A 144,179-nucleotide genomic window follows, 5' to 3' on the forward strand; every position below is an offset into this window, starting at 1 on the left:
CAGCTCACACGTTGGGAGGAGGGTCCCAGGAGATGACGAGCATTTAAGCACAACCCAGTCACTTCCTCCCACCAACTCATTACCCCATGAGGAAGACTGAGATAAGATCTATGGGTTCTGAATGTCCGCGGCACGGTTGCACAGTGTTTAGCACTTGCTTCACAGAGACAGAGTCCTGGATTCGATTCCCAGCTTGGGTCACTGTCTGTGCGGAGTCTGCACATTCTCCCCGTGTCTGCGTGAGTTTACTCCGGGTGCTCCCGTTTCCTCCCACAAGTCCCAAAAGATGTGCTCTTAGGTGAATTGGACATTCTGAATTCTCCCTCTGTGTACCCGAACAGGCGCCGGAATGTCGTGACTCGGGGATTTTCACAGTAACGTCTTTGCAGTGTAAATGTAAGCCCACCTGTGACAATATTAAATATTATTATTATGAACAATCTCAGTGAACTGAGGTTACAAAGTTATGGGGCTGGATTCTCTGCAGCCCGCGCATAAATCGCGTTCGTCGCAGGGGCGGAGAATCCAATTTCACGCCAAAATCGGGTTGGCAATTCTCCAGGTTGCTGCGTGGCTGGGAGCCCATTGACAGAGGCCCGTCCATCATTCCTCCGCTCCCGACCATCTGAGTTCCCGATGGCGTGGAACTAACCTGCTATTGCCGGTCAGGATGCTCGCGTGACGGCTGTGGACCCAGTCCACGGCCGCCCTGGTGGGAGGCGGGGTGATCGGACACTGAGGCAGGGGGCATTATAGATGACGGGATTAATATCCACATGGTCAGATCCCTGGGAGCGCGACCGATCAGGGGATCTAAGTTTTCAGTCTGCCTCCGCAGTCCGAGTCTGCCATGGCGCTCGGTGCAGCCACTGAAGGTCACCACCGTGGGCAATCACGGATTCAAAACCGGACGTGCGGGGCCCATATCTGCAGCTAAAGCTGCATGAATTACTCTGCAGGGCAGAGTAGGGTATTGGATTAGCTGATCTTTTTTTCAGGAAACTCCAGAATAAAACAGTCCCATTTTGGGAGAATCCAGCCCATGAAGTTCGAGACGAAAGAGAAAATGCTGGAAAATCTCAGCAGGTCTGCTTTGACAAAGAGTCATTGAATTCGAAATGTTAGCTCTTTTCTCTCCCTACGGATGCTGCCAGACCTGCTGAGATTTTCCAGCTTTTTCTCTTTCGTTTCAAATTCCAGCATCCGCAGTAATTTGCTTTTATCCATGAAGTTGGAGACTGAGTGAGACATAATAAAGGAATGTTTCCTGGGGAAAGACTCGCTGCCCTCTGAATAATTGTGTGTAGTTTGGGATTTTAACAGCGTGTATTTAACAAATATCTTTTCAGCATCCTTGAGCACGGGTGAGGTCCCGGAGGACTGGAGAATTGCTAATGTTGTCCCTTTGTTTAAGAAGGGTAGCAGGGATAATCCAGGGAATTATAGACCTGTGAGCTTGACGTCAGTGGTAGGCAAACTGTTGGAGAAGTTACTGAGGGATAAGATCTATTCACATTTGGAAGAAAATAGACTTATCAGTGATAGGCAGCATGGTTTTGTGCAAGGAAGGTCTTACAAAAGATGTCATATACATGGACTTTAGTAAGGTGTTTGATAAGGTTTCCCATGGCAGGTTGATGGCAAAAGTGAAGTCGTATGGGGTTCAGGGTGTACTAGCTAGATGGATAAAGAACTGGCTGGGCAACAGGAGACAGAGAGTAGTGGTGGAAGGGAGTGTCTCAAAATGGAGAAGGGTGACTAGTGGTGCTCCACAGGGATCCGTGCTCGGACCACTGTTGTTTGTGATCTACATAAATGACCTGGAGGAAGGTATAGGTGGTCTGATTAGCAAGTTTTCAGATGATACTAAGATTGGTGGAGTTGCAGATAGCGAGGAGGACTGTCAGAGAATACAACAAAATATAGATAGATTGGAGAGTTGGGCAGAGAAATGGCAGATGGAGTTCAATCCAGGCAAATGCGAGGTGATGCATTTTGGAAGATCAAATTCAAGAGCGGACTATATGGTCAATGGAAGGGTCCTGGGGAAAATTGATGTACAGAGAGATCTGGGAGTTCAGGTCCATTCTACCCTGAAGGTGGCAACGCAGGTCGATAGAGTGGTCAAGAAGGCATACAGCATGCTTGCCTTCATCGGACGGGGTATTGAGTACAAGAGTTGGCAGGTCATGTTACAGTTGTATAGGACTTTGGTTAGGCCACATTTGGAATACTGCGTGCAGTTCTGGTCGCCACATTACCAGAAAGATGTGGATGCTTTGGAGAGGGTGCAGAGGAGTTTCACCAGGATGTTGCCTGGTATGGAGGGTGCTAGCTATGGAGAAATGTTGAGTAGATTAGGATTGTTTTCGTTGGAAAGACGGAGGTTGAGGGGAGACCTGATTGAGGTCTACAAAATTATGAGAGGTATGGACAGTGTGGATAGCAACAAGCTTTTTCCAAATGTGGGAGTGTCAATTACAAGGGGTCACAATTTCAATGTGAGAGGGGGAAAGTTTAGGTGAGATGTACGTGAAAAGTTTTTTACACAGAGGGTGGTGGGTGCCTGGAACGCTTTATCAGCGGAGGTGGTAGACGCGGGCACGATAGCATCATTTAAGAGGCATCTAGACAGGTATATGAACGGGCGGCAACAGAGGGAAGTAGACCTTGGAAAATAGGAGACAGGTTTAGACAGGATCTGGATCGGTGCAGGCTGGGAGGGCCGAAGGGCCTGTTCCTGTGCTGGAATTGTCTTTGTTCTTTGTTCTTTGTTGTTCTCTTTGTGGCCCACCAGTGCCAATCTGCAATGTGTTCACCTCATTAACTCCACTGTACTCGTCAGGTTCAAACTAGCTTTTCATTGAAATGCCACAGAAATGGGTCTGTTACAGATTTACACACTGGGACCAGGTATCATTTTACTTCTGTCGCCACCTGAGATCAGTCCAAACAATTTCCAAATACAGGAAAACTGTCTCTGGACAAAGACAATTAACCAGGACTCACGTCAGTAGCAGTCTGATAATTAACGAAAATTTTAGTTCTCATCCCGACAACACGTTGGAGGAAAACATTAATATTTAATTTGAATCAACAACAGATTCTTTCAAAATTAACATCAAGGGAACAAAGAATTCAGACTTGGTCACTAAAATAGAATCACCTGTCCCTCTGTCTGCGTGTCTCTGTCTATCTGCCTCTCTGTCTCCATCTGACTCTCGCTCCATGTCACTCTGTTTCTCTGCCAGTTTAGTATAGCGCGACTGGCTCCAGGAGATCAAATTAAATTGATTAGAGATTTTTAGCTGGGAGAAAGGAGCTAACATTTTGAGCCTGGAAGACTCCAGCATTGCTGGAGAGAACTGGAAATAGGATGAGATTAATACGGTTGTGTGGGCGGCTGGTGCATGAAGCTGGCTAGAGGGCCATGATAGGGGGAGATAGACAGATCTCTGACAGAAAAACAAAGGAAATGTAAAAGTGGTGATAATCGCTAAGAAGAGAGCTGAAAGTGACACATTAACAGATCACGATGTGTTAATGTCAGAACAGAGGTAAGCAGTGTGTCAAAGAACTACTAGGAACAGGGAAGAGATGACCCATTGGGGTGGAGTGGGGAAGGGGAGACGATAGTGAGGGTAAAGCGGATTGAAGGACGAAATGAAGATAAATTATCAGAGAGAAAAATGGGGTGAAGCTGGAGGAGAGAGTTCACAGTCTGAAGTTGTTGAACTCAATGTTAAGTCTGGAAGGCTGTAACGTGCCCAATCAGTAGATGAAGTGCTGATCACTGTTCCTCCAGTTTGCGCTGGGCTTCACTGGAACATTGCAGCAGGACAAGGACGGACATATGGATGTGAGGGCAGGACGGTGAGTTGAAATGGCAGCAACAGGGTCCTGCTTGCGGATGGATTTAAGGTATTCTGCAAAGCAAGTGGGCAGCACGGTAGCATAGTGGTTAGCACTGAGGCTTCACAGGGCCAGGGTCCCAGGTTCAATCCCCTGCTGGGTCACTGTCTGTGCGGAGTCCGCACGTTTTCCCCGTGTCTGCGTGGGTTTTCTCCGGGTGCTTCGGTTTCCTCCCATAGTCCAGGTTAGGTGAATTGGGCATGCTAATTTGCCCTTAGCGTCCAAAAAAGGTTAGGAGGGGTTATTGGGTTAGGGGGATTTGATGGAAGTGAGGGCTTAAGTGGGTCAGTGCAGACTCGATGGGCCGAATGGCCTCCTTCTGCACTGTATGTTCTATGTTCAATCACCAGTCTGTGTTTAGGCTCTGTAATGTAGAATAGACCGCATTAGGAGCAGCAAATGTAATAAGACCATAGACCATAAGACCAGTCTTACAAGCAGAATTAGGCCACTCGGCCCATCGAGTCTGCTCCGCCATTGAATCATGGCTGATATTTTTCTCATCCCCATTTGGGTTAGGGGGATTTGATGGAAGTGAGGGCTTAAGTGGGTCAGTGCAGACTCGATGGGCCGAATGGCCTCCTTCTGCACTGTATGTTCTATGTTCAATCACCAGTCTGTGTTTAGGCTCTGTAATGTAGAATAGACCGCACTAGGAGCAGCAAATGTAATAAGACCATAGACCATAAGACCAGTCTTACAAGCAGAATTAAGCCACTCGGCCCATCGAGTCTGCTCCGCCATTGAATCATGGCTGATATTTTTCTCATCCCCATTCTCCTGCCTTCTATCCATAACCCCTGATCCCCTTATTAATCAAGAACCTATCTATCTCTGTTTTAAAGACCCTCAGTGATTTGGCCTCCACAGCCTTCTGCAGTGAAAAGTTCCACAGATTTACCACCGTCTGGCTGAAGAAATTCCTCCTCATCTCTGTTTTAAAGGATCGTCCCTTTTGTCTGAGATTGTGTCCTCTGGTTCTAGTTTTTCCGACAAGTGGAAACATCCTCTCCACATCTACTCTATCCAGACCCCCAACAGTATCCAAAACGGTATACCTGTTAGAGAGAGGGACAGCCACAGAGGATTCCTGCACTAACTGCCTGCCCTTTCTAGCAGTCACTCATCTGGCTGCCTGCACTTTGGGTGTGACCACGTCTCTATTATTCCTATCCATGATGCTTTCCACCACCTGCATGCTCCTAAGTGCATCCAACTGCTGCTCCAACTGAACCAGTGAGGAGTCTGTGAGGAGCTGCCATTCGTTACACTTGCTGCAGCCACAGTCGACCAGAACGCTGGAAGCGTCACTGATCTGCCATGTCTCACATTTGGTGTTGAAAGTTGTTAAAATTATAAATGCCTCAATAAAATATTTTCAAAAAAAAGAATTGTAACCCAAACCTTTCCATCTGCCCTTCCAAAGATCTAGGACAAGAGCCCCCAAATTATGTTACGATACTCTGATCTTAGGGGCAGTCAAATCCAGCACCACTTGACCCAGACTCACAACACAATTGAAATAATCAATCATTCTTAGAAAAATGCCCTTGGCTGCCCAATAATTACAGCCAACAGGTCTGTAAATGTAAACACAGTTACTACTTATTTAGAACAAGAACTATAATGACATTTTCAGCAAATACAACTGGTTAGTCATCACCTAACTCCTAATGCCCCACTTTAACTTGCCCCCTCCTTCTGTACACACACACGCAGACACACACACACACATGCACACACACACACACACATGTGTGCGCAAACGCAGATACACAGGCACACAGGCACACACACACACACATGCACACGCACACATGCCCACACATACACACACGCATACACACACATGCATACACGCACACACAAATGCACACACACACATGCACATGCACACACATGCACACATGCACACATGCACACACACATGCACACACACTCACACACATGCACACACGCGTGCGCACACGCACACATGCACACACATGCACACACACACGCACACATACACACACACACGCACACATACGCACACACACGCACACATACACATACACACACACGCACACACACACGCACACATACACACACACACACATACGCACACATACGCACACACACATACACATACACACACACGCACACACGCGCGCGCGCACACACACACACACACACAGACAAAGAAACCCAGAGGGGAGGAGAGGGGTGAAAATAATAAGTAAAAGGATAAAGAGACTTTGTTTCAGACGGTTGTTTTTAAGCCAACCTTCCTTCAAAGTCCGTTTTCTGATCCAGGTCATAGATCATTAAATTCACAGTGCAGAAGGAGGCCATTCAGCCCATCGTGTCTGTACAGGCCCATAGAAAGATCATCCTGTCTGAGTCCACACTTCCACCTTATTTCTATAACCCCGTAACCCAGTAACCTCACCCAACCTTTTTTGGACACAAAGGGCAATTTAGCATGGCCAATGCACATCTTTGGACTTTGGGAGGAAACGGGAGCACCCGGAGGAAACCCACACAGACACGGGGAGAGCATGCAGACTCCACACAGTCAGTGACCCAAGCCAGGAATCAAATCTGTGACCCTGGAGCTGTAAAGCAACAGTGCTAACCACTGTGTTACCATGTTGCCCACTCTGTTAGCAGTATGGAATGGATTTCACTGTAGGTTGTCAAGGGCATTCCTGATGATTCCCTTATTTCCCCAATCTTTATTTTTGCCATTGTTATTTTTGATCCGTGGATGTTTAATGGACCTGTGTCTTTATGTCCAACAGCAAAGAGAATGAGGAGTTGAAGAAGTTGCAACATAGTACACGGTGCTGCGAGTTTTGGACAAGGCCCAGACTTTACAACACCTGAGAGGTGGGGTGAGACTCGGTTCAAATGATTGGCTGGTGGCCAGTGAATTGCCCAAAAGGCTAAATTAACAGGCCCTGTTTGAGTGGGATGATTGTCAGAGACCCAGGAACTGAGCTTGAACCTGGACACTCGGGGTTGGCCCTGGCCTTCTTCTCTCTCCCTCTCCCCAGAAAGGCAATGAGTTGCTGTATTTCTGAAACTGCAGAGACCTGAATGATTCACAATTCTCCGGCGCCTCAACAGTGGCGTCGGGGCAGCACGGAGATGCAGTGGTTAGCACTGCTGCATCATGGCACCGAGGTCCCAGGTTCGATCCTGGCCCTGGGTCACTGTCCGTGTGGAGTTTGCACATTCTCCCCGTGTCTGCGTGGGTTTCACCCCCACAACCCAAAGATGTGCAGGGTAGGTGGATTGGCCACGCTAAATTGCCACTTAATTGGAATAAATGAACTGGGTGCTCGAAATTTATATAAAAACAACAGTGGTGTCAATGAGTTCTACTCCGCAAGTACTGTAAGCTCCGTTGGCTTATCATTAGCGGACCTGACCCAGTATTCTCCGGGGCCTCCACCGGATGGCATTCCCGACAGCGAGTTTCACTTGTGCTTTTAAAAATCAGGAAACAGGCGCCTGGCTGATGAGGGAGAGAGAGGAGGTAGAAGACTGAGAGGCGCGAAAGTGGGCTGCTGGTCCTGACACAGGGCAGGCTGGCTGGGTGGGGGGCCCTCCCGGGCTGGGGGATAGTGGGTGGGGGGCCCTCCCGGGCTGGGGGATAGTGTGACGGGAGGAACGGGCCATGGGGCCACGCATGGACCACCATTCCTGCGGCCTGCAAGGCAGCTATCTTGCTGCGCACCCCACTGACCACAGACCTTGGCCCCTGGCCTGCAGAGTGACACCGGCCGAATGGTGCCCCAACCCACCACTCCCACACTCCAACCCCCACCCTCCACCCCACGACACCCACACCTCAGACCTCATCTTCCACATCTCAGCCCTCATCTTCCAACCCATGACTGCCGCACCCTAGCCTCCACACTCCACCACATCATCCCTGCACTCCTGCCCCCACTCCATGTACCAGAGGAACAGGGGGCAGCCAGTGAGAATGGAGTGCCGGCCACCCAACAGGCCGGGGAGGAGGAGGAAGTACTAAGGAGGCGCCGCATGAGGCCTTGTGTTTATCAGCACCGCCTGTCATTCGACGACCTGCCGGGACGGGCATGCCATCGAAGGCTCTGGCTGAGCAGAGACAAGGTGCGATGTATCTACCAGATCATGGCACACCTGCCACCATGGGGTATGGGGGAAGACACCCGCTCCCGGTAGCCGTTAAGGTGACACATGTGCATCCACGTTGTCACAGAGGCCCTATATGCCCAGTCAGCTCAATATATCCATTTCAATATGGACCGAGCCCAGCAGGATGCCCGGGCAGCGGGATTCGCTGCATCGCCGACATGACCTGGGTCCAGGGGGTGATCGACGGGATGCCCCGGGTCCAGGGGGTGATGGACGGGATGCCCCGGGTCCAGGGGGTGATGGACGGGATGCCCCGGGTCCAGGGGGTGATGGACGGGATGCCCCGGGTCCAGGGGGTGATCGACGGGATAATGCCCCGGGTCCAGGGGGTGATGGACGGGATGCCCCGGGTCCAGGGGGTGATGGACGGGATGCCCCGGGTCCAGGGGGTGATGGACGGGATGCCCCGGGTCCAGGAGGTGATGGACGGGATGATGCCCCGGGTCCAGGGGGTGATGGACGGGATGCCCCGGGTCCAGGGGGTGATGGACGGGATGCCCCGGGTCCAGGGGATGATGGCCGGGATGATGCCCCGGGTCCGCTGGGTGATCGACGGGATGCCCCGGGTCCAGGGGGTGATGGCCGGGATGCCCTGGGTCCGGGGGGGTGATGGACAGGATGCCCCATGTCCAGGGGGTGATGGACAGGATGATGCCCCGGATCCAGGGGGTGATGGACGGGATGCCCCGGGTCCAGGGGGTGATGGACGGGATGCCCCGGATCCAGGGGGTGATGGACGGGATGCCCCGGGTCCAGGGGGTGATGGACAGGATGCCCCGGGTCCAGGGGGTGATGGATGGGATGCCCCGGGTCCAGGGGGTGATCGATGGGATGATGCCCCGGGTCCAGGGGGTAATCGACGGGATGCCCCGGGTCCAGGGGGTGATCGACAGGATGATGCCCCGGGTCCAGGGGGTGATGGACGGGATGCCCCGGGTCCAGGGGGTGATGGACGGGATGCCCCGGGTCCAGGGGGTGATGGACGGGATGCCCCAGGTCCAGGGGGTGATGGACGGGATGCCCCGGGTCCAGGGGGTGATGGACGGGATGCCCCGGGTCCAGGGGGTGATGGACGGGATGCCCCGGGTCCGGGGGGTGATGGACGGGATGCCCCGGGTCCAGGGGGTGATGGACAGGATGATGCCCCGGGTCCGGGGGGTGATGGACGGGATGCCCCGGGTCCAGGGGGTGATCGACGGGATGCCCCGGGTCCAGGGGGTGATGGACGGGATGCCCCGGGTCCAGGGGGTGATGGACGGGATGCCCCGGGTCCGGGGGGTGATGGACGGGATGCCCCGGGTCCAGGGGGGGATTGACGGGATGCCCCGGGTCCAGGGGGTGATGGACGGGATGCCCCGGGTCCAGGGGGTGATGGACGGGATGCCCCGGGTCCAGGGGGTGATGGACGGGATGCCCCGGGTCCGGGGGGTGATGGACGGGATGCCCCGGGTCCGGGGGGTGATGGACGGGATGCCCCGGGTCCGGGGGGTGATGGACGGGATGATGCCCCGGGTCCAGGGGGTGATGGACGGGATGATGCCCCGGGTCCAGGGGGTGATGGACAGGATGATGCCCCGGGTCCAGGGGGTGATGGATTGGATGATGCCCCGGGTCCGGGGGGGAATCGACGGGATGCCCCGGGTCCAGGGGGTGATGGATTGGATGATGCCCCGGGTCCAGGGGGTGATGGACAGGATGATGCCCCGGGTCCGGGGGGTGATGGACGGGATGCCCCGGGTCCGGGTGTTGATGGACGGGATGCCCCGGGTCCGGGGGGTGATGGATGGGATGATGCCCCGGGTCCGGGGGGTGATGGACGGGATGCCCCGGGTCCAGGGGGTGATGGACGGGATGCCCCGGGTCCAGGGGGTGATGGACGGGATGCCCCGGGTCCGGGGGGTGATGGACGGGATGATGCCCCGGGTCCAGGGGGTGATGGACGGGATGCCCCCCCGCGGGCACCTGCGGATAACAGGCCGCTCGACACAAACCGAAAGCGGTCCCACTGATGAACATGCAGCTGGTGGCGACCATCAGTTACACATCATTCACGACTGTGCCCAATATTCGGGCAGTGTGTATAATGCCTACATCCTGGCACACTCAATGGTTCCTTACCTCTTTGAGGCACAGCCCCGGTGACGCCTGCTGCGGTCGTGGCTGATGATGACTATCCGGAGGCCACAGACTGACACTCAGACCCTACAACGATGCCCATGCAGTGACCTGATGCGTGATTGAGCAGTGCTTTGGCCTCCTGAAGATGCAGTTCAGGTTCCTGGACCACTCTGGAGGGACCCTCCGGAATAGTGCTGGGAAGGCCGCCCACATCGTGGTGGCCTGCCCTGTCCTCCACAACATCGCGTTGCAGTGGGGGATGATGTGCTGGAGGAGGAAGAGGAACGCCAGGCCTCATTTGACGAGGTGGATGTGGGGGTTGGCTGGGTATGGGCAGGTCATGGGGCCCAGGCAGTCACAGGAGGCTGCACGAAGCGTGTGCCAGTGCTCTGTTCGACTCCAGACACACTGATGAAGTGGGGGGGGATGGTTTGACCAGGGGCACGAACACGGTATCCCACCTACATACTCCCCCCATCCCCAGCCACTCCCCGCCTGCAACTCCCTCCATGATACCTACCTGCCTCAGTACGCGGTGGGCCCTGGGTTGGCAGTCACAGTGGGTCTGATCCACGGGATGGTGGACGATGACAATCCGCTCTGCGATGAGCTCTGGTGCTCCGCATTGTTTGACAACGTCTGACCCCTGCCCACGGTAGCACCACCCACTGTTCACCTGGGTGATCCCTGTGTGTGAGGTGGCCGTGCCATCACAGAGTCCCATCCAATCCCTGGGGTGGCAGAGGTGGGGGCGGTGGATGGGTGGTGGAGGGTGGGGTACCAGCGCAGTGAATGTGGCTGAACCTGGGTCAAGCCCACCCTCAATGTCCACACATTCTTCCCCCCCCCACCCACCCCGCCACCTGTGCCCGCTCCGTGCCAGCCCATCCCTCACATCCGTCTGCCAGAGCACCGAGACAGATTCGTGCCCTTGCCCTGATCATTAAACTCTGCCCTGCACCCGGCCCAACTTAACTGGTTTCTAATTTCCTCGCCATACGGCCGTAACCCTACATCTAGATGGATTCCCAGACGGTACATCAGGAGTGGAGGCAGCCTGCTGTGATCACCGTCCTGTGATCTGGGTCCCCTGTGCCGGCTGTTTTCTGGGGCAACCTGGCCTGGATGGGCCTGGCTGCTGCTTGAGTGTCCAGGTGGGATAGTGCCACCCTGTTCTGCTCACTGCCCACCAGATGTGTCAGGGACAGGAGTGGGGGGGAGTCCGAGGTGCTGCGCTGTTCCTGCACCTCCCCTGCTCAAGTCACCAGCATGGGCCCATCACCTCCTCCTCTCTCGGGGTGTCCGATGTCCCCGGGGTACTCCATGGGACAGGGGTGTGAGCAAAGCTAACCCCTGAGGCTCCCTCAACCTGGCACTGCCAGTCCTCGAAGCCTGCTGCCATCTCGACCTGCATCTACAAGCTCACAGCCATGGAGCACTCCATCTGGAATTGTGACTGCGACTGTGCCACCACCGTCTGGGTCTGTGCCACATCAGCCAGAGACTGTGCCATCTGCCTCTGGGACTGGACCACCTCCCCCTGTGTCTGTGCCACGTTGGTCAGTACCTGGGTAAGGCCGTCAATGCTCTCAGCCATGGTCCGCTGTGACTGGGCCTGTGAGAGGGCAGCCCTGTCCTGGGCCTCGGCCACCGCCTGCACAGGGTGCCCCAGGCCTTGGACATATTGATCCACAGCCAAAATCTTCACTCACAAGGCCTCCACTGCGGGTGCCACCTGTGCAGTCTGAGTTGGGGGGTACACATGGTCATCACCACTTCCTATTTCTGATTGCGCGTGGACTCCAGTTGCACCTGCAAATGCTGGATATTCACTAACAAGCCCTCATGTAGTCCCTGGCTCTGTGACTGCATCTCCCCAATTGATGGGACTGCCCATTCCAGAAGCTCGAGACCAGTCTGGACGACAGCTGGTCCGTGGGGTCGGGCTGCCCTCCGACCGTCCGGCCCCTCGGGAGTTCCAACCTCCACCTGCTGTACCGGAGCACGTATGTGGTGCTCGCCACAGTGTCCCAGGAGCCTCTTCACTAACATGTCCAAATGAGGTGTGTGTCTCTGGGATAGTGGAGGGTGTTGGAGAAGCTGTGACGGCAAATCCTCAGTGTTGTGCTCCGGGGTGTCCTGGGATTCAGGCCGATGGCTCCCGTCTGTGTCGGTGTTGCCCCCATCGCTGGTCAGCATGCGGGGTACTGGCTGTGGCTGGAGTCGGGGGTTGGGGATTGGGTGCCGGGGCACAGTGCTGCCTACTCACCCTGACAGCCCTGAGGTGGTTGTGCAGTTTTTTCCAGCACTGCTGGCCAGTCTGGATGGTGTTGCCATCTTCACTTACTGCCTCTGCCACCCGTGTCCAGGCCTGGCGAACAGCGCCGCCTGGCAGACCCCTTTGCAGCCTGGGTTAGAGGATCACCCACCTCTGCTCCACGGTGTCTAGCAGGGTCTCCAATTCCACTACGGTGAACCCCCTAGATGCGAATCTTGCTGCCATCTTATTGGCTGGGATGGTGTATGTGGGGAGTGTGATGGCTGGGATGAGTGTGTGTGGGGAGGGGAGTTGGCAGGGATGAGTGTGTGTGGGGAGGGGAGTTGGCTGGGATGAGTGTGTGTGGGGAGGGGAGTTGGCTGGGATGAGTGTGTGTGGGGAGGGGAGTTGGCTGGGATGAGTGTGTGTGGGGAGGGGAGTTGGCTGGGATGAGTGTGTGTGGGGAGGGGAGTTGGCTGGGATGAGTGTGTGTGGGGAGGGGAGTTGGCTGGGATGAGTGTGTGTGGGGAGGGGAGTTGGCTGGGATGAGTGTGTGTGGGGAGGGGAGATGGCTGGGATGAGTGTGTGTGGGGAGGGGAGTTGGCTGGGATGAGTGTGTGTGGGGAGGGGAGTTGGCTGGGATGAGTGTGTGTGGGGAGTGTGTTGGCTGGGATGAGTGAGTGTGGGGAGGGGAGTTGGTTGGGATGAGTGTGTGTGGGGAGTGTGTTGGCTGGGATGAGTGTGTGTGGGGAGTGTGTTGGCTGGGATGAGTGTTTGTGGGGGGGGGAGATGGCTGGGATGAGTGTGTGTGGGGAGGGGTGTTGGCTGGGATGAGTGTGTGTGGGGAGGGGAGTTGGCTGGGATGAGTGTGTGTGGGGAGGGGAGATGGCTGGGATGAGTGTGTGTGGGGAGGGGTGTTGGCTGGGATGAGTGTGTGTGGGGAGGGGAGTTGGCTGGGATGAGTGTGTGTGGGTAGGGGTGTTGGCTGGGATGAGAATGTGTGGAGAGGGGAGTTGGCTGCGGTGAGTGTGTGTGGGGAGGGGAGATGGCTGGGATGAGTGTGTGTGGGGAGGGGTGTTGGCTGGGATGAGTGTGTGTGGGGAGGGGAGTTGGCTGGGATGAGTGTGTGTGGGGAGGGGAGATGGCTGGGATGAGTGTGCAGGGGCAGGGGAGTTGGCTGGGGTGAGTGTGTGTGGGGAGGGGAAATGGCTGGGATGAGTGTGTGTGGGGAGGGGAGTTGGCTGGGATGAGTGTGTGTGGGGAGGGGAGTTGGCTGGGATGAGTGTGTGTGGGGAGTGTGTTTGCTGGGATGCGTGTGTGTGGGGAGTGGAGTTGGCTGGGATGAGTGTGTGTGGGGAGTGTGTTTGCTGGGATGCGTGTGTGTGGGGAGGGGAGATGGCTGGGATGAGTGTGCGGGGGCAGGGGAGTTGGCTGGGATGAGTGTGTGTGGGGAGGGGAGATGGTTGGGATGAGTGTGTGCGGGGTGGGGAGTTGGCTGGGATGAGTGTGTGTGGGGAGGGGAGTTGGCTGGGATGAGTGTGTGTGGGGAGGGGAGTTGGCTGGGATGAGTGTGTGGGGAGTGTGTTGGCTGGGATGAGTGTGTGTGGGGCGTGTGTGTGGGGGGTGTGTTGGCTGTGGTGAGTGTGTGTGGGGAGTGTGTTGGCTGGGGTGAGTGTGTGTGGGGAGTGTGTTGGCTGGGATGAGTGTGTGTGGGGAGTGGAGTTGGCTGGGATGAGTGTGTGTGGGGAGGGGTGTTGGCTGGGATGAGTGTGTGTGGGGAGGGGAGTTGGCTGGGATGAGTGTGTGTGGGGAGTGTGTTGGCTGGGATGAGTGTGTGTGGGGAGGGGAGTTGGCTGGGATGAGTGTGTGTGGGGAGTGTGTTGGCTGGGATGAGTATGTGTGGGGGTGGAGAGTTGGCTGGGATGAGTGTGTGTGGGGAGTGTGTGTGGGGAGGGGAGTTGGCTGGGATCAGAGTGTGTGGGGAGTGTGTTGGCTGGGATGAGTGTGTGTGGGGAGTGTGTTGGCTGGGATGAGTGTGTGTGGGAGGGGGGTTGGCTGGGATGAGTTTGTGTGGGGAGGGGAGTTGGCTGGGATGAATGTGTGTGGGGAGGGGAGTTGGCTGCGATGAGTGTGTGTGGGGAGGGGAGTTGGCTGGGATGAGTGTGTGTGGGGAGGGGAGTTGGCTGAGATGAGTGTGTGTGGGGAATGTGTTGGCTCGGATGAGTGTGTGTGGTGGGGAGATGGCTGGGATGAGTGTGTGTGGGGAGTGTGTTGGCTGGGATGAGTGTGTGTGGGGAGTGTGTTGGGTGGGATGAGTGTGTGTGGGGTGGGGAGTGTGCGTGGGGAGTGCAGTGTGTGTGGGGAGTGCAGTGTGTGAGGGGAGTGTAATGTGTGTCTGCGGCTGGGATGAGTGTGTGTTTGGAGTGTAATGTTTGTGTGCGGCTGGGATGAGTGTGTGTGGGGAGTGTAATGTATGTGTGCGGCTGGGATGAGTGTGTGTGGGGAGTGTAATGTGTGTGTGCGGCTGGGATGAGTGTGTGTGGGGAGTGTAATGTGTGTGTGGGGCTGGGATGAGTGTGTGTGGGGCTGGGATGAGTGTGTGTGGGGAGTGTAATGTTTGTGTGCGGCTGGGATGAGTGTGTGTGGGGAGTGTAATGTATGTGTGCGGCTGGGATGAGTGTGTGTAGGGAGTGTAATGTGTGTGTGCGGCTGGGATGAGTGTGTGTGGGGAGTGTAATGTGTGTGTGCGGCTGGGATGAGTGTGTGTGGGGAGTGTAATGTGTGTGTGCGGCTGGGATGAGTGTGTGTGGGGAGTGTAATGTGTGTGTGTGGCTGGATGAGTGTGTGTGGGGAGTGTAATGTGTGTGTGGGGCTGGGATGAGTGTTTGTGGGGAGTGTAATGTGTGTGTGGGGCTGGGATGAGTGTGTGTGGGGATTGTAATGTGTGTGTGGGGCTGGGATGAGTGTGTGTAGGGAGTGTAATGGGTGTGTGTGACTGGGATGAGTGTGTGTGGGGAGTGTAATGTGTGTGTGGGGCTGGGATGAGTGTGTGTGGGGAGTGTAATGTGTGTGTGGGGCTGGGATGAGTGTGTGTGGGGAGTGTAATGTGTGTGTAGGGCTGGAATGAGTGTGTGTGGGGAGTGTAATGTGTGTGTGGGGCTGGGATGAGTGTGTGTGGGGAGTGTAATGTGTGTGTGGGGAGTGTAATGTGTGTGTGGGGAGTGTAATGTGTATGTGCGGCTGGGATGAGTGTGTGTGGGGCTGGGATGAGTGTGTGTGGGGAGTGTAATGTGTGTGTGGGGAGTGTAATGTGTGTGTGGGGAGTGTAATGTGTATGTGCGGCTGGGATGAGTGTGTGTGTGGCTGGGATGAGTGTGTGTGGGGAGTGTAATGTGTGTGTGGGGAGTGTAATGTGTGTGTGGGGCTGGGATGAGTGTGTGTGGGGAGTGTAATGTGTGTGTGCGGCTGGGATGAGTGTGTGTGGGGAGTGTAATGTGTATGTGCGGCTGCAGCTTGTCAGCCTCCCGAGTGTCAATCACGGATGTGTCGAATCCGGCCCCATTTCTCATTGGAATCGATTGTTTCACGTGGTGCCGGTGTTTGCCCCTTTAACAGTGGCTGAATTGGTCCACGTGCAGAGCCAGTTTTGTTATCGTAGAACTCCACGAATCGTGCCCCAGCGTCAGCACTTAAGGGTGGATTCCCCCATTTTGTGGCTATGTCCAGGGAATGTGTCTCCTTTTACCATGAAAATGTCGGCGTTGCCTCCGCACCGATGCACCGCCCGGTGGGGGCTAGCAGCCGGCTCTAGCTGTCGTTATGTCCGGAAAATTTCCACATCCATGGCCGCATATGCGCATGGTGATGCCCTGCAGCGATCACGCCGTACAACATGGTGCCAGCCGCAACCGGAGTCGGCCTGCCAGATAGTGCCCCCCTGTAACCCCCCCCCCCCCCTCGCCACCCCTGGACCACCCTCCCCCTGTCCCCAGCCCCCGGCGATGCCCCCAGCTCAATGGAATAGCTCCTTCCTCCCCCCGATTGTTGCGGAGCTGGACAGTCTGCAGCCGCCACATGAGATCCCTAAAACCTGTGAGCCCACACGTCCCACGCCGTTGGGTAGCCGGCCAATCAGGGATGGAGCAGCGGGGGAGGGCCTTCAGGTGACGCCTGAGGCCGCCCCAAAGGCGTGCGTTGTACTCAGCGATTACACCGTTTTGGAAGGGGCTGAGCCACCGATAAACGGCCATCCCTGATATCAGCGTCAAAATGGATTCTCCGGCCAATCGCCGAATGTGATTTTGGGGTCGGCAATCGGAGAATCCAGCCCTTAGCCTCAGGAATGGAGGGTCTGGCATCATGAGTACGTTTATGTGCCCGTGTTCTGACCACACGGTCCCATGCTGCCCAATAACTAATTTCATTGGATTGAACAAACCGATGTATGTAATCTATAATCATTGTGATTGGATTGTGTCCAGCTGACGTGGGCGACTAACTATTTGAAAGGGTGTAAATGACGTTGATTCGCTTTGTTCAGTGGAGAGGTATCTGGGTTACCAGCGCGATGCCGGTGTAATACAATAAACTGTTTGATGGTTCGAGCAGACCTGAGTGTCGAGTGATTCTTTTGGATTCATTCCCACTGACAAAAACATCTTGGTACTTGCTGGTGACCTTGAGTGGGCCTCCTTCTTTGATGCCAAAAATCTCCAACCGATTTAATTTGGTTTCCTGGAGTCAGTCACGCCCCATTAAGCTCAGTCTCTGGCTAGATACTATGGTTAAAGAAAGTTGACTCAGTGGGGTCATTGACATGCGTGTTATCTTTATGGCCGCTCCTGTAAATATCCTCAGGAGAACTGAAAACATTCCGAAAATAAACAGCAGGGCAGAGAGTAAAGAAATAGTTAGAAAGCCAACTTCAGGAATTGCAGCTATTGGTAAAACTACAAGGACACCGGTTAAAGCAAAAGAGAAAAATAATAAACAAGTAAATGAACCATCAGTGTTGAGGGGCAGGATAGGGCAGGCATTTTCAAAGTCGGGAGCGCGGGGGAGGTCACGGGCGGGTGTCGGGAGGGTCGCCAACCCATCCGTCGCGGCGCTCCCGCTTATGCAAATCCGCACGCAACAGCCGCAGCAGCCTGCTTTTAACAATGCCGGCTGCGAGTGACCTTCGGAAAGGCTGCGGCCATACAAAACAAAATGCGGCTGCACTGCGCATGCATGCCCGCTCACCGATGCGCATGCGCAAAACTCTGGAGTGGGCACGCATGCCCAGTGCAACCGCATTTTTAAAATATGGTCACAGCCTTTTTGAAGGCCGTTCGCAGCCGGCATTGTTAAAACCCGGCTGCAGAAAGTTCGGGGAGAGTGACGTGATTGGTTGCTTTCTGAACTTTGATGCTGATGAAGTGGAAAGCTCTGACTCCAAGAACGGTCAGGATCTGGGTGTCGCATTTAAGATTGGGAAAGGCAGTCTCGCTGACAGAGCCTTATTTCCGCATGTCGTAATATACAGACACACACATAATGAAGACAAGCAGCTAATGGACACATACAACAGGATATAACCAATAAGCAGGCAGGACACTCAGGGGTGGGATCTGACTGTAAAAGACACAAGGCACTTACACTCCGCCTCTTTCCACTGATGAACATCTACAGAGTGAGTCAGGGTGTATGTACAGTATCACACCTCCAGCACGTGGCTAAGAGCTAGTCTGGTTCAGTCAGACAGAGTAACCACACTGAGGTTAGCAGAGAGCCGAACTCATAGAGAACTGTGCTAACTGTGCTCTTAGTTCAATCAACCTGATTGAACTAACTTCAAGGTCTAACTTTCTGATCTAAGCTGCATCCAGTTGCAGCCAGTGTTAGACCAGTGTACCTAACACGACATGATACCAGGAGACTACTAATTTAAGGTGGCTTACCTCAGCCCGTTCCGTGATGACCAGCAACAGTATACCGGCACCATGGAGAAGATTCAGGCTCCTCACCAGCTCAGGACCTCCGGCATTCTCAGTGCCGACTGACGGACATTCAAGCAAAAGTTTCTGCTGTACATCGAAGCCACAGACCTCGAGGGTGCGTCTGATGCAAGAAAGATTGCGCATCTCCACTCAACAGCCGGTAATCAAGCCATCCAACTCTTCAACTCATTTAACTTCACCGAAGGCCAGGAGAAGACAAAATTTCAGACCATCCTGGATAAGTTTGATACTGTAGTCACTTTGAAGTGGACACCAATGAAATCTTTGAGCGCTACATATTCAAACAACGTCTTCAAGGTAAAGATGAATCTTTCAATGCCTTCTTAACTAGCCTCCGCCTGCTAGAGCTGACCTGCAACTTTGGTGATATTCCTGACTCCATGATCAGAGACCAAATCGTGTTTGGAGGTCACTCTGATCCTCTGAGAGCAGCTCTTAAAAATCAAGCATATGACCCTGCCAGTCCCGACTGAAACATGAGCATGAAAAAATCGGTATTCCCAATACAAATCAGCTGAAAATGAGAAACTTGCCTCCCACGGGGCAGTGAGTGTGCAGGCCATCTCCCGGATGCAGCGCCTCAGCATTGAAGACAGCGGCCATCTCGCCCGCTTTTCCCTGAGCCCCACGTATGTGTGATGTGAACGGGATAATGAAGCGGCCGACACCCACACTGCGCCGGTGCAGACGTCTGCTGACCACACTGCGCATGCGCGACGACTTACACTGCGTCATGATGCCGACGCCATGACATGCCCGAACTGTGGAAACGCCCACTTAAAGGGACACTGCCCTGCAAGAGGCAGGCGATGTTTAAACTGCAGGAAGCCTGGACACTATACAGCCTTGTGCAGGTCGCACCACCAATCAGGGGCCAGCGCTCCCAATTCCGATGACGGCGCGTCCAGAATGTGCAACGACGATAACAGGATTCTGATCCTGGCAGTACAACGGATCCAGAGGGCGAGTGCCTGGAGTCCGCCTACTGAGTGGACATCATTACCACACGTCAACATGCCAGAATTAATCATCTCGCATTCAGTCTATCCTCGCTGTGGCTTCGGAGGATGAATAGCTCCATCCAGTTCAAGCTGGACACAGGGGCTTCTGCCAACCTCCTCTGACAGGCAGACTTCAAACGCATCAAGAAACTCCCCCAAGGTCCTTCCAGCAGCCTGCCAGCCCCAGGACTATAACGGCAATGCCATCACGGCACTGGGGTCCTGCCATCTACTCGTCTCCAACCGGAGTACCCATGCACGGCTATGGTTTGACTGTTTAGCTGTTTAGCACAGGGCTAAATCGCTGGCTTTGAAAGCAGACCAAGCAGGCCAGCAGCACGGTTCGATTCCTGTAACAGCCTCCCCGAACAGGTGCCGGAATGTGGCGACTAGGGGCTTTTCACAGTAACTTCATTTGAAGCCTACTCGTGACAATAAGCGATTTTCATTTTCATTTCATTTCAAATTGTCAATCCGGACAGGGCATCCCTACTGGGCGCGCATGCCTGCAAAAAGCTAGACCTGGGGCAGCGGGTTTATTCAACAACATCCTCCAACGTGGATCTTCAAGCTGGCATTGTCGACATCCTCGCTCAGTGTCATAGAACATAGAACAGTACAGCACAGAACAGGCCCTTCGGCCCTCGATGTTGTGCCGAGCAATGATCACCCTACTCAAACCCACGTATCTACCCTATACCCGTAACCCAACAACCCCCCCTTAACCTTACTTTTTAGGACACTACGGGCAATTTAGCATGGCCAATCCACCTAACCCGCACATCTTTGGACTGTGGGAGGAAACCGGAGCACCCGGAGGAAACCCACGCACGCACGGGGAGGACGTGCAGACTCCGCACAGACAGTGACCCAGCCGGGAACCGAACCTGGGACCCTGGAGCTGTGAAGCATTTACGCTAACCACCGTGCTGTCCAAATGTGTTTGATGGGATGGACACTTTGCCATATCGGTACAAGATCCTACTGCGACCTGATGCCAAGCCAGTGGTCCATGCACCACGCTGGGTCCCGACTCCGCTGAAGGAGCGCCTGAAGGAACAGCTCAAGGAGCTGCAGCAGCAGGGGATCATTTCCAGGGTAACGGAACCGACTGACTGGGTCAGCTCGATGGTGATGGTTCAAAAACCCTCTGGAGACCTGCGCATCTGCATTGATCCCAAGGATCTCAACCAGAATATAATGTATGAACACTACCCAATCCCGAAGCGGGAGGAACTCACCAGTGAGATGGCACCTGCACTGTTTTTCACCAAGTTAGATGCGTCACATGGATTCTGGCAAATCCAGATGGATGAATCCAGCAGAAGGCTCTGCACCTTCAACACACATTTACTACAACCGTGTGCCGTTCGGCATCGTTTCGGCATCGGAGATATTTCATCGCATCATGGAGCAGATGATGGAGGGCATCGAAGGGGTTCATGTGTACGTGGACAACGTCATCATATGGTCCATGACCCTCTGAGGAGCATGTTTCCATCTCCAGCAGGTATTCCGCCGTGTCCATGCCAATGGCCTGAAGCTGAACAGGGCTAAATGTTGCTTTGACATGTCGACACTCAAGTTCCTAGGAGACCAGGGGTGGGATTCTCTGACCCCCCAGCTGGGTCGGAGAATCGCCGGGGGCTGGCATCAATCCTGCCCCCTCCGTCTTCCAAAGTCTCCAGCACCAGAGATTCGGCGGGGGCGGGAATCGCACCGCGCCAGTCGGCGGGCCCCCCGGCGATTCTCCGGCCCGCCAAGTCCCGCCGCTGTCATGCCGGTCCCGCCGGTGTGGATCAAACCACCTACCTTACGGGTGGGACCAGGCGGTGCAGGCAGCCTCCGGGGTCCTGGGGGGGGGGGCACGGTGCGATCTGGCCCCGGGGCCCACCGATTGGCGGGCGGGACTGTGCCGTGGGGGCACTCTTTTCCTTCTGCCTTCGGCATAATCTTCACCACGGCGATGGCGGAAGTGACCCCCTCCCCTGAGCATGCGTGGGGATAACGTCAGCAGCCGCTGACGCTCCGGCGCATGCGCGAACTTCCGCCGTCCACCGTAGTCCCTTTGGCCCCGGCTGGCGTGGTGCCAAAGGCCGTTCCCGCCGGCTGGCGGGACGCCAACCACTCCGGCGCGGGCCTAGCCCCTCAATGCTAGGAGACGTCCGCACCTTTGGGGCGGCCCGACGCCGTAGTGGTTCATGCCACTCCATCCCGCCGGGACCCCCCGCCCCGCCAGGTAGGGGGGAATCCCGCCCCAGATCTCTCAGCAGGGCATGTGCCACGACACAGACAAGGTCAAGGCCATCGCAGCCATGAAGGTCCTGGAAGACAAGAAGGCGGTATTGCGCTTCCTGGGCATGGTCAATTTTCTGGGCAAGTTCATTCCAAACATGGCTTCACACACCAAGGCCCTACGAAACCTAGTGAAGAAGTCCACTGCCTTCGAGTGGAAGGCAGCACATCAGGCAGAGTGGTTGGAGCTGAAAGCCAAGCTCACCACTGCACCCGTATTGGCATTTTTCGACCCAGACAGGGAAACGAAAATCTCGACAGATGCAAGACAGGATGGCACCGGTACGGTGCTGCTGCAAGGCGATGCCACTTCAACCTGGGCAACAGCTGCCTACGCATCAAGGGCAATGACGCCCACCGAACAAAGGTATGCACAAATCAAGAAGGAGTGCCTGGGCCTTCTCACTGGCATTCTCAAGTTTCACGACTATGTCTACGGCCTGGCGACATTCACAGTCGAGACGGATCACAGGCCCCTGGTCCACATTATCCACAAGGACCTTAATGACATGATGCCTCGGTTGCAGCGCATCCTCCTCAAACTCAGAAAGTACGACTTTGACCTGGTCTACACGCCTGTCAAGGAGCTCATCATTGCCGATACACTGTCCCGCTCCATCACCATCATTGCCGATACACTGTCCCGCTCCATCACCATCATTGCCGATACACTGTCCCGCTCCATCACCATCATTGCCGATACACTGTCCCGCTCCATCACCATCATTGCCGATACACTGTCCCACTCCATCGCCATCATTGCCGATACACTGTCCCGCTCCATCACCATCATTGCCGATACACTGTCCCGCTCCATCGCCATCATTGCCGATACACTGTCCCGCTCCATCACCATCATTGCCGATACACTGTCCCGCTCCATCACCATCATTGCCGATACACTGTCCCGCTCCATCACCATCATTGCCGATACACTGTCCCGCTCCATCACCATCATTGCCGATACACTGTCCCGCTCCATCACCATCATTGCTGATACACTGTCCCGCTCCATCACCATCATTGCCGATACACTGTCCCGCTCCATCACCATCATTGCCGATACACTGTCCCGCTCCATCACCATCATTGCCGATACACTGTCCCGCTCCATCACCATCATTGCCGATACACTCTCCCGCTCCATCACCATCATTGCCGATACACTGTCCCACTCCATCACCATCATTGCCGATACACTGTCCCACTCCATCGCCATCATTGCCGATACACTGTCCCGCTCCATCACCATCATTGCCGATACACTGTCCCGCTCCATCACCATCATTGCCGATACACTGTCCCACTCCATCACCATCATTGCCGATACACTGTCCCGCTCCATCACCGTCATTGCCGATACACTGTCCCGCTCCACCACCATCATTGCCGATACACTCTCCCGCTCCATCTCCATCATTGCCGATACACTGACCCGCTCCATCGCCATCATTGCTGATACACTGTCCCGCTCCATCACCATCATTGCCGATACACTGTCCCGCTCCATCACCATCATTGCCGATACACTGTCCCGCTCCACCACCATCATTGCTGATACACTGTCCCACTCCATCACCATCATTGCCGATACACTGTCCCACTCCATCACCATCATTGCTGATACACTGTCCCGCTCCACCACCATCATTGCCGATACACTGTCCCACTCCATCACCATCATTGCCGATACACTGTCCCTCTCCATCACCATCATTGCCGATACACTGTCCCTCTCCATCACCATCATTGCCGATACACTGTCCCGCTCCATCACCATCATTGCCGATACACTGTCCCACTCCATCGCTATCATTGCTGATACACTGTCCCGCTCCATCACCATCATTGCCGATACACTGTCCCGCTCCGTCACCATCATTGCCGATACACTGTCCCGCTCCACCACCATCATTGCTGATATACTGTCCCGCTCCATCACCATCATTGCTGATACACTGTCCCGCTCCATCACCATCATTGCCGATACACTGTCCCGCTCCACCACCATCATTGCCGATACACTGTCCCGCTCCATCACCATCATTGCCGATACACTGTCCCCTCCATCGCCATCATTGCCGATACACTGTCCCGCTCCATCACCATCATTGCCGATACACTGTCCCGCTCCATCACCATCATTGCCGATACATTGTCCCCTCCATCACCATCATTGCCGATACACTGTCCCGCTCCATCACCATCATTGCCGATACACTGTCCCGCTCCATCACCATCATTGCTGATACACTGTCCCGCTCCATCACCATCATTGCCGATACACTGTCCCGCTCCACCACCATCATTGCCGATACACTGTCCCGCTCCATCACCATCATTGCCGATACACTGTCCCCTCCATCGCCATCATTGCCGATACACTGTCCCGCTCCATCACCATCATTGCCGATACACTGTCCCCTCCATCACCATCATTGCCGATACACTGACCCGCTCCATCGCCATCATTGCCGATACACTGTCCCACTCCATCACCATCATTGCCGATACACTGTCCCACTCCATCGCTATCATTGCTGATACACTGTCCCGCTCCATCACCATCATTGCCGATACACTGTCCCGCTCCATCACCATCATTGCCGATACACTGTCCCGCTCCACCACCATCATTGCTGATACACTGTCCCGCTCCATCACCATCATTGCCGATACACTGTCCCGCTCCATCACCATCATTGCCGATACACTGTCCCACTCCATCGCCATCATTGCCGATACACTGTCCCGCTCCATCGCCATCATTGCCGATACACTGTCCCGCTCCATCACCATCATTGCCGATACACTGTCCCGCTCCATCACCATCATTGCCGATACATTGTCCCCTCCATCACCATCATTGCCGATACACTGTCCCGCTCCATCACCATCATTGCCGATACACTGTCCCGCTCCATCACCATCATTGCCGATACACTGTCCCGCTTCATCACCATCATTGCCGATACACTGTCCCGCTCCACCACCATCATTGCCGATACACTGTCCCACTCCATCACCATCATTGCCGATACGCTGTCCCGCTCCATCACCATCATTGCCGATACGCTGTCCCGCTCCATCACCATCATTGCCGATACGCTGACCCGCTCCATCACCATCATTGCCGATACACTGTCCCGCTCCACCACCATCATTGCCGATACGCTGACCCGCTCCATCACCATCATTGCCGATACACTGTCCCGCTCCACCACCATCATTGCCGATACACTGTCCCGCTCCATCACCATCATTGCCGATACACTGTCCCGCTCCACCACCATCATTGCCGATACACTGTCCCGCTCCATCACCATCATTGCCGATACACTGTCCCCTCCATCACCATCATTGCCGATACACTGTCCCGCTCCACCACCGTGCCTAGTGAAACACTGAACGTCATCCGGCAAATTGAGCCACAGGTTGAGTCACAGGTGCAGCTGTGTGTTAGCACCCTCCTGGCATCTGATGGAAGGTGATTCGTATCCGTGAGGAGACAGCTAAAGACCCCCGCTAGCAGTGTGTTATGCAACACCCAGCCAATGGCTGGCAAAAAGGGCAGTGCCCTCAATTTTTCAATGTAAAGGACAGCCTGCTGGTGGTTGATGGTATCCTCCTCAAACTGGACCGGATTGTAATTCCACACAGTCTCCAGAGCTTGGTGCTCCCGTCAAATCCATGAGGGCCACCTGGGTATGAAAAAGTGCAGACGCAGAGCCATGCAGGCTGTCTACTGGCCTGGGATCAGCCAGGATATCAATTCACTAGACACGTGCTTTAAGATATGAACAGTGGTTTTAATCTGCTTACTACATAGCCAGCCTGTTACCCGTTGAACTCTTGATGAACTGGCAGGCTGGCTCTGGACAAGGGTATTTATACAGCAATCCAGGGGGAGGAGTCGTGGGTGGAGCCAAGGGTGGAGCCCTGTACAAACTCCTGAGCATTCCCAGAGCTACTCCCCCTAGTGGTCGGATAACGCTACTGCGCTTACAATGGTATTGGTAAATACAGTGTGAATTACTAAGTTACATTCACCACATTCACCCCCTGCAAAAAAATCAAGTCCGGAGGGGGTGGTGGCCTACAAGGTAAGTCTGCCCGGTGGTCGAACTGTCCGCTGTGACCTGCGGAGCACCGGGGTTGCAGCCTCTTGCGGTGGCTGGATGGGTGTTGTGTCCGAGCTTCATACTCTTCTGGTTCGACCGGGGACTGGGGGCGTTGGGGGCTGGCCGGCACAGGTGCACGGAACTGGTGGAGCGAGTTTGTGGGCTCGGGAGCGCGAGGGGGCGGCAGCATGGGGTGTAGGGTGAGGGGTCCTTCTGTGGGGGTAGAGGGGGCACTGGATCCGGCGGGTGCCAGATCCCGGAGGGATACTGTGTCCTGACGGCCGTCAGGGAACTCGACGAATGCGTACTGGGGGTTGGAGTGGAGCAGGCGCACCTTCTCAACAAGGGGGTCGGTTTTGTGCGCCCTGACGTGTTTCCTCAGGAGTACGGGGCCCGGCGTCCTCAGCCATGCCGGAAGTGAGACCCCCGTGGTAGTGCCCCTGGAAAAAATGAAGAGCCTCTCGTGAGGGGTCTGATTGGTCGCTGTGCATAAGAGGGACCTAATAGCGTGGAGCGCGTCTGGGAGGACTTCCTGCCACTGGGAGACTTGGAGCTTTCTAGACCGGAGGGTCAGTAGGACGGTCTTCCAGACCGTCGCGTTCTCCCTCTCCATCTGCCCGTTCCCCCTGGGGTTGTAGCTGGTAGTCCTGCTCGAGGCAATGCCCTTGTCGAGCAGGTACTGACGCAGCTCGTTGCTCATGAAGGATGAACCCTGGTCGCTGTGCACGTAGCTGGGGAAACCAAACAGGGTGAAGATGCTATGCAGGGCCCTAATGACTGTGTGGGAGGTCATGTCGGGGCACGGGATAGCAAATGGGAAACGGGAGAACTCATCTACGACGTTTAGAAAGTAAACTTTCTTGTTAGTTGAGGGGAGTGGCCCTTTGAAATCAATCGCGAAGCGTTCAAAGGGCCTAGAAGCCTTGACCAGGTGGGCCCTGTCTGGTCTATAGAAGTGCGGTTTGCACTCCACACAGATCGGGCAATCCCTGGTGACCGCTTTTACCTCCTCGTTGGAGAAAGGTAGGTTTCGGACCCTGATGTAGTGGGCGAGCCGGGTGACCCCCGGGTGGCAGAGGTCGTTGTGGATGACTTTCAGTCGGTCAATCTGCGCGCTGATGCATGTCCCGTGGGATAGGGCATCTGGGGGCTCATTGAGCTTCCCGGGTCGATACTTAATATCGTAGCTATAGGTGGAGAGTTCGATCCTCCACCGAAGAATATTATCATTTTTTATTTTGCCCCTTTGCGAGTTATCAAACATAAAGGCAACCGATCTTTGGTTGGTGATGAGGGTGAACCTCCTACCTGCGAGGTAGTGCCTCCAGTAACAAATAGCCACCACAATGGCTTGTGCTTCTTTCTCGACTGAGGAGTGTCGGAATTCTGAAGCGGAGAGGGTTCGGGAGAAAAATGCAACTGGTCTCCCTGCCTGATTTAATGTGGCTGCTAGAGCTACCTCCGAGGCGTCGCTCTCAACCTGGAATGGAGTGGATTCATCCACCGCCCGCATGGCCGCTTTGGAGATGTCGTCCTTGATGCAGTTGAAGGCCTGGCGAGCCTCGGCTGACAGGGGAAATCGTGTGGCCTTAAAGAGTGGGCGGGCTTTGTCCGCATATTGAGGGACCCACTGGGCGTAGTAGGAAAAGAAGCCCAAGCACTGTTTGAGGGCCTTGGGGCAATGGGGGAGGGGGAGTTCTAAGAGGGGGCGCATACGGTCCGGGTCTGGGCCCAGGACTCCGTTTTCCACGACGTAGCCGAGGATGGCCAGTCTGTCTGTGCGGAAAACGCATTTCTCCTTGTTGTATGTGAGGTTTAATTTCAGGGCCGTCTGGAGAAAACGGTGGAGGTTGGCGTTGTGGTCCTGCTGGTCATAGCCGCAGATGGTGACATTGTCCAAGTACGGAAACGTGGCCCGCAGCCCGTACTTGTCCACCATTCGATCCATTGCTCATTGGAACACCGAGACCTTATTAGTGACGCCGAAGGAGACCCGGAGGAAATGGAAGAGGCGGCCATCAGCCTCGAATGCCGTGTAGTGGCGGTCCTCCGGGCGGATTGGGAGCTGGTGGTATGCAGACTTCAGATCCACCGTGGAAAAGAGCCGATACTGGGCGATCTGATTTACCATGTCTGCAATCCTGGGGAGGGGATACGCGTCGAGGAGCGTAAATCTATTTATGGTCTGACTATAGTCGACAACCATGCGGAATTTTTCCCCGGTCTTAACGACCACCACCTGAGCTCTCCAGGGACTATTGCTGGGCTCCATAATCCCCTCACTGAGAAGCCTTCGGACCTCAGATCTGATATATACCCTATCCTGCAGGCTGTACCGCCTGCTACGAGTGGCTACGGGTTTACAGTCCTTTGTGAGATTGGCGAAGAGAGGAGGGGGGAGATTCGCAGCATAGCGAGGCTGCAGATAGTGAGTGGGGGCAGGGGCCCGCCGAAGCTGAGGGTGAGGCTCTTAAGGTTACACTGAAAATCTAGGCCTAATAAGTGTGGCGCGCAGAGGTCGGGTAAAACGCGGAGTTGAAATTTTGAGTAGCTAGCGCCTCGGATTGTGAGTGTCGCGGCGGTGCGCCCCTGGATCTGGACAGAATGGGAGCCTGAAGCGAGCGAGATAGTTTGCCGCACGGGGAAAATGGGGAGCGAACAGCGTCTTACCAGGTCTGGGTGTATGAAGCTCTCAGTGCTCCCGGAGTCGAAGAGGCATGGCGTGTTGTGCCCGTTGATTTGGACCTCTGCCATCGAATTTCGCAGATGCTTCGGGCACAATTGATCCAAGGTGACTGCGCCGAGTTGCAGGCTGCGTGATGAGCGCCCGGGGAAGTCGTACTCTTCCGTAGAGTTGTCCGAGCGTGGAGATGCAGGTCGGGCCTGTGGATCGCACGTGGCGGGCGGCGAGGAAGTTGGCGTCCAAGATGGCGGCCCCCATGAGTCGCACGTGGCCGGCCGCATGGTGGAGGTTTGCCAAGATGGTGGCCCCCATGGATCGCATGTGGCGGGAGGGGGTGGGGTCGGGGCATAGGCTGCAGCGTTTCGGGCCCCGCAGGCCTGTGGGCGTGGGGAGCGATTACTTTGTGCCGCTGGGGAGTTGGAAGCTGGGGCCCTTTTTGAGAGGCACACTCTCGCGTAGTGGCCTTTCCGCCTGCAGCCGCTGCAGGTCGCGTTGCGGGCCGGGCAGTGCTGCCGCGGGTGCTGATTCTGGCCGCAAAAATGGCAGGCTGGAGCAGCATAGTGGCTGGAGCAGCATAGTAGCTGGCTGGGGCAGCATGGTGGCTGGCTGGAGCAGCATAGTGGCTGGCTGGGGTAGCATGGTGGCTGGCTGGGGCAGCATGGTGGCTGGCTGGGGCAGCATGGTGGCTGGGGCAGCATGGTGGCTGGCTGGGGCAGCATAGTGGCTGGCTGGGGCAGCATGGTGGCTGGGGCAGCATAGTGGCTGGCTGGAGCAGCATAGTGGCTGGCTGGGGCAGCATAGTGGCTGGCTGGGGCAGCATAGTGGCTGGGGCAGCATAGTGGCTGGCTGGGGCAGCATAGTGGCTGGCTGGGGCAGCATGGTGGCTGGGGCAGCATAGTGGCTGGCTGGAGCAGCATAGTGGCTGGCTGGGGCAGCATAGTGGCTGGCTGGGGTAGCATGGTGGCTGGCTGGGGCAGCATAGTGGCTGGCTGGGGCAGCATAGTGGCTGGCTGGGGCAGCATAGTGGCTGGCTGGGGTAGCATAGTGGCTGGGGCAGCATAGTGGCTGGCTGGGGCAGCATAGTGGCTGGCTGGGGCAGCATAGTGGCTGGCTGGGGTAGCATGGTGGCTGGCTGGGGCAGCATGGTGGCTGGGGCAGCATAGTGGCTGGGGCAGCATAGTGGCTGGCTGGGGCAGCATAGTGGCTGGCTGGGGTAGCATGGTGGCTGGCTGGGGCAGCATGGTGGCTGGGGCAGCATAGTGGCTGGGGCAGCATAATGGCTGGCTGGGGCAGCATAGTGGCTGGCTGGGGCAGCATAGTGGTTGGCTGGGGTAGCATGGTGGCTGGCTGGGGCAGCATAGTGGCTGGGGCAGCATAATGGCTGGCTGGGGCAGCATAGTGGCTGGCTGGGGCAGCATGGTGGCTGGGGCAGCATAGTGGCTGGTGTAGCATGGTGGCTGGCTGGGGCAGCATGGTGGCTGGGGCAGCATAGTGGCTGGCTGGGGCAGCATAGTGGCTGGCTGGGGTAGCATGGTGGCTGGCTGGGGCAGCATGGTGGCTGGGGCAGCATAGTGGCTGGGGCAGCATGGTGGCTGGGGCAGCATAGTGGCTGGGGCAGCATAATGGCTGGCTGGGGCAGCATAGTGGCTGGCTGGGGCAGCATAGTGGCTGGCTGGGGTAGCATGGTGGCTGGCTGGGGCAGCATGGTGGCTGGGGCAGCATAGTGGCTGGCTGGGGCAGCATGGTGGCTGGGGCAGCATAGTGGCTGGGGCAGCATAATGGCTGGCTGGAGCAGCATAGTGGCTGGCTGGAGCAGCATAGTGGCTGGGGCAGCATAGTGGCTGGGACAGCATAATGGCTGGGGCAGCATGGTGGCTGGGGCAGCACAGTGGCTGGCTGGAGCAGCATAGTGGCTGGGGCAGCATAGTGGCTGGGGCAGCATGGTGGCTGGGCGGCCACGTGGCACAGGCCTGGGGAAGTCGCTGGTCGGGGGCCCATGATTGGGTCGCGGGGTCCGCGGGGAATGAGGTGAGGCTGCGGAAGGAGACCTCCATCGTGGTAGCAGCTTCCACAGTTGTTTCTAAGTCCTGGGCCCCCTTTTCCAGCAGTCGTTGGTGCACATAATTAGACCTGAGGCCCGCTACAAAAACATCGCGTACAGCAAGTTCTCTGTGTTCAGCCGCGGTAACCGCTTGATAGTTACAGTCATTAGATAGATTATTGAGCTCTCTTAAAAATTCGGCGAGTGATTCTGTAGGCTGCTGGCGGTGAGTCGTGAACACATGGCGTGCGTAAACTTCGTTAATGGGCCTTACATACATCTTATCGAGTATCGCTAGCGCTGCAGTATATGAAATGGCCGAGTTTAGTTGTGTAGAGATTCTGTGGCTCACCCTCACGTGCAGTAGACTTAACTTCTGTTCCTCTGTTGTATCGGCTGTGCTCGCTTCTGCCAGGTAGGCCTTAAAGCACCGCAGCCAGTGGAAGAAGATTTCTTTTGCCTCTGCATCCTGTGGGTCGAGTTCCAGGCGTCCAGGCTTGAGGGTTGATTCCATGATCGATCCTGACTGTTCTTAAGTAGATTAAATTGATGGAACCATCAATTCACTAGACACGTGCTTTAAGATATGAACAGTGGTTTTAATCTACTTACTACAGAGCCAGCCTGTTACCCGTTGAACTATCCGCAGTCAAACGGGAAGGTTGAGAAAGGGGGGCACATAGTGAAGCAGCTCATCTGCAAGGCCGCAGATTCTGCATCTGACATTCACCTTGCGCAGCTTGCGCATAGGACGACCCCACTGTCCACTGGCATGTCGCCGGCTGAACTCGTGATGAACAAGGACCTACGAACGACACTTCCAGCCATACAGTTGCCCAACCCGGATCACCCCCCGGTGCTACAGAAGGTGCAGCAACTCCGAGACCGGCAAAAACAGGGCTATGATGCTCATGCCACCAATTTGCCCATGTTATCCCCGTCTGACACTGTACGGGTCAAGATCCGTGGCTGATTGTTCTGTTGTGTGATGAAACAGACGGGTACTGCGCAAATTTGCCTGCCCGCACCCCACATTTTCTCCGTTTCCTTCTGTTGTTTTGCCACCTCCTGATACCTCGACTCACGAGGCTACCAGTCAGGCTTCAATCCCGCCCATCCCGCCCATCCTGCCCATCCCGCCCATTCAGGCGCTGTCGTCCCCATCACCACCTCTCCGGCGGTCGACCAGGATCAGACGCAAGCCACAGACACCGGACTTAAGAACATTTGTTCTGTTTGCTATGTTCTGTGTTTTCGCATTGGACAGCTGTTTTCACATGTACATATGTTCACATCCACTGCATGTATATATATTAATATTGGCCTATTCTTGTAAATACCTTCACATATGTCATCCAAACAAAAAAAGGGGCGATGTCATGATATGCAGACACACACATAATGATGTACAGACAAGCAGCTAATGGACACAGATAGCTGGACATGACCAATAAGCAGGCAGGACACTCAGGGGTGGGATCTGACTGTAAAAGACACGAGGCACTCACACTCCGCCTCTTTCCACTGATGAACATCTGGAGAGTCAGTCAAGGGTATTTTTACAATCTCACACCTCCACCACGTGGCTAAGAGCTAGTCTGGTTCAGTCAGACAGAGTAACCACACTTAAGTTAGCAGAGAATCAAACTCACAGAGAACTGTGCTAACTGTGCGATTAGTTCAATGAACCTGACTGAACTAACTTCAAGGTCTGGAGTATCTTTCTGATCTAAGCTGCATCCAGTTGCAGCCAGTGTTAGACCAGTGTACCTAACGCGACAGTTCTGTGCCACAATTATGCTGTGGAGCTTAACTTTGGACAGATGGAGGCTCCATACTTTCTGACACTGGAAGGCTTCACCTTCATCCAACAGGTTCCATTGGAGGAGTGTGTACGAGGGCCAAAGGGACCCAAAACTATTCGCTCCATTTTGTCAGCAGCAAACAAGGTAAGAGAAAATGGTGGGTCGCGAAGGTCGGCCGGGTTGGGTCGCGAAGGTTGGCCGGGTTGGGTCCCGAAGGTCGGCTGGGTTGGGTCGCGAAGGTCGGCCGGGTTGGGTCGGGAAGGTCGGCCGGGTTGGGTCGCGAAGGTCGGCCGGGTTGGGTCGGGAAGGCCGGCCGGGTTGGGTCCCGAAGGTCGGCCGGGTTGGGTCCCGAAGGTCGGCCGGGCTGGGTCGGGAAGGTCGGCCGGGTTGGGTCGGGAAGGTCGGCCGGGTTGGGTCCCGAAGGTCGGCCGGGTTGGGTCGGGAAGGTCGGCCGGGTTGGGTCGGGAAGGTCGGCCGGGTTGGGTCGGGAAGGTCGGCCGGGTTGGGTCCCAAAGGTCGGCCGGGTTGGGTTCCGAAGGTCGGCCGGGTTGGGTCGCGAAGGTCGGCCGGGTTGGGTCGCGAAGGTCGGCCGGGTTGGGTCGCGAAGGTCGGCCGGGTTGGGTCGCGAAGGTCGGCCGGGCGTGAGGCGCGAAGGTCGGCCGGGTTGGGTCCAGAAGGTCGGCCGGGTTGGGTCGGGAAGGTCGGCCGGGTTGGGTCCAGAGGGTCGGCTGGGTTGGGTCCCGAAGGTCGGCCGGGTTGGGTCGGGAAGGTCGGCCGGGTTGGGTCGCGAAGGTCGGCCGGGTTGGGTCCCGAAGGTCGGCAGGGTTGGGTCGTGAAGGTCGGCCGGGTTGGGTCGCGAAGGTCGGCCGGGTTGGGTTCCGAAGGTCGGCCGGGTTGGGTCGCGAAGGTCGACCGGGTTGGGTCGGGAAGGTCGGCCGGGTTGCGTCGCGAAGGTCGGCCGGCGTGGGTCGCGAAGGTCGGCCGGGTTGGGTCGGGAAGGCCGGGTTGGGTCGCGAAGGTCTGCCGGGTTGGGTCGTGAAGGTCGGCCGGGTTGGGGCGCGAAGGTCGGCCGGGTTGGGGCGCGAAGGTCGGATGGGATGGGTCCCGAAGGTTGGTCGGTTGGTAAAAATGGATCCCTGGAAAAAAAGTTTGAAAAACACTTGGTTAGGTGAGTAGGTCAGATAGCAGTTGGATAGACTAATGCACTCAGTGTGAGCAGTTTGATAGACTAATGCACTCAGTGTGAGCAGTTGGATAGACTAATGCACTCAGTGTGAGCAGTTGGATAGACTAATGCACTCAGTGTGAGCAGTTGGATAGACTAATGCACTCAGTGTGAGCAGTTGGATAGAATAATGCACTCAGTGTGAGCAGTTGGATAGACTAATGCACTCAGTGTGAGCAATAAACTAGATGGGCTGCCGGCTAAATGCAAATGGAAGATCCTGGGTGCAATCTATCGGTCATACCGCGCCCGACCAGGAGCATAACGTGGCCGGTAGATGTCGGCTTTGCGGCAGCAACTACCCCTTGTGGGATTTACCCCAGTCTCGTGAGGCGCCACGACCAGTGTTTTCACTCGCCTTAAGTGTATTTACCCGGGATCTACCGGTATCACAGGATCTACCGGGATCTACAGGCCTCCCCAACAAGGTCTGGGCACTGTTTGGTGCTGATCCACCCAGGGTCTTTCGCAGGCAATCAGAGGCTCCTGGGTGGTCAGGGAAGGGCGCGGTGCCCGCTGCCTCCCTCTGGAAACGGGATTTTTGATACTGCCCGGCTGGCACCTTGGCACTGCCAAAGGTGATACCGAAAAGCCAGCAGGAGTCCCAGGGTGACAATGCCGGGGGCCAGGGCGGCAGTGTCAAGGGTCAGGGCTTGAGGGGGCCCATGCCTATGACAACAGGGTGGAAAGTGTGGGAAGTTTAGGGAGCCTTGGATAACAAGGGATATTGTGAACCTTGTCAAAAAGAAAAAGGAGGCTTTTGTACGGCCTAGGAGGGTGGGAACCTTGAGGGATATAAAGAAATGAAGAAGCTTCTGAAGCGGGAAATTAGGGGGGCTAGGAGGGGTCATGAAAAGTCCTTGGCAAGTAGGATTAATAATAAAGAGAACAAAGAAAATTACAGCACAGGAACAGGCCCTTCGGCCCTCCCAACCTGCGCCGATCCAGATCCTTTATCTAAACCTGTCTCCTATTTTCCAAAGTCTACTTCCCTCTGTTCCCGCCCATTCATATACCTGTATCGATGCTTCTTAAATGATGCTATCGTGCCCGCCTCTACCACCTCTGCTGGTAAAGCGTTCCAGGCACCCACCACCCTCTGCGTAAAAAACTTTTCACGCACATCTCCCTTAAACTTTCACCCTCTCACCTTGAAATCGTGACCCCTTGTAACTGACACCCCCACTCTTGGGAAAAGCTTGTTGCTATCCACCCTGTCCATACCTCTCATAATTTTGTAGACCTCAATCAGGTCCCCCCCTCAACCTCCGTCTTTCCAATGAAAACAATCCTAATCTACTCAACCTATCTTCATAGCCAGCACCCTCCATACCAGGCAACATCCTGGTGAACCTCCTCTGCACCCTCTCCAAGGCATCCACATCCTTCTGGTAATGTGGCGACCAGAACTGCACGCAGTATTCCAAATGTGGCCGAACCAAAGCCCTATACAACTGTAAAATGACCTGCCAACTCTTGTACACAATACCCCGTCCAATGAAGGCAAGCATGCTGTATGCCTTCTTGTCCACTCTATCAACCTGCGTTGCCACCTTCAGGGTACAATGGACCTGAACTCCCAGATCTCTCTGCACATCAATTTTCCCCAAGACCCTTCCATTGACCATATAGTCCGCTCTTGAATTTGATCTTCCAAAATGCATCACCTCGCATTTGCCTGGATTGAACTCCATCTGCCATTTCTCTGGCCAACTCTCCAATCTATCTATATTTTGTTATATTCTCTGACAGTCCTCCTCGCTATCTGTAACTCCACCAATCTTAGTATCATCTGCAAACTTGCCAATCAGACCACCTATACCTTCTTCCAGGTCATTTATGTAGATCACAAATAACAGTGATCCGAGCACGGATCCCTGTGGAACACCACTAGTCACCCTTCTCCATTTTGAGACACTCCCTTCCACCACTACTCTCTGTCTCCTGTTACCCAGCCAGTTCTTTATCCATCTAGCTAGTACACCCTGAACCCCATACGACTTCACTTTTTCCATCAACCTGCCATGGGAAACCTTATCAAACGCCTTACTAAAGTCCATGTATACGACATCTACAGCCCTTCCCTCATCAATTAACTTTGTCACTTACTCAAAGAATTCTATTAGGTTTGTAAGACATGACGTTCCCTGCACAAAACCATGCTGCCTATCACTGATAAGTCTATTTTCTTCCAAATGTGAATAGATCCTATCCCTCAGTATCTTCTCCAACAGTTTGCCTACCACTGACGTCAAGCTCACAGGTCTATAATTCCCTGGATTATCCCTGCTACCCTTCTTAAACAAAGGGACAACATTAGCAATTTTCCAGTCCTCCGGGACCTCACCCGTGTTCAAGGATGCTGCAAAGATATCTGTTGAGGCCCCAGCTATTTCGTCCCTCGCTTCCCTCAGTAACCTGGGATAGATCCCATCCGGACCTGGGGACTTGTCCACCTTAATGTCTTTCAGAATACCCAAAACTTCCCCCTTCCGTGTGACAACTTGACCGAGAGTATTTAAACATCCATCCCTAGCCTCAACATCCATCTTGTCCCTCTCCTTGGTGAATACCGATGCAAAGTACTCATTAAGAATCGTTTCGTCTGACTCCATGCATAAATTCCCTCTTTTGTCTTTAAGTGGGCCAATCCTTTCTCCAGTTACCCTCTTGCTCCTTACATACGAATAAAATGCTTTGGGATTTTCCTTAACCTTGTTAGCCAAAGATATTTCATGACCCCTTTTAGCCCTCTTTATTGCACGTTTGAGATTCGTCCTACTTTCCCGATATTCCTCCAAAGCTTCATCAGTTTTGAGTTGCCTCGATCCTATGTATGCTTCCTTTTTCATCTTAGCTAGTCTCACAATTTCACCCGTCATCCATGGTTCCCTAATCTTGCCATTTCTATCTTTCATTTTCACAGGAACATGTCTGTCCTGCACTCTAATCAACCTTTCCTTAAAAGACTTCCACATTTCAAATGTGGATTTACCCTTAAACAGCTGCTCCCAATCCACATTCCCTAGCTCCTGCCGAATTTTGTTATACTCTGCCTTTCCCCAATTTAGCACTCTTCCTTTCGGACCCCTCTTGTCCTTGTCCATGAGTATTCTAAAACTTACGGAATTGTGATCGCTATTCCCAAAGTAATCACCGACTGAAACATCAATCACCTGGCTGGGATCATTCCCCAATACCAGATCCAGTATGGCCCCTTCCCGAGTTGGACTATTTACATACTGCTCTAAAAAACTCTCCTGGATGCTCCTTACAAACTCTGCTCCATCTATGCCTCCAACTCTACACGAATCCCATTCAATGTTGGGGAAGTTAAAATCTCCCATCACAACCACCCTATTGCTCCTACATTTTTCTATAATCTGTCTGCATATTTGTTCCTCTACTTTATGCTCACTTTTGGGAGGCCTGTAGTAAAGTCCCAACAATGTTACTGCACCCTTCCTATTTCTCAGCTCCACCCATATTGCCTCAGTGCTCGAATCCTCCATCGTGCCCTCCTTAATCACAGCTGTGATATCATCTCTGACGAGTAATGCAATTCCTCCATCCCTTCTACCTCCTTCTCTATCCCTCCTGAAGCATCTATACCCTGGGATATTCAGTTGCCAGTCCTGCCCTTCCCTCAACCAAGTCTCAGTAATACCAATAACTTCATATTCCCAGGTACTGATCCAAGCCCTAAATTCATCTGCCTTACCTGCTACACTTCTCGCATCAATACAAATGCACCTCAGACCACCTTTGCGTTCATCATCTCTTCCCTGTCTACTCTTCCCCTTAGTCACATTGAGTTTATTATCTAGTACCTTACTGGCTTTAGTTGCTGCTTCTTTACTGACCTCTAACTTCCTAATCTGGTTCCCATCCCCCTGCCACATTAGTTTAAAACCTCCCCAACAGTGTTAGCAAAAGCAACCCCTAGGACATTGCTTCCAGTCCTGCCCAGGTGTAGACCATCCGGTTTGTAATAGTCCCACCGCCCCCAGAACCGGTTCCAATGACCCAAAAATCTGAACCCCTCCCTCCTGCACCATCTCTCAAGCCACGTATTCATTCTGACTATTCTTGAATTTCTACTCTGACTGTCCCGTGGCACTGGTAGCTACCCTGAGATTACTACCTTTGAGGTCCTACTTTTAAACATCTCCTAACTCCCTAAATTCTGATGTGGAGATGTCGGCGTTGGACTGGGGTGAGCACAGTAAGAAGTCTTACAACACCAGGTTAAAGTCCAACAGGTTTGTTTCAAACACGAGCTTTCGGAGCACGGCTCCTTCTTCAGGTGAATGGAAAGGCTTGTTCCAGAAATGTTTATATAGACACAGTCAGAGATGCCCCGGAATGCGAGCACCTGCAGGCAATCAAATCATCAAAGATGCAGAGAGAGAGGTAACTCCAGGTTAAAGAGGTGTGAATTGTCCCAAGCCAGTTCAGTCGGTAGGCCTCTGCAAGTCCAGGCTTGTTGGTGGGGGCCGAATGTAATGCGACATGAATCCCAGATCCCGGTTGAGTCCGCATTCATGCGTGCGGAACTTAGCTATAGTTAGCTAAGTTCCGCACGCATGAATGCGGACTCAACCGGGATCTGGATTCATGTCGCATTACATTCGGCCCCCACCAACAAGCCTGGACTTGCAGAGGCCTACCGACTGAACTGGCTTGGGACAATTCACACCTCTTTAACCTGGAGTTACCTCTCTCTCTGCATCTTTGATGATTTGATTGCCTGCAGGTGCTCGCATTCCGGGGCATCTCTGACTGTGTCTATATAAACATTTCTGGAACAAGCCTTTCCATTCACCTGAAGATGGAGCCGTGCTCCGAAAGCTCGTGTTTGAAACAAACCTGTTGGACTTTAACCTGGTGTTGTAAGACTTCTTACTGTGCCCTAAATTCTGATTCTAGGACCTCATCCCTTTTTTTTACCTATATCGTTGGTGCCTATATGCACCACGACAACTGGCTGTTCACCCTCCCCCTTCAGTATGTCCTGCAGCCGATTGGAGACATTCCTGACCCGAGCACCCGGGAGGCAACATACCATTCGGGAGTCTCGTTTTCGACCACACAAACGCCAGTCTACTCTCCTTACAATTGAATCCCATGTGACTATAGTCCTGCCAGTCTTTTTCCCGCCCTTCTGTGCAGCAGAGCCAGCCACGGTGCCATGAGCCTGGCTACTACTGCCTTCCCCTGGTGGGTCATCTCCCCCAACGGTATCCCAAACGGTATACCTGTTTTGGAGGGAGATGACCGCAGGGGACACCTGCACTGCCTTCCTGCTTTTTCTCTGCCTTTTGGTCACCCATTCCCTGTCTCCCTCACCAATCCTAATCTGCGGTGTGACCAACTCACTGAACGTGCTATCCACAACCTCCTCAGCATCGCGGATGCTCCAAAGTGAGTCCATCCGCAGCTCCAGAGCCGTCATGCGGTCTAACAGGAGCTGCAGCTGGACACACTTCCTGCACATGAAGAAGTCAGGGGTCTATAATTCCCTGGATTATCCCTGCTACCCTTCTTAAACAAAGGGACAACATTAGCAATTCTCCAGTCCTCCGGGACCTCACCCGTGCTCAAGGATATAGTTATGCCCCTTTGTAACAGCTACATCCACCCGAGGAAATAGTCTCTGAACGTCCACTCTATCTATCCCCCTCATCATCTTATAAACCTCTATTAAGTCGCCTCTCATCCTCCTCCGCTCCAAAGAGAAAAGCCCTAGCTCCCTAAACCTTTCCTCATAAGGCCTGTCCTGCAAACCAGGCAGCATCCTGGTAAATCTCCTTTGCACCCTTTCCAATGCTTCCACATCCTTCCTATAGTGAGGTGACCAGAACTGCACACAATATTCCAAATGTGGTCTCACCAGGGTCATGTACAGTTGCAGCATAACCCCGCGGCTCTTAAACTCAAGCCCCCTGTTAATAAACGCTAACACACTATAAGCCTTCTTCACGGCTCTATCCACTTGAGTGGCAACCTTCAGAGATCTGTGGACATGAACCCCAAGTTCTCTCTGTTCCTCCACATTCCTCAGAACCCTGCCATTGACCCTGTAATCCGCATTCAAATTTTTTTCTACCACAATGAATCACCTCGCACTTATCAGGGTTAAACTCCATCTGCCATTTTTCAGCCCAGCTCTGCATCCTATCAATGTCTCTTTGCAGCCTAGGAGTAGGACTGGAACAAGGAATGTTCCACAGACTCCATAAAGAAGCAGGAAAAATGGGACCTATACGGGTCCAAGCCACTCACCATCCTCACTTGGAAATATATCAGCCGTTCCTTCACTGTCACTGGGTCAAAATCATGGAGCTCCCTCCCTAACAGCACAATGGGTGTACCTACCCCTCAGGGACTACAGCGGGTTCAAGAAGGCAGCTCTCCACCACCTGCTCAAGGGAAATAAATGATTGGCAATAAATACTGGCTTAGCCAGCGACACCCACATCCTGCGAACAAATATATACAAAATATACAAAAGAATTATTGAACGTTAGACAGTGGGCGTGATTTAACTCCTGCATTGCACCCAGCGAGGGTCCATGAGGATCGGTTAGATCGCTCGAGAGGCCCAAATTGGTAACCCTAGCAGTACGCGAGCAGTTTGCGATCTAACCGGCCTATTCCTGTTAGCGGGATCCAGATTATGCCCAAGCGCGGCAAGAAAGGGTGGCACAGTGGTTAGCACAGCTGCCTCACAGCACCAGGAACCCAGGTTCAATTCCAATCTCGGGTGACTGTCTGTGTGGAGTCTTCACATTCTCCTGGTGTCTGCGTGGGTTCCCTCTGGATCGACCATGCTAAATTGCCCTTAGTGATCAAGGGTTAGATAAGTTTAAGGGGATGGGGCAGGCCGTGGGCCCAGGTGGGGTGCTCTTTTGGAGGGTTGGTACAGACTCGATGGGCTGAATGGCCTCGCTCCTTCCACACTATAGGGATTCTATGATTCTTTTAAACCAATAATCACCAATTGAGGGCAACCTTCATCTTACTAATGAGATGGCTGTCCAATCTAATGGCCTTCTGTGATCTGACTGGCTCCCCAGCGAGAGGTCACGCTGATACCGATTAGTATTGGTCCACACAAATGTGGACCAGACATCATAGCATCTGGGGGGTGGTCCCAGGCAATTGAAGGCCCTGGGGTGGTTGGGGACAGGGCATTTGGGCATCTTGGCACTGCCACCCTGGCACTGTGAAGGGCCAGGGCCTGAGAGGAGCTATGTGGGAGGGTATGAAAAGGCCTCATAATGTTTGAGCGGATGAAGGGAGGGGATCCTGAATAGGATGAAACCCTCAGTGACTGAATAGCGGGGTGTCCTCACTTGGTGAGGGGGAGGGGTTATGCCCATGTGTGTGTGTGTGTGTGTGTGTGGGGGGGGGGGGGTGACATTGCCCATGGGTGGGGGTGTGGGGGACCCCCAAGCTCACTTAGTGATCGGGGCACCCTTTCAAACTGGTGTCCTGATCTCTGAGGAGCCGGTCTGCCCAGCGAGTTCAGCTCCCCACTGATGACAATAATTCTATCTGTGGGTGAAACCGTTTGGAAACTCTCCATGGCCCCATGTCTAAGTGTGGTTACATAGCGGTGGGGAACTTGCCATCAGAGCCAGGTAGAAACCCCCAGTAAAACCCGCTTGAAATGATTCTCAGAAACCTTTCTGTTAAATCACAGCCAATGATGGAGTTTCCTTTTTTAAAAACTTTTCCAATTAAGGGACAATTTAGCGTGTCCAATCCACCTACCCGCGTATGTTTTTGGATTGTGGGGTTGAAACCCACGCAAATACGGGTAAATGTGCAAACTCCACACGGACAGTGACCCGGAGCCGGGATCGAACCTGGGTCCTCGGCGCCGTGAGGCAGCAGTGCTAACCACTGCGTCGCCGTGCCACCCGAGGATGGATATCCCTGATAACGCCCCAAGAGAAATGGACAGTTTTTCAGAACCAATATTGAACATAGAACATTACAGCGCAGTGCAGGCCCTTCGGCCCTCGATGTTGCGCCGACCTGTGAAACCCCTCTAAAGCCCATCTACACTATTCCCTTATCATCCATATGCCTATCCAAAGACCATTTGAATGCCCTTAGTGTTGGCGATCCCACTACTGTTTCAGGCAGGGCATTCCATGCCCTTACTACTCTCTGAGTAAAGAACCTACCTCTGACATCTGTCCTGTATCTATCTCCCCTCAATTTAAAGCTATGTCCCCCTCATGCTGGACATCACCATCCGAGGAAAAAGGCTCTCACTGTCCACCCTATCTAACCCTCTGATCATTTTGTATGCCTCAATTAAGTCACCTCTTAACCTTCTTCTCTCTAACAAAAACAGCCTCAAGTCCCTCAGCCTTTCCTCATAAGATCTTCCCTCCATACCAGGCAACATTCTGGTAAATCTCCTCTGCACCCTTTCCAATGATTCCACATCCTTCCTATAATGCGGCGACCAGAATTGCAATACTCCAAATGTGGCTGCACCAGAGTTTTATACAGCTTGTTCTTGAAAATACAGAAAAATGTGTCATTTGAAACATGGAAGTCTGGCAATATCTGGTCTGAGAGGATACAGGGAAAGATCCCACAAAAGGTTAATAGCAGCTGCAAAGAGCAGGATTGTAAAATGCAGATTATCAAACACACAGGTTTCATGTGGTAAGCTAAAACAATGGCTCACACCTTCATGGAATGTAACTATCTCAGGAAGGCATGGATGAGAGTTTCAATTGACGAATGTTTAAAACAGGCAGGTCTTTCAGTTAAATTTTAGCATACAGCTAAAAGCAAAGTCTCACACCTTATTTGAAATAAACTCTTAGTAAACAGCTGGAAAGGATGGAAGATGCTCAGTCGAATTTGGTGTAAATTCTAAAGTGTAAAATTCTATGGACATCAAGTCAATTAAAAGAAAATTGGAGACGACCTGTCTACGGGAGACACAATTTGAAGTCAAAATCAAAGGCAAAGTTATGAGCTGGGGACAATTGGAAAATTAAACGATTCAAAAGCAGGAAGTGGAGGTAACATCTATTGAAACCGGGGCGTTTTTTAATCAGATCTGAAAGGTGACGTTATGCGCAAAGTGAATAGTTGGTTGTATTTGGATGTTTGCATCAAGGATACTTTTTGACAATCAAAATGAAACAAGCTCATTTACAATAAAGTCGTTAAAACTTGGTGACTCTTCGAAAGAGAATAGAAACCGGAAGAAAGGGGACAGCCAGCAGAGCCAGAGCCACCTCTCACAGCTCGGTACATGGGAAGGATAGGACACAGCAACCGAGCTCACCAGCGAATACAACTCAAGAAGACCAGATTTTAAGAAGATTGATTGTCAAGGTGGGCCTGAAGGTCTCTACAACCAACCAGCAGCAGCCAGAAGCAAGATCTTTTTTCCTTTCTGTAAAGAAAGTGTTTGCAGCTTTTAAAAGAAAAAATATAATAATAAAATAACTTAACTTAACCTGAAAAAGTGGTTATTAGCCTACTTTACTTCCTTAACAATGCAGGACCCAGGACATCGATGCTACTAAGGGGTAAGTAGGTAAAATTCTTCGGTGAAGGTATGGGTTATACTGGGGGATAACTTGAAAATATAGTTTGACCTAAATAGCACCCACCGAAGCCTGCATCGGAGTCAGGGAGTGAAAATCCCTGTTCACCATTTAGAATATCGACCTTTTTTTGGTATAGGGGGGAATTCTAAGAATAGTGGTGAGTTTAAAAAACAAGCTGCAACATGACCTCATGGCTCCGAAACTCAATCCCTCTACCAAAAAAATCTAACACACCGTACACCTTCTTAATAACCCTCTCAACCTGGGTGCCAACTTTCAGGGATCTATGTTAATGGACACCGAGATCTCTCTGCTCATCCACACTACCAAGAATCTTCCCATTAGCCCAGTACTCTGTCTTCCTGTTATTCCTTCCAAAATTAATCACCTCACATTTTTCTGCATTAAATTCCATTTCCCATCTCTCAGCCCAGCGCTGCAGCTTATCTATGTCCCTCTGTAACCTGCAACATCCTTCCGCACTGTCCACAACTCCACCGGCTTTAGTGTCATCTGCAAATTTACTCACCCATCCTTCTACGCCCTCCTCCAGGTCATTTATAAAAATGACAAACAGCAGTGGCCCCAAAACAGATCCTTGTGGTACACCACTAGTAACTGGACTCCAGTCTGAACATTTCCAATCAACCACCACTCTTTGTCTTCCAGCTAGCCAATTTCTGATCCAAACTGCTAAATCACCCTGAATCCCATGCCTCCGTATTCTCTACAATAGCCTACCGTGGGGAACCTTATCAAACGCTTTACTGAAATCCATATACACTACATCAACTGCTTTACCCTCATCCACCTGTTTGGTCACCTTCTCAAAGAACTCAATAAGGTTTGTGAGGCACGACCTACCCTTCACAAAACCGTGTTGACTATCTCTAATCAAATTATTCCTTTCTAGATGATTATAAATCCTATCTCTTATAAACCTTTCCAAGACTTTGCCCAGAACAGAAGGAAGGCTCACTGGTCTATAGTTACCGGGGTTGTCTCTACTCCCCTTCTTGAACAAGGGGACAACATTCGCTATCCTCCAGTCTTCTGGCACTATTCCTGAAGACAAAGATGACTTAAAGATCAAAGCCAAAGGATCAGCGATCTCCTCCCTAGCTTCCCAGAGAATCCTAGGATAAATCCCATCCGGCCCAGGGGACTTATCTATTTTCACACTTTTCAGAATTGCTAACACCTCCTCCTTATGAACCTCAAGCCCTTCTAGTCTAATAGCCTGAATCTCAGTATTCTCCTCAACAACATTGTCTTTTTCCTGTGTGAATACGGATGAAAAATATTCTCCTTGGACTCCACGCACAACTTCCCACTACTGTCCTTGACTGGCCCTACTCTTACCCTAGTCATTCTTTTATTCCTGACATATCTATGGAAAGCTAGGGTTATCCTTGATCCTACCTGTCAAAGACTTCTCATGTCCTCTCCTGGCTCTTCTTAGCTCTCTCTTTAGGTCCTTCCTAGATAACTTGTAACTCTCGAGCGCCCTAACTGAACCTTCTCATCTCATCTTTACATAAGCCTCCTTCTTCATCTTAACAAGTGTTTCAAGTGCTTTAGTGAACCACGGTTCCCTCGATCGACCACTTCCTTCCTGCCTGACAGGTACATACGTATCAAGGACACACAGTAGCTGTTTCTTGAACAAGCTCCACATTTCCATTGTGCCCATCCCCTGCAGTTTTCCTCTCCATCCGATGCATCCTAAGTCTTGCCTCATCGCATCATAATTGCCTTTCCCCCAGATATGACTCTTGCCTTGCGGTATATACCTATCCCTTTCCATCACTAAAGTAAAACTAATCAAATTGTGGTCACTATCACCAAAGTGCTCACCTACCTCCAAATCTAACACCTGTCCTGGTTCATTACCCAGTACCAAATCCAATACGGCCTCACCTCTCGTTGGCCTATCTACATACTGTGTCAGGAAACCCTCCTGCACACATTGGACAAAAACAGACCCATCTAAAGTACTCAAACTATAGTGTTTCCAGTCAATATTTGGAAAGTTAAAGTCCCCCATAACAACTACCCTGTTGCTTTTGCTCCTATCCAGAATCATCTTTGCAATTCTTTCCTCTGCATCTCTGGAACTTTTCGGAGGCCTAAAGAAAACCCCTAACAGGGTGACCTCTCCTTTCCGGTTTCTAACCTCAGCCCATACTACCTCAGTAGACGAGTCCTCATGAAACTTCCGTTCTGCCACCATAATACTGTCCTTGACTAACAATGCCACCCCTCCCCCTCTCTTACCACCTTCCTTGAGCTTAATGAAATATCTAAACCCCAGCACCTGCAACAACCATTCCTGTGCCTGCCCTATCCATGTCTCCGAAATGGCCACAACATCGAAGTCCCAGGTACCAGCCCATGCTGCAAGTTCACCCACCTTATTCCGGATGCTCCTGGCATTGAAGAAGACACACTTCAAACCACCTTCCTGCCTGCCGGTACACTCCTGCATCTTTGAAACCTTACTCATGACCTCACTACTCTCAACCTCCTGTATACTGGAGCTACAATTCAGGTACTCAATCCCCTGCTGAATTAGTTTAAACCCTCCCGAAGAGCATTAGCAAATTTCCCCCACAGGATATTGGTACCCCTCTGTTCCAGGTGTAGATCATCCGTTTGTAGAGGTCCCACCTACCCCAGAATGAGCCCCAATTATCCAGGAATCTGAAACCTTCCCTCCTGCATCATCCCTGTAGCCATGTGTTCAACTGCTCTCTCTCCCTATTCCTCGTCTCACTAGCACGTGGCACAGGTAACAACCCAGAGATAATAACTCTGTTTGTCCTAGTTTCCACCCTAGCTCCCTGAATTCCTGCCTTACATCCCTATCCCTTTTCCTACCTATGTCGTTGGTACCTATGTGGAGCACGACTTGGGGCTGCTCCCCCTCCCCCTTAAGGATCCCGAAAACGCAATCTGAGACATCACGGACCCTGGCACCTGGGAGGCAACACACCAACCGCGAGTCTCTCTCGTTCCCACAGAATCTCCTATCTATCCCCCTAACAATGGAGTCTCCAATGACTAATGCTCGGCTCCTCTCCCCCCTTCCCTCCTGAGCAACAGGGACAGACTCTGTGCCAGAGACCTGTACCCCATGGCTGGTAAGTCTCCCCCCCCCCCCCCCCCCACCAACTGTATCCAAAGCAGTATACTTGTTACTAAGGGGAACGATCACAGAGGATCTCTGTACTGACTGCTTCCCTGCCATCCCCTCTAGATTAAAAAAAAAGAAAAAGAAAGAAAGAGCTTACTTGTTATTCACTCTACCCCTTAGGTTAGAGGAGGTGGAAGGGTGGGGGACACTACAAGTGTAGTGTCTCGGGTTGAGGAACCATCCAACTTAAATACAGGTAAAAATAAAACACTTAACCAGCAATCAATGAGCCCCACACGAGAACAGTAATCGGCTGTTATGGGCCTCCACACACAATTTAAATCTTTACTACTTACCCAGCAGTCACTCTGTCCTCACTTGACAACAGCTCCTCCACAAACCATCTTCAAGTTACGCTAACAGGTACAGGTACACCTTCAAGTTACCCTGACCACAATGCACATATGCAAATTTCCCCCACAACAGTCAATCAGCAGCTCCGCTCTACTGCCCTCTGCTGGATATTGTCCAATAAAATGGACCGGGACTGATTTCAAGGCTGGTTTTGTAAGTGAGATAATGTGAATGAACAGTAGAGGGCGACGGAAGACAGCTCAATCTTTGAAATGTCGTTGGAACGCAATGAGAAAATCAATTCGAATTTTATTTCTGGTTGGTAACAGCCGCAGCCATGAGGTCAGATTTCGTGGCAGGTAGAGGCCTCCCTTTAGGCCCAGACGTTTTGTCACTATCTCTGAGCGCAATTCTCCCAAAAGGGAACAAAGTTCCCTAGCGAGCGAGTTTAGCTGCGTTCATCCTAGCTCTCGCAGTGCTGAGAAACACGGGGCTATTTAACGCGACTGGTGTTGTTTAAGGGGCCTGAACGGAAAATGCGGGGCTGAGGGTGAATACAGACCTCGTTCTGCACAGTGGGAGCTCCACTCGCCAGTGTAGCGATAGATGGGTGGCACCCCGATCTCCGAGGCCCCTCGAAGTGGTCCCTGATTCGTCCCCAGCGCGAACGCACTATGGGAGGGTTCCCAGCAACCCACCCCCATCCCGGGGACCTAATTTCAAGTCACTAGTTTCTAATCAGGATGTGGAGAAATATTGTAACTCCAACAATAGACTGATGAGACTGTTACAGTGCTCTAATAATAGGCAGCACTGCCCTACATAAACTGTTCACCCGTATCTGTGCCCACTGCTCTGCCCCCCTTTGAATTATTCTGCTACCCCGGCCTCAACCTGGCGATTGTCGCTGTGCCTATGTTTCCCGGTCAGGCTTTCATTTAATTATTCTTATTCAAAGGATGTGGTTGAGGCCGGACTGATCAGCATTTAAACGCCTCCCCGAATTGCCCTTGAGAAGGTGATGGTGAGGAGCTTTTTGCAATTGGATTGGATTTGTTTATTGTCACGTTTACTGAGGTACAGTGAAAAGTATTTTTCTGCAAGCAGCTAAAACAGATCATTAACTTCATGAAAAGAAAAGAAAATACGTAACATAGAGATGTAAGAAAAGGTCTGTGTGAGGGAGCTCAGTGTCGCCACCCTCTGGTGCCATGTTGCACCACCTACTGTCCCTGTGGTGCAGGTATACCCACTATGGTGTTAGGGGGGGGGGGTTTACAGGAAATTCACCAAAGATGGGTAGACAGTGAGAGTCTTTTTCCTCGGATGGTGATGACCAACACGAGGGGACATAGCTTTAAATTGAGGGGTGAGAGATATAGGACAGATGTCAGAGGCAGTTTCTTTACTCAGAGAGTAGTAGGGGTGTGGAACGCCCTGTCTGCAACAGAAGTAGACTCGCCAAATTTAAGGGCATTTAAGTGGTCACTGGATAGACATATGGATGAAAATGGAATAGTGTAGGTCAGATAGGCTTCAGATGGTTTCACAGGTCGGCGCAACATCGAGGGCCGAAGGGCCCATACTGCGCTGTATTGTTCTATGTTCTATGTTCTATGACTGTGCTGTACCCACCCGTGTTGATGTGGACAGTGTAGGGGGAGCTTTACTCTGTATCTAACCCCGTTCTGTACCTGTCCTGGGAGTGTTTGATGGGGACAGTGTAGAGGGAGCTTTACTCTGTAGCTAACCCCGTGCTCTACCTGTCCTGGGAGTGTTTGATGGGGACAGTGTAGAGGGAGCTTTACTCTGTAACTAACCCCATGCTGTACCTGTCCTGGCAGTGTTTGATGGGGACAGTGTAGAGGGAGCTTTACTCTGTATCTAACCCCGTGCTGTACCTGTACTGGGAGTGTTTGATGGGGACAGTGTAGAGGGAGCTTTACTCTGTATCTAACCCCGTGCTCTACCTGTCCTGGGAGTGTTTGATGGGGACAGTGTAGAGGGAGCTGTACTCTGTATCTAACACCGTGTTGTACCTGTCCTGGGAGTGTTTGATGGGGACAGTGTAGAGGGAGCTTTACTCTGTATCTATCCCGTGCTGTACCTGTCCTGGGAGTGTTTGATGGGGACAGTGTAGAGGGAGCTTTACTCTGTATCTAACCCCGTGCTGTACCTGTCCTGGGAGTGTTTGATGGGGACAGTGTAGAGGGAGCTTTACTCTGTATCTAACCCCGTGCTGTACCTGTCCTAGGAGTGTTTGATGGGGACAGTGTAGAGGGAGCTTTACTCTGTATCTAACCCTATGCTGTGTCACAATATACATCTATGTATATGATGGAGTGCAGACAGGCAGTGATTGACACACAGGACGACCAGTGAACACACAGAACACAGCAGCCAATCACCAGACAGGACACGACGACGATAAATCCAGAGGCACCAATTGTCCCGTTCTCTCGGGATCCAGCCTCTGAGACAGTCAGAGCTCAGGAGCATAGCCAGTGCAAGCACCATGTGGCAGTCAGTTAGTCTGGTCAGGCTAGCCTCAGGTCTCCAGTCAAGTTAGCATAGTGTCAACCCACAGTTGAACATGTAAAATAGTTAGATGTTAAATAAAATCATGTTGCATCTCATCAAGTGTTGGAAGCCTGTCTCTCGCTACACTGCATCAAGCGCAGTCCACATAGACCCAGCCTGCCCAACACATCATGCTGTTCCTGTCCAGTTCGTGTTAATGTGGACAGTGTAGAGGGAGCTTTACTCTGTATCTAACCCCGTGCTGTACCTGTCCTGGGAGTGTTTGATGGGGACAGTGTAGAGGGAGCTTTACTCTGTATCTAACCCCGTGCTGTACCTGTCCTGGGAGTGTTTGATGGGGACAGTGTAGAGGGAGCTTTACTCAGTATTTAACCCCGTGCTGTACCTGTCCTGGGAGTGTTTGATGGGGACAGTGTAGAGGGAGCTTTACTCTGTATCTAACCCCGTGCTGTACCTGTCCTGGGAGTGTTTGATGGGGACAGTGTAGAGGGAGCTTTACTCTGTATCTAACCCCGTGCTGTACCTGTCCTGGGAGTGTGTGATGGGGACAGTGTAGAGGGAGCTTTACTCTGTATCTAACCCCATGCTGTACCTGTCCTGGGAGTGTTTGATGGGGACAGTGTAGAGGGAGCTTTACTCTGTTTCTAACCCCGTGCTGTACCTGTCCTGGGAGTGTTTGATGGGGACAGTGTAGAGGGAGCTTTACTCTGTATCTAACCCCGTGCTGTACCTGTCCTGGGAGTGTTTGATGGGGACAGTGTAGAGGGAGTTTTACTCTGTATCTAACCCTGTGCTGTACCTGTCCTGGGAGTGTGTGATGGGGACAGTGTAGAGGGAGCTTTACTCTGTATCTAACCCCGTGCTGTCCCTGTCCTGGGAGTGTTTGATGGGGACAGTGTAGAGGGAGCTTTACTCTGTATCTAACCCCGTGCTGTACCTGTCCTGGGAGTGTTTGATGGGGACAGTGTAGAGGGAGCTTTACTCTGTATCTAACCCCGTGCTGTACCTGTCCTGGGAGTGTTTGATGGGGACAGTGTAGAGGGAGCTTTACTCTGTATCTAACCCCGTGCTGTACCTGTCCTGGGAGTGTTTGATGGGGACAGTGTAGAGGGAGCTTTACTCTGTATCTAACTCCGTGCTGTACCTGTCCTGGGAGTGTTTGATGGGGACAGTGTAGAGGGAGCTTTACTCTGTATCTAACCCCGTGCTGTACCTGTCCTGGGAGTGTTTGATGGGGACAGTGTAGAGGGAGCTTTACTCTGTATCTAACCCCGTGCCGTACCTGTCCTGGGAGTGTTTGATGGGGACAGTGTAGAGGGAGCTTTACTCTGTATCTAACCCCGTGCTGTACCTGTCCTGGCAGGGCCGGCCTAAGGTACCGGCAACTCGGGCAGTCGCCCGGGGCGCCATGTGCTAGGGGGCGCCATCAACGAGTGCGTGACCGGCGTCAGAGACCTGCCGACAGAGAGACCGGCCCGCCGATCGGTGAGTCCCGATCATATACCAGGTCACTCCGGCCCTCCACCCCCCCCCCCCCCCCGACCCGACCCGACCCCCCCCCCCGGCCCCCCGACCCGACCACCCCCCCGACCCGACCCCCCCGACCCGACCCCCCCGACCCGACCTTCCCCCCCGCCCCCGACCCCCCCCGACCAGACCCCCCCCCGACCCGACCACCCCCCCGACCCGACCCCCCCCCGACCCGACCCCCCCACCCGACCCGACCCCCCCCCCGCCCCCCCGACCCGACCCCCCCCCCCTGAAGGGCGCCGAAGTTTAGCTTGCCCGGGGCGCCAGCAACCCTAGGGCCGGCGCTGTGTCCTGGGAGTGTTTGATGGGGACAGTGTAGAGGGAGCTTTACTCTGTATCTAACCCCGTGCTGTACCTGTCCTGGGAGTGTTTGATGGGGACAGTGTAGAGGGAGCTTTACTCTGTATCTAACCCCGTGCTGTACCTGTCCTGGGAGTGTTTGATGGGGACAGTGTAGAGGGAGCTTTACTCTGTATCTAACCCCGTGCTGTGCCTGTCCTGGGAGTGTTTGATGGGGACAGTGTAGAGGGAGCTTTACTCTGTATATAACCCCGTGCTGTACCTACCCTGGGAGTGTTTGATGGGGACAGTGTAGAGGGAGCTTTACTCTGTATCTAACCCCATGCTGTACCTCTCCTGGGAGTGTTTGATGGGGACAGTGTAGAGGGAGCTTTACTCTGTATCTAACCCCGTGCTGTACCTGTCCTGGGAGTGTTTGATGGGGACAGTGTAGAGGGAGCTTTACTCTTTATCTAACCCTGTGCTGTACCTGTACTGGGAGTGTTTGATGGGGATAGTGTAGAGGGAGCTTTACTCTGTATGTAACCCTGTGCTGTACCTATCCTGGAGTGTTTGATGCCAATGTATTTTGCTGAGCACAATAATTCATTCAAATGCATTGTTTGAACTCCTTTCTGACAGTTTTTTGTTTATTGTGAAACCTGAGTTGGTGTGAAGAATAAGTCTTGCACAGTGCTCTAAGGCAGAATGGCCGTCTGTGTGCTGGGATTATGTAAAATGTTCTTTATTTCCTGAGTGGATCTTCACTCTCAGTCCTCAGACAGAAGGTCAGGAATCTTCTCCTTCCTGTGGCCTGCTTGTTCTATACACGAGAATCAATGGCGTACATCTTTCCTAAGGCACTCCTGCCAGTCTGATACAGGGCCTGATTCCTCCTACTTGTGTCTGCAAAGATAAAGAGGACAATTCTGAAAAGATATTTTGTGTGATGACATTCAGAGGCTTTGGAGTAACTGGGAGCTCAGTGTTTTTCAGTGAAATTTGGGTTGTCATATCAGCCATTTTATTCACAGCTGTTGGGAAATATTGTAAACCCTTTATTTATTGAACCGTTTCACAAGTAGACATCCTAGTCATCTCGTCTCTCTCTGTCTGCTTACCTCTCTCACTCTTCTCTCTCTAATTTAGCTTTCTTTCTATCGGTCTCCCTCGCTGCGTTTTTCTCTCTTTCATTCCCCTTCTCTCCCTCTCTCTCTCTCTCCCTCTACTTCATTCAGCTCGGTTCTAGCACAGCGCAGAGGGATAAACACATGAGGGTCTTCCTCCGCTGCTCCAATGGTTCACCCAACAGCAGTGGACCCTGTTGTCATGGCCACAGCTTCCTCAACCAGCATCACCAAAACTTGTCAAATGGAACATGTTTTCATTGTCTCTGGGTTTCCTATAAAGAGCTGGCCAGGCAGTGAGGTTGGTGCAGCCGAGACAGAGGGCGAGATTCCTTCCACAATGGGAGCCATTGGGTTTTTGTACCAAAGCAGCTGTTTCAAGGCTCAACTTTCCTGATGCCGAGTGGATTTAATGGAGTTGGGTTCACAACTTGTCTGGGTGGGTTTTTTGTTAATTTGTTGACGGGATGTGGCATCACTAGCCTGGCCAGTAGTTATTCCCCATCCCGAATTGCCTTTGGAAAGGTGGTTGGGAGTTGCCTTCTTGAAGAGGAATCTTCGTGCTTCGAGTCCAGAACATTGTCCAGCCTCGAATCCGGGAATTACCCTCAGCTTCAATAGATAGTCCCTTCTGATCACCAGCCAGCGACTTTTCTCGAAACATGACAATACAACTTTTAGAATGATTGTACAGCTGTGATTTCTCTATGGTCAAATAGCTCGTAGAGACTAGGCAGAAAGGATAGAGAAACACTGGAGTGACAGGGATAATGGAGCTTAACCTACCTTTAAAAGGATAGAGACAGCAGGTGAGGACAGCGCCAGAGAGGAAACAACCCATTGATCCAGCCATGGCCAGCCAGCACGACCAACCCCACTGGTATTGGATACCGAGGAAGACATTCTGGAATACCAAGGTGGATCGCTCCACATACACGTCGACAGCATACCAAACTGAACCAGCCATCCCTGGAACCCCTGTCAGATTTAACACAATGAAGAGCTATTATCTGCTGACACGAGCTCTTTCCAAACGGACAGTACGCCCAATCTTACTTTTTCTTGGATGTGGACATCACTGGGAAGACTGCCAATTATTTACGGTTATTCCAATTGCTTCACAGCTGGTGTCTGTGCCCTCAGCTGCCTGGACCACAAGAACGGGAATTACTTCCCTAAACCTCTCTCACGTCTTTAAATCCACGTGCGGAATTCTCCATCAGCGGGATCCTCCACTCCGCCGGCAGCACACCCACATCCGCGGGTTTCCCAGCGGCGAGCGGTGCCCACAATGGGAGGCCCCATTGGTCGGCTGCGAGAACAAGGATTCCCATTTCCAGCGAGGGCCTGCCTCACTGGAGAATGGGGCTAGTGGACTGGAGAATCCCACCCAATCTCTTTGATCCCAGTCAATCCTGTGGAGCACTTTGGGATGTTTTACTATATTAAAGGTGTTATATGTAACTGCGAGTTCTCACTGTACCCCTAGAATGTGGTGGTGGGCAGCCTTGCTGAACCTCAGCAGTGTGTTTGACACAACTGAATGGCTTGCTGGGCCATTTCAGAGGGAAATTAAGTGTCCAGCACATTGTGCTGGCCTAGAGTTACATATACTCCAGACTGAGAGCGGAGAGCGGATTTCCAAAGCTTTAATTTAAAAGGGTAAGTCATGCCAGGAGAACTCAAAGCCTTGGGGTTGCTCCTCTTGCTCCATGTGGGAGGCCAGGAACATTTCCAGGGCCCAGGGCAATGTGTGCAGGAAGCGTGTCCAGCTCCAGCTCCTGGAAGCCCGGGATTCAGAGCTGGAACAGTGGCTGCTGGGGACACTCTGGAGCATCCACGACGCGGAGAGAGTCGTGGATAGCACGTTCAGAAAGGTGGTTACACCGCAGGCTCAGACGCTACAGGCAGGAAGGAAATGGGTGACCACCAAGCAGAGCAAGAGAGCGAGGCAGGCAGTGCAGGAATCTCCTGTGGCCATTCCCCTCTAAAGCAGATATTCCGCTTTGGATATTGTTGAGGGTAATCACCTCTCAGAGTATAACAGCAACAGCCAAACTCATAAGACCATAAGACATAGGAGCAGGATTAGGCCACTCGGCCCATCGAGTCTGCTCCAACATTCAATCATTGCTGATATTTTCTCATCCCCATTCTCCTGCCTTCTCCCCATAACCCCTTATCCCCTTATTAATCAAGAACCTATCTATCTCTGGCTTAAAGACACTCAGTGATTTGGCCTCAACAGCCTTCTGCGGCAAAGAGTTCCACAGATTCACCACCCTCTCATGGCACCACGGTTAATTCTGCTGCAGAGGGGAGGAGTAAAAAGGGAATGCAATAGTTATAGGGCAATCGATTAGATAGGCTTTTCTGTGGTTGCAAACAAGACTCCAGGATGGTGTGTTGCCTCCCTGGTGCTAGGGTCAAGGATGTCTCGGAGCGGGTACAGGACATTCTGCAGGGGGAGGGTGAACAGCCAGTGGTTGTGGTACACATCGGTACCGACAACATTGGTTAAAAAAAAGGGATGAGGTCCTAAAAGCAGAATGTAGGGAGTTAGGAAGAAAGTTGAGAAGTCGAACCTCAAATGTAGTGATTTCAGGATTATTGCCAGTGCCATGTGCTCAGAGTATAAATAATAGGATGTATCGGATGAATACGTACCTGGAGAGATGGTGTCAGGGGGAGGGTTTCAGATTCCTGGGGCATTGGGACCGGTTCTGGGGGAGGTGGGACCTGGACAAACTGGACGGGTTACACCTGGGCAGGACTGGGATTGATGTCCAGTGGGGCACTTGCTGGACTAGTTGGGGAAGGTTTAAATTAATAATGCAGGGGGATGGGACCTATGTAAGGATTCAGAGCAGGGGAATCAAGAACAAGAGAAAAAGACAGAAAGGAGAATAAGAAATGTGATAGGCAGAGAAATCAAGGGGCCTGTATCAGATAATGACACTACAAAAAATAGTAGGGACGGGACAAGGAGCCTCAATAAAGGTAACCATGATGGTATGAGGCATGAGTTGGCTATGGTGGACTGGGAAACATTATTGAAAGGAAGGACAGTGGGCAGGCAATGGCATTCAAGGAACGAATAGGTGAAAGTTATTTATTCCTATTTATTCCTGAGTTCCGCAGGGATCAGTGCTGGGACCTTTGCTGTTCGTAGTATATATAAATGATTTGGAGGAAAATGTAACTGGTCTGATTAGTAAGTTTGCAGATGACAGAAAGGTTGGTGGAATTGCGGATAGCGATGAGGACTGTCAGAGGATACAGCAGGATTTAGATCGTTTTGAGACTTGGGCAGAGAGATGGCAGATGGAGTTTAATCCAGACAAATATGACGTAATGCATTTTGGAAGGTCTAATGGAGGTACGGAATATACAGTGAATGGTAGAACCCTCAACAGTATTGACAGTCAGAGAGATCTAGGTGTACAAGCCCACAGGTCACTGAAAGGGGCAACACAGGTGGAGAAGGTAGTCAAGAAGGCATACGGCATGATTGCCTTCATTGGCCAGGTCATTGAGTATAAGAATTGGCAAGTCATGTTGCAGCTGTATAGAACCTTAGTTAGGACACACTTGGAGTATAGTGTTCAATTCTGGTTGCCACACTACCGAAGGATGTGGAGGCTTTAGAGAGGGTGCAGAAGAGATTTACCAGGATGTTGCCTGGTATGGAGGGCATTACCTGAGAGAGGTGGTTGAATAAACTCGGTTTGATCTCACTGGAACGAAGAGGTTCAGGGGCGACCTGATAGAGGGCTACAAAATTATGAGGGGCATGGACAGAGTGGATAGTCAGAGGCTTTTTCCAAGGGTAGAGGGGTCAATTATGAGTGGGCATAGGTTTAAGGTGCGAGGGGTAAGGTTTGGAGGAAATGTACGAGGCAAACTATTTTAGTTTAGACGGGCAGCATGGTCGGCGCAGGCCTGGGGGCCCGAAGGGCCTATTCCTGTGCTGTACTTTTCTTTGTTCTTTGTTCTGTTTGGCGCAAGAGTAGAAAGGGAACTGTGGCCAATCCAGGGCTTACAAGGGAAATTACAGATAGTATTAGATTCAAAGAAGAGGCATACAAATTAGCACGATAAAGCAATAGAGCTGAGGATTGGGAACAATTTAAATTCAGCAAATACAGACTAAGTGATTGATAAAGAAGGAGAAAGTACAATTTGAAAGTAAACTAGCGGGGAACATAACTGACTGATAAACTTCATCCCAGAGTACTTAAGGAAGTGACCCGAGAAATAGTAGATCCATTGGTGGCCATTTTCCAAAGTTCCTTGGACTCTGGAATTGTTCCTACAGATTGGAGGGTAGCGAATGTAACCCCGCTATTCAAAATGGGAGGTGGAGAGAAAACAGGGATCTGTAGACCACTGAGCCTAACGTCGGTAGTAGGAAAGTTGCTGGAGTCTATTATCAAGGATTTCATAGCACAGCATTTGGAAAGCTGTGGTGTAATCAGACAAAGTCAGCATGGAATGCGAAAGAAAATCTACGAGACAAATCTACTAGAATTCTTTGAAGATGTAACTAGTAGAGTTGACCAGGGAGAACCAGTGGATGTGGTTTATTTAGACTTTCAGAAGGCTTTCGGCAAGGTCTCACACAGTAGATTAATATGGAAAGATAAAGTGCATGGGATTACGAGTAGTGTCTTGAGATGGATAGAAAGCTGGTTAGCAGTCAGGAAGCAAAATGTTGGAATAAACAAGTCTTGTTCAAGTGAGGTACCAGAGGGATCTGTGCTAGGACCCCAATTGTTCACATTATATATTAATGACTTGGGTGAGGAAACACTAAATGTATCGTCCCCACATTTGCAGATGACACAAAGTTGGGTGGGAGGGTGAGCTGTGAGGAGGATGCAGAGATGCTTCAGTGGGATTTGGACAGGCTGAGTGAGTGGGTACATGAATGGCAGATGCAGTATAATGTGGATAAATGTGAGGTTATCCGCTTCAGTAGCAAAAATAGGCGGCAGATTATTATTTGAATGGGTGTAAATTGAGAGAGGCGGATACTCAGCGAGACCTTGGTGTCCTCGTGCATCAGTCGCTGAAAGTAAGCGCGCAGGTACAGCCGGCAGTAAAGAAGGCAAATGGTATGTTGGCCTTCATAGCGAGTATAGGAATAGAGATGTTTTACTGCAATTGCATAGGGCTTGGTGAGGCCACACCCAGAGTATTGTGGGCAGTTTTGGTGTCCCTATCTGAGGAAGGATGATGTTGCTATGGAGGGAGGGCAGCGAAGGTTTACCAGGCTGATTCCTGGGATGGTGGGACTGTCATATGAGGAGAGACTGAGTCGGTTAGGATTGTATTCATTGGAGTTTAGAAGAGTGAGAGGGAATCTCATAAAAACTTTAAAAATTCTAACAGGATTAGACAGAGTAGATACAGAAAGAAAGTTCCCGATGGTGGAGGAGTCAGATCTAGGGGTCATAGTTTGGGGACAAGGGGTAAACCATTTAGGACTGAGGTGAGGAGATATTTCTTCACCCAGAGAGTGGTGAATCTGTGGAATTCACTCCCACAGAAAGTAGTTGAGGCCTAAACGTTGTGTAATTTAAAGAAAGAATTAGATACAGCTCTTGGGGCTAAGGGCTGTGGGGGGAAGGCGGGATCAGGGTATTGAACCTCATGATCAGCCTAGATCACAATGAACTGGGTCAGAGGGTCAGTACTGAGGGAGTGCTGTACTGTCAGAGGGTCAGTACTGAGGGAGCTCCGCACTGTCAGAGGGTCAGTACTGAGGGAGTGCTGTACTGTCAGAGGGTCAGTACTGAGTGAGTGCCGCACTGTCAGAGGGTCAGTACTGAGGGAGCGCTGCACGGTCAGAGGGTCAGTAATGAGGGAGTGCCACACTGTCAGAGGGTCAGTACTGAGGGAGTGCCACACTGTCAGAGGGTCAGTACTGAGGGAGTGCCGCACTGTCAGAGGGTCAGTACTGAGTGAGTGCTGCACTGTCAGAGGGTCAGTACTGAGGGAGTGCCGCACTGTCAGAGGGTCAGTATTGAGGGAGTGCCGCATTGTCAGAGAGTCAGTACTGAGGGAGTGACGCACTGTCAGAGGGTCAGTACTGAGGGAGTGCTGCACTGTCAGAGGGTCAGTACTGAGGGAGTGCTACACTGTCAGAGGGTCAGTACTGAGGGAGCGCTGCACTGTCAGAGGGTCAGTACTGAGGGAGTGCTGTACTGTCAGAGGGTCAATACTGAGAGAGTGCTGCACTGTCAGAGGGTCAGTACTGAGGGAGCGCTGCACGGTCAGAGGGTCAGTACTGAGGGAGTGCCACACTGTCAGAGGGTCAGTACTGAGGGAGTGCCACACTGTCAGAGGGTCAGTACTGAGGGAGTGCCGCACTGTCAGAGGATCAGTACTGAGTGAGTGCTGCACTGTCAGAGGGTCAGTACTGAGGTAATGCCGCACCGTCAGAGGGTCAGCACTGAGGGAGTGCCATACTGTCAGAGGGTCAGTACTGAGGGAGTGCTGCACTGTCAGAGGATCAGTACTGAGGAAGTGCTACACTGTCAGAGGGTCAGTACTGAGGAAGTGCTACACTGTCAGAGGGTCAGTACTGAGGGAGCGCTGCACTGTCAGAGGGTTAGTACTGAGGGAATGCTGTACAGTCAGAGGGTCAGTACTGAGGGAGTGCCGTACTCTCAGAGGGTTAGTACTGAGGGAGTGCCGCACTGTCAGAGGGTTAGTACTGAGGGAGTGCCACACTGTCAAAGGGTCAGTTCTGAGGGAGTACCGCACTGTCAGAGGGTCAGTTCTGAGTGAGTGCTGCACTGTCAGAGGTTCAGTACTGAGGGAGTGCCGCACTGTCAGATGGTCAGGACTGAGGGAGTGCCGCACTGTCAGAGGGTCAGTACTGAGGGAGTGCCGCATTGTCAGAGGGTCAGTACTGAGGGAGTGCCGCACTGTCAGAGGGTCAGTACTGAGGGAGCGCTGCACTGTCAGAGGGTCAGTACTGAGGGAGTGCTGTACTCTCAGAGGGTCAGTACTGAGGGAGTGCCACACTGCCAGAGGGCCAGTACTGAGGGAGTGCCGCACTGTCGGAGGGTCAATACTGAGGAAGTGCTGCACTGTCAGAGGGTCAGTACTGAGGGAGCGCCGGACTGTCAGAGGGTATGTACTGAGGGAGTGCCACACCGTTAGAGGGTCAGTACTGAGGGAGTGCCGCACCATCAGAGGGTCAGTACTGAGGGAGTGCTGCACTGTCAGAGGGTCAGTACTGAGGGAGTGACGCACTGTCAGAGAGTCAGTACTGAGGGTGTGCCGCACTGTCAGAGGGTCAGTAATGAGGGACTGCCGCACTGTCAGAGGGTCAGTACTGAGGGAGTGCTGCCCTGTCAGAGGGTCAGTACTGAGGGAGTGCTGCACTGTCAAAGGGTCAGTACTGAGGGAGTGCCGCACTGTCAGAGGGTCAGTACTGAGGGACTGCCGCACTGTCAGAGGGTCAGTACTGAGGGAGCACCGCACTGTCAGAGGTTCAGTACTGAGGGAGTGCCGCACTGTCAGAGGGTCAGTACTGAGGGACTGCCGCACTGTCAGAGGGTCAGTACTGAGGGAGTGCCGCACTGTCAGAGGGTCAGTACTGAGGGAGTGCCGAACTGTCAGAGGGTCAGTACTGAGGGAGTGCTGCCCTGTCAGAGGGTCAGTACTGAGGGAGTGCTGCACTGTCAGAGGGTCAGTACTGAGGGAGTGCCGCACTGTCAGAGGGTCAGTACTGAGGGAGTGTTGCACTGTCAGAGGGTCAGTACTGAGGGAGTGCTGCACTGTCAGAGGGTCAGTACTGAGGGAGTGCCGAACTGTCAGAGGGTCAGTACTGAGGGATTGCTGCACTGTCAGAGGGTCAGTACTGAGGGAGTGCCGAACTGTCAGAGGGTCAGTACTGAGGGAGTGCTGCACTGTCAGAGGGTCAGTACTGAGGGAGTGCTGTATTGTCAGAGGGTCAGTACTGAGGCAGCGCTGCACTGTCAGAGGGTCACTATTGAGGGAGTGCCGCGCTGTCAGAGGGTCAGTACTGAGGGAGTGCTGCACTGTCAGAGGGTCAGTACTGAGGGAGTGCCGCACTGTCAGAGGGTCAGTACTGAGGGAGTGCCGCACTGTCAGAGGGTCAGTACTGAGGGCGAGCCGCACTGTCAGAGGGTCAGTACTGAGGGAGTGCTGCACTGTCAGAGGGTCAGTACTGAGGGAGAGCTGCACTGTCAGAGGGTCAGTACTGAGGGAGTGCTGCACTGTCAGAGGGTCAGTACTGAGGGAGTGCTGCACTGTCAGAGGGTCAGTGCTGAGGGAGTGCTGCACTGTCAGAGGGTCAGTACTGAGGGAGTGCTGCACTGTCAGAGGGTAAGTACTGAGGGAGTGCTGCATTGTCAGAGGGTCTGTACTGAGGGAGTGCCGCACTGTGGGAGGGTCAGTACTGAGGGAGTGCTGCATTGTCAGAGGGTCAGTACTGAGGGAGTGCTGCATTGTCAGAGGGTCAGTACTGACGGAGTGCCGCACTGTCAGAGGGTCAGTACTGAGGGAATGCCGCACTGTCAGAGGGTCAGTACTGAGGGAATGCCGCACTGTCAGAGGGTCAGTACTGTGGGAATGTCAGGCTGTTAGTGAGCTTTCATTGGCGATAAGAAACTGAGGACCCATCTGCCCTCTCATGATATTATTCGGAAGAGGAGTTCTCCCTGGAGAGCAGTTCTCCCTGGGGAGCAGTTCACCCTGGGGAGCAGTTCTCCCTGGAGAGCAATTCTCCCTGGAGAGTTCTCCCTGGAGAGCAATTCTCCCTGGAGAGTTCTCCCTGGAGAGGAGTTCTCCCTGCAGAGTTCTCCCTGGAGAGGAGTTCTCCCTGGAGACCAGTTCTCCCCGGAAAAGGGTTGTCCCTGGAAAGCAGTTCTCCCTGGGGAGCAGTTCTCCCTGGGGAGCAGTTCTCCCTGGAGAGCAGTTCTCCCCGGAGAGCAGTTCTCCCTGGGGAGCAGTTCTCCCTGGAGAGCAGTTCTCCCTGGAGAGCTGTTCTCCCTGGAGAGTTCTCCCTGGAGAGGAGTTCTCCCTGGGGAGCAGTTCTCCCTGGAGAGTTCTCCCTGGAGAGCAGTTCTCCCTGGAGAGCTGTTCTCACTGGAGAGTTCTCCCTGGAGAGTTCTCCCTGGAGAGCAGTTCTCCCTGGAGAGTTCTCCCTGGAGAGTTCTCCCTGGAGAGCTGTTCTCCCTGGAGAGTTCTCCCTGGAGAGTTCTCCCTGGAGAGCTGTTCTCCCTGGAGAGTTCTCCCTGGAGAGCAGTTCTCCCTGGAGAGTTCTCCCTGGAGAGGAGTTTTCCCTGGAGAGTTCTCCCTGGAGAGCAGTTCTCCCTGGCGAGTTCTCCCTGGAGAGTTCTCCCTGGAGAGCAGTTCTCCCTGGAGAGCAGTTCTCCCTGGAGAGGAGTTCTCCCTGGAGAGGAGTTCTCCCTGGGGAGCAGTTCTCCCTGGAGAGCTGTTCTCCCTGGGGAGCAGTTCTCCCTGGAGAGTTCTCCCTGGAGAGTTCTCCCTGGAGAGCAGTTCTCCCTGGGGAGCAGTTCTCCCTGGGGAGCAGTTCTCCCTGGGGAGCAGTTCTCCCTGGAGAGCTGTTCTCCCTGGAGAGCAGTTCTCCCTGGAGAGCTGTTCTCCCTGGAGAGCAGTTCTCCCTGGAGAGCAGTTCTCCCTGGAGAGTTCTCCCTGGAGAGTTCTCCCTGGAGAGTTCTCCCTGGTGTACCAGGCGTCAATATTCATCCCTCAGCCAAGATCACCAAAGCAGTGTTACTGATCTTCGTGGGAGCTGCTGTGCGCAAAGTGACTTTTTAATTATATCAGTGCCTTCAGTTTGATAGTACTTTATTGGTTTTTAAGCACTTTGGGATATCCCAAAGTTGTGATTGGGGTATAAAAATGAGAGATTTTCTTTTCTGGAACTCAATTGGGCTCCAGGTTTGTGACTGGATGGACAGTTACCTCCTACCAGCAGGGTAATACCCGCCACTAAACAAATCCTCAATTTGATGGCCAGGTTGTCCTTGAGAAATTTGATGCAGTCCAGGCCGAGGATGAGGATGATAAAGGCAAATCCAACCAGAATATCCGCAGTGATCATCAGAGCTCGTGTCATCACCAACTTAACTGTGAGGAGCAAAGCAGACGGGGTTAGTGGGGCAAAGACATCATAGAATATAGAACATACTCTGCAGAAGGAGGTCATTCAGCCCATCGAGTCTGCGCCGACCCACTTAAGCTCTCACTTCCATCCTATCCCCGTAACCCAATAACCCCTCTTAACATTTTTGGACACTAAGGGCAATTTATCATGGCTAATCCACCTAACCTGCACGTCTTTGGACTGTGGGAGGAAACCGGAGCACCCGGAGGGAACCCACGCAGACACGGGGAGAACGTGCAGACTCCGCACAGACAGTGACCCAGCCGGGAATCGAACCTGGAACCCTGGCGCTGTGAAGCCACAGTGCTATCCAATTGTGCTACCGTGCTGCATCTTTATTCCTTGCCCTTATCCCACCATCATCTACAAGTACCCTGGAAAACAAATCCATGTTCCACTAAGCTTCATTTTGATTGGGTAAAAGCAAATTACTGCGGATGCTGGAATCTGAAACAAAAACAGAAAATGCTGGACAGTCTCAGCGGGTCTGACAGGCTCGTTTCCTGTGTTCATCGACCTATTTTCCTGCCATCTGCAAATTTGGCTATGTAACCTTCTATATCCCTTTATTGAAATTGTTAATATAAATAGCTGTGGCCCAAGGACTGAACCCTGTGGTACCCCACTAGTTCTATCCGATATCCAGAAAAAGACCCATTTTATCCTACTCTCTGGGCTGGATTCTACGCCGGCGGGATGCTCCATTTTGCCGGCAGCCCGGGGGTTTCCCGATGCCATGGGGCAGCCCCACAATGGGAAACCCCATTGACCGGCCGGGGTAACAGAGCATCCCGTCGGCTAACCTCATTTCGCAGTCTGACCTGGATACCATCCACGTCAAGCCGAACATTCTTCCATCGGCCTGCCAGCTTCTCGACTACAATGGCAATGCCATTGCTGCCAGTGGCTCATGCCAGCTTGTGGTATTGCACCGTTTCTCAAGAGCCACCCTGCACTTCAAAATTGTAGGGTCCAACAAAGCTTCCCAGCAGCCAGTTGGTACCAAGGTTGCCGGCGATGCGGAGCAGCGGGGGAGGACGCTGTCCATGTTACCGGAAGGCTGATCGCTGGTCAAAGGCAGACTATCTCAAGGTAGGTCCGTCAAACTCTAACATCACGCACTGGTACCATGATGTGTTGGGTATGCTAGGTCTGTGAGGACTGCGTTTACTGCAGCAGTGAGAGAGACAGGCTTCCAACACTTGAATAAATGCAACTCTATTTTATTGAACTCTTAACTATTATACATACTTTAACTGTGGGTTGACACTATGCTGAGTTGACTGGAGACCTGAGGCTAACCTGACCAGGCTATCTGACTACCACATGGTGGATGTTCGTGTTGCTGATCACAGGCTCTGGCTGTCTCAGAGGCTGCATCCCAAGAGAGCGGGAAAACTAGTGCCCTCTGGCTTTATAGTGGCCGTGTCCTGTCTGGTGATTGGCTGCTGTGTTCTGTGTGTTAATTGGTCATTCTGTTTGTCAATCAATGTCTGTCTGTATACCATCATGTACTTGTGTGTATATTATGACAAGTGGTAGGGAAATTACTGGAGAGAATTCTTCGTGACAGGATCTACTCCCATTTGGAAGCAAATGGACGTATTAGTGAGAGGCAGCAAGGTTTTGTGAAGGGGAGGTCGTGTCTCACTAACTTGATAGAGTTTTTCGAAGAGGTCACAAAGGTGATTGATGCAGGTAGGGCAGTGGATGTTGTCTATATAGACTTCAGTAAGGCCTTTGCCAAGGTCCCTCATGGCAAACTGGTGCAAAAGGTGAAGTCACATGGGATCAGGGGTGAGCTGGCAAGGTGGATACAGAACTGGCTAGGTCATAGAAGGCAGAGAGTAGCAATGGAAGGGTGCTTTTCTGATTGAAGGGCTGTGACTAGTGGTGTTCCGCAGGGATCAGTGCTGGGACCTTTGCTGTTCGTAGTATATATAAATAATTTGGAGGAAATTGTAACTGGTCTGATTAGTAAGTTTGCGGACGACACAAATGTTGGTGGAATTGCGGATAGCGATGAGGACTGTCAGAGGATACAGCAGGATTTATATCATTTGGAGACTTGGGCAGAGAGATGGCAGATGGAGTTTAATCCGGACAAATATGAGATAATGCATTTTGGAAGGTCTAATGGAGGTACGGAATATACAGTCAATGATAGAACCCTCAAGAGTATTGACAGTCAAAGAGATCTAGTTGTACAGGTCCACAGGTCACTGAAAGGGGCAACACAGGTGGAGAAGGTAGTCAAGAAGGCATACGGCATGCTTGCCTTCATTGGCCGGGGCATTGAGTATAAAAATTGGCAAGTCATGTTGCAGCTGATTAGAACCTTAGTTAGGACACACTTGGAGTATAGTGTTCAATTCTGGTTGCCACACCACCGGAAGGATGTGGAGGCTTTAGAGAGGGTGCAGAAGAGATTTACCAGGATGTTGCCTGGTATGGAGGGCATTAGCTATGAGGAGCGGTTGAATAAACTCGGTTTGTTCTCACTGGAACGACGGAGGTTGAGGGGCAACCTGATAGATGTCTACAAAATTATGAGGGGCATAGACAGAGTGGATAGTCCGAGGCATTTTCGCAGGGTAGAGGGGCCAATTACTAGGGGGCATAGGTTTAAGGTGCGAGGGGCAAGTTTTAGTGGAGATGTACGAGGTAAGCTTTTTACACAGAGGGTAGTGGGTGCCTGGAATTCGCTGCCGGAGGAGGTGGTGGAAGCAGGGACGATAGTGACGTTTAAGGGGCATCTTGACAAATACATGAATAGGATGGGAATAGAGGGATATGGACCCCGGAAGTGCAGAAGATTTTAGTTTAGACGGGCAGCATGGTCGGCACAGGCTTGGAGGGCCAAAGGGCCTGTTCCTGTGCTGTACTTTTCTTTGTTCTTTGTTTGTGTTGTTGGAGTCAAACGGTACCAGGCAAGTGGAGAGTATTTTTTTTTAAATATTTTTATTGGCATTTTCCACCTTTAACACGATAACAGCTCAACATATACAGCACATGATATTTACAAAGTAGCAGCTCAACTGTGTCTGATATTTACAAGCCAGCTTGTGTCTTATGCACAAACCCCCCCCCCCCCCCCCCCTCCCCCCCACCTCCTGTCGGAGGCTTCTACAGCTTTGTTCCTTTTTTCACCACACACCCTGCTAGATGTTTTATTCTTTGTTGTTTAGTGTGTGTGTGGGGGGGGGCAGGGGTGAGGGGGGGGGAGTTGGGGGGGGTGGGCCTGCATGGTCCCGCCCCTCACCCCTTCCCCCCCCCCCCTCCCGTGCTCCGTTTCGTGCCGTCTTTGGGATCCCTTCCCTCCTTCACGGACAGTGACCAGGGGCAGGGATCGAAGCCGGGTCCTCAGAGCCGTGAGGCAGCAGTGCTAACCACTGATCCATGGTGCCACCTGGGATCTCAGCCCTAGAAAGTTTCCCCCTTCTCCTCAAACTGTGACCCCTAGTTCTGGACTCCTCTAATGGACTCTCTGACAAAGTAGATTCCGCTCTGATTTGATTTGCCAAAATGCATCACCTGACATTTATCCAAATTAAACTCCAGATGCCATTCATCGACCCACTGGTTCAATTGGTCAAGATCCTGTTGCAATCTTATATACCCTTCTTCCCTACCCACTGTGATGTCATCTGTAGGTTGCAACAAAGAAAAAAATGACCTTACAAATGGATACAGAAAGATTAGGAGAATGGGCCAAAATCTGGCTGATGGAATTTAATCTGGATAAGTGTGAGGTCATGCACTTTGGTCGAAAAAATGGAAAGGCAACTTATTATCTAAATAGGGAGATACTTTGGGATGCTCCAGGGAAGAGGGATCTGGGGTCCTCGCTCATGAGTCACAGAAAACAAGCGTGCAGGGACAACAGATCATAAAGAAAGTGAATGGAACGTTGGCATTTCTAGCTGAAGGAATCGAGTATAAAGGTGAGGAAGTGTGACTGCACCTGGAGTACTGTGCACAGTTTTAATCCTCTTATTTGAGGAGAGATGTAGTGGCAATGGAGACAGTTCAGAGGAGGTTCACTAGATTGATTCCAGAGATGAGGGGTTTGTCGTATGAGGAGAGATTGAACAGTTTAGGCCGATACTCTCTCGAGTTTGGAAGAATGAGGGGCGATCTAATTGAAAATCGCTTATTGTCACAAGTAGGCAATGAAGTTACTGTGAAAAGCCCCTAGTCGCCACATTCCGGCGCCTGTTCGGGGAGGCTGGTACGGGAATTGAGGTATACAAGATGATAAAAGGTATGGATAAATAGGCGTGGAATAGATGTTTCCTCTTGTGGGGCATTCTAGAATAAGAGGTAGGATAAGAGGTAGCAAATTTAAAATGTTGAGGAGAAACTACTTCTCCCAAAGGGTTGTGAATCTGTGGAATTTGCTACTCCAGAGTGCGGTGGATGCTGGGGCAGTGAGGATATTTAAGGAGGTGTTTGACAGATTTTTAATTGGGAATGGGGTTGAAGGGCTATGGAGAACGGGCAGGATGGTGGAGTTGAGGCCAGGATGGGATCAGCCTTGATCGAATGGCGGAGCAGACTCGATGGACCAAATGGCCTCATTCTGCTCCTGTATATCTTATCTTATGAAGGGGTAACAATCCATATGGTGGTCAGTTTCAAGTAGAGCCGAGATTGGAGAATTCGTGCCACTGTTTGCAGTGCTCTGTTTGAGTGTCGATCTGATCTTGGATTGTTGCATTCCCCTTGCACAGGCGACTGGAAAATGTTAGCGGATTGAAACAGAGAAAAATTGAATTTATTTATTACATCACAAAGCCAAGGCACAAAACCGACCAGATAATACTCACAGGGAAGGTCAGACAGAATTGAATCGTAGTCATCACAGGTTCGAATCCCATCAACTGTACTCGTCACACATTCCCACCAGAGGCCACGACACTTCTGACTCACCTGAGCAAATGAACAGGAACAAAGAGTCAGAGCTGATTCCAATGATTCTAATTACTTGCTGACGCAAAGGTAGAAATTGTCTTTTTTTTTGTTAGAAATCAGATGATAGGGCTTTATGACAAAAGCTTTTAAAATGATAAAGTGGACAGGGTGATGTAGAGAAAAGGGTTGACATCAAAAGCGTTGATGATGCCGATGTAATAACGATGTCAGGTCACATGACTGAGAAGTAAGAATGATCTGGAATGAGGAGAAGATTTGTGCTGAGATCCAAATGTGTGAATATGCCCTGAAAATAAAGAGCAATGCTTCTGAGAAGCTACAGACACGAGGAACAACGAACAAAACAGCACAGGAACAGGCCCTTCAGCCCTCCACGTCTGCGCCAACCATGGTACCTGCCTAAAACAAAACCGTCTATACTTACGGAGTCCGTATCCTTCCATTCCCACCTATTAATATATTTGTTTGGATGCCCCTTAAATGCCGCTATTGTACCTGCTGCCACCACCTCCCCAGCAGCGAGTTCCATATATTTGCCACACTCTGTGTAAAGAAACTTCCCTCGCACATCTGTTCTAAACTTTGCCCCGCGCACTTTAAACCTATGTCCCCTAGTACTTGACTCTCCTACCCTAGGAAAGAGCATCTGACTATCCACTCTGTCTATGCCACTCATAATCTTGCAGATCTCTATCAGGTCGCCTCTTAACTTCCGTTGTCCGAGTGAGAACAGACCGAGTTTATCTAACCTTCCCTCATAGCTAATGCCCTCCATACCAGGCAACATCCTAGTAAACCGCTTCTGTACCCTCGCCAAAGCATCTACATCCTTCTGGTAGTATGGCGACCAGAATTGTACACAACATTCCAAATGAGTCCTAACTAACATCCTGTACAGCTGCAACCTGACTTGCCAATTTTTACATTCAATGCCCCGACCGATGAAGGCCAGCATGCCGTATGCCTTCTTGACTACCTTATCCACATGCGTTGCCACTTTCAGCGATCAGTGGACATGCACGCCCAGATCTCTCTGCCTGTCAGTACTCACAATACCATTAATTGTGTAATTCCGACATGCATTGGACCTTCCAAAGTGCATTACCTCATACTTGTCCGGATTAAACTCCATCTGCCATTTCTCCGCCCAAGACTCCAACCGGTTTATATCCTGCTGTATCCTCTGACAATCCCCTTCACTATCCGCAACTCCACCAATTTTTGTGTCGTCTGCGAACTTACTAATCAGACCACTTTGGGGGCTTGTTTATCTCAGTGGGCTGGACAGCTGGTTTGTGATGAAGAACAAGGACAGCAGCTCGGGTTCCATTCCCGGACCAGCTGAGAATTCTGAATTCTCCCTCTGTGTCCCTGAACAGGCGCCGGAGTGTGGTGACTAGGGGCTTTTCACAGTAACTTCATTGCGGTGTTAACGTAAGAGTACTTGTGACAGTAAAGGTTATTTATTTATTTAGCTACACTTTCTTCCGAATCATTTATATACACCACAAACAAAAAAGTAAACCAGAACTGGTCCCTGTGGATCGCTGATAGTCACAGCCTTCCATTCAGATAAGCCCCTTCTACTGCTACCCTCTGTCCTCTGTGCCCAAGCCAGTTCTGTATCCAACTTGCCAGCTCTCCTCTGATCCTATGTGACCTCACCTTTTTTAGCAGTCTACCATGAGGTACTTTGTCAAAGGCAATATTACTGGGGAATAGACAATCCCCATTTTGAGACCAACCACACGGCAAAACATGGTGACAGTGAGTAAAGGTCCTAGCAAATCCTAAATAAAATATACAGGGCAGGCAAGAAAAGAGACCCTTGAAAGAAGGGCAAAAGACAAAGAAAGTTAAGACTCACCAAGATGTCAGAATATTGTGAGGGAAACAGATGCGAGCTGAGACACGATCCTGGAGACTGGACCACAGTGAGGGTACGTCACAGCACAGAAGCAGAGGCAATTCCAGGGCTCATCAGCAACATGGACTCCACACTGTCACCCCCAGAACCATTTCAGAACACAGGAGCCTCTCAGCTAGCCCAGAAATGGGACAATTGGAGACAAAGGTTTACAAGGCACAGAAATGCTTCAGCATTACACAAAATAGATCAGGTCAGTACATATTTGATGTAGTAGGAACTATCAATGATACTATAGCAAGGTGTTGATGAGACTTTGACTTCCTATGATGAAGTCCAGCAAGATTTTGACTCTTATTTCAGCATTCATCACTATTTAATAATAGAGAGCGGGCAGCACGGTGGGCTAGTGGTTAGCACTGCTGCCTCACGGCGCTGAGGTCCCAGGTTCGATCCCGGCTCTGGGTCACTGTCCGTGTGGAGTTTGCACATTCTCCCCATGTCTGCTTGGGTTTCGCCCCCACAACCCAAAAATGTGCAGTGTAGGTGGATTGGCCACACTAAATTGCCTCTTAATTGGAAAAAATAATTGGGTAATCTAAATTAAAAAAAAAATAATAATAATAGAGAGCGCTACATTTTACAAAAGAAAGCAACAATCTGGTGAAAACATGGAATTCATTCATTAATAATCTCAGTAGACTGGCAGAGAACTGAGATTATGGAACCTTAAATGGTTCAGGACAGGATTGTAGGTGGGGTTTCTCATTCCCCCCCCCCCCCTCCGAGGCCCACAGGGAAAACGTTATCGATCTCGCTGTCGGGCTGGTGGAGTGCACGCTTCTCAGGTAGGGGCAGAAGCTACCCAACGGAGGCTCATTAGAATTGAACATAAAAGCCAGCGCAAGCAGGGCCTGGCCAGTTGGTTGTCTGAACAGGGATTGGGATTGTGGATAGTTACTGCCATGGGAAGATTATTGTAAATAATTTAAATAAATCTGTGTTTCCTTCCAGTGGCTTCCTTGGTCATTAAACTGGCGACGAGGACAAAGGAGACTCCAGGTTCGCTTGTGGAAGCGCCCAGATGATTACAGTACAGGAACGCGAGGATAACATTTGAAAATGCTGCTCTTTGGTAACCTTGAAGCCTTTGACTCGGACCTGGAAGTTTGGATCCAATACACAGATCGTATTGGCCAATGGTATCTTGGGGAAGATGGTTTAAAAAGCGATCATGCTGACTGCGCAAGGCCCTGACGTTTGAAACTATAGAGTCTCATTTAACCAGCTGCACCAGACTCCAAACCATTTGATGAGCTGGTTGAACCAGTGGCTGAACATTCTGATCCTAAATCTTCTGTTAGAATGCAATGGTATAGGTTCAACACAGTGGGGCGGTCTCTGGGTGAATCATGCGAACAGGAGGAGGCCATTCAACCCCTCAAACCTGTCCTGCCATTCAATGAGGCCATGGCTGATCTGTGACCTAACTCCATAAACCTGCCTATGGCCCTTATCCATTAAATCATTGCATAACAAAATTTTATTGATCTCAGATTTAAAATTGGGGATGTTTGCTGATGATTTCATGATGTTCAGCACCATTCATAATGCCTTGGATATGGAAGCAGGTCCATGTTCTTGTGCAGAAAGACCTGGGCAACATTCACATTTGGACTGATAAACGACAAATGAGATTCATGCGATAGAAGTGCCAGGCAATGATCACCTCCAACAAGAGTGAATCTAACCATCCCTCCTTGACATTCAATGGCATTTACTGTTACTAAATCCCTCACTTGCAACATCCTGGTGGTTGGAATTGACTAGAAACTGAATTTGACCATCCTTATAAATGTTGTGGCTACCAGAGCAGGTCAGAGGCTGGGAATCCTGCGGTGAGTAACTCACCTCCTGACTCCCCACAGCCTGTCCACCATCTACAAGGCACAAGTCAGGAGTGCAATAGAAAACTCTCCACTTGCCTGGATGAGTGCAGCTTCAACAACACTCAAGGATTTGAGTATAGGAATAGAGATGCTTTACTGTAATTGTATAGGGCGTTGGTGAGGCCACACCTGGAGTATTGTGTGCAGTTTTCGAGGAAGGATGTTCTTGCTCTCGAGGGAGTGCAGCTAAGGTTTACCAGGCTGATTGCTGGGATGGCGGGACTGTCATATGAGGAAAGATTAAGTCGGTTAGGATTATATTCAGTTGAGTTTAGAAGAGTGAGAGGGGATCTCATAGAAACTTACAAAATTCTATCAGGATTAGACAGGGTAGATTCAGAAAGAATGTTCCCGATGGTGGGCGAATCCAGAACCAGGGGTCATAGTTTGAGGATAAGGGATAAACCTTTTAGGACTGAGGCGAGGAGAAATTTCTTCACCCAGACAGTGGTGAATCTGTGGAATTCACTCCCACAGAAAGTAGTTGAGGCCAAAGCATTGTGTAATTTCAAGAAGGAATTAGATATTGCTCTTGGGGCTAAAGGGATTAAGGGATATGGGGGAAAGGTGGGATCAGGGTATTAAACTTGATGATCAGCCATGGTCATAATGAATGGGATTGAAGGGCTCGAAGGGCTGAATGGCCTCCTCCTGCTTCTATTTTCTCTGTGTGTTTATCTATGTATGTTCCTGAGAGTGACAGGATGTAGGCAAACATTGATTGAAAAATGAGAGTTCACCAAACCGATGATCAAATTGCTGGATCACAAGGTACAACCACCGGAATCATGGTTAATCCACAGAAACAGAAGTCATTTGCACAAGTCAGGAACATTCCTGAGTTTCAGTGATTCCTCGGGATTTTGCTGGCATGGTGCTGATGAAGGAGACCCAAAAGCTCACCATCCTTGGACATGACCAGGACATGGGGATGTGTTTAGCAGGCCCACAGGAGCACTGCTCACACCTGCCCTACACGCCTGTGAACACATCCTAGTCTTGGATAGGTAAGCCCTGTGCACCAGCTCAAGCTGAATCAGGCTGAGCCTCTGTACAGAAGGAAGTGGAGTTCACCCTATGAAGGGCCTCACACCACAGGTCCTCATCCAAAGGGGCCCCAACTTTCCCTGCCACATCACCCTCACCTGCTCCAGCGAAACAGCTTCCAATCACATCATCTGCCCATAAATATTTGTAATGCTCCCCCGGACCCCTCAAGCGATAGGGTTCTCCCCGGCCCGGAGGGTCGCTGTGCTGAGGGAAATGTGGGACAAGACTTCCGGACAAAATCTCGGAACCGGAAGTAGTGGATCAGGTCCGCCTCTGACAATTGGAATTTCACCAAAAGCTCCTCCAAACTAGCAAACCGTTTGCAAGAAAGTTTCAGGAAATAAAACAAGCCTCGCAACAAGGTGAAGGATGTCTCCAAGTCCGAGACTATTGTCCGGAAGGTTAAACTATATCCCCACTAATTTGATACTATCGCAGTGCTTTGAAGACAGGCACCTCTAATGACATTAGTCATTGAAGACTAATCTTCAACAAGAGAATAGACACACTGACAACACTTCAGCGTGATAGCCATTACAGATTCAGCAAGTTTGTTTCAAACACTAGCTTTCGGAGAACTGCTCCTTCCTCAGCTGAATGTAGGTGAATTCACCTGAGGAAGGAGCTGCACTCTGAATGCGAGTGTTTGAATCAAACCTGTTGGACTTTAACCTGGTGTTGTAAGACTTCTTACTGTGCTCACCCCAGTCCAACACCGGCATCTCCACATCACAGATTCAGCAAGGTCATCTAAGAAAAATGTTATGTGGGAGCCCTGCACTCAATCTGGTGGTTGGGAATTACTGTTCTATAGAAGACATTTTTATTTTAAAAAAATATTTTTTTGGGCATTTTTCAGTTTTTACAGAATAACAACTTAGCATATACTGCACCTGGCATTTACATGTTGTGTCGTTTCTTACTTACAAATTTTTACATACATTCTCTGCATCTGCCGTCCACCCATCCTCTTCTGCCCGTTGATAGTCTGGTTCTTCCCTGGTACCGACTTCCACCCTGGGTGTCACACACTGTGCTCCCTCCTCTCTTCTGCGATTTTAATTGTTATCCTTAGGGGTTCAAGGGCGGGGAGGCGGGGGGAGGAATGGCTTCCTGTCCCTCCCCTCCCCTCCTCTCTTCTTCCTGCTTTTTAACTCTGACTTCCTTGGGTTCCCTTCTCACCTCTCCCCTCTGCTCCTCTCCATTGTGCTCTCTTATCTGTTTTCCTCAGTCCTCCCCCTCCCCCTTCCCCACTGCACCCCTCTTCCTCCTCGCTGTCGGCTTCGAACAGGTCTTGGAACGGGCTGATGAATAACTCCCACACTTTGAGGAATCCCTCATCCGGCCCTCAGATGGTGAACTTGATCTTCTCCGCCAGGTCAGCGAGCCAGTCTGCAGCTGTGGGCGGTGCTGCCGATCGCCAGCCGAGCAGGATTCTCCGCCGTGCGATTAGGGAAGCGAAAGCGAGGGCGTCGGCCCCCTTCCCCATGTGTAGTTCTTGCTGGTGTGAAACCCTAAAGACTGCCACTCTCGGGCACAGCTCCACCCTCACCCCCACAGCCTTGGTCATTGCCTCGGAGAAGACTGTCCAGAACTCGACGTCTGGGACAAGCCCAGAACATGTGGGTGTGGTTGGCCGGGTCCCTCTGGCACCGTTCACATTTGTCCTCCACCTCCGGGAAGAACCTGCTCATTCAGGTTCTGGTCAGGTGCGCTCTGTGCACCACTTTGAGCTGCAATAGGCTTTGCCTTGCGCAGGAGACGGAGGACATCTCGGTTAAACCAAAATCCCACCTAATTTGGTTCCATGTCCTTAATCTGGCTCCCACCACTGGGCAGGATGTGTATTTTCCAGGGGGGGGGGGGGGGGGGGGGGGGGGGGGGGGGGGGGGGGGGGGGGTTGGGCAGGATGTGTATTTTGCCGGAGGGGGAGGGGGGGGGGGGCAGGATGTGTATTTTGCCAGAGGGGGGGGGGGGGGGCAGGATGTGTATTTTTCTGGGTGGGGGGGGGGGGGGGATGGGCAGGATGTGTACTTTGCCGGGGGGGATGGGCAGGATGTGTATTTTGCCGGGGGGGGGGGGGCGGATGGGCAGGATGTGTATTTTGCCGGGGGGGGGGGGGGGGGTGGGCAGGATGTGTATTTTGCTGGGGAGGGGGGAATGGGCAGGATGTGTATTTTGCTGGGGGGGGGGAGATGGGCAGGATGTGTATTTTGCCGGGGGGGGGGGAATGGGCAGGATGTGTATTTTGCTGGGGGGGGGGGGAGATGGGCAGGATGTGTATTTTGCTGGGGGGGGGGGGATGGGCAGGATGTGTATTTTGCTGGGGGGGGGGTGGGCAGGATGTGTATTTTGCTGGGGGGGGGGGGGGGGGGGATGGGCAGGATGTGTATTTTGCTGGGGGGGGGGGATGGGCAGGATGTGTATTTTGCTGGGGGGGGGATGGGCAGGATGTGTAATTTGCTGGGGGGGGGGATGGGCAGGATGTGTATTTTGCTGGGGGGAGGATGGGCAGGATGTGTAATTTGCTGGGGGGGGGATGGGCAGGATGTGTATTTTGCTGGGGGGGGCGGATGGGCAGGATGTGTATTTTGCCGGGGGGGGGGGGAATGGGAGTGTAGTTGTGGCGAGGGCCTGGAGGGTAGTTACGTTGCAGGAGTACCCCGTCACCCTCACCCATTCCGGATTCGGCTCTCTTACCCACCCCCCTCACCCTCTCGGCTGTGGCTGCCAGTGGGAGTATTGCAGGTTCGGTAGGGCCTGGCCACCCATATTTCTTCTCCATTGCCGTTAGTCTTGGGGATTTCAGGGTTCTTCCACTCTCACACAAACACCAGGTTCATTTTGTCTATCCCTTGGAAAAAGGCCTTGGGGATGAAGATCTGGATGGATCTAAACAGGATGAGGAACCTGGGCACTGTGTTCACCTGGATTGCCTGCACTCTCCCCGCCAGGGAAAGCGGGAATTCCTATCTCTGTAGGTCCTTTTTAACTTCCTCCGCCAGACTGGTCAGGTTCCACTTGTGAATCTGTATTCAGTTCCTGGCTCGTGTTTGAAACAAACCTGTTGGACTTTAACCTGGTTGGTGTAAGACTTCTTCCTGTGCTCACCCCAGTCCAACGCCGGCATCTCCACATCGTGTACTTTTCTTTGTTCTTTGTTAAAGTCCATTTGCAGCTTTTCCCTCTCTGCGAGAGGCTCTATGGTCGGGGCCTCGGAGTACTTTCTGTCGACCTCCAGGATGGAGTCAGTTGTTGCCTGGCCGCCCTCTCACCCCTGTCTCTACGAGCCTTGTGGGGTATAATTTCTCTCCTGATTACAGTTTTCAGTGCCTCCCAGAACGTGGAAGGTGAGACCTCCCCGTTCTGGTTGTAGTCATGTACTCGCCTATGGCCTGTGATGTTTACAGGCAGACAACCTTATTGGCCCAAAGGTTGGTGTCCAACCTCTACCTGGGGTGTTGGACACGGCCGGTCTCCAACCTCACATCCATGTAATGTGGAGCGTGGTCGGAGATGATGATCGCGGAGTATTCCGCCCTTACTATTTTTGGAAGCACCGATTTCCCCACTGCAAAGAGGCCGATCCGGGTGTATGCCTTGTGCACTGGCGAAAAGAAGGAGAACTCCCTCTTGCTGGTGTGCAGGAAGCACCAGGGGTCCACCGCCCCCACCTGCTTCATGAATGCTCCCAGTTCCCTAGCCCTGCCGATCTCTTTCCCCACCTTGGAGTTTGATCGGTCGGTCAGTGGGTTCCGTACTCAGTTGAAGTCGCCCCCACATGATCAGTTGGTGTGTGTCAATGTCGGGATTTCCGCCATGGTCTTCTTTATGAATTCTGTGTCGTCCCAGTTGGAAGCGTACACATTTACCAGTACCACCGGTGCCCCATCCAGGACACCGCTGACCATGACGTACCGTCCCCCTGGGTCCGTAACTGCCCTTGTCGCCGTAAACACCGTCCTCTTACTAATCAGTATGGCTATTCCCCTGCCCCTCGTCCTGTAACATGAATGGCCGATCCCACTCATCCCATCCTTATCCGCAGTCGGCCCTTCTCCCTCTTGCAGGAAAACTGTCGACTTTCAAACTTCTCAAATGGGCGAAGAGGAGAAATTATTTCTAACTCCTAATTGTGCTGTAAACAGGCTAAAACCCGCCGATACCTTTTCCCGTTTACCATCAGGGCCTTGTGAGCACCTGGGAATGGATTCTTTTAATTCAGGTGGAAAACATTCCTGAAGGTTTCAGGAATCAATGATGTTTTGTCAATGATGACAAACAAGCTCCAAGTGTGTAAATAACGACTAAGGGTTTTGCGAAACTCCAGACCCAAGCCTCACCTTTTTGGGAAAATATACAATCCCCAAAATCCTGACTAAACCTAACCAACCACAAAACAGGTGAATAGAAGCAGACGGGTTGTGGTTGAGGGGTCCAGATGATGCAGTCATAGGGTAAGAGGCTGAAGGGATTTAGAACAGAGAGGCGTAGAATTCATTCCCTCCAGACAGAGAGCTGTGAAGCTGTTGATTTCTTCACCAGAGCTGGTATTTGAGGCAGAAGCAATGTCGATATTGATGTTTGGATGGGGCGGGGTAAGGAAAAGGGGTGTGGGGGAGGGGGGGGGTGCTCATATGGAGTGCAAACATCAACACAGACTGGATGGGCCGAATGGTCTGTTTCTGTGCAATGACTTTGATGTAAAGTGCTGTCACATTCTGAGCCCAGTGGAAAGGTCACAGCCAATCACATTGTGAACTTGGTGTGACCCAGTTTGAAAGAAGGGGATTCTCAAGCACGTCTGAGGCATTGAGGAGGTAATATCCCCAATCAGGTAGAAATTACTAAAGTTAATGTGTATTAAATGAAGTTAATCATTGCCCTGAATTACAGTGCACCTTTCAGACTGAGTGAGCAGCTTATTCTAACACAGCGAGTCTGAATATTAACAAACTCGGAGACTCAACATTCATCTATATTACACACTCCATTAATCACTTTATGGGCATCATTTCACCGGCAGAGCGCCCGTTCGGAGCAGCAGTGCTTCCCCATCCCTCCTGCCATCAATCCAGAATCGCAACATTACCTGTCTGGCCACTTAGGTTGGAGTCGGCGTGAAATGCGGCTGCATTGGGTCAGCGGGACCGAGTGTGCGGGGGGCAACATGTGTAAAGGCGGCCCACCACGAGGTCAGCACACTGAAACAGGAGGATGCAGAATGTCACCTGCTGGAATTCACACTGTGTGGGACGGGGGGGATCAGACAGTCAGCAAGCCCCTCGTTTCTCGAACGACTCTTCACGAGCCCTGGGGGGAGGTGGTGACAGCCGGGAAGGGCATCCAGGAGGGAAGAGGAGGTTCCCCCTCCAACCTAACAAGCGAGGCCTGGGCAGAGGGGCAACTGAGGCCAGGGGGCGTGACCTGCTTCTGTGCACCTGGATCCAGTGCCTGAGGAGGTCCATTGACTTTCAGAGCTGGGCAGGAGTGAGGTCTGAGAGGGCACTGTGCAGCGTGGTGGACAGGGGAAGGGTGCCCATCTATAGTTACAATCAAGTATGTGGACTTCAGAGCATCTCAGAGACCAATCAGCCCATCTGTCTCAAGGCTGGAGAGATGAATCCGAGTCTTTGGGTCCATCAATGTGTCAGGTGTTCTATGGGGTGAGAACGTTCTATATCCAGCCTCTTGAGGGTGATCCGGGGCAGCACGTTTTAGCACTGGAGGTGTGGGGGTGAGTACTTGTGGTGAATGTCACTTAGTAATTCACACTGTATTTACCAATACTATTGTAAGCACAGTAGCGTTATCCGACCACTAGGGGGAGTAGCTCTGGGAATGCTCAGGAGTTTGTACAGGGCTCCACCCTTGGCTCCGCTCACGACTCCTCCCCCTAGACAGCTGTATAAATAACCGTGTCCCGAGCCAGCCTGAGTTCATCGAGAGTTCAACGGGTAACAGGCTGGCTCTGAAGTAAGTAGATTAAAACCACTGTTCATATCTGAAAGCACGTGTCTCGTGAATTGATGGTTCCATCAGTATTCAATGGAGCTTTGCACTTTCTTGCAGGAGAAATGTATTCACAACAACCAGGAGAGAGCAGTCACTGGGGGTGGGGTACAAACCTGGCCATCCTCACCAACCGTCAGCTGGAAACCCTGGAGCTGGGGTGCGAACGGGAAGGGAGGTTGTCGGCTCGCAGAGAGGCCGGCATCTCGGAGGAAGTTAAGATGCCGCTGGGCTTATTGGCAGGATGAAGGGGTAACTGATGATTCGGGGGTCTCGCCCCCTCGGAAGAACCCCATTGGTGCGCCAGTCACTGAGACACCTCAATGCAGCTGAGACCTACCCCAGTAGGTGGCTTGTGCTGAACTTTGACCCTGTGTGATATGAGAGATGTTTCTGAAGATTATTTACATCGCTCAGGTCAGCCATCCACCGGAGGCCGACCACACTCCATTGACACCGGAGGAAACCTCGCAAGGTGAACCCACAGCAGATCAGCACCAGCGCAGATTCTGCCCCATCGTTTCGCATTGCCATGTCGGCTCAGCCTGAATAGTGAGGGCACAACATGCCCGCTGGTGGAGGCAGGGAATACCCAGAGTGCCGGCAGTCGGAGGGCTGCCGGAGAACAGGATCCTGCTGAATATGAGGGAGATAATGAGCCTCTGGAGTCACATACAGAATGGCAAATGCTGGATCTCCAGCGGGATGGATGGGGAGATAGGGAAGAGATCCTGGAGGGCCTCCATACCCCGGTTTCTGTCATGGAGGAGACCCTGCGGAACATGAGCACTGTGGTGACCCTGAGCCCTGAGCTCACAGCCTCATCCATTGGGAGAGAAGCGATTCACATGGAGAGCAGCTCCAGGATTGGAATGAGGCGTTCCTGGGGTTCCATTCAGCCTGTAACCCCTCACCCGGGCACTGACCAACCTCTCTAATGGGCACCTAATCTTCATTGGTGAGCAATGCGGACGGGCTGGCTGTTGTGTCTGTGGGCCTCTCTCACAGTGCCCCAGATGAGGGCAGCATCTCCTCCACCTCTCTGCCCGTCACCGTGGTGACTGAGGAGTGTCCAGCCCTGCCGCTAACCACACCCTCCCAGGCCAGTGCCTACTCAGGCCCCACTAGCCAGGGGGTGGCTGCCAACGTCATCTACTCCAGGGCATCCAGGTCAGCAATCTGCTTCCCCCATCCTGACAGCAAGGGGGAGGGGTGGGGGAGACACATCCACAAACCGAAACTGAAGACAGAGTGAGTACATCCAGGGTTTTGCACAGAGTGGTTTGGTTTACCGTCCCTATCATTGTGCACTCGATGATCGTGGCGACGTCCTCCTTGCCGTCCCTGCTGACCCTGATCACACTGTGTCTGCCCCTCTGCCCGAGGGCGATGCCTGCCCCTCACCAGCTTGCCTATCTCTTTGTCCCATGTTCTCTTCCCGGAAGGAGGAGTTTATGCCTGCTAAATTGACTGTACCCATCTGCAGGTTTGAAAATGGGGCTGACCTGTCTGCAGAGGGTAATAGAGGGACCAAAATCCAGGGTGCCAAGGGACAGCACTTTCCTGTAAGCTCCACACCATGATGGACCCCACACAGAAAACACTCTCAATATTCACAAACACCTCACTCCCTAAACCTCCTCATTCCTCAGCCTGCCATTGCTCCCACCTCCTTTATATCCTGGCCTGGACTGAAAGGAGTCAAAAAATGGTTGGTCAACACTCAACGCTTAAAATCGCCCGGGCAACATAACATATTGGAGTTAGAATCCCCTCAAGTGGCTGCATAATTGTCCGTGGGCACGTTGCCGATCCACACCTGGGCCCTCTGACCAGGATATCACACGAGTGAACCAGGGGCTGGTTTAGCTCACTCAGCTAAATCGCTGGCTTTTAAAGCAGACCCAGCAGGCCAGCAGCACGGTTCGATTCCCGTACCAGCCTCCCCGAGCAGGCGCCGGAATGTGGCGACTAGGGGCTTTTCACAGTAACTTCATTGAAGCCTACTCGTGACAATAAGCGATTTTCATTTTCATTTTCAAATACTATTTAATACGCAAAAGAGACTCCAGGAAGATATGTTGGTGCCAAGATCAGGGATGTCATTGAAGGGCGAGGGCAAACACACAGATATTGTGGTGAATATTGATACCAACAATATAGGGAAAAGAAAGGGTTGAGGGAGCTAGGAAGTAGATTAAAAAACAGGACCCAGAAGGTAGTAATCTCAGGATTATTTCCGGTGCCACGTGCTAATGAGTGTAGAAATAGGAGGTTAGTCTAGATGACTGCACTGGAGAGATGGTGCAGGAGGGAAGGCTTCAGATTTCTGAGGCATTGGAACTTTTTTGGGGGACAATGGGACCTGTTCAACGCGACGGGTTGCACCTGAACCAAAATGGGACCAGTTTCCTTGCAGGGAGGTTTGTTGTTTGTGGCACTAACAATTGTACACAAAGACTCAAGTGATGGACAAGAGAGGCTTTATTACAGTGAGATGCTATTCCTCCGGCGGCAGCTGTAGAATGGCATCTCAATGAAACTTACGAATATTTATACTGTTCCCTGTGGGCGGAGCTAGCCGTCAGGGGCTTACTGGAGAAACCTCTAATATAGGTACGGCCATACATCCCCCTACTGCAAGCACACATATATACAGGGGTTGGATCACCACATTCACCCCCTGTGAAAAATGAGTTCGGCGGGGGTGACGTGGAACTATAGCACATAAAGTGATCTATGTACAAAAGGGTAAAACACAAGAAAGCCAAGAGTCCATCAGGCAATCCGGTCACAGGTTGAGTCGGATCGGCGGTCGAACGTTCCGTTGCAAGCGACGCAGCAGTGGTGGCGACATCGGCACAGGCGGCGTTGGTGACGACGGTGCAGGTGCTGGTGGTGTTGGTGCTGGCCAGTGGCGGGATGACTCCGGGAGCGAGCCGAAATCTTCCATGTCCTCCAGCGTGGGCAGGGGAACGAGGGATGGACCTGGTGGGGGCGAATACGGGGGTGCCGAGGAAAAGGAGGGTGGCGCGGGGGGGAAAAGGGGCTTGAGCATGGGATCGGCACCTGAGGGAGCCAGGTCCCGGAGCGAGACTGTGTCCTGGCGGCCGTCGGGGAACTCCACGTAGGCATACTGGGGTTCGCGTGGAGAAGGCGTACTTTGTCCACCAGGGGTTCCGCCTTGTGGTACCTGACATGCCTACGAAGAAGGACTGGGCCCGGAGTCGTGAGCCAAGTCGGAAGCGACACCCCGGATGTAGACTTCCTAGGGAAGGCAAAAACAGGTTCATGGGGTGTACTGTTAGTTGCGGTGCACAGTAGAGACCGAATGGAATGGAGCGTGTCAGGGAGGACCTGCTGCCAGCGAGCGGCTGGGAGGTTCCTGGACTGTAGGGCCAACTGGACGGCCCTCCATACCGTCCCGTTCTCCCTTTCTACCTGTCCGTTTCCCCGGGGGTTGTAGCTGGTCGTCCTGCTGGAGGCGATACCCCTGCTGAGCAGGAACTGACTCAGCTCATCGCTCATGAATGAGGATCCCCTGTCACTGTGGATGTAGTCGGGGAAACCAAACAGAGCGAATATGGAATCCAGGGCCTTGATGACGGTGGCAGACGTCATATCCGGGCATGGGATGGTGAAGGGGAACCTAGAGAATTCATCCACCACACTAAGGATGTAGGTGTTGCAGTCGGTGGAGGGGAGGGCCCTTTGAAATCTACGCTGAGGCATTCAAAGGGGCGGGACACTTTCACCAGGCGCGTGCGGTCTGGCCGGTAGAAGTGCGGCTTGCACTCCGCACAGACCTGGCAGTCTCTGGTAACTGTCCGTACTTCCTCGACGGAGTAGGGCAGATTGCGGGCTTTGACAAGGTGGTACAACCGAGTGACCCCCGGATGGCAAAGGCTATCGTGCAGGGCACGGAGCTGGTCCACTTGTGCGCTGGCACATGTACCTCGGGAGAGGGTGTATGGGGGCTCGTTTAGCTTGCTGGGGCGATACAAGATCTCGTAATTATAGGTGGCAAGCTCGATCCTCCATCGCAAGATTTTATCATTTTTGATCTTGCCCCACTGCGTGATGTTGAACATGAAGGCTACCGACCGTTGGTCAGTGAGGAGAGTGAATCTCCTGCCGGCCAGGTAATGCCTCCAGTGCCGCACAGCTTCAACGATTGCCTGGGCTTCCTTTTCAACGGACAAATGTCGAATTTCGGAGGCATGGAGGGTGCGGGAGAAGAATGTCACGGGTCTGCCTGCCTGGTTTAGAGTGGCGGCAAGGGCGACATCTGAAGCGTCGCTCTCTACTTGGAAGGGCAGTGTCTCGTCTACTGCGTGCATCCCGGCCTTGGCTATGTCAGATCGAATGCGGGCGAAGGCCTGTTGTGCCTCGGCTGTGAGGGGAAATTGCGTGGACTGGATTAGTGGGCGGGCCTTGTCCGCGTATTGTGGGACCCACTGGGCGTAGTAAGAAAAGAACCCCAGGCATCGTTTGAGAGCCTTGGGGCAGTGGGGGATGGGGCGCATGAGGTCGGGATCGGGCCCCAGTAGTCCGTTTTGGACAACGTAGCCATGGATGGCCAAACGGCCTGTGCGGAACATGCACTTCTCCTTGTTATACGTGAGGTTAAGGAGAGATGCGATGTGGAGAAATTTAGCAAGGTTGGCGTCATGGTCCTGCTGGTCGTGGCCGCAGATGGTGACATTGTCTAAGTACGGAAACGTGGCCCGCAGTTCGTACTGGTCAACCATTCGGTCCATTTCTCGTTGAAATACCGAGACCCCGTTAGTGATGCCGAAGGGAACCCTAAGAAATTGATGCAGGCAGGGCAGCACGGTGGCGCAGTGTGTTAGCCCTGTTGCCTCATGGCGCCGAGATCCCAGGTTCAATACCGGCTCTGGGTCACTGTCTGTGTGGAGTTTGCACATTCTCCCCGTGAGGGTTTCGCCCCCACAACCCAAAGATGTGCAGAGTAGGTGGGTTGGCCACGCTAAATTGCCGCTTAATTGGAAAAAATGAATTGGGCGCTCTAAATTTATTTTTCAAAAAAAGAAAAAAAACATTTTTTTTTAAAAGAAATTGATAGAGGCGACCATCCGCCTCGAAGGCAGTGTAGGGGCGGTCAGATTTACGAATAGGGAGCTGGTGGTAAGCGGATTTCAGGTCAATTGTAGAGAAGACCCGGTACTGTGCAATCTGATTGACCATATCAGAAATGCGGGGGAGGGGGTACGCGTCGAGCTGCGTGTACCGGTTGATGGTCTGACTGTAGTCCACGACCATCCTGTGCTTCTTCCCGGTCTTAACCACTACCATCTGGGCTCTCCAAGGGCTGTTGCTGGCCTCAATAATACCCTCCCGAAGCAGCCGCTGGACTTCAGACCTGATGAAGGCCTTGTCCTGGGTGCTGTACCGTCTGCTCCTGGTGGCGACGGGCTTGCAATCTGCGGTCAGATTGGCAAAGAGGGAGGGAGGCTCAACCTTGAGGGTTGCGAGGCCGCAAACGTGAGGGGAGGTAGGGGTCCGCCGAATTTGAGGGTGAGGCTCTGGAGGTTACATTGAAAATCCAGGCCTAGTAAGAGTGACGCGCAGAGGTTGGGGAGAATGTACAGGCAGAAACGGTCGAATTCCACGCCCTGTACAGTGAGTTTAACCAGGCAGAAACCCCGGATCGGGACAGAGTGGGAACCGGAGGCAAGGGAGATCTGCCGGTTGGCGGGATGGACCGCAAGGGAATAGCACCTTACTGTGTCCGGGTGAATGAAGCTCTCGGTGCTCCCGGAGTCGATGAGGCAGGAGGTCACGTGGCCGTTGATGAGCACCGTCGTGGAAGAGGGTGCCAGGTTGCGAGGACGGGACTGGTCGAGCGTCACGGAGGCGAGTAGCGGGCGATTGGCAGACGAGTCTGACGAGTAGCGGCAGCGACCCGGGTCCCGTCCCGAGGGGAGGACAAAATGGCGGCGTCTGGAGTACCTGTGAGGAAGAAGATGGCGGCGGACAAGATGGCGGCGCCCATGGAGCGCACGTTGTGGGGGCGGGACAAGATGGCGGTGGTCAAGATGGCGGCGCCCATGGAACGCACATGGAGGCGGAGGGTGAAGATGGCAGCGCCCATGATGCGCACATGGTGGGGGCGGCGAAAGATGGCGGCACCCACTGATCGCACATGGGGTCGGGGGCAGCGGACGGCAGGGCCCATTGTGCGATTGCGATCGGCTGAGGCGAGGGGGGGGTTACGGGCGCGATAGTGGCAACCGTTCGGGACTGGCACACCGCTGCAAAGTGGCCTTTCTTGCCACAAACTTTGCAGGTCGTGGTGCGGGCCGGGCAGCACTGGCGGGGGTGCTTCTGCTGACCACAGAAGTAGCAGTGGGGACCCCCAGGGTGCGCGGTGCACGAGCAGCGCAGGCGTAGTGCGCTGGGGCGGCTGCTGGGGGGGGGGCGGTGGCGGGGTCCACGAAGGGTAGGATGGGTGGGCCGGGGGGACTGGTTGCGGGGTCCACGAGGGGTAGGACGGGTGGACCGAGTGGCCAGCGGGGTAGGATCGCGCATTACGGGAGGCGGCCATCATTGATAACGCCAGAGTCTTTGTAGCCGCGAGATCGAGAGCGGCCCTTTCCAGCAGTCGTTGCCGGATGGGGTCCGATGCAATACCCATCACAAATGCATCCCGCATGAGTTAATCGGAATGTTCTGTGGCTGTGACGGCCTGGCAGTCGCAGTCTCGTACTAGAGGTATAAGGGCCCTCCAAAAGTCCTCAATCGACTCACCCAGCTGTTGGACGCAAGTAGAGAGTAGATGTCTCGCAAACAGGGTGTTCGTCGACTGTGCGTTGTTCTCTTTGAGCAGTTCCATGGCCCGGGCGTAGTCAGGCGCGTGTCGAATTAGCGGAAACACGCTGGAGCTGAGTCTTGAGTAAAGAAGCTGTCGTTTCTGAGCCTCCGAAGGTGGAGGGTCCGCTGAAGAGATGTAGGGCTTGAAAACTGCAAGTCAGTGAACAAAGTCTTTCCTGGCGTGGGGCGACTGCGGATCCAGCTGCAGGCGGTCAGGTTAAATCCTGATGTCCATGGTGGAAGGAAAATCTCACTGTAATAAATAGTGGCGCTAACAATTGTACACAAAGACTCGAGTGATGTACAAGAGAGGCTTTATTACAGTGAGATGCTATTCCTCCAGCAGCAGCTGTAGAATGGCATCTCAGTGAAACTTACGAATATTTATACAGCTCCCTGTGGGCGGAGCTAGCCGGCAGGGGCTTTCAGAGAAACCTGTAATACAGGTACGGCCATACATCCCCCTACTGCAAGCACACATATATACAGTGGTTGGATCACCACATTGTTAGGGAAGGTTTAAACTAACTTGGCAGGGGGCTGGGATCCTGAGAGCAGGTTCAGCAGGGAGAGATCGTAGATCATAGAATTTACAGTGCAGAAGGAGGCCATTCGGCCCATAGAGTCTGCACCGGCTCCTGGAAAGAGCACCCTACCCAAGGTTAACACCGCCACCCTATCCCCATAACCCAGTAACCCCACCCAACACTAAGGGCAATTTTGGACACTAAGGGCAATTTATCATGGCCAATCCACCTAACCTGCACATCTTTGGACTGTGGGAGGAAACCAGAGCACCCGGAGGAAACCCACGCACAAACGGGGAGGATGTGCAGACTCCGCACAGACAGTGACCCAGGCCGGAATCGAACCTGGGACCCTGGAGCTGTTAAGCGATTGTGCTGTCCACAATGCTACCGTGCTGCCCGATGAAAAGCCAAAATGAGAAGAGCCATCAAGTCAGTCAGGCAGGTGTAGAATTTCTCGACTAGTTCAGTCACAAGGGAGTTTGGCAAGATTGGATGGCATTTGTTTTAATGCAAGGAATCTGATGAACAAGGCAGATGAGTTGAGGGCACAAATTAAAACCTGGGCTTTTGATGTCATTGCTGTCACTGAGACGTGGTTGAGAAAGGGGCAAGATTGACAGCTCAATATTCCAGGATACAGGATCCGCAGGCGAGATAGGAAAAGTGGAGAGGATGTGACAATTTACATCAGGAAATCAATTACAGCAGTAAGGAGGGGCAACATCTTAGAAGGCTCGTCAAATGAAGCAATATGGGTAGAACTTAAAAACCAAAAAGGAGCAACCACATTGCTGGGAGGGTTCTATAGGCCCCCTAACAATCCGAGAGAAATAGAAGAGCAGATATATTGGCAAATTTCAGAAGTGTAAAAATTAATCGGGTAATGATAGTGGGGATTTCATCTTCCCAACATTAACTCGGGTGGTCATAGTGTGAAATGTTTCGAGGGAGCAGAATTCTTAGAATGCATGCAGGAGTATGTCAAAAGTATGTCAAAGGTCCTAAAATAGAGGGGGTGGTCCTGGACTTAATTTTAAATAAAGAAGCTGGGCAAGTGGTTGAAGTATCAATGGGGGAGCATTCTGCAGACAGCGATCATAACTCAAGATTGTCATGAAAAAGGACAAGGATGGGCCTGAGGTCAAAGTTCTAAACTGGGAGCAGGCAAATTTTAATAAGATGAGATATGATTTGGCCAGAGTGGACTGGGAAAAGACACTTTTAGATAAATCTGAAAGAAGAGTGGGACACATTGAAGGAGGAAATAGAGAGAATACAGGAACACTGTATTCTAATCAAACAAATCCAGTGAACCCTGGATATTGAGGGATATACAGCACTGGATCAGGAGAAAATGGGAGGCTTATCGCAGATATCGAGGGCTCAAAACAGCTGAAGCCCGAGGCGTATAGAATGTGCAAGAGGGAACTTAAAAAAGGAAATTAGGAGAGTAAAATGGGGACATGAAAGGATACTGGAGGACTGGAGGTGTGTTGCGATTATTCAAGACGGGAGGAAGGGATAAACCAGGAAACTACAGGCCAGTCAGTCTGACCTCAGTGGTGGGGAAATTATTGGGAACAATTCTGAGTGTCAGAGTTAATCTGTATTTGGAGAGGCCGGGATTAATCAGGAACAGTCAGTGTGGGTTTGGTTAAGGAGAGGTCTTGTCTGACCAACTTAATTGAATTTTCCGAAGAGGTGACCAGGCGAGTCGATGAGGGAAATGTATTTGACGTGGTCGACCTGGACTTCAACAAGGCTTTTAATAAAGTTCCACATGGGAGACTGACAGTGAAGGTAAGAGCCCGTGGGATCCAAGGAAATTTGGCAAATTGGATCGGGAATTGGCTGGGTGGCAGGAAGCAGAGGGGGATGGGCGAGGGGTGTTTTTCTGACTGGAAGCCTGTGTCCAGTGGGTCCCACAGGGGTCAGTGTTGGGGTCCCACAGGGGTCAGTGTTGGGGTCCCACAGGGATCAGTGTTGGGGACAGGGATCAGTGTTGGGGACAGGGATCAGTGTTGGGGTCCCACAGGGATCAGTGTTGGGGTCCCACAGGGATCAGTGTTGGGGTCCCACAGGGATCAGTGTTGGGGTCCCGCAGGGGTCAGTGTTGGGGTTCCGCAGGGATCAGTTTTGGGGTTCCGCAGGGATCAGTGTTGGGGTCCCGCAGGGATCAGTGTTGGGGTCCCGCAGGGATCAGTGTTGGGGTCCCGCAGGGATCAGTGTTGGGGTCCCGCAGGGATCAGTGTTGGGATCCCTCAGGGATCAGTGTTGGGGTCCCACAGGGATCAGTGTTGGGGTCCCACAGGGATCAGTGTTGGGGTCCCGCAGGGGTCAGTGTTGGGGTTCCGCAGGGATCAGTGTTGGGGTTCCGCAGGGATCAGTGTTGGGGACAGAGATCAGTGTTGGGGACAGGGATCAGTGTTGGGGTTCCGCAGGGATCAGTGTTGGGGTTCCGCAGGGATCAGTGTTGGGGACAGGGATCAGTGTTGGGGACAGGGATCAGTGTTGGGGACAGGGATCAGTGTTGGGGACAGGGATCAGTGTTGGGGTTCCGCAGGAATCAGTGTTGGGGTCCCGCAGGGATCAGTGTTGGGGTCCCACAGGGATCAGTGTTGGGGTCCCACAGGGATCAGTGTTGGGGTCCCACAGGGATCAGTGTTGGGGACAGGGATCAGTGTTGGGGACAGGGATCAGTGTTGGGGACAGGGATCAGTGTTGGGGACAGGGGTCAGTGTTGGGGTTCCGCAGGGGTCAGTGTTGGGGACAGGGATCAGTGTTGGGGACAGGGATCAGTGTTGGGGACAGGGATCAGTGTTGGGGACAGGGATCAGTGTTGGGGTTCCGCAGGGATCAGTGTTGGGGTTCCGCAGGGGTCAGTGTTGGGGTCCCACAGGGATCAGTGTTGGGGTCCCGCAGGGATCAGTGTTGGGGACAGGGGTCAGTGTTGGGGTTCCGCAGGGGTCAGTGTTGGGGTTCCGCAGGGATCAGTGTTGGGGTTCCGCAGGGATCAGTGTTGGGGACAGGGATCAGTGTTGGGGTCCCGCAGGGATCAGTGTTGGGGACAGGGATCAGTGTTGGGGTTCCGCAGGGATCAGTGTTGGGGTCCCACAGGGATCAGTGTTGGTGTCCCGCAGGGATCAGTGTTGGGGTCCCGCAGGGATCAGTGTTGGGGTCCCACAGGGATCAGTGTTGGGGTCCCGCAGGGATCAGTGTTGGGGTCCCGCAGGGATCAGTGTTGGGGTCCCGCAGGGATCAGTGTTGGGGTCCCGCAGGGATCAGTGTTGGGGACAGGGATCAGTGTTGGGGTTCCGCAGGGATCAGTGTTGGGGTCCCACAGGGATCAGTGTTGGTGTCCCGCAGGGATCAGTGTTGGGGTTCCGCAGGGGTCAGTGTTGGGGTCCCACAGGGATCAGTGTTGGGGACAGGGATCAGTGTTGGGGACAGGGATCAGTGTTGGGGTTCTGCAGGGATCAGTGTTGGGGTTCCCACAGGGATCAGTGTTGGGGACAGGGATCAGTGTTGGGGTTCCGCAGGGATCAGTGTTGGGGTCCCGCAGGGATCAGTGTTGGGGTCCCACAGGGATCAGTGTTGGGGTCCCACAGGGATCAGTATTGGGGTCCCACAGGGATCAGTGTTGGGGACAGGGATCAGTGTTGGGGACAGGGATCAGTGTTGGGGACAGGGATCAGTGTTGGGGACAGGGATCAGTGTTGGGGTTCCCACAGGGATCAGTGTTGGGGACAGGGATCAGTGTTGGTGTTCCGCAGGGATCAGTGTTGGGGTCCCGCAGGGATCAGTGTTGGGGTCCCACAGGGATCAGTGTTGGGGTCCCACAGGGATCAGTGTTGGGGACAGGGATCAGTGTTGGGGACAGGGATCAGTGTTGGGGACAGGGATCAGTGTTGGGGTTCCGCAGGGATCAGTGTTGGGGACAGGGATCAGTGTTGGGGTTCCGCAGGGATCAATGTTGAGGCCCCACAGGGATCAGTGTTGGGGTCCCACAGGGATCAGTGTTGGGGACAGGGATCAGTGTTGGGGACAGGGATCAGTGTTGGGGTCCCACAGGGATCAGTGTTGGGGTCCCACAGGGATCAGTGTTGGGGTCCCGCAGGGATCAGTGTTGGGGTCCCACAGGGATCAGTGTTGGGGTCCCACAGGGATCAGTGTTGGGGACAGGGATCAGTGTTGGGGTCCCACAGGGATCAGTGTTGGGGTCCCACAGGGATCAGTGTTGGGGACAGGGATCAGTGTTGGGGTCCCACAGGGATCAGTGTTGGGGTCCCACAGGGATCAGTGTTGGGACCTTACTGTTTGTGGGTTATATAAATATTTAGATATGAATGTAGGGAGGTTGATCAGTAAGTTTGTGGATGATACAAAAATCGGTGGGGTGGTAAATAGTGAGGAGGATGGCCTTCGATTACAGGAGGATATGGACGGGCTGGTCAGATGGGCTGATCAGTGGGAAATGGAATTCAATCTGGGCAAGTGTGAGGTGATGCACTTGGGCAGAACAAACACGGCAGGGCCCTGGGAAGCACCAAGGATCAGGACCTTGGTGTGCATGTTTGCTGATCCCTTATGGTATCAGGGATGGTAGATACAGTGGTTAAGAAGGCAGATAGTAAACTTGCCTTGAGTAGCTGAGACTTAGGGCGCGATTCTCCCAAACAGGGAGAAATCGTAAGGCTGGTGTCAAAAACGGGCGGGTTTGACGCCAGCCTCCCCCTCCCCGACCGGGAACCGATTCTGGTCCCCGGTCGGGGCTAGCATGCCGCGGCCGTGAACTCCGGCATCGCGGGCTTAACGAATTTTGTTAAGCCCGCTTGCCAGAGTTTGCGACGGCTGATGCGTCACTTGACGTCAGCCGCGCATGCGCGGATTGGAAGACTCCAACCCGCGCATGCGCGGATGACGTCATCACGCATTTGCGCAAAACCCGCGCATGCGCGGGCCGGGATGCCCCTCAGCCGCCCTGCGAATTGATACAGCGGGGCGGCGGAAGGACAAAGAGTGCGCGGGAATCGGACCCGCTGCCCGCGATCGGTGTCACCGATCGCGGGCCCATGGCACCCTTGGCACGGCCGTGGTACTGCCGTGCCAATCGGTGCCATGGTTGCCAAGATCCGAACTTTACGCCCGTTTTTACGAACGGCCAGACCAGGTGTGTTTGCCGTTCGTAAAAACGGCCGTAAAGGGCTTGGACTTCGGCCCATCGGCCAGCTGAGAATCGCTGCTCGCCGTAAAAAAACGGCGGCAGCGATTCGTGTCGGGAGTCGGGCGTGGGGGGGGGAGAATAGCGGGAGGGCGTCAGACTAGCGTGGCCGTAAAAATTTACGACCCCCGCTATTCTCCGCACCGTTGTGAGTGCGGAGAATTGCGCCCTTAGAGTTTCAGAGCAGGGAGGTTATGCTGGAACTGTATAAAACGTTGGTTAGGTCACAGCTAGAGTATTGTGTGCAGTTCTGGAATCCACATTAATGGAGGGATGTGATAGCCACTGGGAAGGGAGCAGAGGAGATTTACCAGGATGTTGCCTGGGCTGGAGACAGATTGGATAGACTGGGATTGTTTTCCTTGGAGCAGAGGAGGCTGAGGGGGGACAGGATTGAGGTGTATAAAATTATGAGGGGCAATGATAGAGTGTAGACGGGAAGAAACTTTTCCCCATGGTGGAGGGATCAATGACCAGGGGGGGGCAGAGATTTAAGGTAAGGGGCAGGAGGTTTAGAGGGGATGTGAGGGGAAACCTTTTCACCCAGAGGGTGGTGGGAGTTTGGAACTCGCTGCCTGAAAGGGTGGTGGAGGCAGAGACCCTCAGAACATTTCAGAAGTATTTAGATGTGCACTTGCGATGCTGAAGCAGACAAGGCTGTGGGCCAAGGGCTGGGAAATGGGATTAGAAGGTGGTTGTTTTGGGCCAGCGCAGAAGCGATGGACTGAAGGGCCTTTCTGTGCTGTAGACTCTATGACCTGTGTTTCAAAACCTTTTTACAATATCCGGGAATTGTGAAGGCTTTTATAGCCAAAGAGTAGCCACTGGCGTAAGGCAGAAATACAGCAACCAAGATCCCACAGACACGACTAAAATCTGCTTTAGTGCCATTGGCTGAGGGATTAATTGCAAATGCCCAGCTCTTTGCTGAAATATAGAACATAGAACATAGAACGATACAGCGCAGTACAGGCCCTTCGGCCCTCGATGTTGCACCGACATGGAAAAAATCTAAAGGCCATCTAACCTACACTATGCCCTTATCATCCATATGCTTATCCAATAAATTTTTAAATGCCCTCAATGTTGGCATGTTCACTACTGTTGCAGGTAGGGCATTCCACGGCCTCACCACTCTTTGCGTAAAAAACCCACCTCTGACCTCTGTCCTATATCTATTACCCCTCAATTTAAGGCTATGTCCCCTCGTGCTAGCCACCTCCATCCGCGGGAGAAGGCTCTCGCTGTCCACCCTATCTAACCCTCTGATCATTTTGTATGCCTCTATTAAGTCACCTCTTAACCTTCTTCTCTCTAACGAAAACAACCTCAAGTCCATCAGCCTTTCCTCATAAGATTTTCCCTCCATACCAGGCAACATCCTGGTAAATCTCCTCTGCACCCGTTCCAAAGCTTCCACGTCCTTCCTATAATGAGGCGACCAGAACTGTACGCAATACTCCAAATGCGGCCGTACTAGAGTTTTGTACAACTGCAACATGACCTCATGGCTCCGGAACTCAATCCCTCTACCAATAAAGGCCAACACACCATAGGCCTTCTTCACAACCCTATCAACCTGGGTGGCAACTTTCAGGGATCTATGTACATGGACACCGAGATCCCTCTGCTCATCCACACTACCAAGAATTTTACCATTAGCCAAATATTCCGCATTTCTATTATTCTTTCCAAAGTGAATCACCTCACACTTCTCCACATTAAACTCCATTTGCCACCTCTCAGCCCAGCTCTGCAGCTTATCTATGTCCCTCTGTAACCTGCAACATCCTTCCGCACTGTCTACAACTCCACCGACTTTAGTGTCGTCTGCAAATTTACTCACCCATCCTTCTGCGCCCTCCTCTAGGTCATTTATAAAAATGACAAACAGCAACGGCCCCAGAACAGATCCTTGTGGTACGCCACTCGTAACTGAACTCCATTCTGAACATTTCCCATCAACTACCACTCTCTGTCTTCTTTCAACTAGCCAATTTCTGATCCACATCTCTAAATCACCCTCAATCCCCAGCCTCCGTATTTTCTGCAATAGACGACCGTGGGGAACCTTATCAAACGCTTTACTGAAATCCATATACACCACATCAACTGCTCTACCCTCGTCTACCTGTTCAGTCACCTTCTCAAAGAACTCGATAAGGTTTGTGAGGCATGACCTACCCTTCACAAAACCATGCTGACTGTCCCTAATCATATTATTCCTATCTAGATGATTATAAATCGTATCTTTTATAATCCTCTCCAAGACTTTACCCACCACAGACGTTAGGCTCACCGGCCTATAGTTACCGGGGTTATCTCTACTCCCCTTCTTGAACAAAGGGACCACATTTGCTATCCTCCAGTCCTCTGGCACTATTCCTGTAGCCAATGATGACCTAAAAATCAAAGCCAAAGGCTCAGCAATCTCTTCCCTGGCTTCCCAGAGAATCCTAGGATAAATCCCATCCGGCCCCGGGGACTTATCTATTTTCACCTTGTCCAGAATTGCCAACACTTCTTCCCTACGCACCTCAATGCCATCTATTCTAATAGCCTGGGTCTCAGCATTCTCCTCCACAATATTATCTTTTTCTTGAGTGAATACTGACGAAAAGTATTCATTTAGTATCTCGCTTATCTCCTCAGCCTCCACACACAACTTCCCACCACTGTCCTTGACTGGCCCTACTCTTACCCTAGTCATTCTTTTATTCCTGACATACCTATAGAAAGCTTTTGGGTTTTCCTTGATCCTTCCTGCCAAAGACTTCTCATGTCCCCTCCTTGCTCGTCTCAGCTCTCTCTTTAGATCCTTCCTCGCTTCCTTGTAAATATCAAGCGCCCCAACTGAAACTTCACGCCTCATCTTCACATAGGCCTCCTTCTTCCTCTTAACAAGAGATTCCACTTCTTTGGTAAACCACGGTTCCCTCGCTCGACCCCTTCCTCCCTGCCTGACTGGTACGTACTTATCAAGAACATGCAATAGCTGTTCCTTGAACAAGCTCCACATATCCAGTGTGCCCAACCCTTGCAGCCTACTTCTCCAACCAACACATCCTAAGTCATGTCTAATGGCATCATAATTGCCCTTCCCCCAGCTATAACTCTTGCCCTGCGGGGTATACTTATCCCTTTCCATCACTAACGTAAAGGTCACCGAATTGTGGTCACTGTTTCCAAAGTGCTCACCTACCTCCAGATCTAACACCTGGCCTGGTTCATTACCCAAAACCAAATCCAATGTGGCCTCGCCTCTTGTTGGCCTGTCAACATATTGTGTCAGGAAACCCTCCTGCACACATTGTACAAAGAACGACCCATCTAATGTACTCGAACTATATCTTTTCCAGTCAATATTTGGAAAGTTAAAGTCTCCCATAACAACTACCCTGTTACTTTCGCTCTTTTCCAGAATCATCTTCGCCATCCTTTCCTCTACATCCCTAGAACTATTAGGTGGCCTATAGAAAACTCCCAACAGGGTGACCTCTCCTTTCCTGTTTCTAACCTCAGCCCATACTACCTCAGAAGAAGAGTCCCCATCTAGCATCCTTTCCACCACCGTAATACTGTCCTTGACTAGCAGCGCCACACCTCCCCCTCTTTTGCCCCCTTCTCTGAACTTACTAAAACACCTAAACCCCGGAACCTGCAACAACCATTCCTGTCCCTGCTCTATCCATGTCTCTGAAATGGCCACAACATCGAAGTCCCAGGTACCAACCCATGCTGCCAGTTCCCCTACCTTATTTCGTATACTCCTGGCATTGAAGTAGACACACTTCAAACCACCTACCTGAACACTGGCACCCTCCTGCGAAGTCAAATCTGTGCTCCTGACCTCTATACTCTCAATCTCCCGTACCCTAAAACTACAATCCAGGTTCCCATGCCCCTGCTGAATTAGTTTAAACCCCCCCAAAGAGCACTAACAAATCTCCCCCCCAGGATCTTGTCCATTCCTGAGGTAAGGCCACTGTTTAATGTCTGTCCCAAAGACTGACGCTGCAACAACGCAGCACTCATTGCACTGGGTGTGTCAACCGAGTGTTCAAGTGTCCAAGTGGGATTTAAACCCATGCGGCTGGATTCTCCGGTTGCCGACACCAAAATCGCATTCGGCGATTGGCCGGAGAATACACAATTCCGACCAAACCAGGGGCAGCGCCGCTCCCTCCAAAACGGCGTATCGACGTATCTGGACATTGCCTGAGGCCCACCCCCCGATGTTCCGGCCCTGAACGGCCGAGTTCCCAACGGCGTGGGACACGTGTAGGACACGTGTGGTCTCACCCGGCGGGAACTCGGCGTGACGGCTGCGGACTCAGTCAAGCGCTGCTACAGTCGGGGGGAGGGCCGATCCGTGGGCGGGGGGGGGGGGCAATATTCAGGGCTGGGGGCACTGTGGGGAGGGTGGTCCGGGGTGAGCGAGCCGGCCGAAGGGGGGCACTATTTTGTGAGCCAGGTCCCTGAGCGGCCTCCGCCATATAACACTGCACGGCTGCTGCAGGCTGCTGCAGGCTGCCGCCATGTAACACTGCACGGCCGCTGCAGGTTGCTGCAGGCTGCCGCCATGTAACACTGCACGGCTGCTGCAGGTTGCTGCAGGCTGCCGCCATGTAACACTGCACGGCTGCTGCAGGTTGCTGCAGGCTGCCGCCATGTAACACTGCACGGCTGCTGCAGGTCGCTGCAGGCTGCCGCCATGTAACACTGCACGGCTGCTGCAGGTCGTTGCAGGCTGCCGCCATGCGCATGCGCGCCCATGGATCTGGCAATTCTCTGGGGCATATCGGCAGCTAGAGCCTGGTACTCGACACCTCCACCCTGCTAGCCCCGACCAAAACAGGGAACCGGTGGGCATTTTTAGCCATTGCTTCTGGAGTAAAACACCACCGTCCGCACGCTGGCGTGGGGACATAGTCCCAGAATCGGAGAATCCAGCCCATGACCTCTGACTCCTGTTACGTTCTGATGCTTGGCCTGTAGGAATGATGCACAGTAGAATTTCTAGTTCTTGACTAGTTAAAGTATTATATTATAAAATAAATGCGTGGTAAAGGTAACGACAAGAAATATGTTACGAACTACCAATACTGATAAATTACCCTAGAACTACTGCAAGTATTACTATCCCCTAACACGACTGTCTCCCAACTCCTCGAGGTGCAGAGTCACATTGTACACTGCCACCTGCTAGTCAGAGGTCATTTATATCATTATATACACGATTGCTTATGCATATCGCCACAACTCCGAGGTGAGAGTGCTTCTCATGAGTCACAGCTCAGGCCTCAAGGTAGGTGCTGGCAACAAAGGGCTATTAGACAATACAATGTCCTTTTCCAGAATTTAAACTGTCGCCTCATGACAGAATACATAGAACATAGAATATCCAGTGCAGAAGTTGGCCATTCGGCCCATCGAATCTGCACCGACCCACTTAAGCCCTCACTTCCACCCTATCCCCGTAACCCAATAACCCCTCCTAACATTTTTTTTTTGGACACTAAGGGCAGTTTAGCATGGCCAATCCACCTAACCGACACGTCTTTGGACTGTGGGAGGAATCTGGATCACCCGGAGGAAACCCACGCAGACACGGGGAGAACGTGCAAACTCCACACAGACAGTGACCCAGCAGGGAATTGAACCTGGGACCCTGGCACTGTGAAGCCACGGTGCTATCCACTTGTGCTACTGTGCTGCCCTTTAAGGAATCTTGCTATTCCTTAAATGTACCCAATATCCCAGCCTCACTCTTCCTGATAATGTGTTTACTCTGTGTAGAGAAACACTTCAGAGCCAAGTGCTATATCCAGCCGCCTCTTGAATATATTCAATGTTTTAGCATCAACTACTTCCTGTTGTAGCGAATTCCACAGGCTCACCACTCTGTGTGAAGAAATGTCTCCTCATCTCTGTCCGAAATGGCTTACCCTGAATCCTCAGACTGTGACCCCTGGTTCTGGACACACCCATCATTAGTAACATCTTCCCTGCATCTACCCTGTCTAATTCTGTTAGAATTTTATAAGTCGCTATGAGACCCCCCCTCATTCTTCTGAACTCCAGCGAGAACAATCCCAACCTAGTCAATCTCTCCTCATATGATAGTCCCGCCATCCCTGGAATCAGTCTGGTAAACCTTCGCTGCACTCCCTCGAGAGCAACAACATCCTTCCTCAGAGAAGGAGAGCAAAACTGCACACACTACTCCAAGTGAGGCCTCACCAAGGCCCTGTACAATTGCAGCAACACATCCCGGCTTCTGTATTCAAAACCTCTCGCTATAAAGCCCAACATACCATTAGCCTTCTTTACCGCCTGCTGCACCTGCATGCTTACCTTCAGCGACTGGTGCACAAGGACACCCAGGTCCCGCTGCACACTCCTCTCCCAATTTACAACCATTCAGGTAGTTATCTGCCTTCCTGTTTTTGCTTCCAAAGTGAATAACCTCACGCTTATCCAAATTATACTGCATAGTTAATATGATATAGTTGGGATTACGGAGACATGGCTGCAAGGTGGCCAAGGATGGGAACTAAACATTGAGGCTATTCAGTGTTTAGGAAGGACAGACAGAGATGAAAATGTGGTGGAGTTACATTGTTGATTAAAGAAGATAGTGATACAATATTGAGGAAAGATATTAGTACAGGTGATGTGGAATTTGTCTGGGTCGAATGAAGAAACATCAAGGGGCAAAAAACATTGGTAGAGCTCATATACAGACCACCGAACTGCAGTGATAATGTTGGGAATAGCATATAGATTGGGTGACTCAAATTAGTCACGGTACAATAGAGGAGGAATTTCTGGAGTGTATACAGGGTGATTTTCTCGACCAATCTGTTGAGGAACCACCAAGGGAACAGGCCGTATTGGACTGGGTGTTGTGCAATGAGAAAGGATTAGTTGGCAACCTAGTTGTGAGAACCCTTGGGGATCAGTGACCATAATATGGTAGAATCCTTTATCGAGGTGAATAGTGAGGTAGTTGATTCTGAGACCAAGGTCCTGAACCTCAGTAAAGGTGGCTATGATGGTATGAGACATGAGTTGGCTATGATTGACTGGGAAACATTACTGAAAGGAAGGACAGCAGACAGGCAAGGGCAGGCATTCAAGGAACAATAGGTGATCTCCAAAAGTTGTTTATTCCTATTTGGCACAAGAGTAGAAAGGAAACTGGCAGAAAGGGGCTGGTTTAGCTCACTCGGCTAAATCGCTGGCTTTTAAAGCAGACCAAGCAGGCCAGCAGCACGGTTCGATTCCCGTACCAGCCTCCCCGGACAGGCGCCAGAATGTGGCGACTAGGGGCTTTTCACAGTGACTTCATTGAAGCCTACCCGTGACAATAAGTGATTTTCATTTCATTTCAAATTGGAGATAGTATTAGATTCAAAGGAGAGGCGTACATTTAACAAGAAAAAGCAATAAACCTGAGGATTGGGGACAGTTTAAAATCCAGCAAAGGCAGACCAAGGGATTGATTAAGAGGAAAATACAATACGAAAGTAAACTAGCGGGGAACATTAAAAAAAAACTTTTTAAAAAATAAATTTAGAGTACCCAATTATTTTTTCCAATTAAGGGGCAATTTAGCGTGGCCAATCCACCTACCCTGCACATCTTTTGGGTTGTGGGGGTGAAACCCACGCAGACACGGGGAGAATGTGCAAACTCCACACGGACAGTGACCCAGGGCCGGGATTCGAACCCGGGTCCTCAGCGCCGTAGGCAGCAATGCTAACCACTGTGCCTCTGTGCTGCCCGGAAACATAAAAATTGACTGTAAAACTTTCAATAGGTATGCAAAGAGAAAGATTAATAAACTAATATACACCCCTGACAGTCAGATACAGGGCAATTCATAACAGGGAACAAAGAAATGGCAGAGTAACTAAATTTATACTTTGTTTCTGTCTTCGCAAAGGAAGACATGAATAATGTGCCGGAGGTTCTGAGAAACACAAGTTTTAGTGAGGAGCTGAAGGAAATTAGTACAAGAAATGGTTTTGGGGAAAATAATGAGATTACAGGCTGAAAAATCGCCAGAGCCGGATAATCTTTATCCCAGAATACTTAAGGAAGTGGTCCTGGAAATTATAGATCCATCGGTCAATTTCCAAAATTCTTTGGACTCTGGAATGTTTCCTACAGATTGGAGGGTAGCTAATGTAACCCCACTATTCAAAAAGGGAGGTCGAGAAAAAACAGGGATCTATAGACCCAATAAGCCTAACGTTGGTAGTAGGGATGGAGTCCATTATATAGGATTTCACAGCACAGCATTTGGAAAGCAGTGGTGTAATATGTGTAACCTGCACATATTTGGAAAGTGGGAGGAAACCGGAACAGCCGGAGGAAACCCTTTTTAAAAAAAAATAAATTTAGAGTACCCAATTATTTTTTCTCCAGTTAAGGGGTAATTTCCCATGCTGGGAAAGGGAAAGCACACTTGACCAATCTACTAGAATTCTTTGAAGATGTAACTAATAGAGTTGACCAGGGAAAACTGGTGGATGTGGTTTATTTAGACTTTCAGAAGGCTTTCGACAAGGTCTCACATAGCAGATTAATATGGAAAGTTAAAGCGCATGGGATTACGGGTACTGTCCTGGGATGGATAGAAAACTGGTTAGCAGACAGGAAGCAAAAAAGTTGGAATAAATGGGTCATTTTCTGATTGGCAGACAGTGACAGGCAGACAGGGTAGATTCAGAAAGAATGTTCCCGATGGTGGGGAAGTCCAGATCTAGGGGTCGTAGTTTGAGGATAAGGGGTAAACCTTTTAGGAGTGAGATGAGGAGAAATTTCTTCACCCAGAGAGTGGTGAATCTGTGGAATTCACAACCACAGAAAGTAGTTGAGGCGAAAACCTTGTGTAATTTCAAGAAGGAATTGCATATAGCTCTTGCGGCTGAAGGGATCAAAGGATATGGGGGGAAGGCGGGATCAGGGTATTGAACTTGATGATCAACCATGATCATAATGAATGGCAGAGCAGGGTCGAAGGGCCGAATGGCCTCCTCCTGCTTCTATTTTCTATGTTTCTGTAAAAATGGGAAAGTCTTTCTGAAACTGTTGGATCACACCTGGAATACTGTGAATCATTTTGGTCCCTTATCTGAGGAAAGATGTCCCGGCATTGGAGGCAGTCCACAGAAGGTTCACAAGGTTGATCCTAGGTTTGGAGGGATTTTCTGATGAGAAGTTGGGCAGCACGGTAGCATGGTGGTTAGCATAAATGCTTCACAGCTCCAGGGTCCCAGGTTCGATTCCCGGCTGGGTCACTGTCTGTGCGGAGTCTGCACGTCCTCCCCGTGTGTGCGTGGGTTTCCTCCGGGTGCTCCGGTTTCCTCCCACAGTCCAAAGATGTGCGGGTTAGGTGGATTGGCCATGCTAAATTGCCCTTAGTGTCCTAAAAGGTAAGGTTAATGGGGGGGGGGGGGGGGGGTTGTTGGGTTACGGGTACAGGGTGGATACGTGGGTTGAGTAGGGTGATCATGCTCGGCACAACATCGAGGGCCGAAGGGCCTGTTCTGTGCTGTACTGTTCTATAAAAGTTGAGTCAATTTGGCATGTACTCATTGGAGTTTAGAAGAATGAGAGGTGACCTTATTGAGACAGAGGATCCTCAGAGGGACATCCTTCCTCAGATAAAGAGACCAAAATTGTGCACAATACTCCAGCTGTGACCTTACCTGACCAGTAAACCCGCCCCTGGATCGAATATACACAATGTGCTGTTAGGTCAGTAAATTACACCTGATTTAGCCGCTCTGACACTTCCTTAACTGTTCCACAGTGAGGAGCTGTGATTGATTCCCTTACAGGAACATAGGAATGAGAGAAACCAATTCAACTCCCTCACGCCTGTTACACATTAGCGGGAGGAGGCCATTCAGCCCCTCAAGCTTATTCAACCATTCAATGGGATCACTCAACTCATTCTGCACCTTAGCTCCATCTGTCCACTTTGGTATCACAGAAGTGGGCCATTCAGCCCATCCAAGTCTGCATCCTACGTAGGCCCACTCCCCCACCTAACCCACACATCTCTGAATACTAAGGAGCAATTTATCATGGCCAATCCACCTAACCTGCACATATTTGGAAAGTGGGAGGAAACCGGAGCACCCGGAGGAAACCCTTTCTTTTAAAAAAAAAAAAATTTAGAGTACCCAATTATTTTTTCTCCAGTTAAGGGGTAATTTAGCGTGGCCAATCCACTTAACCTGCACAACTTTGGGTTGTGGGGGTGAGACCCACACAGACACGGGGAGAATGTGCAAACTCCACACAGACAGTGACCCAGGGCCGGGATTCGAACCTGGATCCTCAGCGTCACAGTTCCAGTGCTAACCACTGCGCCACATGCCGCCCTACTCCAGAGGAAACCCACACAGACACAGGGAGAATGTAGAAACTCCACACAGCCAGTGACCCAAGGCTGGAATTGAACCCAGGTCCCTGGCGCTGTGCGGCAGCAGTGCTAACCACTGTGCCACCGTTCCGCCCATACCACTTAATCTCCTTACTTAGCTTTCAACCTCGATTTAAATTAATGAAAGCAAAAATCAGGAGATCCAGAGGGGCTGAATGGCCTCCTCCCGCTAATGTGTAACAGGCGTGAGGGAGTTGAATTGGTTTCTCTCATTCCTATGTTCCTGTAAGGGAATCAATCACAGCTCCTCACTGTGGTGTTTGCATTGCCTCTCCCCTCTTGGACTTACCAAGATCCCTACACCGTCGCATCCAAAACGTTGGCCAGATTCAGGAGAAACTGCTTCGATAAGATTGGGTTTGTTAAAATCTAAAATAAATATATGGTCAGTATTGTAAGATATCGCCGTTCCTTCACTGTTGCTGGGTCAAAATCTCAAAACTCCCTCCCTAACAGCACAGTGTGTGTACCTACACCTCGGGGACTGCAGCGGTTCAAGAATGCAGCTCCCCACCACCTTCTCAAGGGCAATAGAGATGGGAAACAAATGTTGGCCTGACGAGCGACGCCCACATCCCGTGAACAGCTAAATTTTAAATTTAGGAACATGATTAACTCCATTGCAGAAATTTTAAAAATTTGCAACACATTAGTTACATACATCTGAAACATTTACCTGGACTTGGAACAGGGAAAATCCCCAGCCCCCATCTCACCTCTAAACTATCGTCAGCATTCACCATCCAGCAGTCTGTCCATGTGGCCACGATCAGAAAGGCAGCAGAGACCAGGCAGATGAAGAAAGCTACAAACTGGAGTACCTCCCTCATGGCAGCCTCAGCCATGAAGGAGGCACAATCAAGACTTTCAGATCAACCTGATCTCGTCTGAGGGTTCGACGACTCGCTCAGACCTCTGCTCGCTGTAACCTCCTCTCCAAAACTGACTCTGACCAAACTGTCACCTGGCTACCAGGTGACTGCATCACCTGAACGGAGACTCTGGCCAATCAAGCTGCCCCATTAATACAAATCACACTTTTTTTTTTCAGAATTGAGGAAGTCAGCTGTGAGCTCAAGGACATTGTGGAGGACAACAGGAGAAGGAACTGGGATAAGTAAAAGGTCATGGTTAGTAAATTATTTTACAAATCTGAATGTTCGAGCATGAGGAATGTTGACGGACAAAAGCTAGGCACTGCACAGGTGAGTTGGTTGACAGGAATAAATGGCAGAAGAAGAATGTTGTAATAGAAACATCATCCAATGTAAAACCTCTATTCATACCAAATGTCCTTGAAAAGCAACCGCAATGTTTGGATCAGGAGTCGGTAAGGAACTGATCATCGACTTCAGAAAGCGTAGCACTCACACTCGCACATCTGCATCAATGGCTCCAAAGTGGAGATGGTCGATAGCTTTAAGTTCCTGGGGGTCACCATCACCAACAGTCTGTCCTGGTCCACTCACGTTGATGCAACAGCCAAGAAAGCCCAACAACGACTATACTTCCTACAGAAGCTAAAGAAATTCGGCATGTCTGCATTGACTCTCACAAACTTCTACAGATGTGCGATAGAGAGCATCCTATCCAGCTGAATCACAGTTTGGTATGGCAACTGCTCGGCCCAAGATCGCAAGAAACTGCAGAGTGTGGTGAACTCAGCCCAACGCATCACACAAGCTTGCCACCCCCACATTGATTCTGTCTACACCTCCCGCTGCCTCAGGAAGGCAGACAGCATTATCAGAGACCCCTCCCACTCAGGCACTGCCTCCTTCCAGATCCTTCCATCAGGCAGAAGATACGGAAGTCTGACGTCCCGCACATCCAGACATAGGAACAGGTTTGACTCCCCCTCGGACATTTCTATTCCCTGTAAGAACACTATTCACAATGCCCTATGCTGCTCTTGCTCATATATTTGCTTTGTTTGGCTCTTGTTCTGCACTGTAACCAATCACTATTTGTTGATGTACCATTTATCAATGTACTCTGTTGATTAGTCTTTTTGCCTACTATGGCCGCAGAAATATACTTTTCACTGTACTTCAGTACATGTGACGATCAATCAAATTTTTTATTTAATTGAGGAGTTTAACATCAGGAGGGGCCAGAAATTTAAGGCGATTGACAAGAGGACCAGAGGGGCCGTGAGGAAAAGTATTTTTAATACAGTGAGTGCCATCTCCAATAGAATCCTTCAAAGGGTTAAATGTTTGAAGGATGAAATTGCAGAGATATTGGAGATAGCACAGGTGGAATGGGAAAGACTGGATTGGCCAATTAGATGGTTCTATGGTGCATTATTCCCAGATTGCATAATTCATGCCTGTGTGTGCAGAGGGACATGGAGCTGAGATGCTAGGAAAGATAAAGGAAGTGCTGGAGAGACAATCTGAAGAGTCACTTGTCACAGAAACAGATACAGACAATGAAAGCAAGCAGTCTAGTCGCAAACGGGCAGTGAAGTGGATTCGTTGTGCTCTATCATTGAATTGGACTGGAATTTTGATGTACTTTATGGTTAGGGAATACCTGGACACCTTTGACATTCCAGTTCACTGGAGTTACAACAGGACCGTACCAATTCCCATAACGTTTTGGAATTCGGGGAATCATAGTCAATTATCCTTTAACCTCGAAGAAACCGTGCGTCAAAGTCTCATCCCTGTTGATGACAGTGGTTATACTATATTCGGTATATGATCGGACACGTACATGAGCAGTCATACCAAAGGCTAATTCACCTTTATCCCAGGGTTAATCACACACACGGTTAGTTTCTTTATCCCAGGGTTAATCACACACACAGTTAAAAATATTGTTCAGTGTCAGATTCAGTACAACAAGGACATTTTTAAAGTTCACAGGTTTGTGTCGTTTATAAATTGGTCAAGATAAATGATGCACGATTTTCCCAGATTGTTCCAAACCCTGGGTCACTCACCCACCGGGCCAGCAGGGAGAGTGGAACAGCTGAATTGTAATCCACTGAGGATGTGTTTAAACACTGGGAACAGAAGCGGTTATCAGCAGCACAGACATGGGTTTTCTGAGCAGGTTCAGGATTTAACCACCTCCGCTCCGATACGGTAACTTCCAAGATCCCAGCATCTCGGAATTCTGTCTGACCCTTTCAGGACCTGCTATATATTTGGGAAATGCATCCATCCTATCTCAGCACTGACAGGCTCTTCAGAAACATGAACAAGGCAAGATGGACCATCTCTTTACAAATATATTTTTCGAGGCCTTCAACAGTTTTGCCAAATTCCAGTGAGTGGCAGATCCACTGAGAGTCAGTACTTTCCATAACTGTCCCCCAGTGAGAGTCAGCACCTTCAGGAACTGTATCCCAGTGAGAGTCAGCACCTTCAGGAACTGTGTCCCAGTGAGAGTCAGCACCTTCAGGAACTGTATCCCAGTGAGAGTCAGCACCTTCAGGAACTGTCCCCCAGTGAGAGTCAGCACCTTCAGGAACTGTTTCCCAGTGAGAGTCAGCACCTTCAAAAACTGTCCCCCAGTGAGAGTCAGTACCTTCAGGAACTGTACCCCAGTGAGAGTCAGCACCTTCAGGAACTGTCCCCCAGTGAGAGTCAGTACCTTCAGGAACTGTGTCCCAGTGAGAGTCAGCACCTTCAGGAACTGTGTCCCAGTGAGAGTCAGCACCTTAAGGAACTGCGTCCCAGTGAGAATCAGCACCTTCAGGAAATGTGTCCCAGTGAGAGTCAGCACCTTCAGGAACTGTATCCCAGTGAGAGTCAGCACCGTCAGGAACTGTACCCTAGTGAGAGTCAGCACCTTCAGGAACTTGTCCCAGTGAGAATCAGCACCTTCAGGAACTGAGTCCCAGTGAGAGTCAGCACCTTCAGGAACTGTGTCCCAGTGAGAGTCAGCACCTTCAGGAACTGTGTCCCAGTGAGAGTCAGCACCTTCAGGAACTTGTCCCAGTGAGAGTCAGCACCTTCAGGAACTGTGTCCCAGTGAGAGTCAGCACCTTCAGGAACTGTGTCCCAGTGAGAGTCAGTACCTTCAGGAACTGTGTCCCAGTGAGAGTCAGCACCTTCAGGAACTGTCCCCCAGTGAGAGTCAGCACCTTCAGGAACTGTGTCCCAGTGAGAGTCAGCACCTTAAGGAACTGCGTCCCAGTGAGAGTCAGCACCTTCAGGAAATGTGTCCCAGTGAGAGTCAGCACCTTCAGGAACTTGTCCCAGTGAGAGTCAGCACCTTCAGGAAATGTGTCCCAGTGAGAGTCAGCACCTTCAGGAACTGTATCCCGGTGAGAGTCAGCACCTTCAGGAAATGTGTCCCAGTGAGAGTCAGCACCTTCAGGAACTGTATCCCGGTGAGAGTCAGCACCTTCAGGAACTGTCCCCCAGTGAGAGTCAGCACCTTCAGGAACTGTGCCCCAGTGAGAGTCAGCACCCTCAGTAACTGTGTCCCAGTGAGAGTCAGCACCTTCAGGAACTGTCCCCCAGTGAGAGTCAGCACCTTCAGGAACTGTCCCCCAGTGAGAGTCAGCACCTTCAGGAACTGTCCCCCAGGGAGAGTCAGCACCTTCAGGAACTGTGTCCCAGTGAGAGTCAGCACCTTCAGGAACTGTATCCCAGTGAGAGTCAGCACCTTCAGGAACTGTATCCCGGTGAGAGTCAGCATCTTCAGGAACTGTATCCCAGTGAGAGTCAGCACCTTCAGGAACTGTCCCCCAGGGAGAGTCAGCACCTTCAGGAACTGTGTCCCAGTGAGAGTCAGCACCTTCAGGAACTGTCCCCCAGGGAGAGTCAGCACCTTAAGGAACTGCGTCCCAGTGAGAGTCAGCACCTTCAGGAACTGTGTCCCAGTGAGAGTCAGCACCTTCAGGAACTGTGTCCCAGTGAGAGTCAGCACCTTCAGGAACTGTACCCCAGTGAGAGTCAGCACCTTCAGGATCTGTATCCCAGTGAGAGTCAGTACCTTCAATAACTGTCCCCCAGTGAGAGTCAGCACCTTCAGGAACTGTGTCCCAGTGAGAGTCAGCACCTTCAGGAACTGTATCCCAGTGGGAGTCAGCACCTTCAGGAACTGTGTCCCAGTGAGAGTCAGCACCTTCAGGAACTGTTTCCCAGTGACAGTCAGCACCTTCAGGAACTGTCCCCCAGTGAGAGTCAGCACCTTCAGGAACTGTGTCCCAGTGAGAGTCAGCATCTTCAGGAACTGCGTCCCAGTGAGAGTCAGCACCTTCAGGAACTGTGTCCCAGTGAGAGTCAGCACCGTCAGGAACTGTGTCCCAGTGAGAGTCAGCACCTTCAGGAACTGTGTCCCAGTGAGAGTCAGCACCGTCAGGAACTGTACCCCAGTGAGAGTCAGCACCTTCAGGAACTGTGTCCCAGTGAGAGTCAGCACCTTCAGGAACTGTCTCCCAGTGAGAGTCAGCACCTTCAGGAACTGTCCCCCAGTGAGAGTCAGCACCTTAAGGAACTGCGTCCCAGTGAGAGTCAGCACCTTCAGGAACTGCCCCCAGTGAGAGTCAGCACCTTCAGGAACTGTCCCCCAGTGAGAGTCGGCACCTTCAGGAACTGTGTCCCAGTGAGAGTCAGCACCTTCAGGAACTGTTCCCTTGTGAGAGTCAGCACCTTCAGGAACTGTGTCCCAGGGAGAGTCAGCACCTTCAGGAACTGTCCCCCAGTGAGAGTCAGCACCTTCAGGACTGTCCCCCAGTGAGAGTCAGCACCTTCAGGAACTGTGTCCCAGTGAGAGTCAGCACCTTCAGGAACTGTCCCCCAGTGAGAGTCAGCACCTTCAGGAACTCTGTCCCAGTGAGAGTCAGCACCTTCAGGAACTGTTCCCAGTGACAATCAGCACCTTCAGGAACTGTGTCCCAGTGAGAGTCAGCACCCTCAGTAACTGTGTCCCAGTGAGAGTCAGCACCTTCAGGAACTGTCCCCCAGTGAGAGTCAGCACCTTCAGGAACTGTGTCCCAGTGAGAGTCAGCACCTTCAGGAACTGTGTCCCCAGTGAGAGTCAGCACCTTCAGGAACTGTCTCCCAGTGAGAGTCAGCACCTTCAGAACCTGTCCCCAGTGAGAGTCAGCACCTTCAGGAACTGTGTCCCAGTGAGAGTCAGCACCTTCAGGAACTGTGTCCCAGTGAGAGTCAGCACCTTCAGGAACTGTGTCCCAGTGAGAGTCAGCACCTTCAGGAACTGTGTCCCAGTGAGAGTCAGCACCTTCAGGAACTGTCCCCCAGGAAGAGTCAGCACCTTCAGGAACTGTATCCCAGTGAGAGTCAGCACCTTCAGGAACTGTCCCCCAGTGAGAGTCAGCAACTTCAGGAACTGTGTCCCAGTGAGAGTCAGCACCTTCAGGAACTGTCCCCCAGTGAGAGTCAGCACCTTCAGGAACTGTGTCCCAGTGACAATCAGCACCTTCAGGAACTGTCCCCCAGTGAGAGTCAGCACCTTCAGGAACTGTCCCCCAGTGAGAGTCAGCACCTTCAGGAACTGTGTCCCAGTGAGAGTCAGCACCTTCAAGAACTGTGTCCCAGTGAGAGTCAGCACCTTCAGGAACTGTCCCCCAGTGAGAGTCAGCACCTTCAGGAACTGTGTCCCAGTGAGAGTCAGCACCTTCAGGAACTGTGTCCCAGTGAGAGTCAGCACCTTCAGGAACTGTGTCCCAGTGAGAGTCAGCACCTTCAGGAACTGTCCCCCAGTGAGAGTCAGCACCTTCAGGAACTGTATCCCAGTGAGAGTCAGCACCTTCAGGAACTGTGTCCCAGTGAGAGTCAGCACCTTCAGGAACTGTGTCCCAGTGAGAGTCAGCACCTTCAGGAACTGTGTCCCAGTGAGAGTCAGCACCTTCAGGAACTGTCCCCCAGTGAGAGTCAGCACCTTCAGGAACTGTATCCCAGTGAGAGTCAGCACCTTCAGGAACTGTGTCCCAGTGAGAGTCAGCACCTTCAGGAACTGTCCCCCAGTGAGAGTCAGCACCTTCAGGAACTGTCCCCCAGTGAGAGTCAGCATCTTCAGGAACTGTTCCCCAGTGAGAGTCAGCACCTTCAGGAACTGTCCCCCAGTGACAATCAGCACCTTCAGGAACTGTCCCCCATTGAGAGTCAGCACCTTCAGGAACTGTGCCCCAGTGAGAGTCAGCACCTTCAGGAACTGTGCCCCAGTGAGAGTCAGCACCTTCAGGAACTGTGTCCCAGTGAGAGTCAGCACCTTCAGGAACTGTGTCCCAGTGAGAGTCAGCACCTTCAGGAACTGTGTCCAGTGAGAGTCAGCACCTTCAGGAACTGTCCCCCAGTGAGAGTCAGCACCTTCAGGAACTGTGTCCCAGTGAGAGTCAGCACCTTCAGGAACTGTCCCCCAGGGAGAGTCAGCACCTTCAGGAACTGTGTCCCAGTGAGAGTCAGCACCTTCAGGAACTGTGTCCCAGTGAGAGTCAGCACCTTCAGGAACTGTATCCCAGTGAGAGTCAGCACCTTCAGGAAGTGTATCCCGGTGAGAGTCAGCATCTTCAGGAACTGTATCCCAGTGAGAGTCAGCACCTTCAGGAACTGTGTCCCAGTGAGAGTCAGCACCTTCAGGAACTGTCCCCCAGGGAGAGTCAGCACCTTAAGGAACTGCGTCCCAGTGAGAGTCATCACCTTCAGGAACTGTACCCCAGTGAGAGTCAGCACCTTCAGGATCTGTATCCCAGTGAGAGTCAGTACCTTCAATAACTGTCCCCCAGTGAGAGTCAGCACCTTCAGGAACTGTATCCCAGTGGGAGTCAGCACCTTCAGGAACTGTGTCCCAGTGAGAGTCAGCACCTTCAGGAACTGTATCCCAGTGGGAGTCAGCACCTTCAGGAACTGTGTCCCAGTGAGAGTCAGCACCTTCAGGAACTGTTTCCCAGTGACAGTCAGCACCTTCAGGAACTGTCCCCCAGTGAGAGTCAGCACCTTCAGGAACTGTCCCCCAGGGAGAGTCAGCATCTTCAGGAACTGTGTCCCAGTGAGAGTCAGCACCGTCAGGAACTGTCCCCCAGTGAGAGTCAGCACCGTCAGGAACTGTACCCCAGTGAGAGTCAGCACCTTCAGGAACTGTACCCCAGTGAGAGTCAGCACCTTCAGGAACTGTCTCCCAGTGAGAGTCAGCACCTTAAGGAACTGCGTCCCAGTGAGAGTCAGCACCGTCAGGAACTGTACCCCAGTGAGAGTCAGCATCTTCAGGAACTGTCTCCCAGTGAGAGTCAGCACCTTCAGGAACTGTCCCCCAGTGAGAGTCAGCACCTTAAGGAACTGCGTCCCAGTGAGAGTCAGCACCTTCAGGAACTGTGTCCCAGTGAGAGTCAGCACCTTCAGGAACTGTGTCCCAGTGAGAGTCAGCACCTTCAGGAACTGTTTCCCAGTGAGAGTCAGCACCTTCAGGAACTGTGTCCCAGTGAGATTCAGCACCTTCAGGAACTGTGTCCCAGTGAGAGTCAGCACCTTCAGGAACTGTTTCCCAGTGAGAGTCAGCACCTTCAGGAACTGTCCCCCAGTGAGAGTCAGCACCTTCAGGAACTGTGTCCCAGTGAGAGTCAGCACCTTCAGGAACTGTGTCCCAGTGAGAGTCAGCACCTTCAGGAACTGTGTCCCAGTGAGAGTCAGCACCTTCAGGAACTGTCCCCCAGTGAGAGTCAGCACCTTCAGGAACTGTCTCCCAGTGAGAGTCAGCACCTTCAGGAACTGTGTCCCAGTGAGAGTCAGCACCTTCAGGAACTGTGCCCCAGTGCGAGTCAGCACCTTCAGGAACTGTGTCCCAGTGAGAGTCAGCACCTTCAGGAACTGTGTCCCAGTGACAGTCAGCACCTTCAGGAACTGTGTCCCAGTCAGAGTCAGCACCTTCAGGAACTGTCCCCCAGTGGAAGTCAGCACCTTCAGGAACTGTGTCCCAGTGAGAATCAGCATCTTCAGGAACTGTTCCCAGTGAGAGTCAGCACCTTCAGGAACTGTTCCCAGTGAGAGTCAGCACCTTCAGGAACTGTGTCCCAGTGAGAGTCAGCACCTTCAGGAACTGTGTCCCAGTGAGAGTCAGCACCTTCAGGAACTGTCCCCCAGTGAGAGTCAGCACCTTCAGGAACTGTGTCCCAGTGAGAGTCAGCACCTTCAGGAACTGTGTCCCAGTGAGAGTCAGCACCTTCAGGAACTGTGTCCCAGTGAGAGTCAGCACCTTCAGGAACTGTCCCCCAGTGAGAGTCAGCACCTTCAGGAACTGTATCCCAGTGAGAGTCAGCACCTTCAGGAACTGTGTCCCAGTGAGAGTCAGCACCTTCAGGAACTGTGTCCCAGTGAGAGTCAGCACCTTCAGGAACTGTGTCCCAGTGAGAGTCAGCACCTTCAGGAACTGTCCCCCAGTGAGAGTCAGCACCTTCAGGAACTGTATCCCAGTGAGAGTCAGCACCTTCAGGAACTGTGTCCCAGTGAGAGTCAGCACCTTCAGGAACTGTCCCCCAGTGAGAGTCAGCACCTTCAGGAACTGTCCCCCAGTGAGAGTCAGCATCTTCAGGAACTGTTCCCCAGTGAGAGTCAGCACCTTCAGGAACTGTCCCCCAGTGACAATCAGCACCTTCAGGAACTGTCCCCCATTGAGAGTCAGCACCTTCAGGAACTGTGCCCCAGTGAGAGTCAGCACCTTCAGGAACTGTGCCCCAGTGAGAGTCAGCACCTTCAGGAACTGTGTCCCAGTGAGAGTCAGCACCTTCAGGAACTGTGTCCCAGTGAGAGTCAGCACCTTCAGGAACTGTGTCCCAGTGAGAGTCAGCACCTTCAGGAACTGTCCCCCAGTGAGAGTCAGCACCTTCAGGAACTGTGTCCCAGTGAGAGTCAGCACCTTCAGGAACTGTCCCCCAGGGAGAGTCAGCACCTTCAGGAACTGTGTCCCAGTGAGAGTCAGCACCTTCAGGAACTGTGTCCCAGTGAGAGTCAGCACCTTCAGGAACTGTATCCCAGTGAGAGTCAGCACCTTCAGGAAGTGTATCCCGGTGAGAGTCAGCATCTTCAGGAACTGTATCCCAGTGAGAGTCAGCACCTTCAGGAACTGTGTCCCAGTGAGAGTCAGCACCTTCAGGAACTGTCCCCCAGGGAGAGTCAGCACCTTCAGGAACAGTGTCCCAGTGAGATTCAGCACCTTCAGGAACTGTACCCCAGTGAGAGTCAGCACCTTCAGGATCTGTATCCCAGTGAGAGTCGGCACCTTCAGGAACTGTACCCCAGTGAGAGTCAGCACCTTCAGGATCTGTATCCCAGTGAGAGTCAGTACCTTCAATAACTGTCCCCCAGTGAGAGTCAGCACCTTCAGGAACTGTATCCCAGTGGGAGTCAGCACCTTCAGGAACTGTGTCCCAGTGAGAGTCAGCACCTTCAGGAACTGTATCCCAGTGGGAGTCAGCACCTTCAGGAACTGTGTCCCAGTGAGAGTCAGCACCTTCAGGAACTGTTTCCCAGTGACAGTCAGCACCTTCAGGAACTGTCCCCCAGGGAGAGTCAGCATCTTCAGGAACTGTGTCCCAGTGAGAGTCAGCACCTTCAGGAACTGTGTCCCAGTGAGAGTCAGCACCGTCAGGAACTGTACCCCAGTGAGAGTCAGCACCTTCAGGAACTGTCTCCCAGTGAGAGTCAGCACCTTAAGGAACTGCGTCCCAGTGAGAGTCAGCACCGTCAGGAACTGTACCCCAGTGAGAGTCAGCATCTTCAGGAACTGTCTCCCAGTGAGAGTCAGCACCTTCAGGAACTGTCCCCCAGTGAGAGTCAGCACCTTAAGGAACTGCGTCCCAGTGAGAGTCAGCACCTTCAGGAACTGTGTCCCAGTGAGAGTCAGCACCTTCAGGAACTGTGTCCCAGTGAGAGTCAGCACCTTCAGGAACTGTTTCCCAGTGAGAGTCAGCACCTTCAGGAACTGTGTCCCAGTGAGATTCAGCACCTTCAGGAACTGTGTCCCAGTGAGAGTCAGCACCTTCAGGAACTGTTTCCCAGTGAGAGTCAGCACCTTCAGGAACTGTCCCCCAGTGAGAGTCAGCACCTTCAGGAACTGTGTCCCAGTGAGAGTCAGCACCTTCAGGAACTGTGTCCCAGTGAGAGTCAGCACCTTCAGGAACTGTGTCCCAGTGAGAGTCAGCACCTTCAGGAACTGTCCCCCAGTGAGAGTCAGCACCTTCAGGAACTGTCTCCCAGTGAGAGTCAGCAGCTTCAGGAACTGTGTCCCAGTGAGAGTCAGCACCTTCAGGAACTGTGCCCCAGTGCGAGTCAGCACCTTCAGGAACTGTGTCCCAGTGAGAGTCAGCACCTTCAGGAACTGTGTCCCAGTGACAGTCAGCACCTTCAGGAACTGTGTCCCAGTCAGAGTCAGCACCTTCAGGAACTGTCCCCCAGTGGAAGTCAGCACCTTCAGGAACTGTGTCCCAGTGAGAATCAGCATCTTCAGGAACTGTTCCCAGTGAGAGTCAGCATCTTCAGGAACTGTTCCCAGTGACAGTCAGCACCTTCAGGAACTGTATCCCAGTGACAGTCAGCACCTTCAGGAGCGGAGCTCAGTCTCAGTCCGAGCAGGAGCGGAGCTCAGCTGAGTTTCAGAAGCACCAAGTTGGGATTCCTGTACTCATTGACTTCGCCATCAGTGTCACAGTGAAGCAGTCGTGAGTTATTTTTTTGAGGAAGGGATAAACTGAGAAACAAGACAAGCAAATGAAATTCACAGTTATCATAATAAAGTAAAGTTAGCATAATGGAGGTCAGTTAATAATGTTATATGAGCATACTTACTTGTTAAAAAGGGAGTAAATAAAAGGCTTAAGGTTAGTCATGACAGTGGACCTCGCACCCGTGATATGCTCCTCCTATGTTACGTGGAAAATCCTGGAAGCTCCGGCTGTCTCAGGTGTCCACGTGTGCAGGACGTGTGTCCAAATGCAGGTAGTGACTAATCGCCTTTCGGAGCCGGAGCGGAGGGTGGATTCACTGTGGAGCATCCGCGATGCTGAGCAGGTCGTGGGCAGCACGTTTAGTGAGGTGGTCACAACGCAGGTGAGGATTGAACAGACAGAAAGGGTAAGGGGTGACCAACGGACAGAGGGAGGAAGGCAGGTAGTGCAGGGATCCGCTGTGGCCACCCATTTCTAACAGATGGACCGTTTTGGATACTGTTGGGCAGGTGGCAGAATCTTGTTCTCTTGGATGGCGGAGAGGGGGCTCCCCCGGATGGGCCGGCTCCATCGGATGGAGATCCTGTGGGAAAATGGTCATGTGGTCAGTGGGAGGAAAGGATCATCACCCTAGCAGGGGGGGGGGGGGGGGGTGGGGTGGGCTCACCTCCCAACCTCTACGTCCTGTCACAGATCTGACCTTGGCCACCCCGCGACCTCCAGGACCCATTCCTCGCAGGGGGTGAGAGCCCTGAGGTCCGGCACCCTGCCACCTGTCTGGGCCCTTTCCCGCAGGCCAACTTCTCCTGCAGGGAAACAGGAGGGGGGTAATCGTGAGCTACATGCTTCATGCAACACAATTGTGGGGGCATGTTGGGGGACAGGTGGGTGTTGTTGGGCATAGGTGGGGTGTGCTGGTGGATGCAGGGTATGGTGGGTGATGGTGGTGCCAGGCGTAGGGTCATCGGGGGAAGGCTCTCCGGGGTTAGCAGGCCGGATCAGTGCCAGGGGGCTGGTTCCAACTCACCGGTGTGGCTTCGTGCGGCACAGAGTGGGGGACCTCCTGGTCACACTCCGCGTGCTGACGGTTGCTGCCACTTCCTCCCAGACTGGCTGTCCTGTGGCTGACATTCCAAACCCCTCGGGGAAACAGGACATCCCGTCTGGACTGCACTGCGTCCATCAGTCTGGCCAAGTCGGCATCCCCGAATCATTGTGGTGACACGACTGCGCGCTGTCTGCGGTTTGCTCTGCGGGATTAGTTTCAATGTTGCTCCCCCTCGTTAGCGGGGAGCAATTGGGCCCGATCCTGGCAAATCAGCCGGCAGTACAGCCATTTGCGGCCTAAAGCTCGTGGGGCATCAATAGTGTCCTAATTAATGTTAGATACCTGTGACGGCCTCACCGAGTCAGCAATCGGGATGCACCCAGCATTCCCCACTCGCTACCACACTTAGAAACATTCCCGTTAGATCGCGCCCTGTCTCTTTAATGCCCTAAGGTGCACCATTATCAAAGTGAGCATTATCAATCAATATTTGTCTCCAAGTTACATCAGGAGACATTAAAATGGATAACTAAAAGAAGCAGGAAAGAGGAGAGTGAGGAGAGAGGTTTAGGGAGGGCGTGCCAGAGCTTAGGGTCCAGGGAACTGAAGGCAGGGTCGGCAATGATGGAATGGTTAAGATCTGAGATTCACAAGACACTGGAATTGGAAGAACACAGATATCTCAGAGGGTTGTCGGCCTGGAGGAGGTTACACAGTTAAATTGGGAAGTGTGACATGGAGGGAGTTAACAAGGAAAATGTTAAAATCAAGGTGTTATTGAGCTGTAAGCACAGGGGGCGGGGTGGAGGGGGGTGCGTTCAGTATTGACTCCTCCACTTCACGTGGATTTGGGAAGGCTGACTTTTCTTGGTATTGGCTCTTCCTCTGATTGAGGGACCCTGCTACATCCTTAATTCTTCTGACTCCTTTTGTTGCTGTATGCTTTTTCACTGTTAGTTTTGCATTCCTATTGCCTGTCAGTGCATGTGTCCTTCTCAAAACTCTCCACCGTTCACACACATTCCCCAAAGAGGGAGCAGAGCATGAGGTGCAGTAACATTGTTCCATAACACAGAGTACTGCTCAGGTTGCCATGGTTTCTGGTGTCTGTTTACATTCCATAATCTGAGTGGATTCCGCAGCCCCTCCATCAACAGACAAAGCCACACGTGTCCAGAAGGGGGCTTCTTTTTAATTCATTCACAGGACACCGGCCTCACTTGCAAGGCTGAAGTTCCGTTGCCCCATTCCGAGCTCCCTTGGAAAGAAGCCAGAGGACTTTCTTCCAGAACCATCGCAGTCACCGTGATGCTGTTTTCAAACATCTCTATGGCTTTGCTCCCTATCTCTGTAATATCCTCCAAACCCACCACCCTTCAAATTCTGGCCTCTTGAGCTTCCCCAATTTTAATGGCTCTAACATTGGGGGCCGTACAGTCATAGCCTTTTACAGCACAAAAAGAGGCCCTTCAGCCCCTTGCGTCTGTGCTGGCCATCAATTCTAACCGCATTTTCCAGCACGTGGCCACAGCCTTGTGTACAATGGCATTTCACATGCTCATCTAAATGCTCCTTAAATACTGTGAGGGTTCCCGCCTCCACCACCCTTTCAAGCAGAGAGTTCCAGATTCCAACCACCCGCTGGGTGAAATGTTCCTTTCTATCCACCCCATCTATGTCCCTCATAATTTTGTACAGCTCAATTAGGTCCTCTCTCCGTCTTCTCTGCTCGAAGGAGAACAACCTTGGTTTAGCTGGCCTTTCTTGATAGCTGAAACAGTCCAATCCAGGCAACATCCTGGTGAATCTCCTCTGCACCCCCTCTAGTGCAATCTCATCCCTCCTGTAGTGTGGTGACCAGAACTGCACACACTGCTGCAGCTGGGGCCTAACCAGTATTTTATACAGCCCCAGCATAACTCCCCTGCTCTTATATACAATGCCTTGGCTAATAAAGGCAAGTAGCCCATATTCCTTCTTAACCACCTTATCTACCTGTCCTGTTCCCTTTAGAGATCTATGGACATACGCACCGAGGTCCCTCTGGTCCTCTGTACTGCCTAGCATCCTATCTTTCATTGTCTATTCCCTTGCCTTGTTCGTCCTCCCAAAATGCATCACCTCACACTTTTCAGGGTTAAATTCTATTTGCCACTATCAGCTCACCTGACCAGTCCATCTATATCGTCCTGTAAACTGAGGCTGCCTCCTCATTATTGTTGCACGTTTTACTGTGGGCGTAAAACGCGTTTATTGGAGTGTATTAACACGCCTCCGAGTTCGACGTGTGCTTAACACTACTAGGCTCTGTTCTATGTAATTATTTAGCTCTGGAGTCGCCAGTTGCCGTATAGGCAACGTCACAAGTATTCCAAGGTCAAGTTCAAAGTAATAAAGACGATACACCGATTAGTCAAGTTCAAACAATCAATATTTATTATACAGTTATAATAAATACTCATGCACACACTAAGAGACTAAGCTATAACTAAACTTAAGCAAACAGAATACTTATCTAACAGGAACAGGCAAGGTCAGAGAACGAGGCCTTCGTCCTGGTCTTGTACTGCAGCCTTCAGCAAGCGTTCTGGTACTTGGGAGTCTAGTGGGCTTGGATCGCGTAGCGAGCGTTGAACTTACGGTTTCGGCGGCTGGTGCTCAACGGCTGGAGTCAGGATGCAAGATGTCAGTCAGAGCCGGAGCACGAGTTTAACAGACCGGGCTCTGTGGGGAATTTGCTTTTATACCCCTCTCTAATGTCCTTGCCCCCTTCTAGGCGGGCTCTACCTTTCAGTACCGATTGGAACGTTTCCAAACGGCTACCTTCGAAATCCTCCAATGCGGGGGCTTCCCTCGATGTTGGGGGGTGGTTTCGGTATTCTTTACTCTGGTGCCATCCTGTCTGCTCCACCAATTAAGTGCTACATTGAGATGGAAATGTTGCCATTGTGTGAGCCTGGATCTGGGCTGCCTCATCAGAATGTTAAGCGCTTTGCCATTAACACCTTTGGCTTGGAGATCTGCACCTGGCCAGAAAACTGGTTTGCTGCTTGCAAAATGCTAATTAGTTGAGAGCAGGCTGTCTGTTCTCACTAAACAGGCTTTCCCTGCTGTCTTCCATTTTAGTTTGGCTCAGTGTCCATTTTGCGTGGCCAGCATGGCTACATTCCCTCCTTGTGATCCTCACAATCATACTATTGTGAAGGATCACCTATGTACTTTGCCTTCCTTGTGTTCTGACCTCTTGCCAGTTCCTGTTCTACTCTATCTTAAACTATGGGAAGAAGAAAAAAATTTTTAACTAACATCTCTACTTGGCCCTATGTCAAAGGGACATGCATTACTACAACTGGGAACCTCTACCTATCACTATTAACCTTAACCTTAACTTAACATTTCATCACTCTAAAATCTTAACCATTCACACCACAACATCACACTTCCCAACTCGGCAGTCGAGTATGGAACAATATAATACATGGCTGAACCTTTTATTTACAGAGTGTTGTAATCAGTGAGGGGTTGAGGGGTTTGGTGGAATCCGAAGATGGGGGATTGAACTCTATAGATGGGTGAGGTGCTGGAACGAGAGGCTCTCCTCTTCCATTTCCTCAACCTGAGGGTCTGCACTAGTATGATGAGGATCGCGATCACCAACAGTGATTCGATTATATAGGACATGGAGTACCACGTCATGAATTTAGTACACCAGGTCTGAACCTCGCTGATCAGAGCTGAGCACTGGGGGTTTGCTGTAATTGAAGCATTTACGGTGGGGGTTGTGGGGGAAACGTGTCTTGTTTCCACACATATACATATGACATTAAACAGTAATAAGTGGGCTTCCATCATTTTGCTGTTCTTCTTCTTTCTCTTCCTTCTTCCTCCGGTATTGACAATCCTGGCTTCGACCTCTGTCTCGTCCTTTGAAACCTTTGGGATCAAGCACAGTATCTGTCAATACACAGTTTAAGACCTTTACTTGTTAGTGCATCTGTCTTTCAAAACCCAATTGACCCTTTAAAATGACTGGCTAAGTCACACCCTGTGACTACCCTCATTTTTATTTTTTTTTCAAAAAGCGAATTTAAAGACCAGCATACACCTAACAATCCTTCCTTCTGCGAGCCGTCTCGCAGGTTTTGCTGATTTACCATCCGAATGTTCCCGGATGTAAATAGCATGTGGGATGGCGGCCGAAGGGCTACCTAACGTAAAATGAAAACAAACTTTGAAACAAACATCCGAATGAGTTGCGTATGGGCCGCGACGGGTACGAGTTGGCTGGGATCCCCGGGTAGGGCGTGCTGTGCCATACCCGAGCTTGGCTGACCAAGGGTTGGTTCTCAGACAGGGCGGGTCCTCAGTGCCGTTTGTCCACTGCCTGAGTAACCTGGAAAGAAACGGGTACGAATGTGTTGACCATGACCTGCAGCCTCTATTTCGCCGAATAGAGGGGCACCTAAAAAACCAAGGGAGCCAAGATGCTCCAACTGAGGACATCACTGAAGTTCTCAGAGATATCTGCGGACAAGCTATTTGGCGTGTGGCCTTACAACTTTGGAAAAGATCTCCAATCAAACCGAAGTTCTCAAAAGTTTCGGCAGACAAACTAACGTGTATGTGAGGTGGTCACAATTTTTTCAGCTGAAAAGAAGATGTCCATCCTCCAGCTGAACAATGTACAATCCTGAGACAAACAAACATAAAACGAAGACAAACATACGTGCAGGTTCCATCAGAAAGGACATCGTTTCCCTCAAACGATTCCTATTTTACATCATCTGGACACCTCACTTTTCCTCTGCCTCTGTGAACAGGGTCACAAAGGGGTTGCCGTGTCGGGAGTCAGACATTGCGTCGTCCTGCTCTCCCGGATCCCACACCCTTGTGTGGATCAGGCATGCTATTTTGGAATTGTGTGACCGGGGGTCACTCTCGTCATTGCGGACAAGTCTGTAGGAATTGTCCCTGTGCCATTGTGTAGTGTCGAGTGTGTTGTCGGGGTAGTCGGGGTCGGGTGGTGGTTCTGGATATTTGAGGTAAGTGACTTCCATGGGGTCACTGGAGTCGGGGTCGTAGTTGGTGCAGTGTGGGCTGTATGGCTGTGTGCTGTCGCTGTCTTCAGAGTCAGTGTCAGTCCTGCTGTCTCTGCTGTGGCAGCTTGTGGGCGTGTCGGGGCGTGGTCTGTAGTGGTCTGTGGGCGGAGTCGTGGGCGAGTCCGTGGATGAACTGGTCTGTGAGGGGGATGGTGGAAAAGTGTCTCTGGTGGGCGGGGTGAAGTGTTCTGCTGCATCCAGCAGGACATGGTGAGCATGGTTGGCCTGTGTTCCATATGCCTTTAACTGGTTTATATGGAACCACGCGGTCTTCCCATTAGGATATTTGATCCTGTAAACGGAGGGGCTAATTTTGTCCGAAATTGAGTAGGGACCGGAATATTTTGGAGCCAAAAAACTGCTGGGGTTATAAACAGATAACATTACCTGTTGCCCAACCTGGAATTCTGTGGTGTGGACGGTCTTATTGAAACAGGCAGTACGTTGCTGTCGGCGTTTCCCTAGCTGGACTGCGGCTGCGAGCTGTGCAGACCTCACAGTCTCAACTAGATCTTTAACTGCCTTTTCATGTGTGAGGGCCGTCACTTCGGGGCTTGTCATGTCCAGTCCTAAAAGGAATTCTGTACCTTTCATAGGGCGTCCGGTCATGAGTGTGTGTGGTGTGTATCCTGTAGATGTGGAGACAGTGTTCCTTATGAACATAAGTGCAAATGGGAGCACTGAATCCCATGTGGAATTATTCTCTTGAACCATTTTCCTAAGGGTAGTTTTTAGGGTCCGATTCATGCGCTCCACAATCCCGCTGGACTGTGGATGATACGCAATATGAAAATTTTGCTTTATACCGAATATTGTCAGGACGTTCCTCATGACCCGTCCTGTAAAGTGAGATCCCTGGTCCGAATCGATACTTCGGGGTAAACCCCATCTCGTGAAGATGTGGTGGGTCAGGATCTTTGCAGCTGTCTTTGCTGTGTTTGTTCGTGAGGGAAATGCCTCTACCCATTTGGTAAAGGTGTCGATGACCACCAGAACGTATTTATAGCCATTCCTACAAGGGGGCAATGGACCTATAAAATCGATCTGGAGGTTTGTCCAAGGGCCGTTAACTGGGCGAGTGTGCCGAAGTTGTGCCTTCTTAGAATACCTCTCCGGGTTATTCTGAGCACAAATCAGGCAATTCTCTATGTAATGTGTGACATCAGTCCTAAGATTAGGCCACCAACAGAGTTGCCTGAGGTGCCTCGTTGTTGCATCAATTCCCTGATGCCCGTGTCCGTCATGGAACAAGGCAATCATCTGATTCCTGTCCTGCTTCGGGACCACATAAAGTTGGTCCTTAATGATCACACCCTCATGTGTGGTCAGTGTGTGTTTAAAGTGCTCGTACGCAGGCACAAAGTTTCCCTTGAAAACCTCCCTGAGGTCTCCGTCCTGTTTCTGTGCTGCTACGAGATCTTTAACCTCTGTTTGTGAGACTTGTACTGCGCTCACAGGGGCGCTAGCTGGTGCGCTAGCTGGGGGGGTCCATAAGTGTCCTCTCCTGGAACCTGCCTTAGCCAACGCGTCGGCTTTTACATTCCCAGGGGGTGATGACCTATGGTGGCTGCGAACTTTTATTATGCCGAAGGTCCTGTCCTTCGCTTTCTCTAGGATATGCTGGAGTAAGGGGGCTGATGGAAGGGGTTTTCCGTCTGCGGATACAAAACCTCGTGTCCTCCACAGGGGCAGAAAATCTGTTAGGCTATTGCAGACATATAAGCTGTCTGAATATATGTCTGCTGGGCTGGGGAAAGAATCGGGGTGGTCCACTATATACGCTATGGCTGCTAGCTCTGCTGCCTGCGCGCCTAAGTGACCTGGTAATTTAAGAGCTATCTCTTCGAGAGCGCGCCCCTGCGCGTCCTCTACATAGATGCCGCATCCTGTGATACGCTCACCATTTAAAACTGTGGAGGAACCGTCTACATAAATCCTCAAGGGTCCACACGTGTCTGTGGGCTGGGGGCTTTGTTTTGGGTTCCCTATCTTCCTGGGGGGTGTTTTTGCTAAAAAGGGTCCTGTGTTATGCAGGGGAGCTACAATTTCACAGTCATGGGGCTGTCCGGGGTATTGGAGGTTGTCTGCTAAGTATGTGTGTGTGCGTGTCCGTTTTACAGTAATGTCCCGTCCTTGTAAAAGTAGGGTCCACCTAGCTGCCCTAATCTGGCTAACTGAACCGTCCTTCAGTCGACCGTCTAGTAGTAGCTGTGTGGGTGTGTGTTCGGTTAGAATGGTGATGGGGTTTAGTCCGGTTATGTATGAAAAGTACTGTACTGCCCAGAAGACAGCAAGGAGGTGCCTCTCACAGGCTGAAAATCCTTGTTCTACCGGGTCTAACAGTCGGGAGGCATAAGCCACTGGTCTTAGCTGCTCGTGCCGTTCCTGAAGCAACACGGCCGAGAGGGTTAGATCTGTGCTAGCTACCTCGATTGCGTACGGGGAAAGTTGGTCGGGGACTAGCAGCGCGGGTGCTGCACTAAGGGCTCGTTTTAACTCTTCCACAGCGCCTGTATGCTGCGGAAGCCATTCCCAGGGGGCTCCTTTCTTAAGGAGGTCTGAAAGTGGGGCGGCTTTTGTCGCGAATCCGTCTATGTGGTTCCGACAATAGCCAACCAGTCCTAAAAACGACCGGAGGGCTGAAACATTCTGGGGAAGGGGCAATTTGACAATCGAATCAATTCTTTTGAATTCGATCTCGCGTTTGCCGTGCGTGATGACTGATCCCAAATACATCACTTTACTTTCCAATATTTGGGCCTTTTTCGGGTTAACTTTACAGCCAATTTCAGTCAAGAGTTCCAGGAGTTCGGCCAGAAGCGAAATGTGCTCTGCCTTTGTGTCTGTCTGCAGTAGTAGGTCGTCTACATACTGTACCAGACATTCGGGTCGGGAAAATTTCTCTAATCCACTTGCCAGCTGTCGGTGGAAAATGGAGGGGGAATTGTGGAATCCCTTTGGGAGGCATGTCCACGTGTACTGCTGAGTTTTAAAAGTGAATGCGAATTTGTATTGGCACGCTGTTGCCAATGGTATGGACCAGAATCCGTTACTGATATCCAATACCGTGAAGTACTTGGCGTTGAGACCCTGCTTGAGCATGGTCTCGGGACTAGTAGCTACCGTTGGGGCTACTGCGGGGGTTACTTTGTTGAGTTCCCGATAATCGATGGTCAGACGCCATGATCCATCGGGCTTCCTCACTGGCCAAATAGGGGCATTGTTGGTGGAGGCTACCGTTCTCAGTACACCTTGGTCCAACAAGCTACCTATAACCTTTTCTATTTCCACCTCTGCCTCGAGGGGAAATCTAAATTGCTTTTGCGGTCGGGGGTCCTGTCCGGTAACATGAACTTGTCCAGTCATTCTGCCACAGTCATGACGGTGACTTGCAAATGCTGTCCTGTGTTTGTTTAGTAGGGCCTTAATTTGTCGGTCGGTGTGGAGTGTAGTCAGGTCGAATGAGTACTCTCCCACTGCGCTAATCCGATTAGCGTAGTCTCCTACTGTGAGGGTGGCTGGTGCTCTGTCTGACCTCGCCATTCGCCAGACACACTGGTTCACTGGGTCGAACGACAAGCTATGAGCGTTCATAAAATCTATCCCCAGGATGTGCTCTGCTGTCCGGGGAAGATTTACTAGAACTACGGGGTGCCTTGTGCTAATGTTCCCTAGCTGAATTGCTATGGGTGCTGTAATGTGCCCCTGCTGCGAGTGTCCGGTGAACCCGCTAAGTGTGATGGTGGAGGTGGTCGGCCACGTGTCTGCGTGTGCCGTGGTTGTGGAGTTAATGGTGGTGCGGGATCCTCCTGTGTCCCACAGTAACTCTATGGGCTTCCCTTTGACTTTTGCTGTGACTACGGGCCTCCCTGATGAGTCCCATAGTGTGTCACAGACCCAAGTGGGGGAGCCCGAACACCGTCAGTTCGTCTCGTCCACATTGGTGGGTCCTGACTGTACTATCACATTGTGGATGGGTTTTGCCTTACTGCGGTTCAGAGTGCCTGTCTGCTGGCCTCTCTGAGATCGCTGGGGTGCATTACACTCTTTAGCCCAATGCCCTAACTGTCCACAGTTATAGCATTCCTGTCCTTTCTGTTGAGGGCTGCTCTTGCCTTCATTTACCCATGCGGGCTTCTGGTGCTCTCTGACTGCTTGGATATCTGCAGCAGCCTGAGCCTCTTCTGGGGATCTAACTTTTCCTTTTGCCTGAAGCGATTGCTCCCAAGCGCGGGACAATCTTTTCAGGACCCATTTCTCGTTATGGGCCTCTTCTGAGGGGTCATAGCTATTGCAAGCGCTCTGTCCTGCTTCTGTTGCGTGTGAGATAATTGTGCGCGTCCACTTAACCATGTTTTCGCGGGTTAAATGCGCTCTATCTAACTGTCCGAAAACTGCGCTGAAATGAATCCACAGCCTTCCTGCGAATGCTGTGGGGTGTTCGGATCTTTTCTGCCTGCACTTATTCAATCCTTCTACGGGGTCACCTCTATTGTACCCGATGGCATCTAAAATGGCGGTGTGCATCTCCTCTAGGCTGCCTCCTGCCACGTTCTGTGGGTCGGGGAGGGCTGCTACTACACTCTGGTCTAAGCTCAGCACGGTGAGCTTAACCTGCTCTCTCTCATCCAGGCCGTACATGGTAGCCTGCTGTTTTACTTTAGCGAAAAACTGGTGGGGGTCTGCGGTGGGGAGGAACGGAGTGATCTTTTCACAAGCGTCCCTTAGCTGGGTTACTGTTAAAGGGGTGGTGTAAGTTATGTCTGGGGCGCCTTCGGATTCGGCTTTTCTCTGCGTGGTTACGGGATTCATGGGTGCGGGTATGGTCTGAGCTGTGGGGGGTTGGGGTGCCTGTCGTTTCTGCTGAGCTGCTGGCGCACATGTTCCCTGAACATAACGCTGCGCTGTCTCACTTAATTCCTGCCAATCTGGGGCATTTTCCCCATCTAACTGTGCTCCAAAGGTGCTTTGGAAGCCATTCTGCACCGAAAGCAGAGATTGCAATTCCGCAATCTGTTTCCTGCATTTCGCGTGGTCAACTGTGCTTTGTCTTTGTTCGGTCGTTGCAGCATGGAGTGCTCTCAAAGCTGCTTTGAGATCAGAACATTGCCTCTGCAATGCCTCCACCTGCTTCTCCGATTCCTGTCTTATCAGAACGGCACGTTGCACGTCCTGATAGGCTTTCTCATACTGGGTCTGGGAACTGCTCAGATGAGCTAGACAAGACTGGTGAGCCCTCTTGGCATCATCCACCTCTCTATCCTTCTCTGCCAACTTCCCTTTTAATTCCAGGTTTTCTTTCTCGATGTCCCTGACATCGACCTTACTCATCCTATTCCTCTCTTCTAAATCTGTCCGGAGCGTCCTGATGACCTCCTCTGCGCCTCGCAACTGTGCCAAACAGGACACAATCGCCATCGGCTTGCGTGCTTTACCTCGATTCCTTTTGTGTATTTGAGAGAGGTTCTCCCACCAAGTATGACCTATACTCCCGGGACCTGTCTCCTCATTTGCACAAAACTCTTTCCAAAGGGGCCATCCCTTTCCCTGCAAATATTTGCGGAGTTCCAGCTCCCACGTGGGACACTGGCCTACTCTGCTACTGCTGCTGGTCGCTGCGACCACAAACTTTGCTGGATCCATCAGACGTTCCATTGCCTGCATGGCCATTTTCTCTGACTCTCTTTGTATAATTTGGAACAGGGGGTTGCTGGGGTGGTGTTTCGAGAAAAGGGTACGGCTTACGCTATTTTCCGATCACAAAACTACCGAAAGTTTGTCGCAACAAAAAGCTTTCAGTTTTACCTTACAGCCCTGTTAGTACGCATGCACTAAACACACTTCCGAATTTCGCTTATTATTGTGAACACCTTGAATACTTGTGATCTCTTTCTTTCTCTGCAATTTGGAGTTCTAATTCAAATTTCAGGGTCCTGGACGGTGTGGGGTTTCCACTTACAACCGTGTCCCGCCAGAGAGTCGCCACTAAATGTTGCACGTTTTACTGTGGGCGTAAAACGCGTTTATTGGAGTGTATTAACACGCCTCCGAGTTCGACGTGTGCTTAACACTACTAGGCTCTGTTCTATGTAATTATTTAGCTCTGGAGTCGCCAGTTGCCGTATAGGCAACGTCACAAGTATTCCAAGGTCAAGTTCAAAGTAATAAAGACGATACACCGATTAGTCAAGTTTAAACGATCAATATTTATTATACAGTTATAATAAATACTCATGCACACACTAAGAGACTAAGCTATAACTAAACTTAAGCAAACAGAATACTTATCTAACAGGAACAGGCAAGGTCAGAGAACGAGGCCTTCGTCCTGGTCTTGTACTGCAGCCTTCAGCAAGCGTTCTGGTACTTGGGAGTCTAGTGGGCTTGGATCGCGTAGCGAGCGTTGAACTTACGGTTTCGGCGGCTGGTGCTCAACGGCTGGAGTCAGGATGCAAGATGTCAGTCAGAGCCGGAGCACGAGTTTAACAGACCGGGCTCTGTGGGGAATTTGCTTTTATACCCCTCTCTAATGTCCTTGCCCCCTTCTAGGCGGGCTCTACCTTTCGGTACCGATTGGAACGTTTCCAAACGGCTACCTTCGAAATCCTCCAATGCGGGGGCTTCCCTCGATGTTGGGGGGTGGTTTCGATATTCTTTACTCTGGTGCCATCCTGTCTGCTCCACCAATTAAGTGCTACATTGAGATGGAAATGTTGCCATTGTGTGTGCCTGGATCTGGGCTGCCTCATCAGAATGTTAAGCGCTTTGCCATTAACACCTTTGGCTTGGAGATCTGCACCTGGCCAGAAAACTGGTTTGCTGCTTGCAAAATGCTAATTAGTTGAGAGCAGGCTGTCTGTTCTCACTAAACAGGCTTTCCCTGCTGTCTTCCATTTTAGTTTGGCTCAGTGTCCATTTTGCGTGGCCAGCATGGCTACATTATTTATCACACCACCAATTACATGTCACCTGAAATCATACACCCCACATTCCCATCTAGATCATTAATGTACACTGCAAAGAACAAGGGACCCAGTACCGTTCCCTGCGGAACACCATAGGACACAGGCTGCCAGTCACAAAAACAACCTTCAACCATCACCCTCTGCCTCATGTCACAAAGCCAATTTTGGATCCAGTTTGTTAAATGACCCTGGATTCCATGGGCTCCTACCTTTCTGACAGGTCTCCCATGCAGGACCTTGTCAAAAGCCATTCTGAAGTCCATGTAGACCACATCAACTACACTGCCCTCATCTATACACCCAATTACCTCCTCAAAAAATTCAATCACATTTGTTAGATATGACCTCCCGCTGACAAAGTTATCCTGACTATCCTTGATTAATCCTTGCCTCAACAAGAGATTAATTCTGTCCCTCAGAATGTTTTCCAATAATTTTCCCACCACTGAAGTTAGACTCATGGGCTTGCAATGACCTGGTCTATCCTCACTCACCTCCTTAAATAATGGTACCACATTAACTATCCTCCATTTCTCTGGCACCTCTTCTGTGGCCAGGGAGGATTTGAAAATTAGCCTCAGAGCCCCTGTAATTTCCTACCGTGCCCAATCTGTGCAGGACAACGATGAGTGTGAAAGTTCTAAAATGGACTGTGCAGAGGCTGAAAATGAGAGTGCCATAGCAGACAAATCATTTGAGAGCACTTCAACTGCCAACAGCCTATCAGAAACTGAGGAAATAATCCCCATTTTAGAGAAATTGGCTCCAGAGAAGTACGATGAAATATTCGATGCCCGTGAAATGGTTCCTGGATTCTCAAGTAATCGAGGCCAGAAAAAACAGATGGATACATCTTCGTGCAGTTTTCCAACAAAGCATAAAGCATGTATCGATATATCAGACCAGGAAGAACCACTAATTGAAGCTAAACCACAAAGTACAGAAGAAATGGGCCCTCTTGATTGGCCCATTCAGTCCTCTGACGTACCAAGACCCCAGTCTGGTCAGAGGACGCCAAGTCCACCCACCCCCACCCTGATCAGCCATGCCCACATTTCAATGGACTCCTCCAGGTCCATGTCCTGCCCACCTATCCAAACTAGCCTATCCTCTAGCAGGACGGCCCACACCAAAGGCATAAGACCAACCTCGTCTGTACCAAAGCACCTTTCCACTCCCCTAACCCACCCACACCCGTGCCATACCAAACCCTGCCCCCACTCCCCCTCCCCACCCCCGGGTTACCCAGCAAACCCCACACATTTTAATATTACAAACATCGCTACTCCCAATGTGGGGAGGCCGAAGGGATACAAAACTCTACTTTAACACAATTTACTATACAGAGTGGCTAGTATAACCAAAACCAAACATAACACTCCACGCGGGAAAACACACAGTTCCTCCCTTCCCTGAGTACAACACCTCCAGACCATTCCCAAGGTCAACGCAACCAAAATTCAATGTTCTCAAACATCCCTTTTTCCAAGGCCTCTTATAAACCATCTCACCTCTCCAGCATGTCAAAGTAATGCTCTTGTTCCCCAAATGTGACCCACCAACTAGCTGGGTACAGCACCCAAATTGGGTAAATGCCTTGTGGGCTCATTTATTTAGAGTAGGCACACAGCAACATCAATCTGAGAAAGCTTGAAGTAATCAGTGGCAGAGTTGTGCATGTGTGCTCTACTCAAAGGCAAAAGGGAAACTAAGACTGGATCACATGACACACCTCCCTTACCTTCTGGGAGCAGAGACAGCAGGACCTGCAAGAGAGACCTCTACTCGGGCTGAGGATAAATACAGGGTGAGGCTTGAGGCCTTCACTCACCTTCCGGGAGCGGAGACGGCCAGACATGGGCAGCAGTTTGAAAAACAAGCCAGGAGTCTTGTCACAGGAAAGCGGTAAGTTGATTGGTTGGTAAATAACTGCTCATTTGCATTACCTATTCAAAGTTGCTTTCAGGAGAAATATTTTGTTGACTTTAAAAGAACAAAAACCAGTGGATCTTAAAACATTTTAAATAAACAAATTAAAAACAAATTAAATAAAATAGAAATGCAAGACCAGGCCATGTGTTGTTCCTGCACGATGTGGGAGCTGCTGGATCCCATTGTGGTTCCCGGTGACCACGTCTGTAGTAAGTGTTGGTTGCTCGAGGAACCTTGGCTCAGAGTGGATGAGCTGGTGTCTGAGCTTCAGACGCTGCGACACATCAGGGAGGGGGAGAGCTACCTGAACGTGTTTTTCAGGAAGCAGTCACACCCCTTAGATTAACTACCTTAAATTCGGTCAGTGGTCAGGGACAGAGGGTGTGTCTATGAGTGAAGCAGTTTGAGGAATACAGGAGGTAGGGTTCCAGTTGGAGTGGTCCATGTTGGTACCAACGACTTGGGTAGAACACGGAGAGAGGATCTGCTGAAGGAATATGAGCAGCTAGGGTGTTATTTAAAAAACAGAAACCAAAAAGGTTCTATTCTCTAGATTACTACCTGAGCCACAAGTTTGGAGACTTGGGCGGAGAGATGGCAGATAAAGTTTAATCCGGACAAATGTGAGGTAATGCATTTTGGAAGGTCTAATGCAGGTAGGGAATATACAGTGAATGGTAGAACCCTCAAGAGTATTGACAGTCAGAGAGATCTAGGTGTACTGGTCCACAGGTCACTGAAAGGGGCAATACAGGTGGAGAAGGTAGTCAAGAAGGCATACGGCATGCTTGCCTACATTGGCCGGGGCATTGAGTATAAGAATTGGCAAGTCATGTTGCAGCTGTATAGAACCTTAGTTAGGCCACACTTGGAGCATCGTGTTCAATTCTGGTCGCCGCACTACCAGAAGGCTGTGGAGGCTTTAGAGAGGGTGCAGAAGAGATTTACCAGGATGTTGCCTGGTATGGAAGGCATTAGCTATGAGGAGCGGTTGAATAAACTCGGTTTGTTCTCACTGGAATGACGGAGATTGAGGGGCGACCTGATAGAGGTCTACAAAATTATGAGGGGCATAGACAGAGTGGATAGTCAGAGGCTTTTCCCCAGGGTAAAGGGGTCAATTACTAGGGGGAATAGGTTTAAGGTGCGAGGGGCAAGGTTTAGAGGAGATTTACGAGGTAAGTTTTTTACACAGAGGGTAGTGGGTGCCTGGAACTCGCTGCCGGAGGAGGTGGTGGAAGCAGGGACGATAGTGACATTTAAGGGGCATCTTGACAAATACATGAATAGGATGGGAATAGAGGGATACGGACCCCGGAAATGTAGAAGATTTTAGTTTAGACGGGCAGCATGGTCGGCACGGGCTTGGAGGGCCGAAGGGCCTGTTCCTGTGCTGTACTTTTCTTTGTTCTAACATCCACACACACACACACACCAACATCCACACACGCACACCAACATCCACACACACACACCAACATCCACACACACACACACACACCAACATCTACACACACACACACACACACCAACATCCACACACACACACACACCAACATCCACACACACACACACACCAACATCCACACACACACACACACCAACATCCACACACACACACACCAACATCCACACACACACACACACCAACATCCACACACCCACACACACACCAACATCCACACACACACACACACCAACATCCACACACACACACCAACATCCACACACACACACACACACCAACATCCACACACACACACACACCAACATCCACACACACCAACATCCACACACACACACCAACATCCACACACACACACACCAACATCCATACACACACACCAACATCCACACACACACACACACACACCAACATCCACACACACACACACCAACATCCACACACACACACCAACATCCACACACGCACACCAACATCCACACACGCACACCAACATCCACACACACACCAACATCCACACACACACAGACACAAACATCCACACACACACACACCAACATTCACACACAGACCAACATCCACACACACACACACACACCAACATCTACACACACACCAACATCCACACACACACACACACCAACATCCACACACACACACACACCAACATCCACACACACACACACACCAACATCCACACACACACACACACCAACATCCACACACACGCACACACCAACATCCACACACACACACACACCAACATCCACACACACACACCAACATCCACACACACGCACACACCAACATCCACACACACACACACACCAACATCCACACACACACACACACCAACATCCACACACACACACACACCAACATCCACACACACACACACCAACATCCACACACACACACACACCAACATCCACACACACACACACACACCAACATCCACACACACACACACACCAACATCCACACACACACACACACACCAACATCCACACACACACACCAACATCCACACACACACACACCAACATCCACACACACATACACCAACATCCACACACACACACCAACATCCACACACACACACCAACATCCACACACACACACACCAACATCCACACACACACACACCAACATCCACACACACACACACCAACATCCACACACACACACACCAACATCCACACACACACACACCAACATCCACACACCAACATCCACACACACACACACACACCAACATCCACACACACACACACACCAACATCCACACACACACACCAACATCCACACACACCAACATCCACACACACCAACATCCACACACACACACACACCAACATTCACACACACACACACACCAACATCCACACACACACACACACCAACATCCACACACACACACACACCAACATCCACACACACACACACCAACATCCACACACACCAACATCCACACACACACACACACCAACATCCACACACACACACACACCAACATCCACACACACACACACACCAACATCCACACACACACACACACCAACATCCACACACACACACACACCAACATCCACACACACACACCAACATCCACACACACACACACACACACCAACATCCACACACACACACCAACATCCACACACACACACACCAACATCCACACACACACACACCAACATCCACACACACACACACCAACATCCACACACACACACCAACATCCACACACACACACACCAACATCCACACACACACACACCAACATCCACACACACACACACCAACATCCACACACACACACACCAACATCCACACACACACACACCAACATCCACACACCAACATCCACACACACACACACCAACATCCACACACACACACACACCAACATCCACACACACACACCAACATCCACACACACCAACATCCACACACACCAACATCCACACACACACGCACACACACCAACATCCACACACACCAACATCCACACACTCACACCAACATCCACACACACACACCAACATCCACACACACCAACATCCACACACACACACACACAAACATCCACACACACACACCAACATCCACACACACACACACACACACACACACCAACATCCACACACACCAACATCCACACACACCAACATCCACACACACCAACATCCACACACACCAACATCCACAAACACAACAACATCCACACACACACACCAACATCCACACACACACACAATAGAATAGAACATTACAGCGCAGTACAGGCCCTTCGGCCCTCGATGTTGCGCCAACCTGTGAAACCAATCTAAAGCCCATCTACACAACTGCATTATCATCCATATGTCTATCCAATGTCCATTTAAATGCCCTTAATGTTGGCGAGTCCACTACTGTTGCAGGCAGGACATTCCATGCACTTACTACTCTCTGAGTAAAGTACCTACCTCTGACAACTGTCCTGTATCTATCTCCCCTCAATTTAAAGCTATGTCCCCTCATGCATTAAAATCCATTTGCCACCTCTCAGCCCAGCTCTGCAGCTTATCTATGTCCCTCTGAACTAGAGTTGGATACAACTGAGGCTTTATTGCTCTAAGATGTGTGGCCTCCCACAGCAGCTGGCGAAATGGCTGCTGCACGGAGGACACACATATTTATACTCCGCCTACTGGGCGGAGCCAGCAGGCAGGGACTACCGGCGAACCTGTGGTACAGGTCCTAACATACATCACCAAATAAAGGTGTAACAGTGGTTTAGCACACTATGTAACCTGCAACAGCCTTCCGCACTGTCCACAACTCCACCAACTTTAGTGTCATCTGCAAATTTACTCACCCATCCTTCTACGCCCTCCTCCAGGTCATTTATAAAAATGACAAACATTTTTTTTGTCATTTATCATTGGGGCTACACTATTCCATTATCATCCATATGTTTATCCAATGTCCATTTAAATGCCCTTAATGTTGGCGAGTCCACTACTGTTGCAGGCAGGGCATTCCACGCCCTTACTACTCTCTGAGTAAAGAACCTGCCTCTGACATCTGTCCTATATCTATCTCCCCTCAATTTAAACCTATGTCCCCTCGTGCCAGACATCACCATCCGAGGAAAAAGGATGGTGGCCCCAATGCAGATCCTTGTGGTACACCACTTGTAACTGAACTCCAGGCTGAACATTTCCCATCAACCACCACCCTCTGTCTTCTTACAGCAAGCCAATTTCTGATCCAAACTGCTAAATCACCCTGAATCCCCAGCCTCCGTATTTTCTGCAATAGCCTACCATGGCGAACCTTATCAAACGCTTTACTGAAATCCATATACACCACATCAACTGCTTTACCCTCATCCACCTGTTTGGTCACCTTCTCAAAGAACTCAATAAGGTTTGTCAGGCACAACCTACCCTTCACAAAACCGTGTTGACTATCCCTAATCAAATTATTCCTTTCTAGATGATTATAAATCCTATCTCTTATAAACCTTTCCAAGACTTTGCCCACAGCAGAAGTAAGGCTCACTGGTCTATAGGTACCGGGGTTGTCTCTACTCCCCTTCTTGAACAAGGGGACAACATTTGCTAACCTCCAGTCTTCTGTCACTATTCCTGTAGACAATGACGACATAAAGATCAAAGCCAAAGGCTCAGCAATCTCCTCCCTAGCTTCCCTCCTCCTTCTGAACCTCAAGCCCTTCTTGCCTAGTAGCCTGTATCTCAGTATTCTCCTCGACAACATTGTCTTTTTCCTGCGTGAATACTGACGAAAAATATTCATTTTGCACCTCTCCTATCTCCTCGACTCCACGCACAACTTCCCACTACTGCCCTACTCTTACCCTAGTCATTCTTTTATTCCTGACATACCTACAGAAAGCTTTAGGATTATCCTTGATCCTACCTGCCAAAGACTTCTCATAGAATCATAGAATTTACAGTGCAGAAGGAGGCCATTCGGCCCATCGAATCTGCACCGGCTCCTGGAAAGAGCACCCTACCCAAGGTTAACACCTCCACCCTATCCCCATAACCCAGTAACCCCACCCAACACTAAGGGCAATTTTGGACACTAAGGGCAATTTATCATGGCCAATTCACCTAACCTGCACATCTTTGGACTGTGGGAGGAAACCGGAGTACCCGGAGGAAACCCACGCACACACAGGGAGGATGTGCAGACTCCACACAGACAGTGACCCAAGCCGGAATCGAACCTGGGACCCTGGAGCTGTGAAGCGATTGTGCTATCCACAATGCTACCGTGCTGCCCGAATCATGTCCCTTCCTGGCTCTTCTTAGCTCTTTCTTTAGGTCCTTCCTAGCTAACTTGTAACTCTCGAGCGCCCTACCTGAACCTTCATGTCTTATCTTTACATAAGCACCCTTCTTCCTCTTGACAAGTGATTCAACTACTTTAGTAAACCACGGTTCCCTCGCTCAACCACTTCCTCCCTGCCTGACAGGTACATACTTATCAAGAACACACAGTAGCTGTTCCTTGAACATGCTCCACATTTCCATTGTGTCCATCCCCTGCAGTTTCCTTCCCCATCCTATGCATCCTAAGTCTTGCCTCATCGCATCATATTGGGGAACACAGAAGTGGTGGCGGGCAAGAGTAACAGACGATTCAGAGGTAATAGAAAGAGAAGAACTTACAACAATCAGCATCAATAGGGAAAAAGTATTAAAGAAACTATTGGGATTGAAGGCAGACATGTCCCCAGGCTGATGGCCTACATTCCAGAGTGTTAAAGGCAGTGGAGATAGTGGGTCCATTGATTATAATATTCCAAAATTCCCTGGGTATGGGAAAGGTTCCAGTGAATTGGAAAAATGCTAATGTTGTTACCATCCATTATTAAGGACGTAATAGCAGGACATTTAGACATTCAAAACACTATCCATCAGATTCAGCATGGTTTTATGAAGGGTAAATCATGTTTGACTAATTTGCTTGAGTTCTTCAAAGATGTAACAAGTAAAGTTGATAATGGGGATCCTGTAGATGTAGTATATCTGGACTTCCGGAAGTGCTGACAGAAAATTAGTTAACAAGGTGAGATCAGATGGGATTAGGGGTAATTTATTAGCTTGGATATAAGACTGACGGATAGGAGACAGAGTAAATGGGTCTTTTCTGGTTGGCAAGATGTAACTAGTTTATCTTGGGTTTGACCCTCGTGTTTAAGAATTTACAATCTCTATTAATGACTTGGATGCAGGGTAGAAGGTTCTATAGCCAAATTTACAGGTGATATTAAAATAGGTAAGATGGTAAATTGCAAAGAGAAAATAAAAAATTTACAAATGGATATAGGTGAGGTGAGTGGGCCACAGCTCCAGGTCCCAGGTTTGATTCCCCACTGGGTCACTGTCTGTGTGGAGTCTGTACATTCTCCCCGTGTCTACGTGGGTTTCCTCCGGGTGCTCCGGTTTCCTCCCACAGTCCAAAGATGTGCAGGTTAGGTGGATTGGCCATGATAAATTGCCCTTAGTGTCCAAAATTGCCCTTAGTGTTGGGTGGGGTTACTGGGTTAAGGGGATAGGGTGGGGGTGTGGGCTTGGGTAGGGTGCTCTTTCCAAGAGCCGGTGCAGACTCGATGGGCCGAATGGCCTCCTTCTGCACTGTAATTTCTATGATTCTATGATCTCATCGGCATGAGCGATATTTCAGGGCATCATGGAAAATACCCTGTGAGGCTTGCCGTGTGTCGCGGTGCACTGAACGATGTGCTGGTCACGGGAGCCACTCTCAGGAGCATTTGAGAAACTCGGAGGCAACACAGCAACGCTTTTCAGAATTTGCCGTCGGCTTGTGCCGGGCAAAGTGCGTGTTTCACGTCAGAGAGGAGGTGCTCTAATTGGACTATCAAGTGAATTGCAATGTGCTGCGTGTGAACCGTCTAGTTCGTGCCCGCCCCAACGGACACGACGGAGCTTTGCCCGTTTCTAGGATTGGTCAACTATTACGGGAAATTCGTCCCGAGTCTTGTGGCTGTATTGTTCCCTCTGTATCTGCTCCTGAAAAAGGACCCAGCAAGAATCTGGGGTGCGGCCCAGGAGGGGGTTTTCCTGCATACAAAGAGACGGCTGTCGCTCTCAGGTGGACTGTTGATGCTCTAAGCCTCGGGAAAGCCGTCAATCATCACATGCGATGCACCACCCTACGGCATTGGGCCCGTTACGTCCAATGGATGGCGGATGGTCGGGGAGGGGGGGATCGCTTTTTAATCCCGGCTGGCTGCAGCCGAGTGCAAGTTCGCACAGATGGAGAAAGAGGGTCTGGTGGTGATGTTCAGTGTGAAAGGATTTCACCAGTCCATATGCGGCCACCATTTCTACATCATTACGGACACTTGCTCGGCTTTTGACACGAAGACAAAGCAATCCCGCCCATTGTGTCAGCACTAATCCAGCACAGGGCCCGGTTGCTGGCCGCACTCCTTCCAGCAAGGGCCTGGGACCCACATAGAGCTGGCTGATGGGCTGTGTTGGTTGCCCCTGCCGATTGAGGCCTCGTAGACACACACCACCCCCCCCCCCATCCCCCACTCCCCCTCCCCCTGGCCCACCCCGGCCAGGCGAGATCATTGCCGTGATGAATTTCATGAAGGGGGCCTCACGGTAGCATGGTGGTTAGCATCAATGCTTCACAGCTCCAGGGTCCCAGGTTCGATTCCCGGCTGGGTCACTGTCTGTGTGGAGTCTGCACGTCCTCCCCGTGTGTGCGTGGGTTTCCTCCGGGTGCTCCGGTTTCCTCCCACAGTCCAAAGATGTGCGGGTTAGGTGGATTGGCCATGCTAAATTGCCCGTAGTGTAAGGTTAATGGAGGGATTGTTGGGTTACGGGTATACGGGTTACGTGGGTTTAAGTAGGGTGATCATTGCTCGGCACAACATCGAGGGCTGAAGGGCCTGTTCTGTGCTGTACTGTTCTATGTTCTAACTCGCTGCTGGTCACCGCATCGCGCATCCGTGACCGGACCCAGACAGACCCCATCCTCGCCCAGGTACGGCATCTGATATTGGTTGGAGGCCAGCATCGACAGCTGCCAGGGCAACACGAGCCTTCTCCTCCAGGATGTCCAAGCTGTGTGTAGAAGATGGTGTCCTTACCTGGGCTGGCGTACCAGCGAAAGGCCGGGAGCTCGTACTGAAAGACCTGCACAGCGGATACCCAGAGGTGTCTAAAATGAGGATGTTGGTAAGGAGCTAAGTCTGGTGGCCGAGACTCGATGCAGACATCGACGGTGGCTCATCGGTGTCCCATTTGCCAGGAGCACCAAAACCCCCTTGCCGTCGTGCCCTTTCACCTTTGGGAGAACCGCACCATCAGAAACTGGGCCCATCAGAGGCGGACAATCGCGGAGGCTCAGGAGAATACCAAGTCAGGCCTGCTAATGATATGCAAACGGTGTTTACTGTATGTGCGTTCCGGAGCGCATTAACGCCACTGTCCAGATGACGGAGAATTGCGATTTGGCCTCAAATTGGCACCCGCTGAGATTTTATCGTTGGAACCTATTCCCCGCCTAATCGCATTTCGCACCAATCGGCATCAGCCAATAGAAAATCCCTCCCGCTGGCTTTAGTGCAGCTTATGGTTTACCTATTGATTGACATGTCTGACATGTTCGACAAAATGTAACTGCATCTTTATGAAATCCGGCCTTGTGTTATCTTATTTCCTAGATGTCCTCCTAATGGAATTTCTTGAGCTAAGCTATCCTTAGAATCTCTTTCCTATTCACCATAGGCAATAGAATTCGAGGTATTTCTGCCCATTTGTTATTGGCACTAATATGCGTGGGATGCCCTTTTTTCATTAATATTTGATTCTTTACATAATAACGTTTAAGAATACACTGAGCCCCCAGTTACACGTAAACCATTCGATAGATTTGTTTCAATTTGAAATTGCCCTGCTGTAATCCTATCAATCTCTTTGTGCTAAACACATCTGTTTTTGTCCCTTCATCTATTCCATCTCCATTCAGCTTACTAAAGATAGGATCAGGTAACCTTATCTCGCTGTGAATACTGCTAACCAGAACCTCTTCCTTCAATATTCCTTCCAGATAACAAACATCCTTATCCCACAACATTAGCGATTGACTTGCTTCTGTATCTCTTAACATTCTAATATCTTTCGCGATTGTGTTCGGTAAACATGAAAAAACTTCACCTTCACACAAAAAAATCATTAAACACTTCAATGCAAGGAGCATCCGGAATAAGGTAGGTGAACTTGGAGCGTGGATTGGTACTTGGGACTACGATGTTGTGGCCATTACAGAGACATGGTTAGAACAGGGACAGGAATTGTTGTTGGAAGTTCCGGGGTATAGATGTTTCAGTAAGAGTAGGGAAGGTGGTAAAAGAGGTGGAGGAGTAGCATTATTAATCAAGGATAGTTTAACGGCTGCAGAAAGGCAGTTCGAAGGGGATCTGCCTACTGAGGTAATATGGGCTGAAGTTAGAAATAGGAAAGGAGCGGTCACATTGTTAAGAGTTTTCTATAGACCCCCAAATAGTAATAGAGATGTGGAGGAAGAAATTGCAAAACAGATTATGGATAGGTGTGGAGGTCTCAGGGTAGTTATCATGGGTGACTTTAACTTTCCAAATATTGATTGGAACCTCTATAGGTCGAACAGTTTGGATGGGGCAGTTTTTGTACAGTGTGTGCAGGAGGGTTTCCTGACACAACATGTGGACAGGCCGACAAGAGGGGGGGGCCACATTGGATTTGGTACTGGGTAATGAACCGGGCCAAGTGTTAGATTTGTTTGTGGGAGAGCACTTTGGAGATAGTGACCACAATTCGGTGTCTTTCACTATTACAATGAAGAAGGATAGGGCCATATGGCAGGGCAAGGTTTATAATTGGGGGAGGGGTAATTATGATGCGATTAGGCAAGAATTAGGGAGCACAAGATGGGGACAGAAACTGTCAGGGAAAGGCACAAATGAAAAATGGAGCTTGTTCAAGGAACAAATACTGCGTGTCCTTGATAGGTATGTCCCTGTCAGGCAGGGAGGAAATGGCCGTGTGAGGGAACCATGGTTCACAAAAGAGGTTGAATGTCTTGTCAAGAGGAAAAAGGAAGCGTATGTAAGGATGAGAAAACAAGGTTCAGTTTGGTCGCTTGAGGGTTACAAGGTAGCAAGGAATGAGCTAAAAAAAAAGGGCTTAGGAGAGCTAGGAGGGGGCATGAGAAGCCCTTGGCGGGTCGGATCAAGGAAAACCCCAAGGCTTTTTACTCTTATATGAGAAATAAAAGAATGACGAGGGTGAGGGTAGGGCCGGTCAAGGACAGTAGTGGGAACTTGTGCATGGAGTCTGAGGAAATAGGAGAGACGTTGAATGAATACTTTTCTTCAGTGTTCACAAAGGAGAGGGGCCATGTTTTTGAGGATGAGCGTGTGATACAGGCGGGTAGGCTGGAGGAGGTAGATGTTCTAAGGAAGGATGCATCAGTAATTTTGAAAAACCAGAGGGTCGACAAGTCCCCTGGGCCAGATGGGATATATCTAATGATTCTTTGGGAGGCAAAGGATGAGATTGCAGAGCCTTTGGCGTTGATCTTTGGGTCCTCACTGTCCACGGGGATAGTGCCAGAGGACTGGAGTGTGGCGAATGTTGTTCCTCTGTTCAAGAAAGGGAATAGGAATGACCCTGGTAATTATAGGCCGGTTAGTCTTACTTCGGTGGTCGGTAAGTTAATGGAAAAGGTCCTGAAGGATAGGATTTATGACCATTTGGAAAGATGCAGCTTAATCCGGGATAGTCAACACGGATTTGTGAAGGGTAAGTCTTGCCTCAAAAATTTGATCGAATTCTTTGAGGAGGTAACTAAGTGTGTAGATGAAGGTAGAGCAGTTGATGTCATATACATGGATTTCAGTAAGGTGTTTGATAAGGTTCCCCATGGTCGGCTCATGAAGAAAGTAAGGAGGTGAGGGATAGAGGGACATTTGGCCAATTGGATAAGTAACTGGCTATCACATAGACGATAGAGGGTGGTGGTGGATGGAAAATATTCAGACTGGAGACCAGTTACCAGCGGCATACCACAGGGATCAGTGCTGGGTCCTCTGCTATTTGTGATTTTTATCAATGACTTGGAGGAGGGGGCTGAAGGGTGGGTCAGTAAATTTACTGATGACACCAAGATTGGTGGAGTAGTGGATGAGGTGGAGGGCTGTTGTAGGCTGCAAAGAGACATTGATAGGATGCAGAGCTGGGCCGAAAAATGGCAGATGGAGTTTAACCCTGATAAGTGCGAGGTGATTCAGTTTGGTAGAAAAAATTTGAATGCGGATTACAGGGTCAACGGCAGGGTTCTGAGGAATGTGGAGGAACCGAGAGATCTTGGGGTTCATGTCCACAGATCTCTGAAGGTTGCCACTCAAGTGGATAGAGCCGTGAAGAAGGCTTATAGTGTGTTAGCGTTTATTAACAGGGGGCTTGAGTTTAAGAGCCGTGGGGTTATGCTGCAACTGTACATGATCCTGGGGAGACCACATTTGGAGTATTGTGTGCAGTTCTGGTCACCTCACTATCGGAAGGATGTGGAAGCATTGGAAAGGGTGCAAAGGAGATTTACCAGGATGCTGCCTGGTTTGCAGGATAGGTCTTATGAGGAAAGGTTTAGGGAGCTAGGGCTTTTCTCTTTGGAGCGGAGGAGGATGAGAGGCGACTTAATAGAGATTTATAAGATGATGAGGGGGATAAATAGAGTTGGCGTTCAGAGACTATTTCCTCGGGTGGATGTAGCTGTTACAAGGGGGCATAACTATAAGGTTCAGGATGGGAGATACAGGAGGGATGTCCAAGGTAGGTTATTTACTCAGAGAGTAGTTAGGGTGTGGAATGGACTGCCTGCTGTGATAGTGGAGTCGGACACTTTAGGAACTTTCAAGCGGTTATTGGATAGGCACATGGAGCACACCAGAATGACAGGGAGTGGGATAGCTTGATCTTGGTTTCGGACAATGCTCGGCACAACATCGAGGGCCGAAGGGCCTGTTCTGTGCTGTACTGTTCTATGATGTGGAGATGCCGGCGTTAGACTGGGGTGAGCAGGTTGTAAAGGTAGTGTTTGAAACAAACATGTTGGACTTTAACCTGGTGTTGTGAGACTTCTTACTGTACTGTCCTATGTTCTATGTTCTAAACACAGCAGCCACCTGCTGTTCACTCCTTCATTCACTCAGTTGTTTGTTCGTATTTGTATACAAACCATACCAGTCCATGATTTAATATTTCCTTTCTTAAGGCTTATATATCCAACTGGCTTGCCATTTAGCACCCAGCACAATATTTTTTTATTCATTTATCGGATGTGGACGTCACTGGTTTGACCAGCATTTATTGTCCATCCCTAATTGCTTTTCAGAAGGTGAGTTGTCTTCTTGAACCGCTGCAGTCCTCAACAAAGGCCTGGGTGTGCTAGTGCATGAGTCACAAAAATTTGGTTTACAGGTGCAACAGGTGATTAAGAAAGCAAATGGAATTTTGTCCTTCATTGCGAGAGGGATGGAGTTTAAGACTAGGGAGGTTATGTTGCAATTGTATAAGGTGTTAGTGAGGCCACACCTGGACTATTGTGTTCAGTTTTGGTCTCCTTACCTGAGAAAGGACGTACTGGCACTGGAGGGTGTGCAGAGGAGATTCACTAGGTTAATCCCAGAGTTGAGGGAGTTGGATTACGAGGAGAGGTTGAGTAGACTGGGACTGTACCTGTTGGAATTTAGAAGGATGCAGGGGGATCTTATAGGAACATATAAAATTATGAAGGGAATAGATAGGATAGATGCGGGCAGGTTGTTTCCACTGGCAGGTGAAAGCAGAACTAGGGGGCATAGCCTCAAAATAAGGGGAAGTAGATTTAGGACTGTGCTTAGGAGGAACTTCTTCACCCAAAGGGTTGTGAATCTATGGAATTCCTTGCCCAGTGAAGCAGTTGAGGCTTCTTCATTAAATGTTTTTAAGGTAAAGATAGATAGTTTTTTGAAGAATAAAGGGATTCAGGGTTATGGTGTTCGGGCTGGAAAGTGGAGCTGAGTCCACAAAAGATCAGCCATGATCTAATTGAATGGTGGAGCAGGCTCGTGGGGCCAGACAACCTACTCCTGCGCCTAGTTCTTATGGTCTTATGTGTATGTACACCCACTGTGCTGTTAGGGAGGGAGTTCCAGGATGTTGCCCCAGCAACAGTGAAGGAACGCAATATATTTCCAAATCAAGGTGGTGAGTGACTTGATGGGGTTCCCAGGTATCTGCTGCTCTTGTCCTTCTAGATGGTAGTAGTCGTGGGTTTGGAAGGTGCTGCCTAAGGAATCTTGGATCTTGGATGATACAAACGGCTGCCACTGTTTGTTGGTGGTGGAACACTTGAGTGTTTGTGGAAAGGGAGCAATCAAGCAGGGCTGCTTTGTCCTGGATGGTGTTGAGCTTCTTCAGTGTTGTTGGAGCTGCGCTCATCCAGGCAAGTGGAGAGTATTCCATCACACTCCTGACTTGTGCATTGTAGATGGTGGAAATACTTTGGGGGGTCAGGAGGTGAGTTACTCGCTGTATGATTCCTAGCTTTTGACCTGTTCTGGAAGCCACAATATTAATGCGGCTTGTCCAGTTCAGTTTCTGATCAATGGTAACCCCCCCCCCCCAGGATGTGGATTGTGGAGAATTCAGCGATGGTAATGCCATTGACTGTCAAGGAGTGGTGGTTAGATCCTTTCCTGTCGGAGATGGTTATTGTCTGACCACCCTCAGTGCTTCCTCCAAGTGGTGTTCAACATGGAGGAGTAACTGATTCATCAGCTGGTGGTGGCCGGGGTAATCAGAAGGAGGTTTCCTTGCCCATGTTTAACCTGAAGCCATGAGGCTTCATGAGGTCCAGAGTCGATATTGAGGACTCCCAAAACCCCAATTTTGTTAAGAACCCTGCTGATGTTAAAGGTGAGGGTATCCCAACACTGGTTCTTAGTGATGTATATTTCCAATTTGGCTGTGCTGTGATAAACATATGTCAACCGGGAAGGAATAGACCACTTGCTGTGTCCACAAAGAATATTAACTTAAAAACACATAACAAGGACTATAATACACTGCAGCATTTAATTACACTGGTGGCTATACACAGAGTATTACATTGTTCCCAATGACATATGTTCCCTGAGCTCTGAGGCACCCTTTGTTCCCAAACGACATCTAATTCAATATAACTTATATGAACTAAATCCATCAGATAGTTACTACGACAGGTTATTTGGCCACGTTAGGAAATGCCGTCTTCAGTTCCAGCAAAGGTGCAATCTATTCGGTTTTGAGTTTTGAATCTTAACCAGCTGCCTGTTTAGCAATAACTTGTTTTCAGCAGACTGTTTCTGCAGCTGGGTGTGGCTATGATGGTATTTGTAACTGTGTTTTGCCCCAGTCATTGTGTTATGGACATATCATTCTTTCCCTTTGATATTATCCATCCTGTGGAGTCAACTTTTAGCAGATCTGTGTCAATTTTCTTACCTCCTCACTTTGAAGTTCCCTCTTCTATACCTCATTGTTTACCTCTCTCTGGTCATGGGGCTAAACACTTGCTTTTCTCTCTAATGCCAATTCACATCTCAAATTCTCTTCAGGCAGCTGCTCTTATCAACTCCATGTTTGATTTAATTTTATCCCAATTTCATTTTTTTTAACCTTAATTTTCCCCAATTCTTAACAATTATAGAGTATTCAAGCAGCCCGAGTTCCCAAACCCCAAAACAAAGTGCCTACTGTCAGATGTGATTCCACGGTTGGGCAGCACCTGCTGACCAATCTTGAGTGTGCTAATAGCTACAGTAAGAACAAATATAAGAGAATCAGTTCAGCTCATAACATGGCTGATTTGAATGAGCCAGAACTGGGTTACGGGAGTGAGGCGGGGTTATGGGAGTGAGGTGGGGTTACTGGGTTACGGGAGTGAGGCGGGGTTACTGGGTTATGGGAGTGAGGTGGGGTTACTGGGTTACGGGAGTGAGGTGAGGTTACTGGGTTATGGGAGTGAGGTGGGGTTACTGGGTTACAGGAGTGAGGTGGGGTTACTGGGTTACGGGAGTGAGGTGGGGTTACGGGAGTGAGGTGGGGTTACTGGGTTACGGGGGCGGGATTACTGGGTTACGGGAGTGAGGTGGGGATACTGGGTTATGGGAGTGAGGTGGGGTTACTGGGTTACAGGAGTGAGGTGGGGTTACTGGGTTACGGGAGTGAGGCGGGGTTACGGGAGTGAGGTGGGGTTACTGGGTTACGGGAGTGAGGTGGGGTTACTGGGTTACGGGAGTGAGGTGGGGTTACTGGGTTACGGGAGTGAGGTGGGGTTACTGGGTTACGGGAGTGAGGTGGGGTTACTGGGTTACGGGAGTGAGGCGGGGTTATGGGAGTGAGGTGGGGTTACTGGGTTACGGGAGTGAGGCGGGGTTACTGGGTTACGGGAGTGAGGCGGGGTTACTGGGTTACGGGAGTGAGGTGGGGTTACTGGGTTACGGGAGTGAGGTGGGGTTACTGGGTTACGGGAGTGAGGTGGGGTTACTGGGTTACGGGAGTGAGGTGGGGTTACTGGGTTACGGGAGTGAGGTGGGGTTACTGGGTTACGGGAGTGAGGTGGGGTTACTGGGTTACGGGAGTGAGGTGGGGTTACTGGGTTACGGGAGTGAGGTGGGATTACTGGGTTACGGGAGTGAGGTGGGGTTACTGGGTTACGGGAGTGAGGTGGGGTTACTGGGTTACGGGA

General features: G+C 51.3%; 1 protein-coding gene across 1 annotated transcript; it reads right to left on the reverse strand.

The window, feature by feature from the left end:
* Positions 1-51,737: 51,737 nt before the first annotated feature.
* Positions 51,738-102,107, reverse strand: LOC119976383 (claudin-16-like). Its single transcript, XM_038816885.1, has 5 exons — positions 101,938-102,107; positions 67,188-67,290; positions 62,157-62,321; positions 52,974-53,165; positions 51,738-51,966 (listed from the first exon to the last, which is right to left on the reverse strand). Exons 1-5 carry the CDS (start codon positions 102,064-102,066, stop codon positions 51,884-51,886), a joined length of 672 nt encoding a protein of 223 aa, XP_038672813.1. The 5' UTR covers positions 102,067-102,107; the 3' UTR covers positions 51,738-51,883.
* Between the last annotated feature and the right edge of the window lie 42,072 nt (positions 102,108-144,179).

Source organism: Scyliorhinus canicula, chromosome 13, assembly GCF_902713615.1.
Source record: "Scyliorhinus canicula chromosome 13, sScyCan1.1, whole genome shotgun sequence".
NCBI lineage: Eukaryota > Metazoa > Chordata > Chondrichthyes > Carcharhiniformes > Scyliorhinidae > Scyliorhinus > Scyliorhinus canicula.

Coding starts and splice junctions, on each gene's coding strand:
- LOC119976383 (XM_038816885.1), bottom strand. CDS start 102,066: ATGGCTGAGGCTGCCATGAGGGAGGTACTCCAGTTTGTAGCTTTCTTC. Junction 67,291..101,937: donor ATGCTGACGATAGTTTAGAG/GTGAGATGGGGG, acceptor TCATTTGCTCAG/GTGAGTCAGAAGTGTCGTGG. Junction 51,967..52,973: donor CTGTCTCTATCCTTTTAAAG/GTAGGTTAAGCT, acceptor TTATCTTTGCAG/ACACAAGTAGGAGGAATCAG.